This window comes from Pipra filicauda, unplaced genomic scaffold (assembly GCF_003945595.2).
Source record: "Pipra filicauda isolate LSUMZ 115617 unplaced genomic scaffold, ASM394559v2 scaffold485_size447873_pilon, whole genome shotgun sequence".
Lineage (NCBI taxonomy): Eukaryota > Metazoa > Chordata > Aves > Passeriformes > Pipridae > Pipra > Pipra filicauda.
Window position 1 is genome coordinate 1 of NW_024104626.1, and position 143561 is coordinate 143561.

The 143561-nt window shown below is 44.3% G+C and overlaps 3 protein-coding genes across 3 annotated transcripts; 1 reads left to right on the forward strand and 2 right to left on the reverse strand.

The window, feature by feature from the left end:
- The first annotated feature begins 2547 nt into the window (after positions 1–2547).
- On the forward strand, positions 2548–67925 carry HPCAL1 (hippocalcin like 1). Its single transcript, XM_027713383.2, has 5 exons — positions 2548–2825; positions 18021–18067; positions 62218–62620; positions 63778–63883; positions 66725–67925. The coding sequence occupies exons 3-5, from the start codon at positions 62243–62245 to the stop codon at positions 66820–66822; spliced, it is 582 nt and encodes a 193-aa protein (XP_027569184.1). The 5' UTR covers positions 2548–2825; positions 18021–18067; positions 62218–62242; the 3' UTR covers positions 66823–67925.
- A 17686-nt stretch (positions 67926–85611) lies between these two features.
- ODC1 (ornithine decarboxylase 1) lies at positions 85612–96043 on the reverse strand. Its single transcript, XM_027713388.2, has 11 exons — positions 95875–96043; positions 92862–93007; positions 92522–92695; positions 92181–92353; positions 91757–91891; positions 91517–91598; positions 91101–91184; positions 89686–89848; positions 89486–89598; positions 88987–89201; positions 85612–86090 (listed from the first exon to the last, which is right to left on the reverse strand). Exons 2-11 carry the CDS (start codon positions 92961–92963, stop codon positions 85949–85951), a joined length of 1383 nt encoding a protein of 460 aa, XP_027569189.1. The 5' UTR covers positions 92964–93007; positions 95875–96043; the 3' UTR covers positions 85612–85948.
- LOC120324296 (transcription initiation factor TFIID subunit 4-like) lies at positions 94286–95868 on the reverse strand. Its single transcript, XM_039386453.1, has 2 exons — positions 95501–95868; positions 94286–94574 (listed from the first exon to the last, which is right to left on the reverse strand). Exons 1-2 carry the CDS (start codon positions 95779–95781, stop codon positions 94505–94507), a joined length of 351 nt encoding a protein of 116 aa, XP_039242387.1. The 5' UTR covers positions 95782–95868; the 3' UTR covers positions 94286–94504.
- Positions 96044–143561: the final 47518 nt, after the last annotated feature.

Genomic DNA, 143561 nt, shown 5'->3' on the forward strand with positions numbered 1-143561 from the left:
CAGCAGTCCTTACAAACTCACTGCAGGAATGAATCTGCAGCTTCTGTTCATCTCAGATTTTTTGTGAGCAGTTGACAACTTTCTAAAGCTGTTCTTCCTCATTTCCCAAGGGATTTCTGTAACTCAAGAATTGTTCATTATCAAGCATTAGGACTCTAAATCATCTGAAATCTTGGTGGCATTTCTCTGGTTGGCTACCTGGATTGCACCATCCTGTATGTAGCTGCACCTGGAAGGGTGCAATTCTTGACAAAAGAAGTTGGGTATAAATGATAGCAACACTTCATTTGGTTCTTGTTGTGTGTTCCCAATAATTGTTGAATCCAGAATTATTTTCAGTATTTATTCAATTTCTTATGGGACAATACACAGAATACTAGAGGGATCAAAGAATGCAGCAGCCATGGGCACTTCTCAGGGAAGTACCCACTGACACAAAATGTCCCTGACTCTCCCAAAATAGGCAGCTCCTGACAGACATGTTTGAGTGCTATGCTGAGCAGGGTGCAGAGCAGCACAAAGACACCCGCCAGAGGATCACCCCAAACCAAGCAGGGCACTCGCAGCTGCCAACCCCCATCAAACCAGGGCATCCTGGAGAGGAGCCATTGCAGCCTCAGAAATGGCTGCAGGTCTCATCTCACAGCCTGCCCATCAAAGGACGTGGGGCAGCGCCATGCAGAGGAAAACCTGCAGCTGTTAGGGCTATGGAGTGACAACCGTGTCAAAATGAAAGTGGGGTTGAGTGCCATAAACTGTTTTCTCTCATCAGACGTCAGCCCTGAGGGTTGTAAATGTTGGAGGAGGCCTCAAATAGGTACTTGCTCTGTTGCCACATATTCCTGGGCAGAGTGGTGTATGCCACTGCCCTCCCTGGCAGAGCAGCAGGAGAGGTGTGGCAGGAGCCACAGCCCCATCCTTGCATCCAGCCATGCTTACGTTTGCAAAATGCTTGCACAGGGAAGGGTTCGCCCGGAAATCAAGGGGATTACTCACATGTAATCATGTCGTGCGAGGAAAACTCAACTTCAAGCAGGTGAAGTTGGCAGCAATGGTGGTTGCACAGAGTTTCCCATTATATGTTTCTGGTCAAGTTGCTTCTAGTTTTAACTGTTCAGGTTCTTTATTTTCCAAGGTTGTTCTTTGCCTTGGGCTAATGCTTCTATTATTTTCTTTTTAAGGTGGCAAAACTGTTCACCTATTTTTGAAAGGTCTTGGAGAAAGTGGCTATTGTTGAGAAACATTTTAATCTCTGCATCCAGTTTCAATGTATTCAAGCTTTGGAGTACATGTATTCAAGGTTTGGGTGTTTTTTTTTTTTCTTTTTTTATTTAGTTTTGATTTGTTGGTTTGGGTTTGTTTGCTTGGGGGGGGTGTGGGTTTTTTTTCCCCTGTCCATATGAAAATCTGTTCAACTTAGTGCAGAGATAAGCTTTGAAAAACTGCTGCTTTGGTGGTGGTGGACTTTTTCTGTTTGTTCACCCCTACCACCACACTCCCTTGCTTCCCAAGTTTTGTCGCTAAAATCTTTTAGTATTTTTTTCCTGGTGTGTCCTTGATTTCAGCTCTATTCAGTTCTTATCTCACGACAGCACTGAATGTGCTATAAGGGGAGGCAGAGTGAAAGCTACCGATAAGGCACAGTGGCAACTACATTGAACTCTCCATATATTTTTCACTTGAAAATGTTCTGGGCAGGAGCTGGGGGATGGGGAGGAATACCCTATGAGGAAGATTCACTTCTTTATGCTGCAGGCCATATTTCTGAGCAATGCTTACAATTACCTCCTTCAGGAAGCAGATTAACATCAATCCCTAAATACCCTCCATTTTGTGGTGGGGTATGCGGAGAGGCTCTGCAAGTTCACGTCTTGCACAGAACGGTGAGCGAACGGTGAGAACCTGTCTCCAGCCAGTGGGACGGCACCCGTCCACAAACTCAGCCGATGGCACCTGTACCGCGACTTTCGGCGGAGGATGGGGGCACTGTGGGTGGCAGGGGTCTTGTCCCACCGCCCTGCTGAGAGGGAAGCGCGGGGTGGAGGTGCCGGGAGGCGGCTGCGCTCGCTTCCAGCGGCCGCTCCAAGCGATCCCCGCTGCCGCCGTCCCCTCTTCCACCCCGCGCACCCGGCACTGGGCACCTCCAGCCGCGCCGGGGCTGCGCGCAGAGCCCGGGGAGAACTGGTGCCGCGGAAGGGTGTTCTGCCCCTGCGTTTCCTTCTTTGTTTTGGGGTAAAAAAACAAGAGGAAAAAAACCACCGCAAGATCAAAAATCAGAACTTTTCTGCCCCTTTGCCCATGCCCACCGTGCCGGGCGGGGCGGGCGCAGCCCCCCGCGGGCGCGCAGCCCCGCGGAGCCGCCTCTCCGCGCTGCCCCCGCCAGCCCTGCACTTCCTGCCCGCGGCGGCGGCGGCGGCTGCCCGGGGGGGCCGGGCAGGGCGATACCAAGTGTCCGGGCGCGGTGGGAGCGGCGGCGGCGGCGGCCCCTGCGCGGGGCTCGGCGCTGCGAACGCCGCGGGGCGGCCGCGGAGCGGCGGCGGGGAGCGCTCCGCCCCCCCGCCGCGCCCGCTGCCCCGCCGGGGAAGTTGCGCTCCGTCCCTCGCTTTCCCCGGTCCCTCGGCGACGGCTCCTTCCTCCCCCTCCCTCCCCTCCAATGCGCCTCCCGCTCATTTCCTCTTTTCCTCCCCGCTCGCCGCCGCTCCGCAGGCGCGCGGCTCGCCCGGGCGCCGCCGCGGAGTTGTAGCTCCCAGGAAGCCGCCGCGCCCTCGCGCAGCCGCCGCCGCCGCCGCTCCCAGGCCGTCGCGGGACCCCACTCCCACAGCCGGGTAAGGAGCCGGGGCTGCCCCGGCGCCGCCCGCGGAGCCGCGCGGAAACTTCGGCAGGGCTGCGGGAGATCCGCGCACCCCCTCCTGCCGCGGGGACTGTCGGAGAGCGGAGCTGGAGGGAGGGGGGACCTTCCTCGCTTTTTGGGGGGTATTTTTGGGGAGCGAGGGTTGGAAATGTCCCGTCTGGATTGCGGGCGCGGGGCGCTTCGCGCATCTCTTGCAGCCCCGCGGGGCGCGGAGCGGGGCGGGTGCCCCCTTCGCCGCCAGGGGATGCGGAGCGGATCCGAGTGCCCTTTTCGCGTCCGTGAGATGTGGAGCAGATCCCCTCGCTCTGCCGCCGCGGGGCTGTGGTGTCAGCGCTCGCCTCGCCCCGAGCAGAGGGGACTGCCGGCGTTCCCCCTGCCCTCAGAAAACCCCAAACATATGTGTGTATCTGTGTGTCTTCCTGTATATGTTTGTGCATGTATGGATATCTCTGCATATGTGTGTGCATATACACATGCAGCCCGCGTGTGTGTTCGGGTGTGTGTGAACCTTCCTTATGGCGAGGGGCGTTTCGCAGCTCTGCTTTATGGTGGTTAATGGTTTACCCGGAGAAGTTCCCGCCGCATGAATGTTGCAGGGACCTTTGAGTCAACTCCTACAGACCCAGACTTCCTATTGCCACCTTCCTATACTGCCTCTAAAAAATGCTGACGCTTGCCTCTGGTCAGTTGGATTTTTCGGCTGTCTGCGTCCCCGGGAGATATATGAGGCTGTGCTGGAGGCAGGATGGCTGCCGCCAAGGTCACCCCTGTCCCCTGAACCCGGGGCAAGGGGGGACACCCTGCTCCTGGGAGGTTGTGGCAGCGAAGGCATCTGCCAGCCGGGGTTTGCATCAGGCTGCTGGGGGACCTGCTGGAGCACAGGGCTCCAGCATGCAGTAGCTGCTGGAGTACAGGGAATTGCAAGAAATAGGGAATAAAACAAGGCAAGTGTGTTTACACGTAAGTTTCCATGCAAATAAGTTTCTGCTTAGTTTGGAAAAAGGTCATGTAATGCATCATCGGGAATGAAAGGTTTGCTGAGAAAAACAGCTCGGTGTTCAGTAGGTTTGTGTCTCCTGTTCACAGATGGGTGATTTATACCTTTGTGACAAAATCCTGAGCTTTTTCACAGGAATACTTGTAGGCAGGTACTGGAGCTGAGTGTTGTCCTGTAATTCCATTTACAAGTGAAAGTCTGCTTGGAAGATCAGATTTTCTCTGTGGGAGGAAGAAAGGAGGAAACAATTGCTCCCTCCCCAAAATATTCCACGTTTTTCCCAATGGGAGCCATTTGTCATGGCTTCAGATTCAAAAGCTCTTCTTGCCTGAGATGAAATTTGAGCAAAGACTGGGGGGCTATTGCAGCAGCCGCTGATATCACTGGCATGATATGCTGTCCTGCATGGGGTCCGCCAGCATCATTGAGTACTGGCTAGAGAGCAGAGCCAGGAGGAGCCTGTGCAGGGCACTACCTGTTCCAGGGCCAAATATCTGCCTCAGTAGATAAGGTGTGCTAATTCCTCAGCTCTTTTCAGGTGCTTGGATTGGGAACCCTTTGATTCAGGCAACAGGATCTTGCAACTATGTGTGTTTGATTTTATCTAGTTTGGTGGGGCTCAGATAAGAACGCACATTATCTCCTCACATGTCCCTTAGTTTAGGTGTGGAGATGCCGGACAACCAGCAGGACAAGCATCACCTCATCCTGACACCTATTTTCTGCTTTTCTTTGTTTCTTGCCTTATATTTAGGGTTTCTCTGTGTAGAGTTGGAAGTATAGGAAACTGGGAGGGAAAAAAAGCGTGTGCCGCTATAGAGTGGCTGTCTCAACGCTGGCAGCAGCTCTGCTGAGGAGTCAGCTCTGCTAGCAGAAAAAGTGCTTTTGTTGGCATAGCTTAGTCCGTTCAGGGAATTGCAACGGTGAGAAGAGTTCTGCCAGCTGCTGGAGTGGGGTTTGCTCTTGCTGCTGGCTGCTTGCACCGGCAGGAACTTGTGCAGACAAACCTTTTGAGTTCTCAGATGAGTCTGTCACTGTGTTGGTGCAGGCGATGCTTTGCTAGTTGTATGTCGCAGCTGGCACTGTGGTGCCCCCATTCTACCACCCGAGCTCATGGGCATGGCAGTAACATGGGCCAGTTGTTGGGAGCTGGGGATAGAGATTAATCTGTAGCCTAAGCAACATTAAAGTTGGATTATGACTCCACAAAAAAAAAGAAAAGGGAAAAAAAAAAAAGCATGTGATCTGGGTTTAGAAATCGTTGCAATTAAAAATACTCATGCAAAATGATTTTATTTTTTTTTACAAGCAAGACAACATTCTTTTGAGTGTTGATCACTTTGACATGGATGAGACAAGAATGCTGGTAGACTAAGGGGGCAATGTGAATTAAAATTTTTTATCACTGGGTTTTTCTCTTGCTTTTAGTGGTGTGAAACTGTGAGCAATAAGGTTGCACTGTATGCTTGTGCAAGATGCACTGATACTCATGGGAAGAGGATCTCACACTTTTCCGAAGAACTGCTGGTATTTCCTTCAAGCGTGACTTTTAGGTCAGATTCAGGAACAAATGCAATATGTTTTCCAGTTAATATAAGAAAAACAGACCTTTCTTTTTTTTGATGTGTTTTTCTTCATGTTCCTAGGACGTTTTCCATAATGTCTATATGTTGGATCAGTTTCTTTGCTCATTGACTGTATTAGAAAATTGTTTATGTCCAAATTCTGCATGTTCATTGAGCTTAACTCAGACTGAAGTTAATTTTTTTTTTGGCAAGGGGTTTATCTTAGGTTGTGTTAAGTGTATTATTGTGTTGTGTGGGATCCTACCCATGGATAGTAGAAGAATTTGCTCTTGCAAAATTTTTGGACTTTAGTATCAGAAAATGTTTTGAATCAATGCCTGAAATTTCCATTGTTCCAATAATCCTCTACCATCCTGAGAGTATAAAGAATGCAAACAATTATCTTCACTTCATCAGCCTTTTGCTGTATAAAAGCTTTCACAAGGCAGTTGTGTTTTGCTAATCTGCAAATTAACCCATTGATTTCTGCATTTCTTGACTTCCCCAGATAAATATCTTCTGTCTATTGTCATGCTCTGATAGCAAAGTAAATGTGAATCCATGAACAATGCAGACAAATACTCCATGAGGAGCTTCTTACTTAACCTCTCAGTCTTTCAGTGGATAGGAGAGAACCTTTAGCTGAACCTTCTGGAAATGTGACCTTTCTGGAAGTTTGGTGTTATGTTGCTTAATGACTAAGACCTGCAGGGTCGATTGCAGGACGAATTATGCATTCTCCTGCTCTGATTGTGCTGGAATTAGTAGGCAGGAGCTGGGGGGGTGGGGAGCAGATCAGTCTTGTAATGTAAGAAACACTATGGTTCTTCTGGATTGCGCTGCTTCAAATATGCCTTTATTATTATTAAAAAATGCTGCTTATCATTTGCACAGTAGGTTTGTAGATACCTGTCAGTAACCAGTGTGAAAGACACGGCAATGGTACTTTTGCTATTTCAGCGTTTCTTGTTCCATAGGTGTGTATCTTTTTAAAATCAAAGAAAGCAGCAAGTAGTTTAAGGAATTCTCCTCGATGATCTATGTTAGTCAAGATATTTGGAAACTCATGCCAGCAGCATTCTGTTCAAAAGATGCCAGCTACAACCTGGCCAGCTTCTTTCTTCTCTTGCACGCAGCATATTCCCCAGTGATCAAGCTGCCTGTCTCAAGTGGCACAACGTACTTGAAATCTGGCTGGGGAGAAAAAACAGCAAGAAAACTTAGACATAGCTGTAGTTACATACAGTTCATGCATCAGCCTTTGAGACTTTGTGCCAATGTTTTTGGTGACTTCTTCAAATGTGTTTAACCTTATTTTCTTTTTCTGCCCTCTGTTTTCAAAGGAAAGCAGGCTGCCTAAATGGGAAAGGATAAATGCTGGATAAATGCACATTTGACAGCTGGGGAAAAAAAGGATGCTTGCTAGTATTTCAGTTACTGTTATCTTAATGTATTCAGGGAGGTGTTTGAGCTGATGATATCCCTTTAAATATCCGCTTGGGTTGGAAAACACTGGATTTGGGTGACAGGGACACTTGGAGACTTGAAAGGCAGAAGGCATGGCTTGCACCTACAGAGATGTTTGCTGAAAACCAGGCGTCCTGAGATCCTGACAGGTTTGCCAAGAGCAACAGCTAAACTTGGGCAGCTGGTTTAGCGATTAAATTATGTTTTTGTTTTGGACAATGGGTTTATCGTAATGAATTAACCGGTGGACTAGTCAGAGTGGCAAAGGGGTTTGTTTTTGATTTCCCAACCATGCAGCACACCAGGATCGGGAACTTCTGGGCAATGGAAGTGCAAGAGCATTTCACACTGAGTGCCGTGGGGAATGGGACCATGTATGCTTGTGTGTCCTTTAGTGTGCAAGCCCCAGTTTCTTGTAGTCTCTTGAAAATACCAACGTGATAGATGGTATAGCTTGGGCACAGGGTAAGGAAATACATGGTGCTGGTGCTAGGAAATTGGCACGTGGCTCATTTTAGAATAGTCAGGGGCGGTGGTGGGAGGAGGGAGGAAAAGAAATGCCTTCAGGGGGCTGGGAGCCAGCGTGTGGGCGTGCTGCAAGTCTTCCTCACCAGCCTTCCGTGCCGTGCTTCTCATTCACCTCTGCTCCGCACAGAATAGCCTGTCTCTGCAGAAGGAAGCTTTTCCTTGTTTGGAGGTAGCAGGAATTTTTTTCATGTTTCTTTTTTTCTTTCTAAAGGGCATTGTGCGCAGGATGCTCTATTCTTGGCAGCTTGCCCACCATGTGAAGGGAGAAAGCTCGCCGATTTTGGTCACGATGCAGATAGCCACTGTCAAAGCCAGTTAGCATTTGCAGGGCATCCTTTCCATTTTCTCTTTAATGAAGCTTTTTTTTTAGTAGGTAAATTTTGTTTCTCCAAACATAGCACTTTCTCTTTCTTAAAACTTACGTGGAGAGAAACAGATTTTCTTCCGAAGAGCAGTTTGGGGCTTGTTGATGAGAGCCGCTTATGCGTGAGAGGAGAGTGGGAGTTACAAGGGAGGACATTGTGGATGCATAACCTTTAGCACCAACTTCAATTATGAAATATGTGTTCGAAAAAAAAAAAAGCAAGTGTACTTTGCAGTACTTAGGAAAGGGCCTAAGAACAACATCTGTTCAGTAGAAGGCGCTTGAAAGCCCTGTTTCCCCTTCACCAGAGCTGAAGGGAAGGCAGCAGCTTGAAACTTAGGCTTGAGACCATGGGCCCGGTAGGAGCTGCCTGGCAGGTGGGTATTGCAGGCAGCTGCCTGTTGTCATCCTCTGCAGAGTGATCAAAGCACCGTCCTGGAACAAGCCAGGGTTTCTGCTCTTCCTTCCGGTTTCCAATTCAAGTTTCTTCTTCAACCATCAGTACACCTGTGTCTTGAGTCACCTCTCTCATCTCCTCTCCCTGGTGTCCACCCTTCTAAAGCTCTTGTACTGAGAGAGCTGGAGTTGCTGTACAGAGGAGGGGGGAGAAAAAAGCAGGCTCAGCATAAAAGGCCCTCTGTGGTTAGACACCATGATTTTTGCCAGGCTGAGTTTTATTGCTCTCGAGCTCAAGCATGTCAGCTTTGCTTCGGAGAGATTCTGGGGGGCTTTCCAGAAAGTGGGTACTCCTGTGTAAAGGAGGCACTTTAATAAAATAAAACAGGGGTTGGAAATGCAGATATTTGACAGTCATGGAATCATATGTGTCTCTGAAAGCCAGAACCATTTAAGTGGGAATGAGCATATGCCTGTGTCCAGCCTCTCTTGTGGCTTTGTGCAATGAAGCCTGGATGGTTGCATCCGGTGGATGGTGGCAAACCAAGCCTGTCCCTGGTGTAAGCAGCCTGATTCCCCCAAAGCCTATGGCAAGTGTTTTCCTTTGGCTTAGGTTTGATGTGGAGCAAACTGACTGAAATCAGTTGTGGGAGACCTTTTCAATTCAATTGGTTCCCTTCCGCATCAGCTGGTGGTGGTTCGCTGCATCCTCAGTGATGGCTGAGGCCCCTTCTCTGTCGGGACAAGGGTTTGGTCACATGTGCCTGCTCTCCCTGGGGAGCACAGTGTGAACCTGGGGGTGCTGCGCCCCTCTGTGCCAGGCTCATCTGAGGAGCAGCAACTCTGCCAGGACCAGTTAGGGTTTCCTCCAGGGTTGTCAGAAGATGTATCAAAAGATAAATTTTTTTAATGGAAACTAGATTTCATTCCAGCTGAGAATAATTGAAGCTGTGGTAATGGTCTGAAAGCAAATGAGATTCAGCTTTGTAGACTGCAGCCACAACTTTCTGTTCTGCTGGTGTCACGCTACTTAAAATGGCATTCATTCCTAAATCTGGCCCTAAAGCGCTGTTACAAAGAGCTGTGTTTTTCTCAGGAGATAGACAAAGTGAGGGAAGATCACCATTTTTAATTCATCCTCTAGCCTCCTCTCCCATCTCCTTAAGAATTCCCTTAATCTGCAGGCTGACTTGCCTAGCCAGGCTTGTCCCCATGGGAAACCTCCTGTCTTTCATCACCCCTGCTAAGGGCTGTTGGCAGGCTGTTCACGAGGTGTGTGCTGCAGCTTTCCAGAAGTCCTGTCCCTTAAGTGAGGCAAGCTGTTCTGAACTGATAGCACCAGAAACAGCTGAATTTACTGAGCGCTCATTTTTATGGGTGTAATTCAGAAGGCAGAGTTCGGAAGTGAAGGTGCACTTGCTGGCCATTTCCAGAGCTCTGACTTGTTACAGGACATTCAAGGATGATCTTCCTCAGAAGTTGGCTGAGCCATTGTCTTCTGAGCACCAGGGCCTTGACAGCCAGGTGTTGGCTAGTCCCATTTGTGTTGGGACATTTTGAATTAGTTGCATCTTGGTCCCAACCTTTGTTTTCAGATGTTTGATGCCTGTTGCTGGTGCTGAGGTCTTGTCTGCATCATTAGTGGGTTTGATGGCTTTTTACACTTTGTAGGGAGGCATGTTTCTAACAAAAATGCTCCACATTGCTTGCTCAGTTTCAGGAAAACATTGCAAAAACATTTTGGGGTAAAGTTTTGATATTCTTGAGCTGTATGCGTGCAAAAGGCCGGACTGACTATTGCATGGCTGCCCGGGGACTTGTAACAAGGATGCCTTCTGGTGGAGCAGTCCTTAGACGGAAAGATGAACTGTCTTTGGCTTTTAAGTATCATGAGGGGTATAATGTTGTGCCTTCTGCTTTCCATGTCTGTGATTGTGTGACATCCCCATGCCAGGTTCTACCTCTCTGGCTGCAGCCTGTGGCTGTTGTGATGTGCGGTTTGCAAGATGCCAATTTGCCACTGGTTGTCTGCTCTCCTCCCTCAGCTCACCCTCTTGTCCACATCAAGCCGTGGAAATGCCAGGCTCTTGCTTCCCAATATCAGCCTCCATTTAAACCCATTTCTGAATTTTTAGTCAGAAGTAGGTGGAAGGAGAGAGAACAATGCCTAACTGGAACAGTAACAGTGACAAGGCGTAGACTTCGCGGTGGTCACCCATCAGTCTTCTACAGGTGCTTGGCTTCACATGGGTTGTGGCTCCCACCAACTGCAAAGAGTAGGTGTCTTCCAGCATTGTCACCCAATGGCCCTGTGGCTCCTGAGGAGGGGTTTGCCCAACTGTGTTCCAGACAGCCCTGCTGCTGGCTGAACCCATCTGCACGTCCCCTGGTTGTGCTGGGACAGCCTGTGCCAAGGTAAGCTGCGGGCTGCAGGAGGGCTGCCTGTGAGGAAGCAGCAACCTGTCCTGGTGGAGCAGGAAAGACCTATCAGCTTGGAAAAATCTCTGTCACCTGAGCTTTATATTTTACAGCCTTGGAAGCTATGATTGATGTGTGCAGGAAGTTTTGCACTTAACATTGCTTTTCCTGCTCTCTGGAGGTTAAGAAGACACCGGTGCATCTGTTTTTTGCTTTGCTTTCAAGGTGATTTTCCCCTTATAATTATAAAGATGACAATGTGTAGATTTTTTTAAATGAATAAGTGATCTGCCCAGGAGCACTAGTTTGTGATAAACTTAATTTAAATGCATCTACATGTTCTGTAGCTGGAGTGTGGTTTTATGTAGCATAAAAGCCTCAATATACAGAGAGGGTTAAGGTTATAGGAGGCACCTTGGCTGTGCCATAACAGCATTTATCACTGTAATTTGGTTTTTGAATTAATTCAGGCTTTATTCAGTCCTTGGAAAGCTTTTGAACTGTTTCAGCTATTACTCTGTTATGTCCCTCCACCTGGTAGATTAGCTAATACAAACAACAGTCTTCTTTAATAAAAGGCAGTTGACACTAGGTCCGACGTAGCTGCTTAGCAAATTTTATTTTAGCAGATACCTCCCTTCCTGTGACCTTCCTCGTTCACTCCATCCCTCCCAAATCTTTATTGTGTAACTTGAATGTAATGTTTAGTTTAGAGCATCCTGTGAAGCAGGGAAATGCAACTGAAAAGGAGGCTAAAAAGGGGAAGAGAGAAACTTCCTGGACAATGACTGTGTAATGCCGCAATTTAGTTAATTGTATTGGAAAAAAGTTTTAAGAGGAAATAGAGTAAGTAACTGGCACTGTTCTATCCCCAACTGTGTAACTGTAGGCTGATTGCTTGTGTGGAAGTCAGACCAGGCAGTATGTGGCATTTGTCAGTAGTCTTTTCTGGAAAAAAACCCAGCATCTAAACAAGGCTGCAATTCAGTAAGGGAAGTCAGGAGGGAATGGAAGCCAAAACTGACATATAATGCAGAAATGCAATCTGGAACTTTGGATTGAAGTGAGCAAAACTCCTCCAAAGCCAGGGGAATTGCTTCTGCCTCCACCATGCATCTGTGGCGGTGTAGCCCATGATGTATTTCATGAGAGGTCTTGTTGGCATGCAGGTTTCTCCTTTGCATTGCTTCTTTTGGCTTCTGTTGATTTCCCTCTTGTTTCCCTGAATCTGGCAGGGATGACTGCTTGTTACAATAGCATCAGTCAGAGATAAGATTCTTGTTCTGAAGACTTCAGGCTGTTCTTTTGTCAATGGTTTAACCACTAAATTGCATCTGTGTTCAGTAAATGAACCTTTGGGAATACTCAGAATGGGGCTTTTGAAGGTGTAGAACAACAGTTACTGTAGACCTAAACTACTAAAGTAGATCTTACCTTTTTGGATTGTACTCCAAGTGTTTCTGTGCTGTAAGGAGAGCTCCAACATGGCAGATGTGCAGTGAACATGTACAGGGCAGCTTGGAGCATTTTCTAAAAGCCCACAGGGAAAATCAAGGGGATAGATGTGTTCATTTGGTAGGGTTTCTGTGGTTTCTGTGAGCCCAACTCTGACGTCCCACAGCTAAGGTGGGATGTTCCTGCTTGGGCAGGACCATAAGTCACAGCCTTATAGACAGAAATACTGGTTCTGTTACTCACTTGGAGAGTTTACTTTTAAGCACTCAGGTGAATATCTTGTGCTCTCAGGACTTGTTGACTTACGTGATAGACCTGAGTGCCAAGGGAAACTGAAAGAAAACAGGGCAGGGATTATATCTCCATCCCTGCAACACCCAGCAGCCCCACTCTTCTTGGGTTTTGGCTGTTTTTTTGTAAATTTTGTTTTTTTTGTTTTGTTTTTAATGGTACAATACGGAGTAATTGTTTTAAACTGAAGGAGGGTTAATTTAGATTAGATATAAGGAAGAAGTTTTTTACAGTGAGAGTGGTGAAACACTGGCAGAGGTTGCCCAGAGAGGTGGTAGATGCCCTATCCCTGGAAACATTCAAGGTCAGATTGGACCGGGCTCTGAGCAACCTGATGTAGTTGAAGATATCCCTGCTCATTGCAGAGGTGTTGGACTGTATCACCTTTAAAAGTCCCTTCCAATCCAAACTATATCCATATGATGTATACAACAAACTACATGATTCTATATCCACCATTCTTTTTTCCTTCTTCTCTGCTGAGAGCTGGACCTGGCTTTGCATTTAGCATCTCAGTATTACAGGTTAAATTCACCAAGCAGTGTCAGGGTGGATTTGTGAGCAGAGGTAAGTACCAGTGTTACTGCAACAGGCTTTAGGTTGCAAAAATTTATGTTGGAATGTTGTCTAAATAAACTGCAGAAGGGAAACCCTGAAGGCAGAGAGCTGGCAGGAGTTGGATAGCTTCTGAAAATGCAGGCTGCTTTACAGCATGTGAAATTAAAGTAGCCTGGGAGCCTGTTCAGTCAATAGGTGCAGGAGATGCTCCAAATAAGCATATACAGCCTCTGAGCAATGTTTTGAACTCCTCCCTGTTGCCATTTCCTGCTACTGCCAGTGCTCGGTGTTTCCTTCATGCTCTGGCATTACTACTATTGTTATAATTACTGGGGGTGTTGCAAGCATATTGCTTAGGCAAAATGATAATGAAGGGGTGGCACTAGAGGTATTGGAGGCAAAGAAAGGAGGGGCAGCAGTTTATGCTGAGGACACAACAAAAATCTCTCTCAGCAGTACCAGCCTCTCAGTGGACGCACAGTCTGAGATGTATGTGCACTGCAGCCACAGCAGGACATTTAGAAGACTTGAATTAGCATTTACATTAGCCAGTGTCTAATTCTCTAGTTATAGCACCATGGAGCTCAGTATGGGGTGGAAAACCTGTCCAGGAGCTTGTACTGGGCTGCAGTGGCCTCTAGGCTCTCTTGAGTCCCACTGAGTAGGGTGATCCCTTGTGAGGTTGGCAGTGTGCTTGAGTAGTGATTGTCCTTTGATTGCCGGGGTGAACTGACTGATGCCCTTTCTGGAAAGTAGGGACCTAGAGCCCTCTAGGACTTTCCTTGCGTTGTGGGTTGAATTCTATGTCCAGGTGGGCTCAGAGCATGGTGGCTTATGGGCCTGGTGGGAAAGATGAGAAGGGAGTGAGATGTGAGTGGGAAGAGATTGTGCATTGGAGGAAGGGGTTGGGTGGACACGCTCCAGAGCAGGTGGACAGCCAGTATGAGTGCCGGCATGGCTGCACGTGCTGTCTGGATGCATCCACAGTGTATGTAGAAGTGAACAGCCAAAGTTCAGGTACTGTGGTTGGTGATGAGTGGGCTGGCTAGGGGTGACTGGAGTAAAGTTAGAGTAGAATAGAATAGTTCAGTTGGAAGGGTCCTACAGTGAACATTGAGCCCAACTGCAAACCAAGTGACAGGACAATTAGTTTTGTGGCTGTCCGTGGACTGTTGCTACCCACATGTGAAGAGGACTGCAAAATATCCAACAAGCCTTCATCAGTTTGCATTTGCAAGAAAAAGAGAAAAAAAAAACACCTCATTTTTATAAAATAGCAGAGTCTAGTTGAAAAAGAAATTGCAAATAAGGGAGTGCAGAGACTTCATATAGTGCTGGGAATATCTCCCCTGCTGCATATGGCATTTGCAGGCAAGTAACACCATCTCCACATGTGGCCAGGATAATAACAGTATTGATTTGTCTTAATGCAGTTATTAAAGATGAACCTCGGAGGTGTGGGAGGGCCTTATTGGTTATTAGCATCAAGATTGATCAAGGATAGTATCAGCCAAAGGGGGGCAAATGGAGGCTAGAATAGGGCAGGGTGAAATAGTGACCATTAAAGGAAGAAAAGTGCCCAAAACACTTGAGGCTTCTTCATCAAGTAGAAAGAAATCTACTTAAAATATAATGTCTATGACTCAAAGAAAATGAATGGGGTTAAAAACACCTCGAAAAACAAAAGAAAAATAAAGGCGTCTGCAATGGTTTTGGTGCAAGCCAAGGCAGGTCTGAGGACTGTACAGGACATGGCAGAGCTGCAGTGCATTCAGGGAAGGTAGAGGTGGGTGATGTCTGACCATTGAGAGGGAGTTTTACCCCTACCAGATAGGTCAAAGCATGGTCTGAAAGAAAAATCTGTTACTTTGATTTCTCTGGTCTGTCAATGAAGCTTTTTTTATAAGGAGGATATTTACAAATTATTATTTGGAGCAGTCTCCTCCTTAAGCTTTTTGCTAGCTGCTCTGAAAATAGTAGATTGATGCACCTCTTCCTGCCCAGCCTCCAAAAGTTTCTGACATCTCTTCCTTTAATTCTGCTTTGTAATTGAATTTCTCTCATAAGTTGCTTCTGCTAATTCAATTATACTGACCTTTTAATTGGCAGTGAATTTGAATACTGCACGGACTGTAAACATAGAAATTAACCTATGCTGTCCAGTTACCCTCTACTCCTTCAGGCTGGAACAAAGGTTTTGTATGATTATAAGAATTTACGTAGCCATTTTTCTTGCTGAAAGTCTTTTGAGATGCCAAAATCTAGCATCTGGACCGTGAAATTACATTTATTGTGAGCATATAAATATGGTCAAAAAATCTTACACTATTCTGTAAGGTTTGTTGGATGGGGAAGGCACAACGATTTTGTAGCAGCGACACAGAATAGAAATTAAAAGAGTTTGTGGGTTGTGTTTCCTATTTTGCCAGTGACCAAGTTCAGTCCTTACCTTGCCTTTCCATTGGGTTTTATTTGGTTTGCAGCTTGGAGAGATAATATCCATCCCTGTATGAGATGAGGATCCTAAGATTTCTTCATAAAAAGGTATTGAATCTAAAATGATTTGCTTAAATGGTTGTGTTGCTGCCAGGTTGCCACATCTGTGAGTGCCTATCCAGGCATCTCAAGAGTAGTAGAAAATTTCATGGAGTCTTGGAACTTCCTTTGTGTGAGCAGAAGACTGATGTAGTTGAAATCTGCACTGATGAGGGAAGATACCAGGATAAAATAAGAACGCAGTCATTTAGAGAGCCCACACTTTAAGGGTTTTCTCTTTTTCTTTATTTTTTCTTCCAGGCTCTCTGGGCCTTAGGGAAGGGTTTGTTTAAAACAACCCCTCAGATGCTGGGAAGCTGCATATGGGAAGGTTGGTCTTCAGTAAAAGCTGTTCAACGAGCATCACAGTGATCAGGGGAGAGAGCACCTTCAGGGGTTGACTGGGGACTCCACATCAGGGCAGGATACCGTGACCTCACTTCTGTGACACTTGTCTTGTTCTTGAGATTTGTAGAGGGAGCTGCATTTCAGCTGGCTGCTTGACTTCTTTTCAATTTCTTCATGGTGTTTACTTCAGAAAAGCAAGCGGTGGAGATTTGTGATGTTACCATAACAATCAAAAAGCAAAAGATATAGTGCTAAATTTCTTAAAAGGAGGAGACGAAATTGCAGTACAGTCACTCTGACTTATTACAGTGTTTTTCTGGAAGTTAATAAATTATTTCCCACTTAAGCATCTTCTGGAGCAGAGTAACAGGTGGATAGAAAAAGAGCAGATGATATAATGTACTTCAATCCTAGTTAGGTTTTTGGCACTGTTTTGATATTCATAGAAGAAAACTAAGGAAAAGAAATTTTGGTGAAACTTTTGCATTATGGATGGTACAAGGTGAGTGTGCTGACCAGGATCCAGACCTAGCTTCCATGTGTCATCAAGCTAAGAAGTATTGGGTGAAGATTTCCTAAGGTGGACCCTGTGGCTTGGGTCATTGTAATTGATGCATTTGAGAAAATGCTGGTTCAGACTCAATAGGTAGCACCAAACTAGGGGATGTTACAAGCGCTTGGGAAAGTCATTGGATTTTCAAATAGCTTTGGACAGAATCAGATAATGATTTTGGAGGGTCCATTATTTGCACCCAAAGGCTTTAATGTGGGCTTCCAGTTCTCCCTGGTGAATGGGTTGGCTGTACAGACTACTCAGGGGTGGTTGGAGGGCTCCACTGAAAAACATCTTGGGATTGTGGTGGGTCATACACTGCTTTGCCAGGATCATCCTGCCCCAAAGCAATAGACATGTCCTTCCATGAACAGGAGGATGGACTTTTTGTCCTGTGTTGCATGTCCTGGTGCTTTGACATTGCTGGAGTACTGGAGCCTTCATGGGGCACTGCGCTACTGCACCTGAGCAAAGATGTAGAGAAAATGAGGAAGGCCAGCTGAAGAACAGGACTCAAGAGGAATGATAGGAAGGAATAGGGTGTTTGGCTTGGAGAGAAGGTGAAGGATTGGCACAAGGAGTTCGCAGTGTCAGGCAGCCTGCTCTGAGGGAAGAAACAGGAAACCTCAGTCCCATGTCTGGAGGGGTTAGGGCCAGTAGAAATGAGTGTGAGGGATGTCACAAAAGAAAGGAACTCCTGGTTTTAGGGATGGTGAAGTGTTGAAGAAGATTGTTGGGAGGCTTTGGTAATGTCTGGAATGTCTGTGGCTGGGGTTTGGCACTGGGCAGACCAAATGTGTGTGTTGGGAGGGGCTGGAGGCACTTGGGAGCTAAACCCGGTGGGATTTCGTTCGCAGAAGTTAGAGGATTACTGGGTCAGACAGGGATCTGGCAGGAAAGAAGTTGGTGTGTTGGGCTGGAGGAGATGAGTGCTTCCCAGCTGTGCCTGGCATAGGTGGTAGAGGAAAATCAGGGTCAGCTCTGTGAGAGAGTGGAAATCAGAGCAAGTAACTTGTTTTCAATTTTCTAATCCACAGATTTTGAGAGATTAGGAATTGCAGGAGCAGGTGAGCTTGATCCTGGTGCTCTTATCTGTGACTCCTTAAGGGCTGATGAACCCTCAGCATTCACAGATGACAGATGCTGAAGGAATGCAAATTATTATACTCTGCTTCCTTGAGAAACATGCTCAACTGAAAGAAGGTGATTTCTAACCTTTCAGAGCAATGCTTAATGGCTTCAAGAAAACTTGAAACTGGCTCTTTCATATTTTTCTTTTATTTTTCTCTAGTTTTTAGGTCTTAGTATGGCAATATTGTGTAGTATGAGTCAAGCAAACCTGACTTTGAACTTGATACTTGCTTATTTCGAAAGATGAGTTTTACAGAAAAAGATTTAAAGCAAGAAGAGTGTTTTCAACAGCTTATTGAGTGTCAGAAAAATTTGCTGTTTGAATTCAAGACAAATCTGTGCATTTTTCAACATGGAAATGTTTTCTATTTCAGGACAAATAATAAAATGCAAATTCACAACAAAGTTGTTTCTCAGTGTAGGGTAAGAACTGGAGCAGGGTTTTTGCATGTTTAGACTATTCTGATTTCTTTTGCTTTTAGGGGGAGGCTGAGAGTGTGAAGATTGTCACTTTTAAGAAAACTGTAATGTAAAGCATGTTTGGTTTGTGTCTTCTTTTCCAGGTACTTGAGCTTTGTGGACTTTCTCTGAAGAGATTCCAAGATAGGTGGTGAGTACTTTTCAGATCCTGCTCCTTTCAAGGAACTCTTTAATTTAGTAATTGAAAAAATAAATGAGGAATAGAAAACACAAAGGTTTTTGTTCTGCATTGGGTGCAGAAGTTTGCATTTGCTGAGGTAATGGCATGCTTTAATTTTAAGGCTCTCAGGGCTAATCTTTGAGCAGGAGTTTGGCATCAAAATGTTAAGCTTCACCTTTGCACTAAAAAGAATTTCTTGAGACTTGAAAAGTGAACTAAAACGTTGCATTTTCAAAAATATTTGAATTTAGGGAAAACCTGTACAAATTACGCTGTATTTTTTGCTAAAAGCCTTCACATTCCAGTGGGACAATGTTTTCTGTGTCAGAAAGCAACCTTAGGGGTTTTTTTCCCCTTCTGTTCTGTCTGTGTTAATCTAAAGGAATACAACTTCCAGAAGGTTAAATGAGCTGCATAACCCATGCTAATCTCTGCCACATGTGACTGATTTTGTCCTGCCTGCACCGAAGACTTCCATGTATTTCATCTGTATGCACTTCATTAGGTTCTTATTTGTAAGTAAGTGAAACATTAAATCAGTCAAGAGCTACAGGAGAACGAGATTGCTGAAAACTGCCACTGTGGTGGCATTGCAGGTGCAAAGTCACCTCTTACATTGATTTTAATCAGTGCAATTTCTTTTCCTCTGGTGGAGCTGATCTCTGACAGGTGCTAGCCAGTACTCTGCTTGGTAATTTGTTTTTGTTTTTTCTAGAGAAATACATACTCTGTTTCCTCTTTCACTTCTAGATTTCTTTCCAATGAGATTAACCAAATTATATCATTACCCATTAATTCCTCAGGAAGTTCATCCTTGCATTGCATTTCCCTAGTGCACAGGATACAAGCTATTAGAGCTCTTGTGTTCAGACTGACTAATGAACTATGTCGGAATGCCCCAAACCTCTAATCGACTTCTCCATCTTCCAAATCTCTGTATTTCCCATAGATCAGATGCCTTTTGATACATATGGTCCCAGTTTGATTTTAATTGTTTGTGCAGCTGAAATGTAGCTGTCTGCACTGGTTACTTCTCAGGGCAGGGGAGGATGATGGAGTTTGGTGTGTTGTGCGATGCTTCTGTCCACCCTAAATACATGTTCATTTTGGCCAGAAAATTGTTTGTATTTATACGGGACTTACTTAATGCCCCATAAATGTATTTGTTATACATTACATCTTTCATCAGTGAAAGCATCCCTTACTTAGTAAGCTGTATTTTCCTTATTTTCTGTGTAAGGGAAAGCTAATTTAACCCTTAAATGGTTTTTCTGACTGAGGCTTATGTCTTACAAGGCCAAATCATGAATTCCATGTGCCTTTTGTCAAAATGCTCTTGTGAACAATAGCTTATGAACCCCTCCTCTTCCCTGTCCCCACAACTGTGATGGGATCTGTATTGTAGACCTGCATGGTTTGTACTGCTAACTGCTGAATTGGGACCTGAATATTCAGTGGATCTTTTTTGAGATGTTGAAAAATGAAATAAACTCTCTTCTAAGGACAGCGGAGAGTATGAGATTGGTGACTGTAAAACCACGTGTGTAAAGCCCAGGCAGTTTTAAACTATCTGTTTAAATTGTACTTAAAATTGGACTTTCTTTCTTCTTGTTTCAGGTAACACCCAAACAGGGTATAAGTAAAAACCCAGGTGTTGATATTCCAGACTGTGCTTGCCATAGTTCATGTTTCTTTCTCCTGGGCAGACCCTTTGGGTAGGGCTTTCAAAAGCATGAAGCTCTGTGGTCTTTTGGGTCAGCTTGGGCTCCTGATGCACTTTTGCAAACAGTTTAGAGGTGTTGAGTGTTTATACATCACATTTTTTGCTGCTTTAATGGTCTGTATTCCTCCTTGCCATTTCAAATTCAGGTATGTCCATGATTTCAGTCTCGGAATTTACATAATCCATAGCAGTATGAAGGTACATCTACAGAGCATAACAGTTCTTGTATGGAGCCTTACAGTGGTCTGGCTGTGTCAGTTCATATTTAACACGTAGTAAGAGACAGCCTTGAAGACAGACCAGTGCTGAGCCAGGTGGGCATTTTCCAAAATGTAATGTGTGGCCAGTGGCACATGCGTGGCTTCAGAGCAACGTGTAGCATCACGGAAACAAAATGTGTATGGAAGTGCCTGAAAGTAGCTTGAATTTTGCCCCAGCTGAGCACATCTGGAGGTAAGGGTGCTGGCCAGGGAAGGGGGGAATAGGCACGCGGGTGCTCTCCTGTTGGGATACCACAGACTCTGAGTGAACAAGCTGCTTACCTGCATTTTTGCCTGTAAGCGCATAAGCAGCTCTGGGCAGGGAAGACCAGGGAGCCAGACACACGATGAGAGTTGCACCCGTGTCAGGGCCACCCTGGGCAGGATGGCCAAATCGACAGCTGTGTTGGGAGGTCTTGTTTCAGGGTGCTGCCGGGGTGCCTGTGCTGCAGATTTGGAGACGTGATGTGGGCATGAGGGTTGTCTCCATCCCGGGTGCGATGCAGTGGGGCCACAGCAGTGACATTGCTCTGGCCTCTGTGCTGTTCTGGAGGAGCACGAGTGCCTGTGACCCATGGCCAGGGAAGGCAGAGGGTGGGGCATGAAATGGTGTGATCCACAGCAGAAACTGCCTGTTGCTTGCATGGACATGGAAACAGGGCTCCTCTCTTCTCTGGTCCAGAGATGGTGTGCATTGATGGAACATGAAAGTGAAACATTTTGCAGCCAAAGACTGACAGATCTGCCCTACCAAACTGGCTGTGAGAAACACTCTATTTTTAAACTGAAAGCTGAGTTGAAACCTCTGCGGTGTTTGTTTTTGAGGAAAGGAGGGTCCCCTTGAATGGGAGGTTGCATGCAGTACTGGCGGGTTGAGCTTCTGGAGATATCTCAGTACCACCTGTGCCAAGGCATGGAAATCGAGGAATGTTCTTGCCATTGGTGCTGGGATGATTTTTGGAAATATGCTCTATGTCCTGTGCATAGAGCAGGGCATTTCCCCATGACTTGGCTCTGGAACCTTCTCCATTACTAGAACATCTCCCCTCACCAGGATGTCCTCATCCCTGAGTCCCGATGCCTTCTAGCATATCTTCTCCTCTGCTGCCCCTGCCAGCCTCTCCCTGCCTTCTCTATAGCCCACCCGTGTCCTCATATCCAGGGTCCCATGGGATCACCCCTCCTGTGAGCATTCAGGCTCTGCAGGAAGAAAAAAGCAGCAGCAGTGCTGGGCTGAGCACCAGGGCAGAGCAGGAGACAGGAGCAGGCAAGACAAATGGGAATTGGAGGCTGTTTTCTCCTTCCCTTCAGCATCATCTGTGCTACAGCCTTGGAAAACTCCCTTGTCTCAGGATTCAAATTCAAGTCCTGTTGGGGAAAGGAAGACCTTGCAGTGTTGTTAACTTTTCCTATTACCTTTCCATGCTGTCTGGAGTGATCTGTAAGGGCCAGATGTCTGCCATACATAAAACTATGCTGCGGGAGCGGAGTGGAAGGGGGAAGTGCAATTAATTGGAAAATGTATCTTAAAAAAGAACAAATGGGGAGCACAATAGCGAACGAAGTACCTTGTGTGAGTGGCTTATGTAACAAAGTAGTTGAGAAGAATGTATTATGATTTAGTGTGTCATTAATCAAAGCTTGCATTTTTCTTCTTAACCACCTTTAAAAATTGCTGTTTGAGTCTTTGTCTTTTACATTTTAATTATAAATAGGTTTGCTATTATTTGCACTGTTGAGGCTTTTTGTGTTGTATTGCACATTTGCTTTCCATATACACTGTTTGCTCATTCAAGGATATTAAGAAAAAAACCCAGAATGAATATGCAACACTGCTGTTCATCTGTGTTTGTTTTTATGAATGAATGTTCTGCATGAGTGCACACAGGCTTGCTCACTTCTCAAAAACTTCTAAAATTCAGACTTTTTCATTAATTCTTTACTGGGATGGGGATAATTTAAAAACTGTCTTTCCTTTTTGAAAAGTAAATTATTAGCCAGCATTTCCAATCTGGAAGATAGTGGGGTTCTGTGTTTGCCCTGTTTTCCCCACTGTGTACTGTGCCTCCCACAAACACCACCTGCCTTCTACATTTTGTATAGATGCTGCTATATAACATGGAAAAAGGAGTGTCTCTTAATGCAAGTATCTCGTGTTGATTCACTGCTATACAACTGTTCATCCCCTAAGAGTGTGGGATTACAAAGCATTATCATGCTCAGATTGACTCAGGTAGTGCTATTTTTATTTAAGCTGTATTAAGGTATCATTGCGAATCTTTGGTCTTGCAGCGTGGTGTAATACGATTTACTATTTTTACAAAAAATCAACATGGCTGTACAAATCCTGTCCATGGCTAGAGCTGCAAAGATTAGTCATGAACTCATCACTTTTTTTTTCCCCTTTCCTCTATGGTGAGTTGTTACACTTTTAATTTTCGCGTGACCTCCATCATGTTGACCAGGCTTGGAATAAAATAAGAGGGTGCTTTGGCTTATGGTGTCAGGGACTTGGTACTTGCTTAGAACAGCTTTGACATAAGCAGGGGGCTTTGGTGTAAGAGGGAGGCAGGTTTGGGTATGCTCAGTGGAGTTATCTGAGCAGCCACCAAGAGAGTGCAGTGGGTTTCATCCACCTGAGCCCTTGTGGAGCCATCTAGTTCATGCAAATGAGACCTTCCCTGGACATCATAGCAGCACTCCTGTCCCTCCACCTCGCTGGCTTTTACATCAGGCCCCACCCCTCTTAGTCAAAAAACGGTGGTAATTTGGAGTCGATCCATATCTTGCTCTGCTCTTCCTCATTACCCTGTAGCAGCTTGGTACCCTGGTAATGCAAAAATAAACATACATCCTAAATGTGGGGTTGGCTGAGGGATGCAGTCAGAAATATCTACAGACAGCATGTCTGTCTGTCTGGATCCCTGCAGTTTGGACAGGCTGCCAACTATTGTGTTTCCAGAGGGACAGGAAAAAAATAATCATGGCCTTTCTTCAAAAGGGAATGCAATGAGAAGAGGTGTGATTTTCCTCAATTGGGACAAATATGAAGTTGATCAAAATGAGATTCCAATGGGTCTGAGAGGAGTTACCACTAATAGTCAGCATGGTTTGCAGAGATGGTGGGTGCAAAAATGACTTCACAACATTGCTTTGGTGCTTTAGGAATCACCTAGCAGAGTTACAGTAGCCCAGGGAGTGTTTCCTATAAGTGGCTGGGATGCAGCTCCCTTCCTGGGGGGCTCAGCAGGAAAGACATTGCCAGCCCTAAACTTCTCACCTGTACGATTCGCTAGGATGGGAGACTGTCTCCTGAGGGAGAGTTTCTGGGCATCTTTCTGGCCTTCATTGGCATTTGGAGCAAGAGGTGATGGTTGACAGGAGGAGTGGTGATGGAGAGAGAGGTTGAATGTGGACATCCTCCTGGGCTCTGGATCCCAGGACAGCCTGGCTGGCTAGCAGCTTAATTGCTGTAATTGGCTTGTGGCACCCACAGGTGCCAGGATCCTGATGGGAGTGTGGCCACGAGCAGCCACAGTTGTTTTGAGTGTGGTCTGCAGTTGTGTGACTGTGAACATTCAGAGAGACAGAACGAGCATTTCAATTCCCATCAAACCTTCCTTTGAAATGAAATAGACGTTTAATGATGGGAATTTTTACAGCCTTCTCCTTAATTACCAGGAACTCAGAAAAACTTTCAATAACTAGTTGACTACTAACTTTCACAGAAAAAAAGCCAGTGCCAGTGGCAGGATGCTCCACAGTGCAGTATGGGCAGGACAGCATGTCCACTGAAGGGGTGAGATGCTGTAGGTTTACCAGTGCAGCTCTACAGCCAGCTTCTTGCATAGTCTTGCTGACCATGAGCTGTTGCATTAGGTGTGGAAATCAGCTGATGATGTCTGATCTCCGTTATACCATTTAGGGCAGAGGAACATAAACTGTCAATTTTGCCATAATAAAATGCATGGATAATTTTTGACGTGGGATGCACATTGGGTTTGAGCATAGCCAGGCTGGAGGGCAGAGAAAAATTTCTTTATGTTAATTAAAAGGTGTTTTGAAGTGAAGGCTGAAAAACACATTCTATTTTGAGGGTTTTGACCTATCTGTTTGGTTCTTTGTCCTTTTTATACTTAACATCTATTTTAAACTATATTTAAGTGTTTCAATAGCAAAATTAACCATTTAACTGGCTAACCCCTTGCAGACTTACAGGTCTGAGCATTTTGCTGCAGCTGTCTTGCTGCATCCCTGCTAGGGCCCGGGGCTTGGGCTCCATGGCTTTGGTAATGGTTTTGTTCAGGGGGCTTGGTTTGGGGCTTTTTTTTGTGAGGGGGCCCTTCCACCCAAAACCACTAAGTGTTGCATGTACATCTACTGTTATATCCAGATATTGCCCTCTTGCACAGTGACCTGGTGCAGTTCCAGTGGAGCGTTGTTGGGGTGCACACTGATTTTTGTGTGAACAAAGAGAGTCTCAGTTAAGCCAGGCAGTTTTGTTTCCTTCTCCTTATGTGTTTGGTATTTATAAATACCACCCTTGAGCTACCAGCAAATCTGGTCACTTAACAGTCAAAATCCCAATTGCCCCCTTCCAGAGAGCTGACATGCATTCCTGGGCAAAGCAGACGTGTTTGTCAGTCCCTTGTCTAGATTTTGCTGTTGTCTGGAATGAAGCATCAGGATCTGCAGTTGAACTAGATGATCACTGTAGGTCCTTTTCACCTGAACTACTCTGTTCTGTTCAAGTGCAGGCAGGATTGGAGAGCTGGAAGAGGACTGGGCTGTAGATCCCAGCTGTACCTGTGTTACTGCTTTGGTGCAGGAGGAGTGGGAGAGATCTCTGCTAAATGCTTGCTGACTGGCTGTCTTACCCCCTAAAGCCTGAGAATTAATTGTCTTCATATTGATTTCATCAGCAAATGGAGTGCGGTCACAAAATGTAGTAAATCTGCTACAGTAAAAATGAAATGGACTCAGCTACAGAATTTTTCATTCCACAAAATATTATGTTTGGTCTTCATTGAATTTAAAAGGGAATGTAATTTGACATTTTATTCAATGAAATGCCAGTGGAAAAATAATTTAGGAAAAATATTAGTCTTTTGTAATTTAGGGAGGAAACTTCATTTTAAGGATTTACCATCAAAAAATTATTTTGTGGCCTGTCAGTATTAAGGCATGTGTCCTTATGGGTATATATCGTGTCTCATTGTTTGTTATGTACCATTACTACCTATATTTTAGGATGGTTAGTTATCTAGTTCTGATCATTTGTATTGAAATCACTAAGGCAGGTTGTTTTTAAGTATTTTTTGTTTAGTTTTTTTCTAGGTTAAAATACCTTCTCTCTGAATTATAATTCAATATTTTAACACTGTAACAAGGAGCACAATAGATATGTTAATTTGAGTGTCTCAAAATAGAAACTTTGGGATGTAAAACCTTGTGCCGATTGGTTTCAGAATATACTAGGAGTACCTTCCTTGAGTTTTCCTTTGTCTTCTAAATGTTTTGAATCTGAAGAAAATAACTTTTTTTTCTTTTGTTTTGCTTGGATTTTAGTTGTTTTTTTTGTTTTGAGTTTGACCGAGTATATTTGACAGACTCTGCTCCTCAGTTACAGAGTGAGGTAAGAGGATTGAATGATCCCTGTTCATCACTATAAAGATAGTGAAAGATGAATTTATCAGCAAAGTGGCAGCTGAATGGAGGACTGATAGAAGATAGCACGTGCAAAAGGCATTTCAAAGCAGTCAGATACTAAATGACGTATTTTTTGGAGTACCTGGGAAATTACTTCAGGTTGTCCTCTTCAATTAGTGACCTTTTAAAGATCATAGGCTGGGTCTCTAAGGAAAGAGGTTTGGTTTTGCAGGTTATCTGGTTGTTTGGTTGTTTCCAGATGTTTAACAACTCTGTGGTAGTGTTCACCTCCAGCCATATGTTTTCTCTGCATCTTGAATAAAGTGTGACTTAGTAGGAGAGTGGGCCCTGTCATGCTTTCCATCCCTCCCAAATCCTTCCCATGATGGTAAGGGAGTTGTCCACCTAAACAAATGTAAATCTTATTTTTTATTTCTCATTGCATCTCAAGCATCTTTATCCCTCCAGCTCTGCAGGATGCTCTGGTTGAGGGTGATGATGTCTCTGCCTGGATATCCTGGCATCCTGGGGGAATGGAGCAGCATCCACCTCCCATGACAACACCCATGCAGAATACAGGATTTGTTGTGCTTAAATTCAAGTCAAAATTTGTAAGAAGTGGTTTAATAATGGGAATATCAGCAGACCCCTGAGTACAATGCTGCTGCTGTATGCTTTCATAAATCTGAGGTTTAGGGATGACAGTTATGATGCATGGCTTTGGGAGTATGTGAAACTGCAGTCATTAAACAAAAATGGGCTTTTAAACTAATGACAGCTGCCTAAATGGTTTTGCAGTGAAACAGATTCCCTTAGGCTACCATTCTTCAAATAAAACAGGTCCTATTAACTTTAAAAAACCAGGAAAATATTTTGTTTTGGTGCTGTAGCACTGCTTTACATTCTTCCCAAAGGTCAGGCTGCTAAGAGTTTGCTAGGCTTTAAGCTGGAAGTGTTAGAAAATAATGAATGGCAATGTTTCCAGTAATTCATGCACTGTTATTCCCCTGAAATAACCCACGTGCAATACCAGGGATTCACACGTGTTCCAAGATGGGTTTCCAAGTTAGTATGGGGACACTTTTCTCCGTGTAAACTCAGCTGTGTTTAACTGAGTAGGTAGTTCTGTACAATGTCACTGTTATACAGAATTTTATCCAAAGTTCTTCATCAAAACCTGTTCCAACTCCTGCTCGTTTAAAATGATACACAATAAAGCAACGTATTTCCTTGTTTCCTTTGAAATCATTATTACCAGCCTAAAGCTGAAGATGTAAAGATGCATGTTTTACCTTTTCCCTTGTGCCAGAGGTCCTGGCAGACAATGATTTAAAATATGTTGGTTAGTTTCCTTGAAGACATGTTTTAAGAGGGTTGACGGTTGCAAAAAACCAACCCATTCTCAGTCAACCACTTTCACATCTTTTTAACTTTTACTTTTCCCCTGCCCAGGCTTGATTTCTTCTGAAAATAGCTTGTTTTGTTTCTGTCTTCCTGTCCCCCTCATTCTTCATCTTTATCAGAACTCATCAGGGATTTTGTTCTGTCTCTTGTTGCCAGGAATAGAGGAGAGGACAGGGCAACCCAGACTGTGAAAAGATGCCAAACAGCAGAATTCGGTGGTTTTGCATCATCTCTCTTCATACCATACACAACTTAAAGCCCACTTCTCTCCCTATAAACTCAGTTTTAGCCTGGGGCTGGCCTTGCTTGCTGAAAAACTCCAGATAACTCTGATTTTTTTTATAAAGCAAGCAGTTCCATTAGAAATGTATGTGAAATCTGTTGAGAGCAGCCATATTTCACTTTCTCCATGTCATGACATGACAGTTTAAAGCTGGATGTTGCAATACTGTGTAGTGTTTCTAGGAGCCCTGCAAGACTGAGCAGAGTTTGGGAATGATGGGATGGAGGTCCAGAGGTCTCCTGCCAGGTCGGAGGTGTTGAGTGCAGCTTTCAGAACCTGATGAATTCTCTTCTGAATGTCACCTGCAGTCCTGGCTCTCTACAGGCTTTGGCTATCCTGCGAGACCTGGATAATATACCTTGCCACCACTTTTCTTGTTTGCTTCCGTAGTCTGTCCTAACCATAAACGTGTTTTTTGTGGGCAGTTCTTTGTGGAAGAGGAAGGCTGTCTAGTTCTGGTGACTTCAGCCATATTCTCTTCTTCCTAGGGAGTATGCTTGAGTCAGGAGAGAAGAGTGGAAGAAGGGTTAAATTAACTATAACATGAACTTGAACAGATGGCTGACCTCTGTAACACCAAGAACTGTTTAATTTTAGAAATTTGCAGGCTGTTTCAGGTTTGTCATGCTCCTTACAACCATCTGAGCATAGATACACAGCACAATTTATTAGCTTACTGCAAAGCTTTGTTTAATTTTCCTGCTGTTTGAAACACTGAGCTTTAGATGGAATAAGTGGGATCCTGGAGTATCAATGGGGTCGGCTCCCTTTGTGCCAACTTCCTTTCAACCACTGAAAGCTGAGGGAGAAGGGATGCTGCTGATCATGCTCGAAGGAGCTCAGCTCCTCTGCTTCAGTAGCTTCCCCAGCATGCTCAGCCTTTGCACAGACAAGGGCCATGGAACAGTTAATTATGGGCAGGGAGGAGACAGATGATCATCCTGCCCCAAATCACTTAAACGTCTTAAGAGTCTACCCTTGCCTGTCTGAACGAGCCAACTAATCTCTCAGTGAGCCGCACAAGTGAGCACTGAGCTATATGTGGTACAAAGAGAGAGACCACAAAAAGTGATCAATTTCCCTTTTCCTACCTCTACCACAGCAAAAAGCTGTGCACTGTTTGCCTGCTTAATGGTGGAAGAACATCACTGTTTGAAGTAAATTTTTACTGGCTATGGTGGGTTCTCATCCTCTTGGAGGCTTTTAGGTCAGGGGTGCATCACTTGAAAACAGGTGATATAGGCCAAATGGGTGGTTCTTGGATGCCAAAATTCTTGGAGAAATTATTTGAGCAAAGAGGTATTGGACTAGGTCAGTGGTTCTCAATGCTTTTAGTGAGATCACAGCAAATTCCCAGGAACTGTGCTTCACACATTTGCATTATGATTTGAAAGAGCAATATCTTCGTGGTGACCACACATGAAGTCTTTGGTGCTGTCCTGGAGACCTAGTGGGATGAGTGTTGCCAAGGGTCCCATCTGGGATTCAGTGAGTCAGAGGTGGAGGAACAACTGTGAAGCGCTTGAAAAATGTCTTTATAAGGAGTGTGCCATGTTAGTCCACCAAAAAGTGAAAGAAAAAAAAAATCTATATCAGTATTGCATGTATGTCTTTTATAGAGATCTGGCTTATTGCTACAGTTGGCTTTTCTTAATTACTGCTAATACTTCTGCAGGCTATGCAGAAGATGGAATATTGCTGGCCTGGAGTCAGGGCACAGAGGGTTCTATGGAGGCCACTCGGAGACAGGCCATCTGCAAGTTGTATTTAATTTTTTTCTTGGTTGCCTTCTCTAAATAAAAACATGATGCTGTTAGAATGTCCATTCCATCCTATTGCTTCACTCCACCAAAGCTGCGGTTTTCTGACAAAATGTTTTTGAAAGTTATATTTGGCAAATGGCTGTTGACTTAATTCCTCTCCTGTCATTTGCTGCTTGTCTGTGAAACCCAGATCTCTTTGCGTGCAAGCTCAGCTGCAGCTCAGTTCAGAGCATTCTTTAAACCATAGTTGCTTTCTGCTCGTTTGCTTTTTTTGACTCCCTTTCTCTGATGATGGGGGAACATATTGATGTACTTCATGTCTGATGAAGGTAAATCCAGTACCTGCAGAGCCAAGGGCTGTTAGGAGCTGTGACAGCCGTGTGGTCAGGTTTCCTTGCTTACCCCGAGTGTTGGAGCTTCAGCACCCTTGGCATTCCGTAGCTGTAACACAGGGAGTGTATCGAGGATTAGCTTTGCAGCAATGAGTGTCTTCTGCCTGCAGAAAACCATGTGAAGCTCCATGAAGGAGCAGAGACCCATGTTGATTCCCCAAGTCCTTAGCCAACAAGGGGGACTTCTTCATCATTACCTTCAACAAAAGTGACTTGTCAAGAGGAGACTTGGAAAAAGTAGCTTTTTTTCTTCCTTTTTTTTTGGTTTGGTTTGGGGTCTTTTTGTTTTGGTTTTTTTTTAAGAACAGTAACTTGGGCTTGATACCCTCTCTGAATTGAACTTTTCTGCTTGGGATATTGGAATTTGTTTTAGAAATAAAGTAGTTCTTCATCATGGAACTCTGTGCAAAACTATGCTTTTTAAATCACTGGGGGAAAAGGAACAGTCCCTCCATGACACTGGTTGTTGTCATGTTTTTCTTAAACTGATACATTTAAGGCTGTCTCTGAGAAAAAGTAGCTTAAACAAGGCGTAACATGCTTTACCCGTAGTTACAGTGATGTAACCGAGCTTTGATCACCCTTGCCTAGCAGTGGATGTTTCTGAAGGAAGAATAGGGACTGTAGTTAGAAAGGGAAATGCAATTACAAGAGCAAAAGAGCAAACAGTTGTTTATATTCTATAAAATTGGTGCTCATTGCTCTCTGGTTCACCTTCTTTCCTTAAGGTTTTCTCATTAGAAGCAGTTTCTGTAAATACTATCTCTTCCTTTCCCTTTGGAGAGATCTCAAATAGCTGGCCTGGAATTAGTGTCTGGGTAATCAATAAATTTTAATCTACATGATGGGTTTTTTTCCTTGAAGTTCGTTCTTTCTGTGTTGGAGAAAATACATCTAAAGCAAATATTAAATGAAGAAAGGTTGGATTCTACTTAATTCACTGTTACTATATGCTATTACAATTTTGCAATATGGATGTCTTCCAAAACAATTACAGTTATTGCTAGATTGACACTAAATGATTAATCTACTAGCAGACAGCCGGTGCAGTAGTGCCTTTGAAAGAATTTTTAAGCCTCTTCCCTGCTGTTCTTTCCCTGCAAGCCTGGTTGAAAGATAAGACACTGACCATAAAATAAATTGTGATATGTAGCCTGGTTCTCTTTCAGTCTCCTCTGCTTGAGCGTTGGGCTTCTGTCTTGCACTGAAAAGTGTGTAATGAAAGGGTTTAAAGTCTGCCCTCGTTCAGAACATTCCATCTTGTATTTCATTTGAGCCATATGCTTAAATTATTATGAGGCTCACTGAATTTGTTCATGGGCTTAGATGCATTCTTAATCTGGGTGTATAACAATGCTCAAAAGATTTTGATGATGGGAGATTACAAGTATTTTTCTTTGTGTTAGTGTCATCAGGTGCAGAGCATGAGAAAATATTCACTGGTCATCTCATTGTCTGGAGCAGTCCTTGTAGTGGGAATACCTACTTATATCCTGGTTTTCTTCTCAGAAGATCTCTGCCTTTGCTATGTTATGCAGAGGGAGAACTTCCCAGTGCTCAGTTAAGGAGCTGAGCCTGCAGCTGAATTTGGGGAGGTGACTAAACACTGTAAAATGCAATGATTTGTGAGAGAAAAGGGAAGACTGGAGAGAAGATTCCACTTTGGTTCCTCATCCATTCTGTAAACTTGTACGTTTTTATACTTCTACAGCTACAAGTTATAACACTGTGTACCACATTGCATCAAGACAACTGACTCAGAATCCTCCAACACCTGTTGACACCATGGACCTGCCTATGTGCTAGTTCTGGTTTTAATTGTCTTTCTGTTTAAAGTGATGTCTTCAAATCTGACCTGAGGTTAGAGGCTAAGCTGTTCCTCATTGCTCTGAATAGCAATGATGTTTGGTTGTACATCCAGTTGAGTTGGCTTGGAGATGATGACCAGCCCTGGAGCTGGACATAAGTCATGGAGTTACTCATAGCTTCTTACCTTTTCCTTCAGTTGTCTTGGTTAATAATACAACATAATAATAATTCTGGACAATAATAGGTTTGCTTCCCTGGCTTGTGTGATGACAATTCTGTTGTGGCAGAGGTTTTGAGTTTAACTCTCAATAAACGGCAGGAACAATACCAGCTGCTGCGTCCATGATTGAATATGACTCGATGGAGCTACAGCTTATTTTCTCTGCACTTGGGAATATTTTCTCATCCCTTAAAGGCAACTGTGTGCTCTGACAGCAATGCTTTATTGGAGGATGAGAAAACTTAAACACTAGCTCATACTGCCCACTTTTATAGTCCCAGCTTTCTCAGCTTTTCTTAATTACATGTGGTGGAAGAAACAGTCCTGCAGTGCTTATGAATGATGTAATTTGCATTTGCTCAGGATGCTGAAGTTTGGGAGTGAACTCCAGGAGTATCTCTGTTATGTTAAGGTTATTCAGAGCAAAGCTTGATTTTTGTCTCAGTGTATTTGCTACCAAATTTTAATAGGTAAACATGAGACAGACTGCTTTCATCCAGCAACAGATTATTATTGTTTTGGTGATGTATCTTTGGTTCTTCTTCAAAAAAGACTCAAATGAGCAGTGCTTCTAAATAACCACCTTCCCCTCCTGTAAACCTCCAAGTGTGGAAGACCTTTGCTGACGTCAGAAAAGGGATGTGAAGATGCTGGAGGAGAGCACCAAGAGCATCCTTGCCTCTGGGTGCTGTGGGATGAGGATACAGGTGGCGATTAATCCCATTTAATCTTATTTTTAAGATATTTTTCTACACACATCGTGAGACTCTCTCATCATCCTGTTTTTGAGGTTACTCTGTGAGCTGGTTGTGGTGAGCATATTTCAAAACAGCAGGTTTCACGAGGCCGTGTTGATTGCAAAGCCCAGTCTCGGGTTGTTGCAGCAAGGAGGGAATAGGCTTCCAACCCGAATAAATTGGTCCCCTCTCGGGTGCTTGCCCTGTGGACAGGCTGTTCACCTCCCTTCCTGACTAGAAACTGCTCCGTTTTCAGTTTTAACTTGCTAATGGGCTGTTTAATAGTTTGAATGGGTTTTTTGCCAGTGCTGTGGGTTTTTTTTTTTTTCCATCTTCTGTCCACCATCCTGATGCAGTTACAGCAAAAACTCCTCTCCCTTCATGTTTTGTTTTAAGATACAAAGCCAAGTGCTGCTAGTCTACCACTTTCCTTACTCTTTTTTTTTTGTTTTTAATTTGTATCACTGAAGAACATTTTGGTCTTTGCTTTTTATTTTTATTTACGTGATCTAATTCAACTTGACTTTGGCAATTTCTCTTTACCCTTTTGCTTCCTGACCTCTGACACAGCTGTCTTTGCTGAGCAGCCCTTCCTTTCCATTCCTCACATTCACTCTGCTTAGTCCTAAAAATCCCTTTTTTGGTGATATTTTTTTTTTCTCTACTTGATTCAGAATCATTCCCTAGATGATTCTCAACCCCACTTTGTTTGGGGTTGATCAGTACCACCTTTTTTTATTTTTTTTTCATTTCTACCATACAGATATTCTAAGCTTTTTACAAGTGTGTTTTTGAATACTATTGTCCAGTTGACTTCCATCCTGAGTTCCTTTGATTCCTCAAAGCTTATGGGAAATTGAAAAGATTAATTTTTGTGCTTCCCTTTATAGTATTCTTCTACCTAAATCATCTCTCCATGATTACGGTCGCCTCCAGAGTTACTTTCATTGAGCACTTACAGCTACTTACAGTGTCTAAATTAGAATTGCCCTTTTCCAGTTCAGCATCTGGAGGATTACAATTGCTGTCTGCTGCTTCCAGGAATATATGTGGTCAGCTCGTTACGTTACTAGTGGGTTCTTCAGTTGAGTATTTTGGGAAGTTACAGTCCCAGAGTAAGATAAGCCCTGTTAGCACTTTTATCTTGCTGTGGACTTTGCAAACTACGCTGCACTGCCATGCAAACTCTGTAGGATGTAGGATAATCTGTGCTGTTGTCCCTCCTTCTCCCAGACAGTGTTGACCCCATACCACTGCAGTCCTCTGGAATTTCTTTTTTCTGCTACCTGACTTTTCTGTTGCATTGCTCTTACTCCCGGTACCAGTATGATAATCCTTGATCTTGTTTCTTACTCATCATCTGTGAATTTCTGATTGATTGTCTACCGTCCTATGTGACTGCTGCTGTTGATGTTAATATAGTCTTTGTTCTCCCATGTTTGGATATTCTGTGCTTTTTTTGTCCATGCTTACCAATCCCCCCGTCTGTTTATTAAAACCAGATGTGGGAATTAACTTATCTTCCTGATTATGCTGTCTCTAGAGGTGTTTTTTTTTAAAACTCGTGCCTGCTGTGATCACAGAAGGACATCTCTCATCCACAGAGAAGCATCCTTTTTCCATGAATGCCTTCTGGTGGTGGAACATCCTAAAACTCTCTTTTCAGTGTCAGCTCTTAAGCCATGTGGATGACATTAACTTGTAATAGCTTTTCCTTCCTTTTATAGCATTGAAAGAAAGTCTTCAGGGATGAGGCTCTGAGTCTAAGCCTGGTCTCCTCAGGCTCTCTCTGTAGCCTAGAGGGAGGTAGGCACCACCAGGGAGCATCTAAAATAGGTTCCTGCTCCAAATTGCCTTCCTAGTCTACCAGCAGAGAGACTGTCCTCTTCTGGGCTAAATTTAGTCCTGAGCCTGGTTCATGCCTGTGGTTGAGCTCTCCATCTGCACACTGAGAGCAAGAGCACTTCATCTCTTACTGAAAGGCCAGAGATAAACCTCTGGGGAAAAAAGGAATTAGAATACTCTTAGTAATAAGAATCAAATAAAGTGGTGTAAATAAACAGGGAGCTGAGGACAGTACAGTGGAGCAGCTGGGGACACAGGATGGAGAAGGAGATAGGGAAGCAGAGTACAATGGAGAAGAGTCAGGCCTCCAACATGTGAGCTGTGGCCTTGCAATCAGAAACAGCTGAAAGACTTTCCTGGTGCAAAGACAACTTGCAGCATCTCTGCAAGCAGGAAGAATCAGTCCAGATTGCTGTGTCTACAGAATTATTGTTTTATTCCCCATTAAGAGAGTAGACACAAAATCAGATTTCCACTCCAAGTTGTCTTATATTTTTAGCCTGTGATTGGATTGCAAATGCACACTGGATATTTACATTTCTGGAAACAGGCTCTGGTGCTGTCATCTTAACCAGGATCCAAGTTAATTTGCTGAGCTTCCAGATGGGAACCGTTCATTTCTTTATTACAAATTTGCAGGAATGCTTAATTTAATCTAGATTTTCTAGCTCAGTAGTTTGCCTATTCTGACATTCAAGCATTTTCCTTACCTCCTTCTGCTCTTTTTTTTCTTTACCCTTGAGCTGAATTGTCCACTGTGCAGAATAAAGACAATGGGTTTTGCAAAAGGAGCCACCTGTCCATCATCTATCTTGTGTGGAAGCTCTTGGGGAGCTGATTGTCCTTCCATCTCCTACAGAACGTTTCCTAAGAGATTACTAAATTCAAGGCATAGCTGGTAGAGCCTCTTAGCCCTGTTTCACTTGGTTTGTTGAGGCTCATTACATTTTGCTTGCTTCTTTGTTTTAAACTATTTCATGATCACCTTATTCTGGTCTAGTGCATGTGCTGAATATAGATGTTGTTAAACTGTTGACTCTTTCTCTGTTGTGGGTAGATAAGGATATTTGCAGGAGGAGGTTCATAATTTTCCTTGGCAACATTCTGCCTCCAGTGCATTGAGCGGCTTGTGATTGTGTTATAGCCATTTCTTTAATGAAATTTTAAACTACATATCTCTCTGCAATCACTTCTGCCTGGGGTTCTTAAATAGCCATGCAAACACTATGTATATCCGTGCTGTGGTGTACAGTGCATACTTAAGAAGCCAATGAGGTGCAGACAGGTAAGGTTAGCTCGTGAGCCAGCTCTTTTCTTCATTACTGCAGTTTACATAACAGCTAAGACTGTGGTAGGAAAAAATGATACTCTGTGTTTTAGCTACTTTATATTCAGAATGAGTGTACTGAACCAGCTTGAGGTCAACTTTATTATTTCTGCTTCTTGTGTTATGAGTTCCCTGTGCTTCAAATAGCCAAACGTCATTCCAGAAAAACACAGAAGTGCTGCGCAGGGAGTTTGCATCCCTAAACCCTGGAGACACAGCACGCCCAGAGTGACAGGCACAATTGAGAGCTCGTCTTGGGCAAGTCAGGTCGGCCACCAGAAATACGGAGCCCATGGGTGGCAGTGTACAAGTGCCTTGCGTGGTTCCTGTGTTGCTTGTGGTGATGTAGCAGTTGAAGAAGCTGGGGTTGGTAAGGAATGTGCAATAGGAAACTGTCCTGCATCATTCCTTGCTCAGGATTGTGCCTATGAGGCAGTGATGATGGGAATGACATGATAAGGTACCAGAAGATATCTTTTTGTTCTTCGTCTGTACAGCATAAAGTCTTGCTGCCTCCTCATCTGGGGCTCTGGCCCCAAGGTGCTGGGGTGATGCTTTCAGCCAGGTGGTGCTCAACCCTTGCAGCACTGGGGCCAAGTGGGGCGGTTGGCTAGTGGGGTAGTAGTCAGGAGACTGGCTGCTCCCTTTTGGTGTAAACAGCCCTTGCTACTCGCACATTTTGGGCATGAAAGTGTCAATATTGGTTTTATCCACAGCAGATGGGTGAACAGGCTTTAGAGTATTTTATCAGGTGGTGAAAGTGATGTGGCAGGGCCAGGTGAAGTGATACTGTGGTTGTGTCTGGGAAGACAGGCACAGGCTCAGCAGTGCAGCCCATCCTCAGGAGCGAGGGCAGGGGATACGTGCTCAAAGGGTCAAGGCAAAACTTGCACATTCCTAGCACCACTGGCAGGCTGTGAAGCACCACAAAGGCAAAGGTGATGTGATGGAAATGATACAGTAAAAGATTATTTGGTTAACAGTTCTCAGGTCAGCATCTCAGGTTAACAGACAGTAACCCAAACAGGGTGGGATTTCTTTAGGAGGAATATAGTAATATAAGAGATGTGTAAATTCTTATCTTACATATTTGTTTGAATACAAAGAAAAGTTATTACTGGGAGAGTTTATTAACTTACAGGAAGTGAAATGACATGATAAATGTGAGTAGGAAAATAATATTTTACATTATTTGACATAAAAATGGTATTATAATATATTTTTTATTAGAGTATTGTTTTTTATCTTACTCTACCACTATGAAATAGGATGAATATAAAGGAGAAAGAAACTGCATTTGTAATAAGAACAGAAGCTTCTGAAATAAGAGATAAGCTTGTTGTGTTGAAAAGGTCAGCCTGGAAGTTTTCTCCCTGTTAAACTCATTACAACCCTTTAGGAGTTTCTCACAGTCTCCTCCTGCCTTAGGGCGACCAGGGCACTGAAAACATGGGATTATACCTATGCTCCCCCCAGCCACAGCACCATCCGGTGTGCGTGTGTTGTGAGAACAGCTCAGCAAGGCTGCCCTGCAGCAGCCCGAGCTGGTTTGGGCTACCTAGGAAATCCTATTAAGTCAGGGGTGTCAATACAGTGTGCACAACTTTGGTGCAATGGTGGCTATTTATAGCTGCAGTAAGAGTATTGTGTGCACAGGACTTTTCTTTCACACCTAATCAGGGACCTTGACAGGTTCGCCGTCCCCTTTACCTGCTCAGCAGCTCAGGTGCCAGACCTCTGAGAGCACCAGTGTTTTAGTTGGAAATCCTGGTCATCTTCTTAAGCCATCTGAGGACCATTGTGGAGGAGGAAGTCATGATTTTCCACCTGCATCTCTGCACATCATTTCCTCCTCTCCTGACTCACTGGGGTTCAGCTGTTTGGCTCCTGGGGCATGCAGTGCCCTACTGTCACCATGACCCTTACTGTGGGAAGGAGGAGGGACACCATGTATATGTCAGAGATGTCATTAAACTTCTGAAGCTCTTAGTGATGAGTGAGCTTTTTGGGGTAAAGTGCATAGGATCTGGAGTTTGGAGGGACAGAGTGTGGCAGAGCTGCAGGGTCAGGGTAACAAGGCGAAGTGCTTGGTGTTTGTGGGAAAGATCTATGCACCCCATCAGCAACGTCAGTTAATGTTTTTTTCAGGTCTGGCTGAGGAGATAGGAAGGACTCACCTATAAGAAGTCTCCAGCCTGGGATAATCCAGTGGCAGAGCGAGGACCTCCTTTGTGTGTGTGTTCACGATCTGATTTTAAGCTTTGACTTTTGGCAGGCACACTAATGGTATGTCAAGGAATTGCCACGAATTTACTTTCAAAATAACATAGCATTAGTGGAACACAAAGAACAAAGACATGGTCCTTCCAGCAGCTGGTCCAGGCTGGGGTCCCCCCACCTCTGACAGCCCCTCCAGATCCTGCCACAAAGTGTGATCAAATGTGTTAACAAAGCATGAGATTTCTGCGTTCTTACTGCAGTGCATCAAGCAAGTTGATTATAGAGACTGTTGATTTTACTGGGTTTTTGTATTCTTATTGGGAGCCATTTGTCAGTCTTCACGGAAATCTGATTAGCTGAGAGGTGCTGGCTTTCTGGTATATGTTGGCCTGTAAAGTGAATGGTGCAGCAATAAACACAGTCAGTTGGGCTGCTGGAGAAGTCTGTAGGTTTCTTTAGAGATTGGAAAGGAGAGGTCTTGACACATAAATGCCTTTCCTTTGGGAACTTGATGGTGTTTGCCACAGGGGTTCTGTGCCAGTGTCCCTTGAGGGGCTGGCAGCCTGTTTCAGCCCAGTGTGCTGCTCTACAGGGTGTCTGTGTCCACCCCTGTGGTGAGACAAGAGGGAGCATAACAAGCCCCTCTTGTTATGGGTGGTCTTGTGTGGGAAGGGAGCAGGAGGCTGGTGTCACTGCAGTTTCAAATCCACCCTGCTGGCAAAGGGGTGAGACAAAGCCTCAGGCAGTGGGAGAGAGAAGATGCTGCTTCTGCAGAGCAAGGCAATAGGAAATTTTAGCTGACTGGTGCTTCTGCAATGCTTCCTCGCAGTAAGCATGCTGCTCCTTGCAGAGCATGGTCTTCATTAGTTAAGTAGGTTTAAATTCAAGTCTCCTTCAGGATTTGGGACACAGTATAAGGCTTTCCCTTCACCCAGCAAATACACCTCAAATACACCTCTCCATCGCTCTTCATAAAATAACTTGCAGTTCTTAAGCAAGGGGATACTTAAACTTGGCACCAGGCACCTTGTGACGTTGCTGGAGGGTGTTGGATGGGTGCTGTACACAATTGGATAAAGCATGGACAAGGTGGCTAATGACACCTGCAACCTTGCTGCAGTATTTTGGTGAAATGTCTCCAGTTAAGCAAAAGCCTAGGGCTCTTCTCAGCAATATCCTCTTCTTTTATCTTAGTTGCAACAAAAGACTTAATTTTTAGTTAACAGTGTAGGAAAAACTTTTGGCAATAAGAGAAGCAGAGCCTGTGGAAAGCTTTGCTCTCTGTGGCGAGGCATTCAGGGTGAGGCTACCAGCATCACACAGGGTGAGGTGGTTTGGAGCAACAGAGCGGTGCTGCTCAAATCCCCATCCTGGCATCCATGAAGAAAGCCAAGCCTCTATCCAGGACAGGATAAAGATATATTTTTAACACTGTTTTGACAGGGCAAGTTCAGCTGCTTGGTCAAGGTGAATCTGGGCTGCATTATGTCTGAATGGCGTGTCAGCCTGTAGCCTCCTGGTCCCTTCTGGGAGTCCTAATACATTGACCTGTTTTGAAAACCCAGTTTGGCTGGTTGAGGTGGGCCAAGAAGGCTGAGTGAGACTGAAGCAAGTGGTGATAGCTAATGTAATCTGCTGTCCTAAAGCCAGCAGCGTACCGTGTGTTTGTTGGGTTGGACTGGGAAAAGATGTTCCACTTCAACTCTGCTTCCTAAAATGCACAAAAATATTTGCCAGCTTTTCCAAAAGATTTTTGAATTAATTATCTGCAAGGCTGCATTGAATCTAGTTTTTATCCTAGCATAGAAGAACACTTAGTGGTTGGAGTGACTCAGCTGTCTTAGCTTCCACTTTTTCATATTCACAAACATCTTATTATTGTTGAGGTTGTGGAACAAAGCTTATGTCTTCAAGTCTTGTAATGCTTGAAGCTGTCCAGTCCATCCTTGAGCTGTTGTGCAATGGTATACCCACCAAATTTTTCTTGTCTTGGAGGTAAAAGTCAGTGGTGAGATACTAAAGTTGAGGCAGATGCCCTCTTATGATTTCAAGTTTTGTCTCTCAAGTTTGCTTTCATCAAAATGATGGCTTACACTTGCTGTCCAAGCAGTATAGTATCCAGCAAGTAGTGAGGCATTTTTCTGCCTGGGATGAGGCATTGCCAGCATTGTCAGGGTGGTGTGGAGCTGGCGTGGTGTTTGCAAATGATCACTTATAAAACCAGTGCTGTGATTAATTAGTGTTTTCAGAGCTCTGAAGCAGTCATTTCTATATTAACAATGTTCATGTCTAAGTGGCACTCTGCTGGTGTGAGGTTTCTCTTTGAACAGAAGTTGAAAACAGGTAATTTTGCCATTAAAAACTGAATGTGTAGCCACATCAGGCTGTGGGCACAAACTGGGTCTTGGTTAATGTATTTGCTCCTTGAAAGTTTTTGTCTCTTTGATGCAGAAGTCTTGCTGCTCAAGGCATAGATATGTGTATGCTGACCCAGTGCTCTCCTTCTATTTAAAGAACTACTGTGAAGTTTCAATAGACACATTTTGGAAAAAGCAGGATTTTTCAACTTTCACCTTTGAGGAGTCTGAGTTCTGTACCAAAAATTGCTGTGGTGAATGGGCAACCAGCCAGGTGGTCTCCTCCTAACTCCAAAAATTCAACCTGAGGAGCTGTAGACTGCAAAACTATCAGCCGCTCTGAAACCCTTCAACTCTTTCTACCTGCCTGCAGCTCTGAAACTAAAGTTTGGGGTGTCACTTGAGATCCTGTAACTTATGTGAACACTCAAAGATATTGCAAGTAACGACATCTGAGGAGGTGTAGAAGAAAAGCAACAGCCAGCTCCTGGTTAGTAGAGATTCAAACCTGTGGTTGAATTTATGGGGAGGGATATATAATCCCACACTAGCTCTTCTTTCTCTGAAATGTCTGCAACAAAGCTTTGGAGGTGTGAGCTGCAACTTTTGCCAGTGCTCCTGGATGTCCTGGATGGTTTTTGGGGAGGAGAGAAAGGGGGAGACAAGCTGAGAACAGAACCACTTTCTCTCTCTTCAGGCTTTGCTTGCTTCGTGGAGAGACTCAATTCAGTGTTTCAGAGACTCTTATTTTGCCGGTCTAGGAACGGGGATACTGAGTGGCATAATGGAAATGTGTGGGGTGATGCAGTGACATCTGCTCTCCATCATTGTCCAGGAATGTTTGACTGTTAGAAGGATGTAAAATGTAAAACCCATCACTGGGTGGAGTGAGAGTGAGCGTGTGGTTTATGCATGTGGTTTTGCTTTTTATTTAAGGGGGGGAAAAAAGCTAAAAATAAACTGCTGGCTCGCCTCCACTTCCTGGTTCACACAGGGCTGCAGAGGAGTAGCCGAAGGGATGTGGTGGCCAACCCAGCCCAGAGACCCTCCTGTCTGAGCCCAGGGCGTCTGGAGGGACAAGGTGAGGGGGAAAGTGGGGGCAGCCAGCATCCTCTTAGGCAGCCAGTGGGGAGTGGGGCTGGTGGCAGGGGGGAGACACTGGCGTCAGTTGGTATGGAGGCACCCTGTGGGTGTCTGTCCTGCGTGGGGTGGCTGCGTGAAGTCCCTCTATGCCCATAAATACTTGTTGTGGGTAAACGTTTAGGTCCTCCAAGTATATGTTTTGGTAGTGAGGGAAGGGGTTGGCTTTAAACCCTAAATCTCAGAGAGTAGTTTAAGTAGCTTAGAGCTCTAGGTGAAATTGAGTGAAGAAGCGGAGCAAGGGTGAAGCCATCAAACCCCTTTAATTTCAGCCTCTCGTTCTGATGCAGCAGTGTAGTGTTAGGGTGGTGTAACTGGCACCAAAACTTGGCCTGAGAGCCATCAGGACACCATCTGACAGCAACCGTGCTGGCTCACAGAGGGATTTGCTCTGCAGGTCGAGAGGAGCAGAGGATGCTCGAGTGGTTTGCTGAACCGGTACTGGGAGAGCTGCAGATGGGAAGCGAGAAATGCTGAAGTGACAGGGCAGCTGTGTTCACCAAGAGTTGCCCTGGGAGTTTATTTTTTCATGAAGGATGCTACAACATTTTTTGTTCATTTGTTTTTTAAGAACGTCTAATGATACTGTGTAGGCAATGTGCAGGTGATTAAAATGTTCATAATACTAAAGTGTTGATGAATAAGTTGACAAAAGCAATAGGAAGTTGCATTGTTTTCTCTGCTCTTTACAGGCAGGATTGAAACTCCTCCAGCTTGTGTCAGTAAGTCATTGCAGAGCTGGTTCTGGCCCAAACTGCCAGCAGGGACCTTTATGTTCTCCATGTGAGCTAAATTTGAACTTTATTTGAACCTCCATGAACCCACCTCCCTTGTCTTAAATCCAGAAGCTGATGATTTGGAAAGATTTGTCTGAAAATTCTCCTGAATTTTATCAGTGATTTTGTGTCATTAGTCCCACGGACATATGTATCATCTGTGTATTTACATTGCATATTTATACTTCACAGCTTGGTAGTTCTCAGAGATTTAGAAACCTCCTGGAAAAATTTGCACTGAGCACTGAAGCAACCTGATGGAGGACTCAGTGGCTTTGGTCCATTGTGATCTCAGCTTTCTGGCCTGTATTAATGTATTTTTCCCCTGGCCAGAAGGAGATGGTTCTTGCAGGTTCAGCAGTGGGCTGCTGGAATGGCACCATGGAGGTACAGGCTTGCCAAGCAGTGGGTTACACATCTGGGGTGGCTGGTAAGAAGCATCTGACATTTTAAAAGCATTAGAGGATGATGGATATGATACCTGTATGTAAAAAGTACTTCAAAAAGTGCCCAGAGGAGTTTCAGGATGCACATCTAGCTGGCAAAGCATCTCAATGGCAGAACTGCATGGTGAAGCATCTTGCCATACTTGGGACTTTTCTGAGCAAGGATAAAGTTGGCGGATACAATTTAGTTTCTGGAAGACTGTAGTTAGTTTTGTGTGAGTAATGGTGAAGGGAGTGACCATGGGTGGAAGGAGAAGCATGGCCGGTGTGGTAGAACAGGGCAATCTGGGTTTCTTTCCACCTATTTTTTTCTCTAAAGAAAGTCCCAGCCCTGGAGGCTTTGTCTCTGCTGCATGGCCCTGTGGGGATGCTCTGAGCTGTGGCCACTCAGTACCAAAGCATCCAGGGAAGAGATGCTCCTGCACTGACTGGAGTGGTGGCACGAGGGCTGGGGGTTTGTTTAACGAGGGCTGCCGTCATCTTGTCCTTGCTGCTGTTGCAGCCCAGGGATATCTAAGGGATGCTTTTTATTAACTGCAGATCATTCATCTCCTTGGTTTGCCTCTGTGGGGTAAGAACTGGTTATAGCATAGGGATTCCCTTTGGTGTATCTGGCAGTTTCAACTCACCTTGAATTTTGTGACTAATTACTTGCAGCAGTTGAATTTGGTGTCTGAAGACAGCACTGCAATCATGCATGATGGGAGAGGACTAAAGTAATTTTTCTATTTAACTCCTTTGAAGACTTCATTTAATCTGGCTAGTTTAACCAGTTTGGTTGGTTGGTTGGGGTTTTGATATTTGACATGTGTATGTGTTTGTGGCTTTTTTGTTATTAAAGAAAAGAAAAAATAATAGCTCCTTACCTCTTTAATGTAATGTAATTAGACAGGGGAGCAAGCTATTGAATGGCTTTGGCTAAAGCTGTGAAGAAGTATTTTTAACTTCATGCTGTTTGTATGAAGGATTTTCCTTTTTCTGCCTTTATGATGCTGACTGCCCATTTATATTTTAGCATCTGTTCCTGCAAGAATGTGGAAGGAAATGAGCTGGTTCAGCAGAAACTGAAACCCAAACTAATCTCATGCTGTAGTAAATTCTCAATAGTCTCATTGTCTTTAGGCACTTCAGCAGCAAACCCGGGGAAAAAAAACCCAAACCAGTATTAAACCCCCAAATAGATGGCAGAGAAAGCACCAAAGCCCTTTTATTGTTTTCCCTGGCATCCTGCAGGCTCCATGCTTGTGCCCCCGAGCACAAAGCTCGGCAGCAAACCACTGGGAGCTTTGTGCTGCAGCTCAGGGTGCCGGGCATGGGGTCCCGCAGCCGATAGTGCCGGAGCCTGGATTCACTGTCACCTGGATTCACTGTCACCGGCAGGGCAGCCGGTTCCTGCCAAAGCTCTTTATGAGCTTTCCGCGGCTGGCTGCCATGCATCCCACAGAGTCCTCCTGTCCTTTCACCCTGTGCTTCCCCACTTACATAACTGACTTAGGCATTATCCTCCCTGCTCTCCTTGCCTGCCTTCAGCATTCCTGCATCACTTGGCCTCTTTGTTTCAATAAATAACTTTTCAGCCAAGTCACTCCTTGGGTGAGGCTGGAAGTATTTCAAAGCAGAGGCACCAAGTTTACATTCTTGCCTGTTTAATTTTGCAGATCTGTTTCATACCTAAACTCACTGGGATTATTTACTGAAAGTATATGAAAAATAATATTTCTGATTAAAAAAAATTCTGGTAGCTCGTGAACCCACGTTCTTTCTCTGGTCAGAAACTGAAAATGGAATGAATTTTTTTTAATTGCTTTGTCAGACTGAGAGAAGTGTAGAGATTAGTAGAGCATAAACAGAAGGAAACAAAGCAGCTCTCAAGTGTTTTAATGATCTGAGGAGCTAATTTGTTTAGTATGAGTTGTCATTGAGCCTTCAGTTTGGCACTTAAGGTTTTAGTTTGTTAAATACAAATAAATAAACCATGGAAGTGGAGTTTCTAGCTATTGTGGTCCAGCGTATCTGTGCGCACATTCTTCAGTCCCACATGCAGGATTCCTCAATCCATGCTGGTATTCCCCAACTGGGCTTTTCCTTGCAAGGTGTTGTCATGTATGAAGGAAGTGATCCTGTCCCTCTGCTCTTGTGAGGCCCCACCGGGAGTATGGCATCCAGCTCTGGGGTCCTCAGTGCAGGAAGGACATGGCCCTGTTGAAGCGAGTCCAGAGCAGGCCATGAAGATGACCAGAGGGATGGAGCACCTCTCCTGTGAAGACAGGCTGAGAGATATGGATTTTTCATCCTGGAGAAGGCTCCAAGGAGACCTCATTGCAGCCTTTCATTATAAAAGGGGCTTATAAAAAAGGTGGAGAAAGGCTTTTTGGGGGGGCTGGAAGTGATAGGACAACGGGCAACAATTTTAGACTGCAAGAGGGTAAGTTTAGATTGGACATAAGGAAGAAATTTACTGTGAAGGTGATGAGAACCAGGAATAGGTTGCCCAAAAGAGTTGTGGATACCCCATTCCTGGAAGTGTTCAAGGCCAGGTTAGATGGATCTTTGAGCAACCTGGTCTGGTGTAAGGTATCCCTGCCCATGGAAGGGGGATTGAACTGGATGATCTTTAAAGGGTCTCTTCTGGCTCCAACCATTCTGTGATTATGTGATTATTCCAATGAGATCTGGTACCAAAATCTGTGTTTGTTTACTGGCAAAGGTTAATATTTATATTGTACTTTAACAGCTGTTGGCACTACTGCTTGGTGAAGGTAAGCAAAATTCCTCTGTCTGAGTGGAAAAAATGTTCTTCAAGTTTAAGTCATGAGACCTCTAGTATGTTCAGTCAGGGTAAATTTAATGATATTTTATGGGCTGGGAGGCAAGAGTAGGAAAAAGGACCGTAACCTTTTGAAGGAAAGTAAGCATGTATTTTTTTTTAGGCTTGCCAAGTGTTACCATTTATCAGGCAGCTTCTCTTTATCCCTAGCCCCTGTCCTTGGACCTGCTCAGGACTGATTTAAAAGGACTTTCCACCTCATCAGTGCAGGGTGATGTTTGCTGCTGCAAGATGTGTTTCTGCTGACAGCTGCCTGGCAAAGCAGGGAAGTCCCATCAGCTGCCTTACAGCTTAAATTATCCTCTTTTTGGCACAACAACAGGCTCTTTTTGGCCCGGTGCATGGTGCCTGGCACAGCAGAAGCCAGATCTCAGCTGCCACTTCTCTGCATCGCAGCAGGAGCGCTCCAGCATCCTGCTTTTGTGTTGGGGCAGCCACCAGCAGGTGTGGTCCCCCTTGCAGAGCCAGAGCAGCAGGTTTTGCCACTGGTTAACTTTAACCTGTACTAGCCTAAGATGTGCTCTTAGCAAAGAAATAGGAACTCCAACTGCTTGAAACCAGGCTACTCGTGTCAAACGTAGCATGGGCTGGAATGTGGGCATGCCATGGATTTCTCCAGGAAAGCAGCAGGCTTGGAAATGCTGCCAGCAACAGCAGCGTCAAGAAATCGAATGTGTTTTAGTGGGGTTATTTGTGGGTAGAGAGTGGTGCTCTGTTTTTGAGGAGCTCTGTAAGCTCTGCCTCAGGTGCTCCCAGCAGCCTCTGCAGCTTCGTGGTGCAGCCTGGAAGAACATGCTGCCACAGCTCCCCTCCCTGCTGGAAAGAGCAGTTTCTGTGGAGAAGCAGTCACTTCACTTAGGAAAAGTCGATTTGGGAGTTTTATGCATACACAAATTTTATTCAGTGGCATGCCAAGACATGTAGGGGCTTGACACTTTTTCATGACTCGCATGTCAGCAGTGATGGGCCATCGAAGCGAGCGCCTGGCTGAGCAGACTTGTGCCTGGCCAAAGCTACCTGCATGTCCCAGTGTACATCCAAATGCCACTATGGCACAGCCCAAAGTTTTGGAAGACTTGTGGTATTTTTGTGCAGTTTCTCCCCATCTGTTTGGTTGCACAGCGACCCAATCCAGAGAGCCTTTCTGGTTTGCAGAAGGTCATGTTGTGTTACTCTGGTGCAAGTGCTGCTTGGAGCTATGGGAGAAGTTGTGTCAGACCCCTGTGGTCCCACTGATGGGTTAGAGCAGCAAAGGACACGCTTCTCTTGATGTAAAATTTTTTAAAAAGTGGGAAAAAAGTGCTTTTCCCGGTGGCAAATCTCTCATTGTCTACAGGCACAATGTGTCTATAAGTGTGCATGAACACGTTTGCTGAACTGCTTCCCCTGCCCCTGCAGTGGATCCTGAGGTTCCTCACACTCCAAGGGGGCTACAACCTGCTTGTAGCATTCAGAGGTATTTTCAGTCACCTTTTTCACTGCTCTAGGAAAGGGGGATTTTTTTATTGTATTTTCAGAGCAAACTGCCTGATGGCCTTTCTGTTTGTTACAGCTGTTCCTCTGATGTGTCAGATCTGAATCTCATCCTTTAGGAGGAAAAAAACCCCAACTTTATTTTGAATAAATAGAAATATGTGTGTGAGAAGCTTCACTTGCTGAAAATGTTTTCTAGTACACAGATCCTATTGAATAGCAAATAGAGAGTTATTGCGGTTTCCCCTAGTTGAGGGTGTAGTTAGAAGTGGTTGGTTGGTTGGTTTTGTACAACCCTCCCGTTTTGTTTATAAAACAAATACACTGTTTACACTGTTATTCTCTGGTCATGCACTGGATGAGTGGTAGAATCAGTCCTTCTTGGTCACCAGACATTTAGAGCTGGAGGAGAAACTGGAATATCCTTGTGTGACTTGCACCACTAGGTTTTACATGTGGGGATGTTCCAGAAACATGTCGGATCACTTATTCCTTGACATTATTTTCCCACTGAGCTTTATGTGTTTTCCATTAGACCGTCTCAGCAGATGGGTTTTGAAGCTCCACATTTGGGGGTGCACAGACCAGGCATCTGGTGCCATGACACTGCCATTTGCCATCAAAATGAAAGAAGATCAGGACATCATTCTGAGAGAGCAGGGTACCCCTAAGGATGGCAGGCACAGAAAAGGCATGAAATGCAGGGGGAGTCCATCTCTGAACAGGAGAGAAGCTGCTCATCTGGAAGCACAGAGAAGAGCCCAGGCAGAGCTGAACACAGATTGACCCAAGACACTAAGGTCAAAAGGCAAATCCCCTTCTTGGATGAGTTCCCAGTGCACATAAGGAAACTTGATGTAGAGGTGAGACCTTGTCCAAGATGGTGCGTGTGCTGCCAGTGGCCAGGAGTTGGGAGGCTGTCACTGCACCAAGTGCCGGGGAGGATTTCTGTGATGGGGGAAAGGAAAATGAGTGTCTGAGAGGAGGTAAGAAGAGCCTGGTTAGTTAAACCAGGAAAGCCAAGACTGATGTGGGAGTGATGGCTCTCTATTGGTGTGTGTAGAAGAGGGGAAGTTCTAGGGAAGTTGATGTTAGGACCAGAGCAAATGCAGTCCCCAGCACTGAATACATTTGGGCTGGAAGTTAGAAGATGATTTTGAGCTGGTAGGAGAGAGGCCATGACTGGGGTGGTGGGAGCAAAGCCTGTCCAGCTTTTGGGGTAAAGCTCAGGAGTATGAAGGATGGTACATCTGCCACATCAAGGCCTGAACATGATATTTCCAAGAGGAGCAGCTCATCTTTGGGAATATTGAAAATAATGAGTATTGACTGCATTAAAGTACAAGTGTATTGAGACATATTCACTTCTGCACTAAAGCTATTAAGACAAAGCTGAGTAACGGAAGCTTAGGACATTAAGACAGTTTGGAAACAGGAAACAGGGAAATAAACTGTAATAGCTAAGTTGAATTTGCAGGCACAATGGCACTCAGCATCTTTGCTTCACTGCATGCCTGTGGTGGATATGCCACCTCTCCAGGGCTGGCACTCAAGCAGGTCTGCCCCCTCACTCTTGACCATGAATTTAGTGTTGTCATGGGCTGTTTCTTACTGTGCTTTGCCTTATTTCAAACCAACAGAGTCACCTCCTCAGCTGAGTGCTCACCATATTGCCATAGTGTGAATTACTAGAGAAAATCCAGGAGTTTTATAAGAACTGTACATTTACTGAAGGCAGCTTGCTGTCACAAGAGTTCACAGAATAGTCTGAGTTGGAAGGGACCCACAAGGATCATTGAGTCCAACTCTTAAATGAATGACCCATCTGGGAATTGAACCCCCAACCTTGGCTTTATTAGCACCATGCTTTAGCCAGCGGAACTAATCTCAGGGTCCAGTGATGTGGCAGATAATTTCTACAAGAAATAGTTTTGACTCTTTCAGTCCTTTGTAAAATGGGGCAGGAGTTGATAACTTTCTCTCCCAAATTTGGACCAAGTACAGTTTTGATGGCTGTCTCAACAGGTCGAAATCACAGATGTCTGTTCCAAACTGGTGGGTAATTGCTTTGTGCAAAGCCAATCATGAAATAATTTTTCCCCCAAGAATGTGAAGTTTGTTTATTCAATCCCGTTTCAGAGCAATGCCATTTCTTTCTGTAGCAGAAATATGTGCACAACTCATTTCTTTCTGACTTGCCTATAGCTCTGTTTTTGTTTTGCAAATATAATTTGGAATATATTTTTTTCCACATTGCTTCCTAATCTGTCTAGCCTTATATTTCCCAAACCTGTGGTTTCTTTCATTCTCTCCCTTATTTTCTCTATTACTAAATCTTCCAGCCCATGGAAGATATCTGAGATGTAGATTTAAGAAATTTTGACACAGAACAAGTTGTCTTCTATTGGGTTAATAAGCAGTGGGTGCTCTAGCAGACTAAGGATGTGTTGAAAAATGACAAACAGGCTTCCTGCTGTGGGCTGATGCTCAGGGTGGATAACGGACCAGGTGAGGGTTGTTATAACTAAATATGTACACTAAAATGGACAGATAAGGTAATTGATATGGTAATGTAGAGAGGTAAGATCTGCGTGTTTTGCAAATATATATTACTGTGTTTAGGGTCTGATTCTGTTACAACCAAGCAAAGTAAATATTCTGTTGGTATTCATTAGGAGTGAGGTGGGTTTTTTTGTCAGTGCCAGTTACTTGCTTATCAGTTGCCCAACCTATGGGTTACCCTGGCTGCAGTGTTCATGGTCTACATGTGGGACTGTGCAAGAGGCTGAAGGGAGGCAAGAGGGGAAGGTCCGGTGTGGCCGCGGAGGTGGGGAGGGAGGAAGGGAGATGGGAGGGATGGGTGAATCAGGTTGAATGTCTCAGTCCATCAAAATAAAGGCACTGTTGCAGCCCTATAGGCCATAGAAGAAAGGGCTAAAAGGTAGATAGGTCTGAGGAATAGTGTGATATTGCAAAGTCTACATGTACATTTTGGTTTTCCTTTTTCAGCAAAATCTGGCTCTGCACCTTTGGTGGCAGAGCTGAGGGCCCTGTCCTGGGCTTTTACAGGCTTTTTTTGTGTAGATGGTGCCAGTCAAAATGGGACTGTGGGCAGCCCAGCCTTCCCCTTCCCATGTTGGGAACTGCAGCAGGGTGACCACATTCCCTGGGAGAGCTCCATCAGCCTTCAGCCAGGTCCCAGCCAGATAGGACTTTGTTCCAGCAGCAATCCTTTTGGTCTTCAGCAGAGCTTGGGAGGAGGTTTATTTAAAGCCCTGGTCCTTTCTGTGGAGTATAGGAAGTAGGAAGCGCTTCCTCCCCGTAGATCACTATCCAAAGCTTTTGTCCACTTTTTTACAGTCCCACCCTGCTTGGAATCACTCCAAAAACCAGCACGCCCGGGCTGTGCAGTATTGTTCAACAGGGTCATCCTTAACTGCAGCTCCTCTTCTTTTCCAAAACGGAAAGTTTTGGCACCAAAACACTGAAGAGCTCTGCCCTGGGCTATGGGATGTATAAATGCCTGTCTGTCCACCCTGCCCCACCATCCTTCCTGCAGTTGGAAATGTTGGTGTTGCAGAGAAAATACAGGAGTCAACCTTTCTTTGGGAGTCTATTTGATGCTTGCTGCTGAGTTTTAGTTGTAAAGCTTGAAGGAGGTCTCACAGTAGGTCTGATAAGTCATCTCTGCAATAGAGGGTCAAGAAGCTAGAAAAATAATGCTAACCACAAGAACACAAGGGTCTGAAATGCTTTTAAGGTACTGCTTTAATGCTTTTAAGGTACTGCCTACTCTCTTCAGGGGCGGGGAAATGTGGGATTATTTCTGTTGTGCTGGGTTTAGGAAAGTCCAGCAACAGGATCATGCCTGTGTTTGCAGAGGGGAGAAAGAAGAGACTGAATGACAGTCTCAGTCAGAGCAGTGTCAGCTGGAGGATCTACCTAGTGCTTCTATGGTCCAAACTGCCTTCAGCTGAGCAGACAAAGCTTCACCTTGTGGCAGGAACCTCTTCTCCAATGTCCGTGTGACTCCAAATGTCTGTATCGGTTGTGGAATTGACTCCTTTGACCCTAAAGGTGGTACCTTTGCAGGCCTTCCCTTTTCAACATACATACTGCCAACACAAAGCTGTTAGCAGGCTTCAAGGCAAAGGGAAGTGGCCTCGCTGTTGTGTGCTGCAGTGTGATGTGTGCACGCCCCAGGAGAAGGCATCACTTCAGAAACTTTCAATTAGTGCACCATCCTCCACATCGGAGCCCTCCTTTTAACCACTGCCGTGGCCTTTAAACACTTTTTTCCTGTTCCTTTCAAGAGGAAAAAATAAATGATAAATTATTGTGTTGATCTTACACAGATGTTGCATTTACGGAAAGGTCTTGTTGACATGGTTTCTCACACAGGATACCTTCTGCTCCTGCAGAAAAGTTGCTGAAAAATTCCAGGAAAAAAGATAATGTCATCCTTGGGGAAGGGAAATTTAAAAAAAAAAGACAAAAAACCCTCCAAAAACCAGTATGTTTTGGATCTAGTGTGGATCTTGGTTAGCAAAAGATGCAGAATTTGGTCAAGGTGTTTGGTTTAGTAGGATTTTCTTTAGCACTGTTAGAAATCAAGCAGACTAATAGTTGATAACAGTTGTAGCTTAGTGTCTTGTTGGAGACAGAGTTATAAATTAAAAGGTCACAAAGTGGCTGAGGTCAGTATCCTGGTGTGACCATACCCAGGAGGGCTTATCTGTCCGTGGCCTGATATGTTAAAACCTTACGGATTAGGTGCTTTTTTTTTTGTCTTTGCTAAAATGAAGTTCATGAAGATTGTGCCATCTGAGAGAGAGACCTTAAGGGGGTATCAGGAGTAGATTTTCTCCCTCATCTCCTTCTCCTCACATGAACATGAATGTCCATCTTCGACATTACTATTGAGAGAAGGCACATTTCCTGTTTTTCCAGTCAGGACCTTCACTGATGCGGCACCAAGGTGGTGGGACAGGATGTGCCCCATATGTGGTCTCAGGTGGAGGTCAGCTCTTCTCATCCCACGGCTATTGGGATGCTTCCTGCTTCAAACCCATCAGATCTTCTTCCTGTTACTGGACCCAGTTAGAGAAGAAAATACACCCATTTGGCCACTATTGGCATCACTTAGATATAAATATGAAATTCAGCGTGATTTGATTTTCCATTTGCTGTCTTACCCAGCCTGGTAACAGAGGCTCAGCTCCAGGCAGCCTTCACCCGCAGCGCTTGGAAAAGCACATTTGGTGTGGATATTGCTGGGGATGGAGCCCTGTGGTGGAGGTTAATGAGAAAAGTGATGTCTTGAGTGCAGATTGCATGGTTTGCTTCCAAGATGATTTTCATTGGAGTGTTAAATGCTACACAGAAATGCCAGAAGAGAGAAAGTATTTTCATAGGGCTGCTCTTGGTGCCCCTAAAAATACCAGTCTACTCTGTCTCCTCTGAAATGGAGCTCTCCCTTTCTTGGAGACAGTTATATTGCTCTTCTGCATAATTTATAGTGAACGCACTTAAGAGGAAATCATACTGTTGAGTGTTCAGGATTAATGGAAGTTGCAACTACTTAATGTGTGGGCTGGGACTGGAGGTGTCCTGCTGTGCTGCTGCACCAGCCTCCTCTTGCCTTGGTCTTGACTGCTAGGAGAGTCCAGTCAACACAGTCTCTTGACAGCTCAGTGAAGGGGTGGTGCCCATTTTTTATGGATTTTTTAAGAACTAGTCACAAAATGATACGGTTTGCTGTTTTCTAGAGCCACTCTCCCATTTTTAAGGATGAAAACTGAAGAGGTGAGAGAAGGTATTACTTGTGTCACTGAGCATCATGCAGGGCCAGAGAGATGGTGTGTCATATCGCTGCTGGTCAGAAGGGCACATTGTGTTGAGGGTCCACCTAACAGGAACACCAACACTCTGCTCATCCCTGTGAACATCTGGGCTGGAGTTCATACCATCAAGGCACTGCCTTGGGCAAACACCTACGTGTGCCCTCACACACGTTGCCTGTGGGGAGCCACCATCCTGGAGGTGCCTTGGCATGGGCAGACCTTGCAACCTGGGGAGGACAGCAGGACGTTGCCCAGATGGGCGTCCACATCCCAACATAAATGTTTCTGGAGTTCAGTGCAAGGTGATTGCCATTGTACTCTCAAGGCACGAAGGCTTATGGTTCCCGAGACTAACCTACATACAAACCTTGCATTATGTTCCTGATGTGGTGCTCTGGTCCAGGATATGTACTGGGGACATGGCTTTCCTGCTCAGGATAGTAGTTGCTGCACTTTTGGCTCCTTGATTTTAAAAATGAATTTTAAAAAATCCCTGGGAGGTTGGTACAGTTACCTGCACCAACTTGAGTAATATCCTTAGCTAATGTAGAGCTTGGACCAGAAGATTTGGTCTTCTGCTTGAATTGCTGCAGCCAGGAGAACCAGGTTCCTTCCTTGCAGGTGGGATAATGTTCTTATGTAGTTATTTTACAGAGATTCTATTTCACAGGCTGTTTATATCTCTGCAAGGAAAAAAAAAAGCCCAAACCAAAAAAGTTAAACTCTAGGTTTCCTATTAGATTTTAAACGTCAGTGGTTTTTTTTTTTATTCAGCAAACAGGAAAATAAAGGTGTGAAACAATTTGATTACTGTTATTATTGGTTACCACTGAAGGGGAAAGAGAATACTGTTTTGCGAAGAATTTCAGTTTAGTGGAGTGCATTTTTACAAGGAATTCAACCAGTGGCTTTTGTACTATTTTAAAGTGATAACTGATGTTAAAAAAAAAAAGGTACTTTAGAAAGCTAGATTAACAAAATAAATGGATGCATTTATCTTATATTTAATATTTTTGGAACAAAAAGCCCCAGGTAGTAGTAGAAATTGTTAGCAATAGCTGTGCATTTGGTGGTTGAAAATGTTAGTGACAAAGAATCTTTCTCTTTTGGTTGATATTTTTTCTGCTCAGTGTTTCAGTACTTTCAGTTAATAAGTATTGGTTGAATTTTCGTTAAAGATGGTAGCTAGCTGGCATATCTCCAAAGCCACATTTTGGAGCATCTTTTCACTAAGCATACCCCTGCTAAATAATGCTTTTTTTAATTATTAAAAAAAAGGTTTCTTTTTACTCTTTGAAAGCAAACCCAACCCTCTTACCTGCTCTGTTTCAGATTAGCTACCCTGAAATGCCCTTGATTCCAAGACCTATATCAGCACAGTATCTGCAGCTGGGGAAGGGAAGGCTCTCAGATCTCTTGTTTTTCATTTAGGCATCATTATCAGTGAGGATGGTCTCACAGACCTGCCCTCTGAGGGCTGGTTATCATCTGTCACTGTCTTGTTAGCCAGTGTCATTGTCCCAAACTCTCCATCTTTTTCCACATGAATGTCTCTGATGCTGCAGGATTTGCTCAGATGCCATTGGCTGGCTCTTGTTACTTGCCAGAGTTTGGCTAATTCTTATGAAATTTAATCCAGGTTCTTTTCTCCCAGGGCTGTGATTATTCTGTAGAAAATTTTTCTGTGATTTACCTTCATCAATTAAATAAATTCACCGCATGAAATTTTTAAAATTGAAAAAACAGACCAACCATACTACTTCTGTGGTTTTAATTATATTAAAAATATAGTGCTCTGTGCTAATTTTTGTCACTTTTCTTCCCTTTTTCTAAAAATGTTCTCTCTTATTTCCTAGTTTCCATCAGGCACCTTCTCCTATCCTGCTGGCCAGTATTCACAGAGCTTTATTTAAAGTTATGTATCACAATAGTATATTCAGCGAACATGACGTGGGTTTTTCCTCATGCAACCCAGCCTTCTCAGAAAAAGACCTTGTGCACTAAGAAAGACATTGAGCTGACATGTTTATTACCTTGCTCTGCAATATTGTGTAAACAAACTAATTTTCTTTTGAGCCTTGCCAGCTTTGCACAGTGTCTGAAAAAATAGGACTGGCTGCTTCTCCCTTGGTTTTGTTTAAAAAAAAAAGGACAAAGGGAGGAGATGAGGAAAATCCACTCATGATTTTCTTTTCCTGTCCGTAATCACAAGCTGCATTGCTGCCCAATCTGCTCCCACCCAAATTAACCCAATTTCCTAATTTACTCAAAATATTTCTGTGCTTTTCTTACTGCATTGGGAATATTTGCCCTTTATAGTAATAAACCCTCCTCCCTGAGCTGGAGAACTTTATGGAGAGCTCCCCGAGGAACTGCCACTTTTCTGGTCCCGGTACAGGTCTCATTTTTTCCCCATTAGCAACAATTCATTAATGTTTGGGGGTGGTTTGTGTTTCGTTTGTTTCCTTTCAGTGAGTTTGTAACCATACCCTCAATGGTAAACTCTCATCTCCTGGTGATGGAGGTCAGTATTGGCGGGTGCAGGTTTCAGTGTGCCCCAGCACCTTGTTGTGACTCCAGCAACTGGGAAGCTCCTGCCACTATGATCTGCAACTGCCTCTTCACCACACCCTGATGATTCGAATGTAAAATGGTTTTCAGGTTAATGCACTGATGCTCGAATATAATCCTGAGTAAAGTGACTTCAGTAGGTGGGAGCAATCCAGAGACCTGTGAGTGAGTATCTCAGCCCTTGCAGCTGACTCCGTGAAATGAACGTGCCAGCCTGGAAATAGTTCCCTCACATAGCTATTTTGAGGATTGGAGTCTTCGTAATTATGTCTTTCTTTGGCAAGCTGGGGGTAGTAGGTGGTTATTTATAATGAGTTTTCATCCCAGACATGGAATCAGGTTTTCAAGACCATACAGTTCCTGGATATGTGTTTATGGATAAACTTACCCTGTAAGGTGGCTCGAGGTCTCTTACCAGTTCACTCCACCTTTTGGAAGGACATTCAGTGTACATACCTGAACTGTTACTGAGTTTTCTGGAACTGAAATGTCGTGATACACAGTGTGGTCCTTCCTCTTCAGCCACTCTTTTTACTATACTTCTGAAAAGGATTGAACTTGAAAATAATTTGCAAATAAGCAACGTTCTTTATTTAAATAAAAGCACGATAAGTCATTGAAAGTGAAAAATTTTAAAAGCCTGTTTATTTATTTAGTATGGTCTCTTCTTTGCTTGATGGGTTTTGTTTCTCTTTCTGTTTCCCCAAAGGCAGCAGCGGAAGCAGCTTCAGCCCCTCTTGACACTAGCCTTTCACATCTCAAACCTGCAGTGTTTCTGCAGGGTTTAATTTTTTTACGGCATTATTGATTGAGGTTTCTCTTTCATCTTGCTGCTTCTATTATTTAGCTTTTCAAGGGGCGAAGATCCTCCTTTTCACACTTCAGACTTTATCGAAAGGTGTTACTTTTGGCCCCACATCTGCAGCCTGGGAAGACGAAACAGGTGCTGCAGTGGCTGGTATGTGGGTGTCAGCATTTGCTTCAGGGCAGGAAAGAAGTTCACATGGGTTTACCAGGCAGGACCAGATATCTATAGCAACGTATTTGTATATCCTGTGCCTTCTCTGTTGCAACGCTCGTTGCTTAGGATACTGGCATTAAAACATGTAACAAAATCTGCTCTTTACTCCGGAGTTCATTATCTGTCCCAGCCCATGTAACTGCGCATTTCCCCTCCCAGTTCAGATCAGAACCACTGACTAGCCCTGGGCAAAGCATGGTCCAGAGGATGTCATTATAATCCTGTTTTGCGTCCTGTTGCTACATGATCTTTTTTTACCACTAAACATTTTCACTAGCTGAGGTGCCCAAGAACCTGTCTCACTCTTGCAGCTTGGACCACAGGAACTGGAGGCTTCTTAAACACATCTGTGCATTGGCTGAGTTGTTGAGCTCTGGTGCTACCAGAGCACAAAACATTTTCCCAGAGGGTGTGTTCCTCAAGTGTGGCAGCACAGATCTTTAGTGAGTGAGGCTTTCATTTGGGCTACCTGCGGAGGTTTTTTTGGCTTTTTGGGGCCTTTTTTTGGGGGGGGGGAGAGGGTGGAGTGTTGTGGGGGTTTTTTTGTTTGTTTTATTTTGTGGGGATTTCTTAATACAAGGATCAAGCTTTTAAAAATAGAACCTCAGAACAAGGTACCATGGTTTCTGAATTGCAGGACCTCCTTATGGCTCTCATCTTCACCTGGCCATAGAAAAAGGATATTGGGGCTATTTCACAGCATGATTGAGGTTGGCAGGGACCTCTTGAAATCATCCAGTCCAGCCCTCCCTTCTCAAGCAGGCCCAGGTTGCCCAGGACCATGTCCAGTTGGGTTTTCAGTGTCTCCAAGGTTGGGGACTTCACAGTTTCTCTGGGCAATCTACACCAGTGTTTGACCACCATTGCTGTAAAATAGTTCTTCCATGGAAAGCCTTTCTTAACATGATGATCAGAGGGTCACTGTGGGCTAAATCCTTTTGTCTTTTCTTCTGCACCCCAATGAAGAAGGCATCAGTGATGGATCCGGTGCTTTAGGTCTTTTAATTAAAAAATCTTCCACCCCTGTTGAAATGGTTCTAGCATTTCAGACCAACCCAGAGCAGTGTTTGCTGCCCAGCTTATGCTGTTCGTTTTCTTTGTGCTCCTACAGTCCAGGAGGCACTATCCTACAGCCTCTTGACTGTAACAGATCTGACATGCTTGTTCTGCTTTATAAATGAGCACTGCGAGAGAAATGGTGCCACACTTTCCCCCACAAAGCAGATAGCTCAGATAATATAAAGAGTACTTGTTCTGTTTTCTGTACACTGTCTTTCTCAGCTGGAGAGCACCTCTATCCTACAGACAGGCATTTCATCATTTTTCCTCTTTTTATTAACACTAGATTAGTATCCAAGGGGGTTTGCACAAGGAAATACATCTCTAAGGAGTCATTCCTGCTTTTGCAGCCATAACTGATTCACTAAGAGGAACCCATCAGGGGCTCAGTTCAAGGGGGTTTTGTCTTCAGAAGGTTTGCCATAAAAAGCTGTGTTGGTCTCCAGCTTTCTGGGTTACATTTTCTAAACACAATTCTACCTGTGGTAACTGGTGGTTGACAGAGAGTTTGTGTGAAAGTGAGATGCACTGAGCTTTCCAGTAGGAGTATTTCAAATACTTCAGTGCCTGGATGCTGACAGCCAGTCCACCTGTTGGTAAAAACCCAGAATTGCTACTTTAGCTGTTTCAGAGTTTGCTACAGTTACCGTAGTGCAGCATACCTGGGTGTCATGGTTTAATCCCAGCCAACAGCTGAGTACCCACAGCTGCTCACTCACTGTGTGCCCCCAGTGGGATAGGGAGGAGAATTGGGAAAAAAAAGGTAAAACCCATGGGTTGAGATAAGAAAAGTTTAATAACTGAAATAAAATAAAATATTGTTATAATAATGATGACAATAATTGTAATGAAAAGGGAGATGATAAAAAGAGAGAGTGCAATAACACCCAAGAGAAACAAGGGATGCACAGTACAACTGCTCACTACCCAATGACCAGTGCCCAGCCCATACTCAGCAGTGATCAGCCCCCCTCCCCAGCCAACTCCCCCAGGTTTATATACTGACCATGATGATGTTCTGTGGCATGGAATATCACTTTGGTCAGTTTGGGTCACCTCTTCTGGCTGTGCTCTCTCCCAGCTTCTTGTGCACCTCCTCACTGGCAGAGCATCAGAAAATGAAGAGTCCTTGACTTGGGGTAAACGCTACCTAGCAACAACTAAAACTTCAGTGTGTTATCAATATTATTCTCATTAAATCCAAAACATAGCACTGTGCCAGCTACTGTCTCAGCTGAAACCACAACACCAATTGTGTCTCGGCCTCAGTAAAAGACCTCTTTACTCATTGCTAGGCTTTTGCAATGAGATTATTACTTGATTATTGCTGACCCTAGAAGTTCAGAGATTACATTCTTCAGGTAGGAGTTCTCTGGCAGCTCAGTTTTGAGCCTGGCTAGAATTGCAGCCAGGCAGCAGCACCACATATTTTTAACAAAACTTTTTATGTGAAACTGGAGCAAAAGTGCATCTGCATTTCCTCCTGTTTGAGCCTTACGTGGCTGAGCATTGCTTTCATGATTAGTGATAGACTCGTGGAGTCCTCTGGTCTGTATTTATACTACCAAGCTTTTCCTTGTCTGATCACGTCAAGGGCATTCTTGTGATTGTTTTTCTTACTGCCATGATAGTGCCAGATGCTCTGAGGGCTTTTGCTAATCAAGGTAAGCAGAAACAGACTTTGCTGCAGTATATGTGGCATCACTTTCCTGGATTTCACCCTGGTGTGATGGGAAATAAGGGAAAGGCAGGCTGTGCTGGAGTTAGATCTCTGCTGACTGCCCAGGGCAACATTGAGTGCAATTTCTACACCCACTGCAGAAAGTGATTTCACTGGTAAGGCTTATTAAAAAAAAAATCAAAAAAACCAAACCAAAACAAAAAAACCCCAACAAAACAAAACAAACAAACAAAAAAACCCCATAGCCCTAATCACAGGACTGACATGAGCATCCCAGTCTCGCTCCCTGTGATTTCCATTAGCAGCCATCCTCTGAGTGGTCTTGTGGCTAAATCAGCTGCTGAGCCTCTGGAAAGTGATTTAATGAAAGCATTTTATAGCAATCGAATGAAATGTCAGTTGGATGCCAGCAGCAGGTTTTGCTGTCATGATTAATGAGATATTTAGGCATTTCGTTTTGAAGGAGCTACCTGCAACACAATTTACATCAAAGCTGTTTTTTTCAGATAGGCTTTAATAAATTAATGTTAATGTTGGTTATTTGATTATTCACAACAAATTCATTACAACTGCAGGGCTGCATTTGGGATGAACACATTACGAAGCCTTTCAGAAAGCTCATATGCAAAAAGGGTTGTGTTCAGAGCATTACACATTTTCTGATATAAAATGATATAAAAGATGAGGAAGGGTTGAAATAGCCTATAATCTTTTGAATGCAAAGATGGCTTGCATATAAAGCTTTTGAAGCTGATATTAAATTATCATCTCTTCAAATAACGGGATATATCTTAGCACTAGTAGAAATAGTGAAATCTAATAAATGGAATTATCATCTTACCTCTTTTTTTGTCTAGAGGGTCTTTATTTTTAAGGGAACAGGAATAATAAAGGTATTATAGGAACCGGGAGAAATGGCATTAAACCTTTTCAAACCTCTTGTACCTACCAGTTGGAAGTTTTACAGTCTTTAACCCTGTGTGTCATTAAAGCTGAGGTTATTTCTACTTAAAGCCCAGCTCCTGCATTAAGTGGGCTCTGCTGTTCCTTCTGCCCCTCTCCCAGGAAATTCCAAGGCAGTGGCTGGTGAGGCAGGTACTGCTTTTTGACCTGGATACTAGTTCTTACAAAGTATCTGGGAATCATTAAGTGAAGCTTTGCTGAAGGGTGGAAACTGAAGGCACCTCCTCACCCAAGGACAGGAACATAATGTTACAATTTCTGCTCCTAAAGAAAAAGGACCACGTCTGATTCATTATTTGCTCCAAGCCGCTGTTTTCTGCAAATTGACTGCAGCAGAGTAGAATATTGTGTTTTCTGCTTTCGGCGCTACAAGGATGAATAGCTGGAGCATTGGAGATTCAAAGATGGAAAGGCAGTGGCAGCAGCTGAGAGCTAGTAGTTTAACTGGAGGGCAGCCTAGTGCTTTCGTAGGGGTAGTGCTGGCAGGGACTGGGAGCTGTAGCATCACTGCATGTGGGGAAAGCAGAGGTATGTCAGGTGTGTTGAGAAAACTGCAATATAATGGACAAAAATAAAGCTTTGGCATTGAAACATTGGCAGATTTTCTAGAAAACAGAAGTGCTAATGATAACACGTTTTCAGTTAAGTCTGATGCATTGAACTAATGAATGGCTGGCTGGGTTTTGTCTCTGAGCTTTAAGCCACAGAGTGGGATGTGGATTTTTTACATATCTGAGGCAATGCAGAGACTAAATGGAATACAGATAATACAAGCTTAAATTCACCTGTTGAAAATCTCTCTACTGTAGAGCAACTTATTTTTTACTGACCTTTAATATTTTAATTTTTTTAGGGTTCTTATGTATGCCTGGGATTTTTATTCTCTGGGAAGTGCTTAGCCCCTGTTTTTCCTGATCTCTGTATGCTTTGCTGCTCAGCTCTTGTGGTTTCCAAGTAGTCATGCGATGTTGGCCTGTTACTAACCTGTCTTCTGCATTGGCTGTGAGCGAGCCTAATGGGCATAACAGGCTGTGCAGAGAATTGTCATTTATGTGGGACCAGTCACAAGGGTTTGGGTGTGACTTTGTGCAAACTTGTGAATAAACTTTTTGAGTTTGGGGAAGGAGATGCTGCTCAATCTCTAGCCTGGCAATACAGTTTCATATTGCTGGGAAGCCATGAAAAGCTGCAAGGGATAAAAGCAAAAAAATTAACAAGGTTTTGTTTTTTTCCTGTTGTTGCTTAAGTGCAGATTGACCATCTTTCATTTTGTCGAAGGAGCTTTCCTGTTGCTGGGCAGTCTCACCTGTGTGGCAAAACATGACCATTGTCAAGGGAGAGGACAGACCCAGCCCTTTCCTGACATCCTGATGAAATCCTGAATTTACATGCGCTTTGGCCCCTGTTGGGGAATATTGAACCTAATGAATAAGGTTATGTAAAAGTATAAACCCTAGTAAACTTGAAAAGAGTTGCTTTGCCAAACATTAGGCTTTAAAAAGCCCTTTTCTCTGATTGTCTGGTAGGGCTTGAAAGGATGAAGTCCTTTGTGGCAGTGATGCTGTCACAGCGACCCATCTGCTCGTGCTGCCTCCACGGTTGAGAGAAAGAGGGAGGAAGCTTCTAGTGTGTTGCTGTTGAGTATAGGCTGTGCTGAGGTTATCCTTGCTGCACCCTCCTCTGACCCCCGGGGTGCTACAGGGAGCACCAACCAAGCACCACTGCACTGGGAGGCTGCTGTGGGGTGAGTGATGCAGGGAGGGAGGAGAGGCTCTGTAAGCCAAGGGCTTTTAAAGAGCATCTGGACAATGCAAACATGACTGGCACAGAGCCACCTGCCCTTCCTCTCCTTGTTCAGCCCCACTTACTTTCACTTTTGAATAGACAGATTTTACTTTTCATCACTGCTGCTGTCCCTGTACACTCCCGCTCGATCATTGCAGGAGATCAGCCTATTGGAGTGGGTCAAGTGTAGGAATCTGGAGCTGGGCATCACAAACCATATGATGGAGGAGTGGAATTGAAGCAGAGAAATAAAATAATGAGGATTATTATTTCCCAAATAATTAGGAGTAATAATAAGGACTAATATTTCCCAAATATTTGCTCCCAAACTATCTTCTTTTCCACAGCATATTAATAACTGGGAGACCCTAGAGAAGAAAGGAGGCTAAATGAAATGAGATCTTTTCCTGGTGATTTATAGTACCCTTTTTCTCCTCTTTCCCTCTTGCCTCAGGCAGGGTCTGTTTCTCACAGGGTTCTACCAGCCCCTGGCCCCTCTCTGCCTGGTGGGGCTGGACCTCAGGCAGATATTCTCTTGCTTTGCAGCTGCTGAACCCAGACCCAGAAGAGGATGGGGAAGCAGAACAGCAAGCTGCGCCCTGAGGTGCTCCAGGACCTGCGTGAGAACACCGAGTTCACAGACCATGAGCTGCAGGAGTGGTACAAGGGCTTCCTAAAAGATTGCCCAACGGGACATTTGACTGTAGAAGAGTTCAAAAAAATATATGCAAATTTTTTTCCCTATGGCGACGCATCGAAGTTTGCGGAACATGTCTTCCGCACCTTTGACACCAACGGTGACGGGACGATTGACTTTAGGGAATTCATCATTGCCCTGAGCGTCACCTCTCGGGGCAAGCTGGAACAGAAGCTGAAGTGGGCGTTTAGTATGTACGACCTGGATGGCAACGGGTACATCAGCCGTGGGGAAATGCTAGAAATAGTGCAGGTGAGGCACGATCGCTATTGTGTGTCTTATTTGTGTTGCTGTAACCTCTTCGCCCTGAGACATCTGGACCCGGAGACGAGGAACGTGCTGAGCTGGGTCAGTCCTGCCTCAAGGAGGTTCCTGAACCTGTGGTCCCCAAAGGGACACTGGTGTCCATGATGGGACCTATGACATGCAGATGAGAAGGGGTTTGAGACATGAACAGGGCACTTGTGAAGCTGGCCCGCAACCAAAATCCTGTAGCTCTCCCTGGGGATTTCTTAGTGGGGTGTTAATGGGATCAAAAAAACCTAAATTCAAATTCTACTGACCTGATAAATCTCAAAATTAATACTTTGAAACTTCAAATCTGAGTCAATGTGAACTCTGGATGAAAGGCTGTGGCATGTCTTTGTCTCCAGAAGGCAGAGGACATGTAGACCACAGGCTCTAGCGGGGGGTGTGCAAGGCAGAACACCCTGTGGCCCTACCCCACGTGCCTGCCAGGGCTCAGCCTCAGCAGTGGGCTGCTTGGCATCTGCTCTGCAGCTGAGATGTGTTTCTTGTGTACTGCAAGGAGGTAATGCATCAGGAAGTGCTGTGGCATTTGGTCCTCGTGGCTGAGGTAGGATAATTTAGGTGGAAGGCTAGGACTGCAGACACCCTAAAGAGGTCTTATCTTTATTTATCTTTATTCACATTCTTGTAAGTCTGAAAATGCATTTCCTTACCCATCCACAAAGAAAAACAACCCCTATTCCCATAGATACATATTCACCATAATCCATATAGCACCCCTCATGCATACATGTAACTGAGTGTGTGATGAGGGCCAGCCAAAGAGATGATGGCTTAGCCCAGTTGCAGAAGAGAGAATTATGCACCATTGCCTCCTGTATTTTAGCTCAGTTCTGCTCACACATTAATCTAGACCCTGACTTTCAGTTAAACTGATCCGGGGTTTCTTTTGAAGTGCTAATGAATACAGGAAAGAAAAATAAGCTGCAGTCAGATATTTCCATTTGTTTTGGTTTATAAAGTAAAGTCCTGCAGCTGCCTGCCAGGGTCAGCTGCCTTTTTTTATTGCTACAGGCTTAAATTCTTTTTCTCTATCCTGGTGTTTTATCATCTGGGTCGTGTTTTTCCTATATCTTTTTTTTTTTCTTTTAAATACTCAGGCAATTTACAAAATGGTTTCATCAGTAATGAAAATGCCAGAGGATGAATCCACTCCTGAGAAGCGAACAGACAAGATCTTCAGACAAATGGACACAAACAATGATGGTAGGATCGCCACTGGCACCCGTTCCTTGGCTCTAGAAATAGAGGTTTTCTAGCCCAGCCTTGGTAGATTATGGTATTTGGGGAGAGGGGTTAGAGGACAGGGATGTCTCTGGCCAGCTCTCTGACTGGCCTCAGTGAGCATATCTGTCCATGACAAATAGGACAAATAAGTGGGCAGTGAGAAGCAGGTGAGAGACTTTCCCTGCTGGGGGGCTGAGAAGAGAGCAGTCCTTCCCTGATATTTCATGGTTGAATCCCCTTCTGTAAAGGCTCCTCTGAAATTCCCGAGTCCATTGTCTGGATTATTTTCTCTGGGTGTTGCACAAACTAGGCATGAGGGTTTGCTCCCATTGCCCTTGATAGGTTTGCACTCCAGGGCTTGTAATCTGTAATGCATGTCCTCAAATCAGAAATTCCCTGGGTCTATAGTATTTATTTTCTGTGCATATTCATGGCATGTATACATCTGTATACACGTGAAAATATACCATCTTATTTGTAGAGAGGTTTTTATTTAAGAGAATTTTGTGGCTGCATTTTAGTGTCTGCTGCTGCAGCCCCAAGGCAAATTTCTGGCCTTGCTGAAGTCCTCAAGTATTTTACCTTTGACTTCATCAAAACTAGCACTTCATCCCCTGATATTCAGGGGGCCCTAAAATAACATGATTAAAGTCTTTTCATTCTGTGGAAAGTAGCAGTGCGTGCAGATGTGCAACAGAGTAGTGGTCACAAAACCTGCTATATATAAACATCCTCCATCTGTTGCATGTTGTTGCTGAAATAAAATCATACTATTCTCAGTAAAATACCAGCCCTGCAAGCCATGCAGTGCCAAGCAATAACATCTGCACTTGTGTGCTCTGGTGGCTGGAAATGTTTCTTCTTCCCCTTCTGACTGTTGGGCATTGCAAATAGGTTTTGATTTGTGCTTCGCTTAAGAAGTACAAGGAGAGGGGCAAACTAATAAATGTCTTAATAGTTAGGAGTACTCTTTCAAGCTGATAAAAACACTTGGTTTGGGAACATTAGCCAGAAATTAGGACAGAAGTGTGCCACAGATTTTTGAACTTCTGTAATTTTTGCAAGAGGAAGGCTTGCTCATTAATGGAATCGTAAGATCATTTAGGTTGGAAAAGACCTCTAAAATCGTCAAGGCCAATCACTAACCCAAAATGACCAAGCCCACCACTGAACCATGTCCCTAAGTGCCACATCTACATGTCTTTTAAATTCCTTCAGGGATGGTAACTCTACCACGTCCCCGCGCAGTCTGTTCCAATTGTTGACAACCCTTTTGGTGAAGAAACTTTTCCTAATATCCAATCGAAACCTTCCCTGGTGCAACTTGAGGCCATTACCTCTTGTCCTATTCCTTGTTACTTGGGAGAAGAGTTCCTCCCTATTCAACCTGATTCGAGTGCTGACCACCAAGGTCATTCCTCTTCCATCCCCATGGCAGGCTGACAGCATCCTGGGACTGGTGAAAACTGGCACGATGAGCTGGTGCATCCCTCCCTTTGGGTGCATTTGGCCAAAAGTGACAGCAGACAACTGCCAAGTACAAGATGTCTGTGTGTGGGTCCTGTCTTGAGCTTAGCAGTTTGGGTTAAGTAAGGATGGCCCTGGGGTGTTGTGTGAGGGTAGGGGTAGATTGTGCTGAGTGCGTGAGGTAAATGAGAGATCACTGGACATGGTGTTAGGAATGCAACAAATGCTTGTCTCCTCCAGTTCATAGGGAACCTAGTTTCATTTCTCATTAATATTGCTACATCTTATTTCTGCCACTTTCAGAGTGCTGAAGCAGGAGAGTATTGGTAATAACAAGCAAGGCAGAGGCTGCTCACAGGCTCCTTATGGTATCTGTGCAGGGGAGTAGTCCTGAGATCAGGAAAAACCCCAGGATGAGGTCTGAAAAACCAGATCTTTACTCCTTGGCGTACCATGCTGTGCTGTGCCATAGCATGGGATTGTTGGAGCCAGGGGATGTCAGGGTGGTTGTTTCTTGTAGTTGCCTCTCATGATTGCTCCTCCAGAGATCACCTTTTCAGACCCTCAGACTGTTACAGGGTCCATCCAGTTCAGTGCCTCTGGCCTAAACTGAAGATATATAAACCAGAAGTGCTCAGGAGCAACACATAGCAGTAGGTGGCTCCCTCAAGGATGGCTTTTCTTGCTGCCCCATGAAACCCATCCTGTTCCTGTACACCCAGCAGGGCACGGCAAGTGGCTTACAGAATCATAGAATAGTTTGAGTTGAAAGGAACCTTTAAAGGTCACCTGGCCCAACCCCACTCCAATGAGCAGGGACATTGTCAGCTGGATCAGGTTGCTCAGAGCCCTGCCCCACCTGACCTTGTAGGTTCTGGAGATGTCATCACTGCTCAGCCCTACATGTCACAGCAAACAAGGGGGTAAAGTGTGAATATTTGGAATATTTAGGTTTAAAATGTAGTAACACAAGCATCATTTCAAAGTGTACATGTGTTCAGGTACCATACCTTGGGTTCATGTGTCATGTTATTTGTATGGTCTGGTTCTGAGCAAAAAGCTGCCAAATGATATTAGAACAGTTGTTTTTTTTATTTGGGACTGTCTTTTTAAATAAAAAAATAACAATTATTATTGTGGATTGTTTTGCAGAAGAAAAATGTATTTGGACTTAAAGGCTTGAGTAGGATTTAGCTGCTGTGCATTGCGCTAAATTCCCTTAGATGCCTTTGTGATAGATTAGATAGATGTATGTTGCTCTGGTGAGGAGGGATTCTTTTAAGCTGCAGTAATGGTGGTGGCAACAACTGAAGTTTTAAGAACTATTTCCATTTGGGTTTTTCTCCCTTTCAGGTAAACTGTCCCTGGAAGAGTTCATCAAAGGTGCCAAGAGCGATCCCTCCATCGTGCGGTTGTTACAGTGTGACCCCAGTAGCGCGAGTCAATTCTGATTAAAGCGGACAGTGTGCTCAGAGAATCTCGGCTTGTGTCCTTCAAGCTTTGCTCGCAAACGGATGCCTTCTCAACCATTCCTCCACACTTCGCGGATAAGATCCCGTTGCCAGATCGTGTGTGTGTCCGAGCGAACCAGCCCTCGCTCCCCCCAATAACACCAGTGCAGTTCTCCTTCGGCAGCTCCGTTTCTGCTTCCCTGTAATGTTACAATTCACTCCACACATTTTAAACATTAATCGAAAGGTATGTTTACATGCAGCTACGAGAGAGTTCAATCACTGGTGAGATACCATTTCACTTAGTCTGTAAGAAAGGTGATGTTCTAGTAGTTCCCGAGAAGATGCTAGGTAGGACTTTTACCCAACATAGCAGATGGTAGATAATTTATTTTGCTTCAGAAATTACTATGTTTAAAAAAAAAAAAAAGACAGCGGACTGAAATGGAATAGAAAGTTTAAAAAAAAAAAAAGAAAAAGAAAAAAGGAAAAAAAAAAAGCAGCTTTCCTGGGCATGGTTCCAATTTTCTTTTTGAGGAAAATTGCTTGCACTTATCTAATGGTCTTTACTTTCTTTTAATATATATATAAATTATATATATATGGTGAAGTAAAATTTTAAATATTTAGGTCATCTATTTAAGGCATAAAATAGAATTCGAGCTTTGTTTCTTCTAGTTGTCTGTGATTTATTCAAATCTTGGAGATTGTTTTTTTGTGATATTTATGCATTAGCAAATTGCTGTTCCAAAAGAAATGCATGACTAGCAGTTTGTGGATATTTCACTCTGTTTAATTCCTGAATGCAATTATTTGTTCATTTTTACTGTCAGTCATTCCAATGTTACTGTATTAACAAAAGACCTGAAAGGAGTTCATCCTCATTTTGTATTTCTCAGTGGAGTCCTACTTTCTGGTGGTTGCTGCGTTAAATGGCTTTTGAGTGCCCCGAGGTGATGTGACTGGCACTGCTGTTCTCCACTTGGCTACACCTCCTCCCTTTTGCTGTTGATATGTTAATAGTCTTGTGCATTCCAGTGTTATTTAATATCTGCCTAATGCCAAGAAATATTAATTGAAATAAAAGACTACTTTTCTTGTCACTGCCTGTCTTGGTCTAACCCATGCAACAAGTTCCTAAAGTTAGGTATTTGGGGAAGGACGAGGCTGGTTCCCTGCCCGACATGTCCCCATCTTATCTGGGGCACGTTGCTTTGTAAGTACGTCGGGGTTTGGGGAGCCAGCTGTTGTCGCTGGGTTAATGCAGTGGTGTTAGTGCCTGTAGGTGCTGCCTGTGGGATCCTGCTCCATTCCAGCTGAATCCCTGTGAAGACTGCAGGAAGGTGACAGCTCAATTTCTGCTGGATGCATAGCTGCTCATGTCAGTGAAGGAAAAGCTGCTGACCCTGCTGGCTGGGCTACTGTGACCATGGTTTTACAAAATAAAACTCTGTTCAGATGCCAGGTATGTACTGTTGGAATAATTTTTGACACTGGTAGCATGGAAGACAGTTTTCCCCACGTTCATCAGGTCTGCAGTTAGCTGCATAAGCCTGTCCTCTCTGCAGAGTAAAGGATCAACAAATTATTTGGCCTGAGGTTAATGTTGAGTATGCAGTTAAGGGATTTTTACTGAGTATAATGTTCTAGTAGTAGTTAGATGATAATACTTTAACATTAAAAGAAGGAGAGAGAAATGGTTGCAATATCCAAATGGAAATACACTGTTAGATCAGACTTGGTCTAGAACAAAGACTTGTGTCGGTGCTGCCAAGCAGAAGAGTGTGTTCATTTTCTTCCCTGGAAATTCAAATTTGAGCTGTTAAACTGACAGTGCTTTCAACCACAACAGTCTGCTGATGAGGCAACCCTGAAAAGGAGGTTAATCAGAAGCCTACCTGCTTTCCCTGGGTGAGCCCAGCGAAAAAAAAGGAAACTGTTGAAAAAAATGTAATTCCATGGTTGCTGATAGTCTGTCTCTAGCCTTTTTGTGTTCATGCTGGCTGTTTGCTAGAAGGTGCTGGGGTGTTAGAGATGCTGCAGATGTTCTTACTCTAATGGCTCTTCTTGCATGGGCTGGGTAGCAATTGTTTAGATGTGAGTTTGCCACCATGGACTTTATCCTCTCTGCATTCAGGAGAGAGTGGAAAAACATCTCTGCCCTTGTCTCAGGGTGGTGCCTCTGAGAGGGACTGCAGCATTTGAATCTTGTTTGTGCCATCTTAAAATGAGTCAGGCATATTTTCAGTCAGGCATTGCACAATATCCTTTTCTTCGGTATACCAAAGATGTAAAAACTGTTTTGCAGTGGGACTTTTGTTGCCTTTTCCACATTTTCCTGACATCTCACCTCTTCTGGTTTCTTTTGCTGTCTGTAGTGAATAGCAAGTTTAAGTAGCTGTTTAACAAAGCCCAAACTCTTCTCATTTGAAAAAAAAATTATCTCCTTGCAGTAGCTCATTTTGACCTTGTTTTTGCAGAGAGAAAGTGAATGAGTCTGAATTTTAGAGGTCAAAAATTTCCCATTTCTTTGATGTTACAATTTTTGCTCTGAAACGGGCCGAGATATCCACAGTGGAGTTTTCTGTAGGCTGTGGTCTGACAAGCCCCTGTGCAGTTGCATGCAGACACTGGGATTTTGTCCTGCTTCACCTGACCCGATTTCTTCTGCCTTTCTCTTTGCCTCTTTAAACTTTCCAGTCCCAAGTTTGTTTTTTTTTTGGTTGTCCCTCACTGCTTTCACAGGTTTTAAGGAGTTTCTTATTTTCAGAGTGCGATGGGTCAACCCCATTTCAGACCAGGGCTGACACAGAGAAAGCATGTAAGGTGCTCCCAGCTGGCCTTTCAGGAAGCAAGTGAAGGAAGATGCTCAGGAAAGGTGGTCATGCATGGCATCCTGGGGTGATGCTCTGAAGCCTAACCAGGCTGAGCCGTTCAAAGGTGGCTTCTGATATGGGGAACCTTTTAATTGCAGACTAGCCAAGTACTGGAAAGGGGTTTATCTGCTACTGCCAAGCAGCTCTCTTAAATTCAGACCTGCTTCAGAGGCTGAAGTTGTGCATCCACAGTCACTGGGTAACTTTGATCATCTTGACTGTGCTCCTCGGAGGATGTCTCTGCTTTCCTGTCTGGTAACAAGGACTCAGAGGGGAAAGCAATTTCCAGACTCCTTCTCCAGGATGTCATTTGAGTGTTGATACAGGCAGGGTTCAAAACCAATAAAGACATCAATGAAAAGCTAAGAGAGCTTTACTGCTCCTTGAGCTCCCAGGGGTGTCTTTCATGGAGGGATTGGTGTGTAGAGGGGTTAATCACTTGGGAAATAAAGTCCAAGTGATTAATAGAAAACTTCAACTTGTTAAGAGACTCTGGTGTTTTGGCAAATTGTATGATTAATCAAAAATAGAGTCAACTTAGCATAAGTAGAGTTTGGCACAAAAAACTGTCACCAATGGGTCCATTTTTACCTTGCTTTATTAAGCTATGTAATTATTTTCTCGCCATGGAGATATCTAGCACTCTGAAAGCCCTGGCTAATTACTACATAAATTCAGGCTTTTCTGTATGAATTGCAGGTCTTGTTAAGCTAATTCAGAATTATGTCATTGCCTTTCAAATTAAGTTAAATCCTGTGTCTGGTTGCACCCTAACTCTGGGTGACGGAGGTGCTTTGGTTCTGTCTTGTGTTTCTCCCTTGCCAAATTTTCATTGGCCCTTTGTTTTTAAATAAGGCCCTTTGCAATGTATTTTTAGCATAAGCCTCTGAGTAATAAACTCCTGTTCTTCCTGTGAAGAACAACGTGAGCATTTCTGGAGCCACAGGGCAGATGGTATCCATGGATAGTCCCCGATCCATTATGCAGGGCACCCTTTATTCATATTCGAAGGTTAAGAACAGCCATCGACTTTAATGGTCCAGTGGGCAGACTGGCATTTTGAGCTCCCTTGGTTGCACCGTGGCAAATACATTGCTGATGAACCCGATAATTGCTGTTATCTCTTTTGGGAGGAGAGATGCTTTATTGAAAAGTAGGAATAGAGTGGGAGAAAGAGAGCAGAGCGTCTCTCTGTGTAGAAGCTTTGGAGACGCTGGCGTCACTGGGAGCAGTGTCCCTTGCAAGCAGACCTTACCTGTTGCCCACCTGTATCAAGTGTGATGGTTTGGATGCAGACACACTTCTGAACGCTCTTCCATGATCACTGTGGTTAAAGGGCAACCACTGTGTCACCGGAGGGTCGTGTTAATCCCATGTCACACAAGTCAGAAACCACTGGCCTGAAGGTAGCATGGAGCTGTCCCAGTAGCAGCCTGGTGTCTTCAGGGATGGGGGGGGCAAGGCCATAACCCCCAGTTGGGCAGGTTATTTTAAGAGGTAAACAGCAGGCTGGCTCTTCCTGATGGAGGAACAATTTATCCCAAACAAGATCTTTACTGGTTGGGTTGTCACTACAGGGAATTGTCCCTTACCTGAAGGTGAGAAGCAAGGTCCCCTCCTTGCTCCTCTCCACACGCTTTCCTACACCTTGGTGTTTGTTGCTGCTGGGGCTTGGGTGGGTCATGACTGACACCATGGATCATCCTCAGCTCCTTCAAACCCACCCTATCTGTAAGGCTGTAGCTCTGAACTCATCTTTGGTGTCTTCTCTACCTTGTACCTGGCACTGGGAGCTGCATCACTAAATCTTTGGGCACTGTCAGCTCACAGCTGTGCTCCCAGGGCTCCCACCCCATCACATTTCTACTTTTCCAACCAGTGCAACTGTTTTGCCTGGGACCTTGGCAGCTTCTTTTGCCTTAACTTTTTTTTCTTTTGCCTAAAATGTTCCAAGCAGCAGTATGGAACTTGGTGCAGAAGGCAAGTCATAACTTGACACAGTCGATCTCAGATATATTATAGCAAATATGACAAATTACATCCTGGGTTGTTTGCCTCTGCATTCCTGCTCCTGTCACCCAGGCCATTCTGCAGGTGTTGAGGTATAAGATATTTAGAAGGTGTGTAGATGGTGGCCTTTGCAGTGTTGGGCTAATGGTTGGACTCTATGATCCTAGAAGTCTTTTCTAACCTGATGATTGCATGATTCTGTGAGTCTGAAATCCCAGCCCTGTGGCCTTGCATGGTTCTGCTCTAGCCTGTCCTCACTGACAAGAGCAGCCATGTATTTTTTCTAGGTACTAAAGTACCTCTAATGCCTTCCTTGACTTGTTTGCCGAAAAAGATGCAAACTGCCGTGTATCTCTGGTATCTTCATTTTGGGTTCATGCAAGAAGAAACACCTTCTTCCTGTGTGGGGTTTGGGTTATAGCCAGTCCTGTGCTGAGCCTGCACCCGTGGTTGAGAACTCCAGAAGAGGTATCTGGCAGGCAGTCTCTCCTTGTCATGTCTGCAGGACCCTCATTGCTTCCGAGAACTTTGCTACTGCATCTTTGCTTTGGCAATGCCTGCAGGGACAGTCACCCCTGCATGTGACCATGAGATCCAGTGCTGTGGATCTGTGAAGCAGGGCTGGGACGTTCCTCACCCAGGTCTTAAACCAAACATTTGAATAACGGGCAAGCATCCAACAAGAGAAGTTGAGCTTGTTTGTAGAAACGCTGAGGTGCCCAGGCTCAGAGGAGAGTGTCAGCTACCTCATATCATTAGGATATTGGCCCATCCCCTCTTATGGAGAAACAGAAATGGTACAGACAATCCTCTGCCCGAAGTTGGAATTTGTCTTCCATTTGGGCTGTTTCTTCATGAACAAGATGTCTTTTTGAGGAGTTTTTAAAGTGTTTTGGGAGCAGCGAGGGAAAATGCCATGTTCTGAGCATCACAGCATGGAGCTGGGGAGTGTCATCCTCTCAGGGACACTGTGAGCCCTCATTTGCTGCAGTCAGCAGGAGCAGCAGGCTTCCCATCTCCTGCTCCCCCAGGATTGCTGTGGGGACCATTGCTCTCCCCTCTAGTGCAAAAGTGCAGTGGCAAAACGGTGGTGGGAGAAGAGACTCTCTCTCCTCCCACCAGACCCAGCTGGTGTGAGTAAACACCCTGCTCCTGGGGCTGCAGCAATGACTGAACACATATATTTTTCCTCTTTCTTCTTTTTTTCAATATTTTTCTGGACCATTTTCAGGGCAAATTTCACTGCTGAGTAGATGCCATGGGCAGCAGGTGCAATGCTGGCAGCTGGTTCCTCAGGGAAGAGGTGAGTGCAACAACTGCCTTAATATGCCATTGATGATGAGGAACAAAACATGAACATTGCACACACTTTTCCTTGGTGAAAATAAAGTCAGCTAATTTCAATGTTAGTGTTGCACAGCCATTGTTATTCCTTTGCTGCTTTCCTGATGAATTATTAATACTTGGAAGGTCCATGATAAGCAGGCTCGATGCCTGCTGGAGGAGATGGTGTCACCGCTGTGTGAGTCTGGTGACACCGAGGAGCAAGGCTGCCTGCACATTGTGGATAGTACTGATGGCCTAGAAATGGGTTGCAGGTGCCAGAGTCCCCCCACACTGTACCATCCTCCATCTCGCCAGCATCATGTGCGGTGACGCCCAAGTGATCTCGTGCTGCCAGACACCCTGGCCACACTGGGGAAATGTGGTCTTTGGGGAAACCAGCTTTGGTAGCCCCCTGTGCCCCACCTGGGGAGCCTTATGGGCTAAAGATAATCATGTGTAAGAAAAGAACTTCATTTTTAAGCAGGAGTGGCTTAAGTCAGCTTAAAAGCAGCTGTTGAACCCTTCTGAGCTACTTGGCAGGGGATTCCACATCCACTTCTCACTGAGCTGCTGGTGCTATCAGCCACCCTTCAGACATGCCACCAATAGTCCTCTGTGGGACCTGCTGACAGCTGCATTGAATAGCGTGGCTATTCAGGCAGGCCCCTGTGAGGCTCAAGCTCTCCTGTGAGGATCTCAAAGTCCTTTGGGACCAAGACATCAATGGCCACATTGGTGAAACCTGGAGGACAGCTTGCCAACTCCAAATCTGCTCAGACCTTTAATAACTGCCACCACTGCTGCTGGAAACTATGTAAAAAAAAAAAAGAGAATAGGGAAAAAAATGGTTTTTTCCTTTTTTTCCTTCAGTGTGATGCTTTGCTGTGATGCCTGTGAAGGGAGATGCAGGCCACCCTGACTGTACCTCCATGTGGCCCTCCCTGTGCCCACCTCATGGTACTCAAGGTGATGCTTTCCAGACAGCAGAGGTCAAGGCCGCCTCAGTTGCTGTGACAACACACAAAAAGGAGCCAGGAGTTTAATTTTTTTTTCTTTCAAAGCAAAGCAACTTGCTTGAAGAAAAACTTCACTTTCTATTTTGGGTGACTTTGCAGCCCCCCATGTTCACCTTCTCTGCACAGTTCACAGCATTCATGATGGACAGGATGCTTGAATGGGACAAAATATCCCTGCCAGCAGCACGAGTGAAACCATACGTGGGATGGTCCAGTGAGGAGGCAATGGAAGGGACCAAAGTCCTCTTTTTCTCTGCTCTGTTCTAGCAATAAGTTTTTCTCAAGGCACTTGTGCTTTGCACTGCCCTGCATTTTTTGGTGGAGTTTGACTGAGAATACAGGGAAGGGGACAAAAGGGACTGTGAAGGACAATTATAATGGATTTTCATATTCTGGTAGCTGATTCTCAAGGCTCACAGACCATTATTCTTCCATCAGCCAGCAAGGTGTGTGCTGTTTCTTGCATTTTCACCATCATTCTTCTAGTTTTAATTTCTTCTGTGCCAGCTGCTTTTGTTAAACTTCTTCCACCCAGCTGCAAGTTTCAGTGCTTTTATGTGGTATGTGTTTTTAAACTTCCTTTTCACGCTTGAGCCAGCACCAATTGATGGTGACTCCTCCAGCAGCCCATGCTTGCTTGGTTTGGGTGTCCCACAAATCTCAACAAGTCTTCTCACAGCTGAACCTGTGGGCAGGCAGCAGGAACTGGTGGCAGCCACATGTTTTGACAGAAAGATCTCCTGCTCCTGGGTTTCCTGAAGAAGATTTTGCAACCAGAACCTTTCGCGCAAATGCGAAGTTCAGCAGCAGCGTTTAGAAACAAGGGAGGGGTGAGTAGGCATGAGAAAGAGGATGGGACTTGCAGTGGGAGCTGAGCCTGTGGTGGAGTGTGTGGACATGCTGGCAGATCACCCATAGAGGATTTAACACCATTAAGCAAGGGGACTTTCTTGAAAGTGTCCACCCGTCAGCTGATGCCACCAGCAGAGCATGAAGCTGATAGCACTGGCAATGTGGTTCCTTTCTGCATTGCTTTATACTCACAAGCACTTTCCTAATGATAAAGCTAAATATCCTGCCTCTGAGTTTTCCTTGTTCTTCCCTGGGATGAACAATTCCTATCTCTGTCCTAAAGCATGAATCACTTCAAAATCTTCACCTCCATCAGCACCACAGCTCTATCTTAAAGACCTTTTCTGAAGCAAGACTTCTAGTTGATTCCCTCCTCAGTAATGTGATTTAAATAACCTTTCAATCACTAGTCGTTTCCACACCTTGTGGCAATAAAGACAAATTAGCACCTTAAATGAGAGAAAGGTCCTTCTAGGAAATGGATTTAATTTCTAATGGGTTTTTGAGAAGCGGCTGCCAAGCTTCAATCAGTCGGTTCCTCTGCTGCGGATGTGTGAAGGAAAAGAGCACAAAGAGAAAAAAATGGCGCATCCCTGTGTTGTGCATGACATTCATATAGAAAAGGAGTTTCTGAGTGCTGGAGGAGGTAGCTGGGGGCTACCTGGGTGTTGAAGTCATCCCTGCCTGCATCCTGCCTTCACCTGCACCAGAAGCTCACAGCCACAGTGAGTGGGTTTTTCTGGGTTGCCCAGCATCCTCTGAGATTTCAGTGCTTAATCAAAAGGTAGTTGGAAACAAGCCCCAAAGGGTGAGGTATACTGCTGGTGTGTAGCCAACTGCATCATTGAACAGGGGTGAGATTTACCCTCCACCTTGCCTTCAGGTCATGCCTTTTCCTTAAAAATATGGGGAAATTATTTTTAATGTAAAAAAGAGTGATGCTGGGAGGTGTTAACCTAGCTGCAGAGGCTGGAATGGTGGACTTGCCCATTTCTGGAAGCAAAGCTCAAAGTTCACTTGCTCTGCCCAGGGGATTGAGAGGATTTTTGTACTACAGCAAACTGACCACAGCCTTACCAGACTGGACAAACATCTTGGATGACTAAGTAGTGATTTACAATGAGTTGGAGCCCACAGGCATACCCTGTCATGTCCTGGAAGAGAGGATGGAGTTGTTCAGTGAGGGCCTGGGTATGCTGGAGTCTCATACAGATGACAAGAGCTGAAGTGAATGTGTTTGACTCAGGCAGGTTTTCACCTTTATCCATGTATCTTAGAGTAGCTAGCATTTTTTTTTATCCCAGAGTAGTAATGTTTTACTATTTATGCCACCAGCATGGCAGTGAGAAGCCAAGCTTCAACATTTCATTTCCTTTATCAAAAGTTGCAACCTCAGTCCCCTACAGTTAGTCTCCTCATTGCTGTTAAAATTGTAAATTCCGCTGCCTCACTTCCTTTTTTTTCCCCCTTTTTTCCTCTGTTTTCATCTTGACTGTAGACATTATGGCAACTAAGTAAATTTTTTTTGTTTGTGACAGTGACCCAGGATGAGGAGCTGCTGCCACCAGAAATGCTACAGGGAGGGTTTTCCAACACCCTGCTAAGATGAACAGAAATAAATTGCTTAGATCAGGTGATACCCGCCTGAGTGCACCCAAAGAGCAGAAGGATGAGAGCATAACATTTAAATCAGCCTCCGGCAAACACAACACCGAATTATTATTAGTTTTTTTTTTTAATGACTCCAGGGCATAGTTTGAGGAACTCCAAACCAGTAAGCCCGATGTCTGAACCAGAAAAAAAAAATGATAGAAGCTATAGCAAAGCTGTAAGTTATTGCAGATGCTAGGATAAGTGTGATGTATAAAGGGAAGAGATAAAATAGGCTTTTACAAGTGGAAGTTGTGCCTGATAAATCTGTGGTCTCTGCAGGAATGAAGAGGTGACACATTCTTAAATGGTCTGAAAAGGGATGGATAGATAGACAGATAGATAGAGTGAGATGAAGTTTGCTGGTGATACAGGATTGTTTAGGATAATTAGAGATTATGCTAAGTATTGCAGAAGTTTTTCTCCCTATTGATAATGAATGAGGTAATAAAGCTACCCATTATCTAAAGCTTAGTTAAGTCACCTGATACTAACTACAAGAAAAAAAAAGGAGTCTAAAAAACAGTACTTTTAACTACTCATACACTTTGAGGTCCAAATTAATATGATATTGGGATTACTTTGGGCAGAAGTCTAAAAATATCAGCTCAGTGCTCACCTTACAAGCTTTTGGGCAGTCTTGTGGTAAGGATGTTACTGACTGGGTAAATGGTTCCCCAAGCACTGCACACATCATGTGTGGTTACAAGAGCCTCCAAAACCTCCCTCTCTGCTCTGGCACAGTGTGTCCTCCCTGTGCAGTCTGTGTGACTGTGTGTGCCCTTAGCCCCTTGCTAGACAATTTAAACTTTGAAGCTCTTTGCATGGCAGCTGGTACCCAGCTAAATCATGTACAGTGTCAGCCATACCCGTGTAGACCAACAGCAAATGGCTTCACAGCTGCCTAATGCAGGCAGGGAACATTATGATCAGCTCCTCTTGACCCTGCAGCTAATGCAGGCCAGTGAATCTGCCTTGGTAATTTGTGTACCAGGATTGTACCTTTGGCCTGAGGCTGGAGATGATGCTTAACATCTGCCACTGGACTCCTGAGAGTGACGTCAATACTCTTTTGTCCTGAGTCTGGTACCAGTTCAGCTGCATCCATCTCTCCCAAAGATAAATTATACTTTATTGCATGATATTGCTCAGGACAGAAAAAAACTCTCATTAGGCACCAGCAATTCAGCACTTAACACTCATAGTAATAAGAGCTTGATCGGGGCAGCTTTTTGTCCCTTTCCACTTTGTCTTTCCTTTTCCCCTTTCTGCCTGTGCAGGCTCTCAGAAAGCACAGAGGGATTGGCAGAATGGCAGAGGATGTTTGCAAAGTGTCCTTGGGCATTACTGGGGACAGTAGTGGGAAGCCAGGCCAGCAGAGATGTGCTCTGCCTTGCTGCTTCCCCACTGGTATCCTCTGCCAAAGCAGGGTGGTTTTCTCAAGAGACAACATCAGCGGGAGAAACTCAGGGCCTCTCCTAGGGCATGTCTTGGGGTGCCTCCAAGCCTCAATTTACACCCAGACTAAGCTGTCCAGCCCTGGGTATGGGGTGACCTCCACTTCCCACATGCAATGCAAGGCTTGTATGTGTAAGACTTTTTTCTCCAACCCTCCTTGAGCCATGAGGTGCTTGTGTGGTTTTGAAAGTGGGCATGGGCAGGAGTGCAGGGAGCTGGGCACAGCTGAGCTCATCTCCTGCAGAGGTTTTTAGGGAGCCCTCACTGTACCAGCCTGTCCTCATCTCTCAGCTGTAGACACTCCAGGGAGTCTCTCTGCTGTGTCCCACAAACCCCTGGACTTGCTGGCAATGGGCAGAAGGACATCGAGAGCTGCTGGCAACCCACCTGGAGGGAGGCATCCTGGGCAGGGTACGCTGGGCCTTTCTGCTCTGACCTCTTCCCTTCCTACTATCTTCCCCCAGCTCACAAGCCCAAGATTTAAGGAATTATGTTTTCCCTGCAAGCCCTGTTTCCTTCTCAGCTTGCCCCAGTGATGGTCAATTTATTTGCCGATAATACAGAAATTTCCTCTCTCCTCCCAAAAATGAAGTGTACGGGCAGTAACCACAGCCTTGGGAAGGCCCTGGAGCTGAAGGCCTTAGACTGCTGAGGAGCAGGTGGCTGCAGACAGGACTCCCAGTTTGGGGATGCAGGAGGGTGCCGGAGAAACAAGGCCCTAGCGCGGGGTGCTGCTGCCATCTAGCCATGCCCTGCGCTGCTCAGCCCTCACCCGGCCGACCTTCTTCGGCTATTTTCTGTGCAAGTTTCTACTCCTCTGCATCTTTCTTCTTCTGATCCACCAAGGAGAAGGTATCTTTTAAGGTCTCTTTGTTTAACCTACCCTTTCCAAGACTGCTGCCACAGCTGCTGCAGGGCCAGGGCATGCAGCAGCTCTGAGGTCAGATGCTGGTTGCTCTCCCCTGCTCCCCATAGGTATCTATCCAGCTTGCTTGGTTCCTTCCACTGAGTGAGAATCACCTCTCCTAGGGGAAGACACCTTTCATGCCCTGTTGCTGGCATGGATATTGGATTCAGCAGCTCTCCCACCACCCTGCTCAGCGTCCTAAACCTGAGGCTGGGAATGGGTCTCTGCTTTTGATGCCATTTGCTCCCTGCAACGTCTGTACCTCTCGACTGACCCAGGAGGAGAAGCAAACGGCGATCAGCATATTCAGCTGGGGACACATGAAAACTGCTTTAAGAACATGAGAGGCCACCTTAAAAGGGTCAGGGCTCCTGGGTGAGGAACCTTCTTCACCCCATAGAGAAGGATGAGGTTCTTTCCTGTGCTCCAACAGCCTCACTGTGGCTTTGGTTTAGCATCCATCACCAGTTCTTCCCCCCTACTTTTTCACTTTTTTTGAGGCAGGAGCAGGTCCTCTCCCCTCAGCAGCTCCTCAGAGGCTGCTGCCCAGTTTAGATCCATTTTAGCACTGGCGAACAGGCCCCTCACCAAGCAGAGCCCTACAAGAGGGAAGGCAGCCAAGGAGCTGGTAAGTATTGGCAAAACCCATTGCTGGATTGAGGGGACTGTGCTGCACGGCTCAACCTCACTAATGGCACTGCCAAACCCACTGGGGAGCAGGATGAGGACAAGAGCACTGGGATTGGAAGTGACTTCAGGAGATCTCTAGGCCAAGCTCCTGCTCCAAGCAGGATCAGTTGCAAGATCAGCCCATGGTTGCTCAAGACTTTGACCCGTCAGGTTTCAAAAGCCTCCAGAGATGGAACCCGGCCAACCCCACCAGTCCTGGCTGTCCCCATGAGGCAAGTTTCTCCCTGCACCCTGTCTGACACCCTGGTTCCAGCTTGGGTCCACTGGCGCTTGACATCGGCAGTCCTGCAAAGCTGCTCTACAGAAAATGGCATAAATTGGTTCCATGCACTTACTCCAATAAAAAAACCCTGACAACAGCAAACCTAAATTAACCCCAGGAGCAAGAGAGGAGAATAAAAAACATCACAGAAATAGCTACTGAAAGAGCCAAGACTCAGACTGGGCTCCAAGCAGGAAGCTGGAAGCTGACAGGACATTTGAGGTAACAGTCTTAATAAATAATTTAAAAAACCCTCTTTTTGAAGTTTTCTGTGTATTAAAAACCTCAAACCCTCTGTTTTCCATCTCTGTGAATGGATGGGATGAGAGCTTTATTTGGTTGGAGTTTCTTTGAGCTGTGAAATAGCTTAATTATTACTTTGTACATACTTTTCCCTTGTACTTTCTTATTTGCATTTGTTCTCTCTAATAACATCTCACTTATACTGCGGTCTAACATTGGGAGTGTGGGATTCATCTGAAAGCTTTCCATTTTGCTCCTTTCTTCCACCCTCCCTCGCTCTGAGACAGGGTTTCTTTGATGCTTTTTTTTTGAGCTGAGCTCCATCTTGTGGGCATTCTCTTGTCCTTAGAGGATCTCCTTTGGCCTGGGTCAGAGAAACATCACCCACTTTGCTTGCAATCAAGGATAACCATAGAATCAATCACAGAATATAAAATGGTTTGGGTAGGAAGGGACCTTAAAACTATTTCCAACCCCCCTACCCTGGGCAGAGACACCTTCCACTAGACCAGGCTGTTCAAATTCCCCACTGGAGGATGAAACCCAAATGGCAGAAGCAGATGAGTGCTTCTGCATAGCACTTGCTTCCTGGAGAGTTTGGGAGCCATCCTGGCAGGGTACAGGAGGAATCTCCCTTCCCCGAATCAGCAGTCTCTGGCAAGTTGGATTTTCTTTTGCTTTTCACTTCAGTAAGATGCTTTAATGGTTTAATGTGAGTTTTGACTGCAGGAAAGTGGGAAAATCATTGCTGAGAAATATTTATTGAACTGTTATGGTGAAATGCTGTTGCTTCTGATGAACTATAGTTAGCAGCGACTGGAGTTCTTAGACAGGCTTTTTTTTTTCTTTAATTTATGAACATAATAGATGATTCTATTCTTATCCTCACAGTAAGGGCAGCAGCACCTCTGTTTTCTTACTGAAAACTGCATCCATGTTATCCCATTCAAGCACTGCAATCCTCTTCTTTGCAAGATTGTCAGTATCTTTTCCTTCGCAGCTAGTGAGCTTAGTAGCCAAATATAAAAGGGTGATGCTTAAGCCCACTGAATGTCCAGATCCCGTTCTTCTCACAAGGTAGGGAACAGCCATTTAAGGACAGATGAAATAATACTTGTGATTGCAAAATACTTTGGGAATTCTTTGTACTGAGTTACTGCAGTTACCGTTCCTCAGCTCGGATGCAGTGCTTGCTGAGTTCTCAAGCTACATATTCTGACTCTCCACTTCCCTAGCAATGATAAGGTGTTGATAGACACCCAGCTGGAAGCACTGGTCTGAAAGTGTCTCTGCCTTTCCTTCCTTCCTTGAATTGCTGCACAGCCTGTCTTTGGCTGCTTTCTGGACTGGAACATGGCAGTTGGCTCAGTACCACAAAAGCAGGGTGAACCAATTAGTCCTTTGCAAAGCACTCTGAGAGCATGAATTGAAGAGACTATAACTGGAAGGCATTTCTTTTTTGTGGGAATACTGTGGGTGAGACTGGGACCAGCTCCCTAAAGCGAGAAGAAAAGGAAGGGTTGAATTTAGCATGCCAATACTTTTGTCTTTAGGCACAGACTAACAAATAGAGGCAAATTGTTGCTGCAGTATAAGCACAAAGAAACACATGCAAATAAGGGTCTAATATTTATTGGATTGTACGGATATTTGCAAGACTACATGGACACATGCAAGACTGCAGTGTGCTCCCCTGAGGGAGCTCCCATCCTTTGCCAGTAATACTCATGGCTTCTCCTTACTGAAATGGAGGGAACTCAGGGGCCAGTGTTGTTCGCGCACAATGCACTCACCTTCACGTTAGCCCTTGGACTCACACTGCAAAGGGCAACATCTTGGTGGTCATGCCCCTCTGGATGCTCCTCATCACCCTTCCAAAAGTGGCACCGCTGTGGTTTAACTGCTCTAAACAACTTCTGTACTGAGGACTACAAATCAGCTCAATAGCAATAGCAATAGCTTGCCAAAATGTAAGTCCCAGCCCCGTATATGCTCCCTGTTCTCAATGTACTTTCAGGGTAGTCAAATACAGTGTTTTAACTATTAAAGACAAATTTGAACTGGAGGCATTTGTGACATGGGTACTGAAACTGCCTTCAAACTGTAAAGAAAACCAGGTGACGCATGTCAAAACCAGGGACACTTCTACAAAGCAAGTTATTCTCATTTCTTTTGGTACTGATCAGTGCTTCTTCCAAGAGAAAATGAAAAATAATTATTCCAATGATTGATGATCCTTTACTTTTTGTCAATTAAATAACATTTAAATTCATCAATTAAATAACAATTCATCTAAGCTCCTCTTGCAATACTTGTGGATAATGATTTTTTTATTTTTTTGTGGAAGAGGGTTGGTTTTGCCCTGGAAAGCAAGCTGTCCACTTCAATCTTACTACAAATTGGTGCTGTGTTTAGCTATTTAAATGATAGTACTTTCTGGGGATGAGGTCTATGACAGAAGAGCTCTCTCCAGCCCCAGGCTCGTTCCTGAAGCTCCTGCTCCTGAAGGTGGAGCTGTGGGGTCCTGGCTCAGCGCTGCTCACAGCTCTTTGTTTCTCTGCTGGTGAAAGTGAGGCAGACTTGACTCTTCCAAGGGGAATCCTTCACTGACACTTTTTCTGCAAGGCCTGCGTTGTAGCCCACAAGTTAGCAGCTTAAAAATTAAAATGTGAATGAAATGCTTATTCAACGACACAAGGAAAACCTGCCCCACAGTACACTGCCATCAGCAACTTCTCCCCTCATCCCTTAGTTTCTCTCAATCTGTTTCAGTATTCTTCAATCTCTCCTTAAAACATTCCCACCTTTGATTTTCCATCTGGTGTAATTTCAGAGGATCAGTGTTTCTCAACTTTTTTGGTGTATGAAACTACATTTGCACCAAAGGATGTCAGCTGGATGTATAACCACATGGGGACTCACATAAGGTCTCAGCTTGATCTGTTTTAGAGCTCAAGTTACTTCACTGCTCAGAAAAGAGGAATGTGGTGATGAGAAGCCACCTCAGGCAAATGTCTTGGTATTTGCCTTAGATATCACTCCTTTTTTGAGTGATCCCAAGAAAACCAACACCATCATCAACAGTGCCAGGGAGTGGAGTGAGTTCCAGCCTCAGCAGGAGCAGGAACTCCACAGTCCCTGCAAATGGGCCAGCAAAGCCCCAAGTGAGACAGACAGCAACATACAGAGCAAAGTTAGCATGGAGTGAACTGAAAGGCTATTCTTGGCTCCAGCTTTAATATTTGTTAAGCTAATTATATCAGACAGATGCAGCTGATCTCAATTTTTCTGGCATACAGCTCCTCCCTTCCTCCTTATCAGACAAGCTTGCCCCAAGGAGGAATAATTAAGATATGCAGTTAGAACAACTGGAGCAAAGGCTTTAATAGCCCAAAGGGCCATCAAAGGGAGGTCAAACTAAACCATGAGCTCATTGCTTACTTTTGTTAGATCTTTGCTGTCCTATACGGCGCTTGCTCCAGCTTCCAGTAGGAAACGTATTTCCCTAGTGGGGAGCATAGGGAATTCCCACAGTCACCCTATGACCAATTCCTGTCACTCAGGGTATTTTAAAATCAATTAACAAAGTGGAAATGAACAACTAAGATTCTATGGAAGCCAGGAGCCGGGCAGCTATGTGATGAAGGATATATACTCAGTATCTCAAAGCCCAGAACATCTGCTCAGCATCACCCAATTTGAGAAAGTCGTCTTTCTTAAAAACACACCACCATTACTGCAAATATTAATTATTCCCTCAAGTACTAAAAAGTCTGTTAGCAAAATCCATTGCTTTTTTTCCACACAGAAGATGCTTCAGATTAGCAGTTTTTAAACACTTGTTAGACATGTCTTACGGAGCATAAGCCAAGTCCACAGCACACCTGCCACAGAAGAGAAAGGTAAAGAACTGTGGTCAGCTCAGCCAGCCCCAGCCTTCAAACAGGCATGCAGACAAAGCAACTACATCTCCTTTGGACAACTACAGGTTCTCAAAGAGTACTTTTTGTGCATACCTGTTAGGTGTTTTCCACAGTTAAATGCACTTGGCTTTTCTAGGGCAAGATTTAGATGTGGAATTTTTACAGTATTAGCATTTGGTTACCATTCACTACTTTTGCTTTCATGTTAAGAATCATTAAGTTTCTAGATGAATTTGGACAAGCTAAAGGAAACCCTGATTTGGATGCAGGGACTTTCTTTGAGATTAAAGCTATGGCTCCACTGTGTATGTACTGAAGTTTGCTGTATACATGAGAATAAAGGTGAGTGCCATTTCAACTGCAAGCTTGAAGCTAAGAATAAAGCAAAAAAAAAGTCACTTCAAGAGACTCAGGAATGAGCTACCATCACTTCTGTTTATATCCTACTAGTTCAGCTAGTGGAGCGTACAGTCTCAGCTAAAAGCACAGAGTGGAGGTTAAACATTGTCTTTCACAGTTGCTTGTAAGAAAACAGTCTTATTTCTCATCTTGCTAGAGCCACTGTTTCTATCAGCAATGCCAATCTTTGGACGACCCTTTAAATTTTAACACTTAGTCTACGTTAGCTTAAGCTTTACATATTTACACATTAAGGTTTTCTTCTTTATACATCAGGCATTTGCTATGCCATGCCTGGAGTCCAGGACCTTCTGGCAAATGGATCAGATCCAGCTCTAGGACCAATTAATTTGTCAGGAACATTTTCCAGTTTTAGTGCAACAAGTGGCAGCAGACTAGCATCAGGTTAAACAAGAAGTCAGAATGTTCTACTTCAATAAGCAGACTCACTATGTTTTCATCAACACACCCTGTATTAGCTCCGAACACTTACTACTTAGTGCCATCTACCACATTTAATCCAAAGTCAGAAGGGCAGCATGTATTTTCATAACATTAAATAAGAGCTTCTAATTGTATTGCACGTACCAAAGATGTCAAGTCCCATTTCTTATCTGTTTTATACTAAAGCCCTAGGCAACATGGGTCAGAGAGCTAGTCAGCTACAGAGTTTCAGCTTCTTAAGTTTTCCCATAACATATTTTAGTTCTTGCACACATAACAAGCAGCTTGTCAGTGGCAGTCATGGAGCCTTGTGCTGTATTCTCTCATTAATGACTAGATGTGTTTAAACAGGCATCAGTCCTGGCCACAGCACTTATAGACTAACTTACTAAAACCAGCACTGCATTGAACTTGCAATAGGCAACTGTGTTAAGTCCATGTTCAGTAGTGAAAAACGAATGCAAATCCACATGAATTCACACAGTATTCAATTCATTGACAGTCAACCTTTTTCTAATCATATATGAAAAAAGACACAATTTAGTTTCCCTACCCACTGAGGGTTTCCTTCACTTCTGAGAAAGTTGGGAGGGCAATGGTAGGGGAAATAGCAAATGTGTTACTCATTTATTAAGAAATTCTGTGCTCACAGCATCTGGTCTGCCTTCATACATGGTATAAGAGCCAGCCATGACACATTAATTTTTTACAGATTAACCAAACACAGGACCAGTTATTTCAATATACTTTATTTTAAAACAGGTAGGTCACAAAGCACTAAGCTTAGCCCGTTCTGCCATACACAAGCTACAAATACTTGTTTGACAGTTGAGGGTCAGTCTTTAGTAGCATACATGAAAAGTGAATAAAAATCCATATAAAACAATATTCAAATAGTTTCCATAGGAACACAGATAATTGTGACCCATCTCCTAGTTATTTTTTGTTGCATTTATGCCAAACCTAAACTTTAAAAAAACCACTTAAAAATCCTAGCAAGAATTAAGTTAATGGTCCCCCAAATGCCCTAAATTCAATTACTAACCTTGCAGTTAATTACTAAATATTACCTATACATTAATACTAGCTGAAGCACAAGTTGCTGGATATTCAATTCCGCTTTCCCAGGCACAAGAGAGTGGCAGACTAGCAACATCCTGCTCCTCCACTTCAGCTAGGAACCCTTGCTCCTTGATCTGCTGCATTAGTTGCCTAGAAAGAACAAAAGAAGAGAAAGTCAAAATGTGTTTCATTTTAATCTGCCTAAAATAGTAAGCAAGGTACTTTTTTTTTTTACTGTCAGGGAGTATGAAATCAACTTTTTATTCATCACCTACAATTCAGACATTATTACCATGGGGGGAAAAATAAAAATAATAAAAGCAGAATCCATGCAGGTCACTTGTGGCTGCCTAGCCTTTAGGTTAAATGTCAATACCAAGCTGGTTTCACCACTTCTGTGTAGAATTTAGATCTGAAAAGATGCATCTACAGATGCATCTGCAGCTACATCTGTATACCTCATTCTATGCAATTTTACTGACTTTGTTCTCAATAGTTCAAAATTTCTGTCCTGAAAATCCCTGACAACTTGTCTGTCTCTTATCCCACACCCTCACATTCCTAGGTAACTTGAATCAAGTAGAAGTATGGATGACAGACTAGGAATGTAAACGAGCTGACCAGTGAGAACTTTTCAACTCCTTCCATACTCAGATGGGTTTTGTACTAAAAGACAACATCAGAAGAACCTCAATTGACTGAGTTTTTGGACTTAGCTCATAGATTCATAGAATGGTTTGGGTTGGAAGGGGACCTTGAAGATCTAGTTCCAACTTGCTGCCATGGGCAGGGACACCTTCAATTAGACCAGGTTGCTCAGAGCACCATCCAACCTGGCCTTGAACACCTCCAGGGATGGGGCATCCGCAACTTCCCTGGGCAACCTGCTCCAGTGCCTCACCACCTTCACAGTAAAGAATTTTTTCCTAATATCTAATTTAAACCTACTCTCTTTCAGTTTGAAGCCATTCCCCCTTGTCCTGTCACTACATGCTCCTGTAAATAGCCTTGTCCCATTTTTCCTTTAAGTTCCCTACAGGTACTGGAAGGCCACAATTAGGTCACCCTTAAGCCTTCTCTTTTCCAGGCTGAACAATTCCAATTCTCTCAGTCTTTCCTCACAGGAGAGGTGCTCCATCCCTCTAATGAACTTGGTGACCCTCCTCTGGACTCGTTCCAACAGGTCCATGTCCTTCCTGTGCTGGAGACCCCAGAGCTGGATGCAGCATTCCAGGTGGGGTCTCACCAGAGCAGAGGGACAGAATCCCCTCCCTCGATCTGCTGCCCACACTGCTTTTGATCCAGCCCAGGACACATTTGGCTTTCTAGGCTGCAAGTGCACATTGCAGAGTCATGTCCAGCCTCTCATCCACCAGCGTCCCCAGGTCCTTCTTGACAGGGCTGCTCTCAACCTGTTCAAACCCCAGCCTGGACTGACACTGGGGGTTGTCCCAACCCAGGAGCAGCACCTTGCACTTGGTCTCATTAGACTGCATGAGGTTCTCATGCACCCAGTTCTCGAGCCTGTCTAGGTCCCTCTGGATAGTATCCCAACCTTCAGGTGTGTCAAAAGCACCTCTCAGCTTGGTGTCATCTTACAGTTCTAGTTATTTTAGATATGCATGGCAAAGAGTTGTGCTACTACCTGGCTCTCTTCGTGTACTACGAGCTTTAACTTAAACATATGTAATCATCTTGTCCTTTATCCTTCAGTTTCTAGCCACAAATTTAGTTGTACACCTCTATAACATTAGATTACAGGCCAAAAGACTTTCACCTGGCCTAGAAAGATCTGCACCATAATCTCATTGACGCATCCCCCTCAGTTAAGGGCCAGCTTATATCACAGAATTCTCTTGCCAAAAGAGAAAACACAGGCAGTGACATTGAGCTGAAAGAGGGCTGTGGCCTTGGATGACAGTTATGTCTGCACAGTTAAGCTCAGCATGCCTCAAACCAAGTATTAAATTTTAACAGAAACCTAATGCTACAGAGAAAAAGCTAATTATTCCCCTGCAGAGCAATTTTTAGTTCAATTCTGGAGTCTTATAGGAAATCTAAAAGCTTCATTTGGTCTAAAAAATGCTTCAATTGACAGGAGATTTCACTAAGGGAAAGCAACAATAGTGCTTTCTTTTACTAGCCTTGCTTATAGAGGCAAGGCTAGTAAAAGAATGGAGAAAGCTTCCTCTTATTTTCATGGCAGGAATTCCCCTGAACTTAAGGACTTTCAATGAATTTGGAAGTAACCCAACAGCAGAGCTAATAATGCTTTAGGGTAACACTGCTGCCCAAATGCCCTCTGCTAGTGTAGTAGGCAGATGTCCATACAGAGGTAAGGGCTTCCTCTTACAGGAAACCCCGCTTTTATAGAAAGTGCAATCCATTAACTTGTCTTGCACAGAGGAGCACCCAGGTTACTTTAAGCTACTGTTTAAGGTGCAGTTGCACAGTATCCCTGCACTTAAGAGGTGTTCCTGCTTTCTTTGGTTACCTGTTTAGTAACTTCCTGTGGAGATCTAGCACTCTGCACTGAGCAATGAGCCAGAGCTCAACCTAAACCAAGGAATAGCTCTCAAATAAACAGACAGATCATACTGTGAAGCAGCACTGTTAAGTGTCCTGTAGTCAGGATTTAGCAAGCTACCAACTTATCAAGACAATATATTATTAGAACTGTGATTGACTGGTCACAGAAGCTAACTGTAAAGAATTCATAATGATTCTGTATGTTGTCCCAAAGTGAAAACACTAGATAGAAGCCCAAATTAATGAAAACTTTTAACATTACCCCTTTAAAAGCACCTCTCCTGGAAGGGTGTACATCAGAGAAAAGAGTAAATTAACAGCGTCAGCATCATTCTAAGCACACAGCAAAAACCTTCAAAGGCACTGCCTTCTTCCACACCAGCAGGTTTTGGCACCAGAGAGCTATGGCACCAAAACTGTGGCTCTGCTTGTTGATGGGTAGCCAGCTGACATGGACTACTCACTACAGTCATCAGTATCAAAAGCACTGATGGATCAAGATACTTAAGTTACTAACCATGCAGGTCTTGACATCACATAGTGTATTGTTGGTCTCTGGAATCCATTGAAAGTAGAAGCTGCTGCAACAGTATAGGCACCCATGTTTTCAAACAGGATCCAGTCACCAACTTGCAACTCTGGCATATTGAAACGCTCAACAATACGATCTAAGCCATCACAGGTTGGTCCCCATATGCTGCAGGAGTAGCAGCTGTCATCTGGCTTAGGCCGCTGAAGGAAAAGTGAAGTATAATTATTTGACTATCAAAACAGAGCTCCCAGAAGTAGTATCATGATTAGTATAATATTCCATCATGTAGAGAGGAGGAGGAAGAGCTGTCTGCAAATCCTTCTTCACCCTCAGCTTTGAATTAATGCTACTGCATGCTTCTTAAGTTAAATACCAAACTCTGGCAACATGAAGGGAGCAGTGAACTGAGAAGTGACTGCTGTGACAAGGATTCTCCTACATCCATGATACACAGTTAGTATGTGGTACTTCTGAATAGGCATACCTTTTGCAGAACTGGTTTAACATGTGCATGATCATACAAGATGCAGTTGAATGAACCATAGACTCCATCATTCACATAGTACATAAGAGTTTTGTCATTTGCATCATCTTCATCTGAAAGAAGTTGAGACACCATTAGGAGAATGCTTGGGCAGAAACACATAGTCGGCTAGAACTAAGACTAGGTCTAGATTTACATACCATCAGAACCTGTTTGCTCCTTTAATACAATTTTCTTTGCAATGATGTTGACTGCCAGCGTGAATGCTGATGCAACATAGTATCTTCCTGGTTCTGCAATAATATTTATTCCAGAATCTGAAGGGAAGTATTTATCCAGTGCTGGGTTGATTACACTTGTTATCTAGGGAAGAATTAGATGCCAGTATTAGAATTTCAGCAGTTACTCAGCTACTATTTTAGAAGCTTGAAATGAAGTCAGACTCTTAGGTACACGATGACGTACTGGTCAAACATGTAGCATCTATTAACACCTGTTATAATCTCTAGTGATTACTTTTGCTTTATTTTCCCATTCAAAGTCTTGTTTGTGATTAAATTTACACAAAGCAACAAAAGCAAACATCAATTGCAGCTTAATATTTAAGTGACAAAACAACTCATGTTTGAGTCTAAAGAAAATCACCATTCCTAGACTCATTAAACCAACATTAATGCCCTGCAAGTTCCCACTCTTCAAAATTTGATTTCTAGTCCCCTTGTAGTTCTCCTAGTTATGCAATATTCCCCATCTTACTGCATCCTAAAGAAGTCATCTCACAGGATTTGAAATTCAGTTGCCTTCATCAACAGTTATTTCCAAGTTCTGAAGTTACCTTTAAGCTGCCTCCAATGGCAGCATGGCTGTATATTGCCATGGAGCCCAAAGACAACATCATTTGCACTTAATGGCAATACTGCACTATGAGAAGCCAGTCTTCGTTAGGAAGTATCACGAGTGCAACAATGTTAGCCCACAGTATTAGCAGAAAACTCATTTTGTATAACTTACTGTCTCCTTGTGTTAATATGTAACAATATTTAACACTGCCTTAGGTTAGAGGGGGAGATGCTGTGACAACACTGCTTTAAAGTGGAAGTCCTATAAATATCCAGGCCCCTTGTTCTTCTGAAAGCAGAACTATTTTTGTATGAAAGCAGACTGGAGAACACTGGAGATCAATTTAAAAATTATCCAAAAGCTAGTTCTAAATCAAATCAGACACTGATCTAATTTGCTGCAACCCATAAGGGCAGTGTGGGTTCAGGACTACCTTTTCACCCTATTTGGGAGCAGTGCCAATCCAGACAGTTTGAAGTACAGTATCAACTTGAAGAAGTTTATGCCAGTAAGAATTAAGCCTGCAATTAAACCCTGCTTTCCAAGTTCGAGATCTCTGCATGTTTATGCAGTCATTTAGCTAAGTATCTAATGAGTTCATCTAATTTTTAGTTTTCAGATTAATTCGTCTTTTCCTCTAAATTACATTTCTGACCAAGCAGACACATTCTTGCAAATGTGTCTGCATACAAACAGAAAAAGCAAGATTTTGTTTAATCCAGAACAACATTCAAAAAGACTCCACAACCTGAGAATTTTTTTAGAAATGCTATACCTCTTCAAATTTAAGCTTGACATCTTCAGAGCCAGGGAAGCCACCACCAATATCAAGCAGATACATATTGAAGCCAAGTTCAGCCTAAAATGAGATTATTGGCAACATGGTCAAGAAATCAGTTGTTAATTTATCATTTTAGCTTAAAAGGTAATGCGAAGTCATTTCATTAATATTTGGAACAGAGATAACTCATCATATTCAAGTAATAGTCACTTCAGTAAGAGCTGCCAATTTTAGTGCATCTGTAGATGAGTTTTGCCAAATTGGTCAAAGTAAGCCATCAAGCCCTCAAAAATTCCAACATGAAATCAGTGACTTAGCCAGCTTTTTTAACCCTGTAACACATTCACACTTGATTAACTTTTGCCACAACAGCTGACCAGTAGTTCCAGAGAAAGTAGAATTAGACTTACTCCCATATCAAACACACAGCGGGCATCAGAAATGGCTTGAACAAAGGTCTCTGGGTCTGTACATCCACTTCCAACATGGAAACTGTGAAAAGATACAAAATATCAGTTGCTACTTGGCAAATTAGTCAAGCAGTCTTGTATAAACTCATGTCACCACATGCAAAGGCATCTCTGTCTATTTAAAGAAGACTATTTAAAGAAAACCTATTTAATATGACTATTTTGACATTATCAACTCACCTAACTCCAACAATAGCAAGCTCAAGTTCTTTTGCACGTTCCAGAAGAAGCCTGCTAGTCTTCAGTGTAGCTCCAAATTTAACGCTCAGACGACAAACTGCTTTGGAGTCATCAGTTGTAATGCGCAACACTAACCTAGAAATAGGAAAAAATGAGGAGTTAAGTTTCAGTAGAACAGACATCATTATCAGGCAGCTATGACCTCAGCCTGAGACTGAGCTTAAAGATACAAGCTTCCCTGCCTATCTCTTCCTAATGTGCCACTAAGCTATACAGGATTAGATATCACTGGTTAGAAGTATGCTTATTTTCTCATAATTTTGCAGCCTATCTTATCTAACAAAGAACAAGTTTCAGGTAACAGCAGATGTTCCTGTAACTTGGGAACCCAAGGAAGAATTATAGAACAATTAGCGTGACTTACTTGGCTTTTGGATGGGCCCTTGCAACTTTCATTAGTTCTACTTCACTATCAAATGTCATCATCTGTACACCACTGCTGGCAGCATGTTTGATTTGAGATACTTGTTTGCAGGGATTTGCATATATTATTCTCTCAGATGGTACACCAATGCTCTGTACCAGCTGTATTTCCGTCTGAAGAAAGAAGAGATTATACTTGTAAAACATATTTCTAGATGGATGATTAAAGTAATCAGAAAAATAAAAGCGGCATCATCTGGTTATGCTTAATCTTATATAAGCACATCTTGTAAAGCTGAACATATACGAACATCACAGATCAGAACATAGTCAAGATCTTACCTTACTGGCGCAATCAAATCCTGCACCAAGCACAGCAAGTGTCTTCACAACAGCTTTGCTGTCGTTACATTTTACGGCATAGAAGGGGGTTACCCGAGGAAGGGCCTTATGCCACCGCATGTGCTTCTTCACAATATCCCCGAGGTCAGCAACATAAAAGGCATCTTTATCATCCTAGAGCAAACACACATCTCAATGTTACAAACAACAGATAACAGGACAAGCCTAGAGGTCAGCATTTGAGAAGGCTGCCTTGCAGATCATTTGCAAAGACAATTTGTTCCATTAGTTTATAAGTTTGTAGCATCATGAAATGTAGTGGTTTTCCCATCATACTTACAGAAGATGACACTTCATTTATCTTTTGATCAAGGATGTCCTTGGCAGTAAAGCCTTCATCAAGGAAGGTCAACTCAAATTCTTCTTTGGTGAAGTTACTCATGATTTCCAAGATTTCAGATTTACGTGAAAGGATTTAAGTATGACCTGTTGAGAAAAAAACCACCCAACATTAGTTACTTCATTTAAATTCATGTGGTTTACATTCACTACTTCACTTGGATTCATATAGTCGTTATATGACCACTACATTGTGCTCCTATCATTACAATTATACAATTCCTACAGTTATCACTAATAGCTGCATAGATTGGAAACTTGCATAGTTGACAGAACAGATGTAATCAGAACCAAGGAGGCATGCCAAAATACTCTTTCTAGCTGGAAGGCAAGTTCTTCTCTGTTCAGCAACTGTTTGATGTACTCAACACATTCAAAGAAAAAAGCAATCAAACAAATACTGTCAGATATTATTAGTCTAGCTCCCTGGAAGCTTCTGTCTTTTTCTTCACCCCCACATCAATACTATGGCTAGTGTCTATGTACCACTTTTTTTGAACAACTCTTAGCACTATTTTAGCTTGCCAGTTTTGGGAGAAAGAGTTTACTTGTTTCTACACAGAGAATCCCAGAACGTTACTGACTTCTGAGTAGTAACAACTCTCATTAGGTCCAAGCCAGGTAAATATTTGGATTCTCACTACAGTTCAGACTATGCATAAAGCAGACATGAGATATGGGTTTTCCCTGAAGTTACTCTGTTGGTGGTTAGAGCTTCCCTGTTCTACTCATGACCTCCAAGCTCCATGAAAATCTCAGCTGTCAAGAGTGGCAGATACACACTAGGAGACTGGTTCCTAACTCTGACCTGCAGACAAAGTCTTAACAGTGATCCCAATTAGCACTTTAGAACAGGATTTTACAGCAGTCCATTACAAACCTTCATTGCTAACAGAAATCTACCTCCCAAGCAGAAAGTCCCTTGAGAACCAGAACTAAAGAGCAAAAGCACATTCCTCTGCCATCCACGACCTATGAAGTAAGTCCGTGGCAAAGTGTATGTGCCATTCTTTTACTGGGTAGCCCAAATAGAGAATGACAGCCTACTCCAGTAAGCCCTTAAGCAGCGTGTGCTACCTTTTAAAGATCTCGGCATTGCAAGTGACTCATAGGGAAGATATGGTTTCATGTAACGGGATCCAATCCTCTTCCTTGCCTCAGCATTTTTTACACTCAAACCAGTTATACAGATTTTGACTGAAAATTATGCAAACTCTGAACTATTCACTAATCTTTAGTTACATCACTATTCACTCTATTTGCAAAAAGTCTGGCTATAAATCAATTGAAAAATAACATTTTATAGCTGTTACAGACTAACAAGGTTCTAAGACCTACAGAATCATTCACTCCATACACTGTGTATAAGAAAATTCATTGAATTTTATTTAGTGATAACTTTGAAAGATGAGCAATCATTTCAACCTTCAGAAACATATGGCACCTGAACTGCCAGTGTCAAGAATTCCTTTGCATCTTTTGATCATTTCTCACTTAGAGATAAATCAAATTTAAGATTCAAGTTAGATTAAGCTTTGACTCTAATAAATCCAACAATCCATTGAGCCTCATTCCCCCCTGCTCTCATTCACGTGCAGTGATAATTCTCCCACAAGCTGGATTAAAGTCTTCTCTTAAAAGCCTCTCTGGGACCCTAAGAAACAGCAAATTAAACACTTCTCAGGAAGGTGCTTGTTATTAAGGAGAAGATACATCATATAGGACTTGCAGCTTCGCAGAAAGGAGTTCAGGGACTTCTAGTTGTGGTTAAGAGAAGTGAACACCATCAGGATGAATTTAGTTTAATTTCCCCTCTGCAAAGAACCGTATGAACAGCACTTTTCCTATTAACATCTAAAAGGGAAATTACTTTTACTGGTCACAGCAGATTTTGTTAAGAAGTTCTTGCAAGCTTTCCATCTCCACCTCATCGCACAATTTTAACTACAGTGTAATTACACAGAATATAGGCAGAACATGATCACGTAGGTGCAAATTGTAGCCTCCCAAAGTACATTTCTATTTGGACTGCGTGCAAAGTGTCTGCAGCTCCCCAGAAGAAAGGCAATTTGTGCTCATTTAGAATTTGTTCTCCAGAACGTTCCCTTATTCAGCAGCTGTATTTAGACAGAGCTGAGCCATGCGTGCAGGCTCTGTACTCAAATAGCCAAGCTGCGTCTAGAAAAGGTGCCCGAAGTGCTCCCGACCCTGCAGACCGCTGCAGGCACGGAAGGGGCTCACTGACGGTCCTTCTCCCTACGCAGCCATATGGTCCCTGCGCGGAGCCGGCACCCGTCCGGGCTGGGGCTGCCCCAGCCTGACACTGCGGTTTCTCTGCCCCGGGGGGCACCTTCATCACAGCCCACCCACCTCACGCCGCGGTTGGGCCCCTACCCGAGACCCCGGGGGGATCAGCTCACTGACGGTCCTTCTCCCTGCGCAGCCATATGGTCCCTGCGCGGAGCCGGCACTCTCCCGCCCCAGGCTGGGTCCCGCCGAGTGTGCGGGGGGGGCAGCGCCCCGGCGCCGCCCGGGCCAAGGGCGAGCCCGGGCGCCCCAAGCCCTGTTCCTGCCACGCACCTGCCTCTCCCCACCCCGGAAACAGCCCGGCGGCCACGGTGGGGCCGTCCCTTTCTCCGCTCTGGGGACGCGCCGCCAACACTCTCCAGGCGAGCGGGCGAGCTCGCCTGGCCCGTTCGCAGCCGCCCGGAGCCTCCCGGCGGCCCTGGGGATTCCCCGTGCCCGGCGGCAGCGCCGGCGCCCGGCCCGGGCCGCGCCGCTTTGGCAGCGACCCCGCAGACACGTGGCTCTGCGCCGGCCGCTTCCTCCACTCGCTCCGCTCCCGGCACAGCCCCGCACATCCCGGCGCCCACTTCGCTCCCGGCACAGCCCCGCACATCCCGGCGCCCACTTCGCTCCCGGCACAGCCCCGCACATCTGGCCGCCCGCCTCACCTCGGGCAGCGCTGGCAGAGCTGCTGTCAAGCCTCGGCGGTGGCAGATCCCCTCGCTCCGAGCCGCCTCCTGCTCCTCCTGCGAGCCGGGCGCGGTGCGCGGAGCCGGGCGGGAGCGCCGGGCCGGCTGAGGAGGAGCGGGGCCGGCAGGGGCAAGCGGGGCGCCGCGGCTGACAAAGCTTCGCCACGGCCGCCGCGCTCTTATTTATAGCGCAGCGGCGTCGCTGTGGCAACGCACCAGCTCAAACCAGCCGCGATCGGCTGGGACCGGGCGCGCTCCCACCGCCGCTATTGTGACGTGTGGCCGAACATGCGCAGGGCGCCGCCCGCCCCGCCCGGGCCCTGCTGTGGCGTGAGGGTGTCGGGGCTCTGCGGTGCCCCCCCCCGGCCCGGCCCCCGCGTCCCATGTCCCCGTGAGCCCGCCCAGTGTGGGATCCACCTGCGGAGTGATGTGCGCGACCCCCCCAGCCCTGCCCGCCGCCAGCAGGTGCACGGCTGGCGCCGCCCCCGCCCCCGGCTCGGTACCGCTGCCTTAGCGTGAAAAAGCGGCCGCAAGCGATGTTTTTAGCAGATGCTGGAGGAAGGCACCGCTGAATCAGGGGACCCCGAGTGTCACACCCGGAGTGTCGGGGGGGGTGGCACTCTGGAAGCGTTTGCCTCCCTCAGAGCCATCATGTTTGTGCGGCTCTCGCAGCCCCTGTCGGCGCTGGCTGCTGCCCGCAGCGGTGCTGCCCCTGCCTCCATCCCCGTACAACGAGGTTGTTATCCAAAACACTTCCCTTAACACTGACCAATTCTTTTTTTTCACCTCTGCTTTTGCTCTGACACCGAGAGCTGTTTCCATTGTAAAGTTACTTTGTATTGCTGGCTTGTTTTTAAAATGCGCTTTGGTGGAAGTTGTAAACAAGTGTTAAGTTCCATGATCCTTTTAACCCGTTTCTGGTTTAGCCCTGGAATGATCGCGCTGTCTGCCCTTGCTGGGACAGGCACTTTCGACCACTCTTCCCCTCTCTTTAAGAAGTTCGAGCTTTATCCCACGGTGGGAGCAACCCCCTGTGGACTGAGTCCCTGCCCTGTCGTGGGAGCTCTGAAGGATGGGGCTGCCCTTGCCATGCTGAAAAGGGGGTTTTTACACCCTGCCGTCCCTAGGGCATTTATAAGTGAGGCAGGGAACCTTTCTGCAACCCACACTGCAGGACAGAGCTCAGGGTGCTCCTGCTCCCTATCTCCAAGTCACCGGTGGCTATTTAAATGGCAGAGACATCTAGCCAGCCCTTGCCCTTCTGCAGAGCTGGTGGGTGAGCACTGTGACGTGGGGAAAACCCTCAGTCCTGCATAAGGAAAAGCAATGGGAAATGCTGGCTGCCATGGAGTGCGAGATGCTCTCGTGAAAGTACCAAAAAGGCTGTGCTCACCAGCCTCAGAGGTCCTATCCTCCCACCTCTCCCCCGGAGCTCAGCTGGAAAACCCCCTGTATTTCAGGCAGAAGCAGATCAATGGGATGTCCTTGTCCACCCCACACACTTCAGATGCTGGAGCTGGATTGGGGGAAGGGGGGTGTGGCAGGGGCCTATACAAGAATCCGTTGGAGAATTAAAATAAAGGAAAACACCAAGATCAAGCAGATAATAAACAAAAGGCAAGTGGGGACACAGTCAAAAGAATTGCCAGGGGACAGAGCTGCTGGTTGTGGTTAAACTTAATGGAAGACAGAACAAAACCTCCTAAAATATTTTTTAAAAGCATATATTTGGTGTGTATGTGGCCACACATCCACACATGAATTAGAGAAAGTTTTTTAAATAGCAAGCAGGCACTAGGGAAAACTGTCTCAGTGTGCAGCACCCACATCAGCTGGTCCTCAGGACACTACCTGCTCTCAACAGCTATTGCTGTCACTGCACAAGCATTGTCTGTGCTGAAGTAAGTCGTCAAAAACCCAGACCAATTTCACACCACCTCCCCTGCCAGTTAACAGGGCAAATAATGGGGCTCACAAACCCCTAGATTTGGCTCCATGGGCAGCAGATGTAATTTAGGTGTTGGAAAATCAGCCCAAAAGGGAAGTGAAGGGTTGTGCCACCACTGCAGGAGCCAGATGCTCACTGAGCTGGCAGAAAAGCAAGGGCTGTGGTCCATATAGGGATGATGGCCATCACCTGGTCCCAGCACTCCACCACTTCCCTGGTACCATATGTTGTTCCCTCTTCACTTTCTACCCTCTGGCTGGGGTTGGAGGGCAGTGGCCAGTGGGTAGGAGGCATGTCCTTTGCTGCCTGTTTTCTGGCTAGTGCCCTGGGTGTCTGGCCAAGCTGCTCTGAAGGGCATGAGCTGCTGCACAGGTCCCCCAGTGACAGGAGCAGAGCAGATCCTGTGTATGAAGAGCCAGAGAATGCTCCTGCAACTCCTCACAAGTCACCACCAGTCTCAAACTATCTTTCCTGAAGGAGTTGCTTGGGCCAAAAATGTTTTCCAGAAGAGGGCACTGGAAAAGCATTTGTTGGCAGGAGACTGTGACCACATCTTCCTGATGTTTCCCCTCCTTGCTTTCTCTCCAAGCAGGGCCCTCGCTGCTGTGGAGGAACAGGGGATGGGGAGGCTGCCCCACAGCTGTCAGTGTCTCCTACATCTTGCAGCAGCAGCAACCTGATGGTTGGTCCCTGGTCCTGCTGAATGATAGGTCTCCTGTCTCTTGTGGACCCCTGAATTTGGGAGGAGCTGGAGCCAAGCCCCAGGCTCCTTCAGCTTTGGCCAGGTGACAAGAGCTGCCCAACGAGAGAAGAATGAGCTCCCTGGCCATCACCATCACGGCAGATGAAGGAAACCTCAAGGTAATGCCCTGCATTTCTTGTCTGCTTTCCTTTCCCCTGAGTCTATTCAGAGACTTGGCACTTCTTAAGAAATTAAGCCTCATGACAACTCACAGTGGTTAGCAAATAGTACCTCCACTTTATAGATGAAAAAGTGACTCAGAGGAAGATTCAGTGATTTACACAGCATTACAGAGAGTAAAATCCAAATAGGGGTGTGCTGAACTGTGGGCCTGTGCAAGGTGGAGATCCTCTGTAGGCAGTGGGATGCAGGATATGTGCATGGGAGAATCTTGTGGGGGTACCTTCAGCTCTCCCAGGGCAGCAGCTACTTGTTCCCTTTCAGTTTGTTGACCACTGTACAGGAAAAAAAAAGCTGCTGATTGTCCCCATCATCCAACAAAGACCATTAGAAAAAAATATATGTTTCCAGGATACATTTTTATCATCTTTTATTACACATTTTCTAGGTGTTTGAATGCAGTTTCTTGCTACTCAGTGCTGCAAATGGGATGTTGCATGCTTTTGAGTCAGAGCAATGAACTAAAATAACTCCAGCGGCTAAACTAATGGAAATGAAGCGACCAAAATTCTTGTGAAGCAACTGGAAAGCTTTGCTTTGCAGCTCAACTGCAGAAATGCTTATGGATCTGCTTTCTGAATTGCCTTTTTTAGGCTTAGTAGTCCCAGTATCTTCAAAACAAGTTCAAAACCTCACATGCCATGAGGTGAAGCACATAACTCTGACATTACAGCACGATTTTTGTGTCTGAGGCTTTTACAATCCTTCTTAGTTACAGATTTGAGATATAAAAAAAAAGAACTTGAAAAAGTCAGTGCTCTCATATGCATACTGTTAAATATACTTGATACATCAAAGTGTTTGAGCACCATCATCCTCTATATGAGCTCAGCACCCACCAGAGGTGAGCCAGATAATATTTGGCTCTAGCATTGTTATGGGTAATACGTGGATTCTGTAGGCACTATATGATGGTATAGCAGAGTTTTTAAAAGCTTTGTATTTTAGTAGACTTCTCGTTTTGCTCTCAACAAAGACAATTTCAAAATTCTTTGAGTCAAGAAGAGTGAGAAGAGCTCTTGCAAGCTTTTGAGCATTAGCTTTAAAAGCAGAGGTCAGCCTGTTCTGTGGCATCAATGTGGGAAAGGGAGCCATGGAAGTGACAGACTGATTCTGTGTGTACAGCCAGCAAGTGGGGAAGCAATGGCTGGTCCTGCTAGCACAGCACTGCTGTGCTCAGCCTGGAGACTGCATCTCTCTCTCATGTGAAGGACTGTCTTCTGCCACAGTGAAGACATTGCTGGGACCAAGGGGCATTACTGTTATACACAACTGACAGCCAGCTTCTGAGCCAACCCTGGGCAAGACCTTGATTTACTCCAGAGGCAACCTGAAAGTTTGAGCTGTTTTGGGAGAGGAAGCAGTTCATGCTTGTAGATGTATTGAGTGTCACATCAAATGACAACCACTGACAGTGTTAGTGCTGGATCTGACCCCTGTATGTGTCTTGTCTGGCACAGGCTGCAATTGCCACTCAGAAAGGAGAATGAGGTGTGACAAGGAGAGCAACAGCCAGACCTGAAATATACCACAATTTGCAGGAATTAACACTTTGCAGATTTCAATTGTAAAATCTCTCCCACAGATCAGATCTTCAGGTGTTGTGCAAACACAGTGAGATTACAGACTGCTCCAGCAAAGTTGCAGTTGCTGGTGGGAAGTCCACTGAATGGTGTGAGGAGATAGAGGACAACAGCAGCCCGGAGCACATGTTGGTGAGCAGAGCCCAGCCCTGTAGGATTTTATGTGTGCATGTTGCCCATATGATGTTTGCCCACAAAGTTTGTCTTCTGAGTAATATGTGTTCCAGTGCAGAGCTCTGGGTACAAACTAGTGCTTTACAGTAAAAGTAAGGACAGTTGGAAAGCTTAGTATCTCAGTTTCCCCCACAGCCTTCCTCTGACTTTTGCTGTCTTCAGATAGACAAGTGTCTATCTGACAAGTGTAAAACATTTTTTTCTCTTGTGGTAGTGGAAAATATAAGAAGCCCATCAGAAGTCAGCACAGCTTCCTGGGGTTTATGGCAATATTAGTTTTTAATTATCATCTTTGGTAAGAGGAATTGATGATGTGAATGGTAGAATGTATTGAATGGTGCATCCAACCTGTGTCAGGGCCCAGAATATTTGGAGGAAGAAAAGAGACAAGTGTAAAATTTAGAAGATTATAAATTCTGGATATGTTAAACGTAACAGGCATTCATTCTCTTTTGTGATAATTCTAGGTGTGTGTTGCAAACAGATTCCCAGACTGAGAACTTCTGAAGGTTTCAATGTCAGGGGAGGGGAATAGTACAGTATCTATATCATACATTTCACTCCTGGAAAGGCTTTCAATAGAAATCTTTTGAGACTACACAACAAACGGTACAAGACTTTTAATAGGTAGTGTCTTTGATTTTGGTTCATATTGAGGGGGATGTAACAGTTGCAATCTCACCTATGCAATACCCAGTGCAAACAGCCATGAAGCACAACCTCATGCTGAAAACGTCACATTTTGGATTATGACAAGAGTTTAATTTGGGATTAGTTTAATCTGGTGAAGAGCAGTTTAAGAGGTGATTAGCTGAAGGGTAGCTACAAAGGTGGTGCAAAAGTCTTCTCAGTATTTTCAGACACTGTAATGAGAAGCAATGTTGTGCCATTGGCAGTTCAGGTTGGACAAGAGGAGAAACTTCTTCTCCAGGAGAGTCATGTAGCACTGAGACAGAGGTGGGGTGGCCATCCTTGGACGTTTTCAAGTTTAAGCTAGAGAAAGCCATGTCTGGCCTAATCTGGTGCCTGATGATAGTCCTACTTTGGGTGTGAGGTTGGGTAGGAGACCTCCTTTGCAGCTGGTGTTTCTGGCACCGCGTTCTGCATTCAGATAAGCCCATGGGTGATGCAAACAAACCTCACAACATTTTTCTGACCGAGTTCTTTAAGGGTGTGAGTAGAGGTGTCTGCATGCCAGAGACATGGCAAGGAAAGCACAGAGGGATATTGTGATGGAAGATGGGTGACCACTTCTTCCAAGAACCTGTTTCCCATCTTTTTCACAATCCCTGTGTTGGACCAGTGCTTCAGACAAGGATATTGACCAGAATGGTCAAATGCCCTCACAGGCAGGAGATAGGCAGTGTGGTGCTCCAAGCTTGTGCAAGGGTGAAGGAAAAGCAGAGAGCTCTCTTTGGGAGGGGGACATGGGTCTGCCAAGCTTGTGCAGCTGTGGCCTTGCTCCCTGCTGCCCTTTGGCAACTTGTGCAGTGAGTGCCTGAAAACCTATATTCCTCATTCACTTGCAAAAGCACGCAGGGCGATGGGCCAGACAGGTGCAACTTGTGCATCAGGAATGGCATTCAGCCGTGCTGATGGGATCTTACACTCGATAGTGACAGCAGCAATTGCAGCTGAGCTGGGCTTTTACTTACTCCCCTTGTTCTCTAGCAGGTTGAATAAACCTTTGAAAACCTACATTTTGGGAGGGTCAAAATTCACATCCAAGTTTTGTCATCTGCTCAATCCTTTCATTAACAATACGGACATAACTATTGGCAGCAGCAGCAGCTTTATGGAGTGATACAGAAAGTTATGTGTCTCAGCGCAAAGCCCAGAGGCTCACAATGGTCTTTTCTTTTCCTAAACACATTGAATCCTTTAATTGTCCCATGTATGGGACCTGCCAGAAGTCAGGGGGATCTCTATACATGAAGTGATAGAGCAGAAGGAAGGATCAGGCCCTCAGAGGTACATTTTCATCACAATGTTTGAAGATTTACGTGTATAACTACGCAACTCAGGGTGAGACTGTGCCTCTAAGGCAAAACATATGAGCTCATATAAAGAATTTATCATTATAATAACAATTTGCATTTCTATAGAACCTTTAATCTTAGGATCTCAAAATGCTTAACAAACACAAATTAATTAATCCTCACAACTCTTCTGCAAGGTAGACATGTATTATGGAGAGATGCTAGCAGCTAGCTTTCCATTATAAGTCTCATTTTAACTACCTCCTAACTTTGCCAAAACTAAACCGATACACACAAAAATTTCACAAGCATGATCTTGTCCTGGGGTAGGATCTTTTTAGAAATTGTGGGGCAAACAGAATAAGATAGTTTAAGATAAGTAGGTTAAACAGGGAGACCAGAAATATATATCTGAATGAACTCATGCTCCATTAGTCCAGAGGGGAGGGAAATGCTGAATTTGGGATAGACACTCACTTCTCCATAACTTGCCAGAATGGAGAGTCAAAGGTAGTAAATGGTTATTCATTTTCCACTCATTTATTAAATTGGTGAGCTAGATGAGTTCAGATGACCTGCTTTTTTAAATGGAAGGATCCTTCTCCGGGAGCTGCACTCAGCTCCAGCTACGAAGAGGAAATCACCAAGAGCTATGTATTACCTCCTTTGGAGAGTTGCTCTGTAAAACCTTTCGAAAAAGGCTGGATGAGCAGACCCAGTGATGGTCTGGTATAGTGGGTGGAATATTACCTTGAAGGAAAAGCTGCCAAAGCCAGCATCTGGCAGCACGCCCACACACGGATGGAGAGCAAGAACAAATTCTTCCTCTGCATGCAAAAATACCCAAGCCCAAAACAGAAGGAAGAAAACCATCCGGGGAAAAACCATCTCTGACAACTCAGAGCAGCTCAGACCTGGCACCCAGGTGTGGAGGAGAGAGCCAAAGTCTTTCCTGTTCCCTTCCTCCCAAAACAGGAGGGCGAGGTGTAGGTGGACAATGGGGTGGAGGCTTGTCCCTTGGCCTCTGGTTAGGGTTTGCTCTGGCATGCTTACACAAATAGCAAATTGCTGCCACTCCCAGGAGGAAGGAGGAGAACAGGGGATTATGATTCAGGTGTTTGTAGAGTGGTACAGCCTCCAGGGATGTTTCCTCAGCCGGGGTGTCCCACACTTGCTCTGGGCTCCACTCAGCACCCAGTCCCCACAGAGGCAGTCAGTGCAGCACCATACCTTGCATCGCTTCTCAGCTACACGCTTTGACCTCACCTTCAGGTGTTTAGGAATGACTCAAGTGCTCCAAATCACTCACCTTGCAGCCACTAGATGCTTCAGCCCTCTGCTGGGATGCAGCATGTTTGTCCCATGGCTCACCACTGCCTGGCTCAGTGGGTGCTGTGTTTTGGTGACTCTTCTTAAGCTGCACTTAAAAATAATAAAGCAAAGTCCGAAAATAACTAAGAAAGGTTTTGTAAAATCTGTTATGAGCTGGTTACTGGAGCATTTTTCAAGGATATGTGGTTGGTATATTCAGCAGGTAGTGTCTGTAATGTAACATTTGATATAGAGTGATCAGGGAGATCCAGTGGTAATTTGCTATTCAAAAAGGGGATTTTACCTAAAATAGGAGGCCAGAAAGACTCTGCTCCTAATATAGAGTCCTTTGGAAGAATTCCCTTTGCAAAAGCCATCCAAGAAGGGAGAAGAGAGGTAGAAAAGAAAGTACAGTCTGCCTTTCAGAGGCAGGTGGGTTCTAGTGGCCCAGGCAGACCTGGAACACTGCCTGTGGCCACGCAGGCAGCCTGCAGCAGAGCCAGCAGCAGTGTCTGCTACCAGAGCAGAGCCTGGGCACTAAGCCAGGGTCAGGCTGGGGCACCCCAGATCAGCACTGCCTCCCTTTCACCACTGGAAGATTGTATAGATCAACCGATTGATATTTAAAAGAGCTCTGGAGGTGCTGAGATAAGAATTATTTATGACTAAATACAATAGACTGATGGTATTTGCTTTGCAGCAGTTCGTAGTCCAATGCCAGGACTTGGCTGTTATCAGGCCACACAGTTAGCCAAAGCCTTGGCGTGCTTTCTGCTACTAATTGTGGTCGAATGGCCTTGTCCTTACCTGGGTAGGTAACATTTGGCCTTCGTTTTCATTGCACTCATAGCTGGGCAAAAGGTACAACATGTGGCCTGCTGTTATCAGCCTTGTTACAATGCTGTTATCAAGAGAGAGCAGAACTTCACTGCACTGCAGGACCAAAGTATTTTACAGGCTTCTGAGGAATGAAGACCTTGATTCCTCTGCTCTTACCCATGTCAAATTGGACCTTGCTCTTCAGACAATCTTCTGTGTTTCAACAGGATAAATGATAATCTGAATATTGGATCGGGGTGAATCTTAAATATCCTTCAACAGCTACTTAATTTTTCAAATGCATGTGCTCTTTCATACAAAAGGGCATAGAGTGGACAAAAACCATAATAAAAATGAAATGTGTGAGTTATTCTCTACTAGTCCTTCTGATCAGTATTGCAGTCCTCTGCAAAGCTGCACAGAGTCTGGAAGGAACCCACAAATATGCCCCCAGGCCATGGCCTTCACTGCATGCTGTTAACAAGTGCTTTGAATACAGCCTCAAACACAGGGTGGCACAGTAAGAGAAATGCCTTGAGTTTTGATCCATGAGTACTACCTATTGAAGCAAGAATTATAGGAGGATTGATCAGTATAAGCAGCTTGCTTTGTACAGTTAAACCATACTACAGTTATTGTTGTTATTTTCTTGAGTCTTTCCATGGGTGACAATGAATCCCCTCAAACTGATTACTGTAGTATGATAAAGGCTTGGATTTACCTTCAGTTTTTTCTTTAACCTGAGAGCATTCTGAGAGTTTTCTTCCTAATCCTACTCAAAGTAGGATGAGTTACAGAGTTAGAGCAGTTTGCTAGAGCTTTAGTTTTCCCTGTCCCCAAGCCATCAGGTGAATGCCCTGATCACAAGGCCCAAGTTAGGCTTTCTCCTTCCTACTTTCCCTGCTCTCACGTCTGGTTTGCACAATGACTCAGCCTCACTCATACATCGGTGTTCCCAGCATCGATCAATAACATTGATCTCTCATAGGCTGAGCACAGCATAAAAGCTCTCTTTCACAACTTCTGCTCCACTTGGCTGGTGTGCAGGAGGAGGACACACTACGCTGCCACTACCCATCTGACTTTTAAGGAGTCTCCAAAATTAACATAGCTTGGGTTCAGGCCTTCTGCACAGATCAGGACTCTTAGCGCAATTGAAAAGTTAGAGCTCTCTAAACTGGATATGGGCATCTGTATAGCTGTCAGACCAAGTGTGGATGTGCCCAGTGAATTTACCTGTCTGTAGAGTTAACCAGTCCAGAAGCCAGGCAGACAGGATTGCTGACCACAAGGCAAGTGGGTTTCACAACCCAAGTCCCAAGTTTGGGGGCCTCTCTGAGGTTGGATGCCATTCAGTGTGCATAAATGCACAGCAGCTTCAAACTCCTCTCTGCAGGTGCATTATGAGAATCCTTTGGGTATTTTACACATACCGACCTTAACATTTGTATTAAAATATTAACACTAATGTGAGTATGTGTGGAATTAGATGAATAGCTCTACTATTTTCTCTATTGTAAGTATCATATTTCTTAAACATTTCCTTTGTGAAAGTTGGAGTATTTAAAAGATATTTATGATAGATTTTCCCCGGAGAACTAAAGCGTAATGAAGGTGCAGGAAGGAAAACCGTACAAGAAACACACAGGGAAAACCACTGCACCAGGTCAGCCTGTGCTGTAGATGAAATTAATGGCAATAATGCTGACACCTTCCACTGTGAAAGAAAAAAAAAGGCAGTTAGGGAAACACTGGTGATGTTAGAATTATTTTCACAAGGGAGGAAATTAATTCAAGGACGCTTTCATGGCCAAAGATAGTCATGCTTCATAATGATTCATGGCCAGCAGCTGGTTTGCAGTGTCCTTGGTGGAAGCAGAGCAGGCTATTGGCTGGATGAATTTCTTGTCATTGTTCTGACTGGTGTGGACCTGTGACAGGAGCATGTTAGCTTTGCTCCCACCTTACATTCCATCCCCCCACCCCTGCACATCCCAGAGTAGAGCCATGGCCAGACGTAACACAGGAGTGGGAAGATCAGTTTTCTCAGATAAAGTACTTCACACAGTTTGGGTGTTTAGGAAAGCGGGGCTCTGGAATACATTGAGTGGACATTTCTTTCAGTGATTTATCTACTACACCATCAGGCATGAGCGGGAAAAAGTTGCTGTGCCCCAAACAAAGCATTAAATCTTGTCTACATATGGAGCCATTTGTCATGGTTTAACCCCTGCCAGCAACCAAGCCCCATGCAGCCTCCCACCAGCAGGATCAGGGAGAGAACTGGAAGGGTAAAAGCTGGAAAACTCATGGGTTGACAGTTTAATAGGGAAAGCAAAAGCCGCACCCACAAGCAAAGCAAAGCAAAGCAAGGGATTAATTCACTGCTTCCTATGGGCAGCAGGTGTTCAGCCATGTCCAGGAGAGCAGGGCCCCATCACACGTAACAGTGACTTGGGAAGACAAATACCCTCACTTCAAATGTCCCTCCCCTTCATCCTTCTTTCTCCCCTCTTTATATACTGAGCAAGATGTCACATGGTGTGGGATATCCCTTTGGTCATTTTGGGTCACCTGTCCTGGTTGTGTCTCCTACCAACTTCCCATGCCCCCCACAGTATCCTTGCCAGCATGACAGTATAAAAATCAGAAAAGACCTTGACTCTGTGTAAGCCCTGCTCAGTAATAACAAAAACATCTCTTTATTATCACTGTGTTCAGCACAAATCCAAAACCTAGCCCCATACTAGCCACTGTGAAGAAAATTAACTCTACCTCAGCCAAAACCAGCATACCATGCCAGCCTGGCAACAAGGGTAATGCTGGAAGCACACTGTCATCATTTCAGAAAGAGAGAGGACACAACACAAGGGTGGGAATCAGAAGCTGGGCTCTGTTTTGCTCTCTATTGTTGAACAGATAGAAATCTGGCACGAATGATCAGGCTTTAATCAACCCTGCAGTCTTTAGTTGCCTGACAGAGGCCCCAGCAAGGCACCAGGCAACTCCTGGGTAGAAGGGAGTCACAGACAGGACTTGTCCCTTCCAAAACGTGACTCAGATCTCCTTGCATATACCTATTTTTCTCTCTGCCTTTGCTGACGGCAGAAGGATCCTAGATGCCTAAAGCTAGAAGGAACAGCTTGGCCTTTGTATTTTCTCCCTGCCTTAAAGGGAAGATAATGATGATGACCTTTTTAAAGAGCTTCTGACATCCACAGATGAAAAAATTAAACTTGTAAGAGATTATTATTATTATTATTGTTATATATCTTTGGACAGAGGGAGCAATGACGTTTGTATGACATTTTATATTCCACATGAAATGCTGCCATAATAAAGATAATGACACGTATGATGGTTGAAGTATGCTTAGTTGTGGTGTTTGGCAGTGATAATTTGGCCTATTTCTTTTCCTCTGCATTTTATACAGGGAAAAAGAATAAAAAAAATTAGCAGACATCTCTTGTAAATCTTGCTGAAATTAAAACTCTGCAGAGTTCAACATATACAGAACTTTTTCAGGTTTTAGAGAAAATACACAAGTTAAGCTTTTTTTAGAAACAGGTATTTGAAAATGGAATTGTTGGTTTATGTGGATGGCACCTTTATTACACTTGTGAGAAAGCTGACACTCCTGAAGCTGACCCTCCTGCAGGAGCTGGGCATGAGAACTGTGTTCAGCTGTATGGGATGCTCATATTTGACTACAGGTGTGAGAATTTGCCATCTGCCTTTGAGTGGAGTGGAGACTGCAAAGACCTCCCAAAAACGGACTGGGCCTCGCTTTACCTTGTGTCTCCTTTCCATGTGCACACGCAAGCAGACACTGACAGAAAGGGTAAAAGGACATAAGGAAAGACCTGAAATGTCAGACCAGGGGTCCGCCCAGGCAGTAGCCAGGGTCTGAGGACAGAAGCAAGAGAGGTATTTAAGGAGAGCATATGAGCATGGTCACCTTCCTGGTCAATTGCCACATTCGTCCAGCAACCTCGCCCGGCCATTTTAGTATCCATCGATGGACCTCTCACCATGAGTTCATCAAACCCCTTTTTGACCCTATGCCACTACCTCTGTAGCTCCCTGTAACAGTATAAGAAGTGAGTCCAGTATTAAACATGTGGTAAAACCCTGGAACAGGTTTCCCAGAGAAGTGGTAGGTGCCCCAACCCTGGAAATATTCAAGGTCAGGTTGGGCAGGGCTTTGAGCAACCAGATCTACTTAATCACTGCAAGGGGGTTGGGCTAAGTGACTTTTAAAGGTCCCTTCCAACCCAAACCATTCTATGATTCTATTGCTGGTCCATGGCTACTAATAACATGATTCCATTTTTCATTCCTTTTTAAAGAGTTTTTATTGGCTATCTTCACTCCCTCGTTTTTCAGATCAAGCTTAGCCAGGCTGATTTAGGTGGCAAAGGAACTGTGATGTAAACAGATATTGAAATACACTCCAACTGACTCCACTAATGAGGCTGAATGTTGTACATGGCTACCAATTCCGTGGTTGGAGAGATGGCACTGCAAAATTGGAATGCAACATATCCCCATTTAATAATAACATGAAATAAGAATATTCTTTCCCCAAGACTATTTGGCAGAAACTTCTTAGGAAATAGAAGACAGAGGGAGATGAATGGATGAACTAAATATGAGATTTAATATTCATGTAACAGGCTCAGTAATCTCAATGATCTTTTGTATGTCACTGCCAGAAGGTATCAGAAAGAATTTTGAGGTTAAATTTTGCAAGAAAAGCTCTCATGAAAATCAGTGCCTTCAAATCTAAGACCAAATGTTTGATTTATCCCCTGGCCTAATCACTGAGTCTTAGCCTAAACCTAATCTAGGTTTGGATTTATGTACATAATGTCCCTCCAGCCATAGCAAGACTTGGAAAGAGGCAGCCTGCTGCTTCATGGAACGAAACATTCCAAAGGTTTGGCAAACAAGCACTTCACCACCAGACCTTCTGAAAACCGTACTAAAACATCCTCTTTCTCCTCCTCCACTCATGGAACTGGATAATTAAGAATGGGGGTAGGAGGAGCACAGAAAAATGAACCTTTCCTCTGCAGAAGCATCAGCAACGTCTGCACTGGAGAACAAATTGTCCTGTGGGTTGTTTGATCCTGTGGCCGAGAGTGGGCAAAACAACTCAAGTCTCTGAAAGAGGGGGTCAGCACTGAGAGATCTGTTGTTGGTTGTCCTTGACACATACCATCCCTTGGGCTGGCCCTGGCCACTGTCTGGGAGAATACTTGAGTCTCTACCAAAACCACTCCAGGGACTGTGCCAAATACACAGGCAATTGTGTGCCAAATACACAGGTAATTTTATGCCAAAGCCCAGGCCCATTCGCTGCTCCTGCTTCCTTTCCTAAGATAATTGTGGCATCTTTCCCACTTTTTGGAAACATTTCTGCCAAAAGGGATGGCCTGTGGATGACCTAAAATGGGGCAGAACAAGAGAAAAACTGCAGTGCACAGGTGTGACTCAGGTAAAACATTTGACCCCCTCATAGCTCACCTTTCAGTGTTCAGCTGCTTGTGAGAGAAGTTGTGGAAAAAGGAGAAACAAAATTTTTACTTCTTCCTCAAGTCTTCCTCCTGCTGGGATAGAAACTCAGCTGATAAAACTGCACTTGCTGTTGCTCATCCCCAGAGCTTCAGGAATCCTGGGCATGAGTGCAAGCCGCCAGGAGGCAGTGGCTGCTGGAGGGAGGTTTGGGTCTAAGGCGGCTGCTCCACATTACAGCACTTCTGGCTGCAAAGCTGCTCTGGGTAGTGCTGTCTGGCTCAAGAACATGGCTCCATTGTACTCCAGCACTGCTGCTTTCTGCCTTTTCAGATGAGTCACCATAAATGTCTACATGGCGATCCACAGAGATTGAAAGAAAGAAACCAACTTTTCTCTGGAGGGAAAAAGGTAACTAGTTGAAGCAACCTTTCATTGTTTGAAGATCACAGTGCAATATCTACTATAAACAAATTAATCCTCCATTCCTAGAAATGATCTAATAAATAATTTCATTTTTCAGTTTTACTCTGTTCCCACAGATTGCTTTTGGTATGATATCAGTGGCTGGTAGCTCACTTCAGTGCAGTTCGTGTAAGCACTACTGAAGTCAGTGGCTATAAAAGCAGTAGCCACCTGACACTTGCCAATGATTTTCTTCTGAGAATAAGAAAATCATTAACGTTGGAAGAGATCTTTAAGATCATCTAGTACTGTAGACCTGGTACCACCATAATCACCCCTAAACCATATCCCCAAGCACCACAACCAGTCACCACTTGAACACTTCCAGAGATGGTGAGTCCATCACTTCCCTGGGAAACTTATTCCCATGCCTGACCACTCCTTCAGTGAAAAAAATTTTCTAATATCTAATCTGAACCTTTCCTGACACAATGTAAGGCCATTTTCTCTCATCCTTTCACTTGAGACATGGCAGAAGAGACCGATCCCAAATTCACTACAATCTCCTTTCAGTTAGTTGTAGATAAGGTCTCCCCTGAAAGTTCATTTCTCCAGACTAAACAACCCCAGTTCCCTCAACCACTCCCCATAAGACATATTTCTAGACCCATCACCATCTTCAGTGCCCTTCTTTGGACAAGAAGGCTTTCATTGAGATCCATCCTGCCCAAATATTTGGACACCAGCTCTAAAGCCATGGTCTTGGTGCAGAAAAGCACTTAAGCAGGTGTTCGACCTTAACCTAGAGTTCAAACTCCTGCAAGTGACAGTGCTTTAGCACACTTCTGAATGCTAGTTTGAACTGAGGCCTCTGGATCTAAGCCTAAGGGACACTGGAGATGGTCACCTTCATGACAGCTTCATCTATCTTTGAAACCTTCCTCCCTGCCCAGTCTGCTGAAATAATCAAATTAATCAGAGCTGATCCTTCAGAGGAGTCAGAGTAAGCACACATTGGTGGGGCTGTCCAAGGTGGATCTCTGGATGAACATCAGCAATACCTTCTTTCCACCTCTTCCCAACTGCTGTCTGACATCTTTGCTTTACAGAAGACCTAAATTCCCCTTGGTCTTGCAGCCAGAAGTGCAGGGGAGGTCCTGCACCTGTGCAAACCCTTCAGAAGTCCAGGGGATCTCCCCAGAGCACAACTGTACACACATATAGAATCAGGTGCAAAATTTGGGCTATACACAGCACTCCCCATGGTGCAGGGACCTTGTCATTGTAGAATTCTGTTTCCTACTCAAACAGCTGCAGGATCAGGGCCTTTCAAGGGCAGGGGAGATTAGGATCTGGTTCTGTGTGGTATTGCTTGGAGGGCTGCACCCAACTCCAATTGCATCTACCGTTGGGAGCTATGCACTCACCAAAGGGAAACGCTTGTCTTGAAATGAGCTCATACTTCTGCGCTGTGTTCTGTGCCTGTCAGCACTTTTGTGGACTCTCATGTTTGCAGACAGTATGAATTATCCCTTGGCAGATGGCTGGTTTCACCCTCCTCTATGCACACGTGTGTCGAGGTGAATGTAAAAGTGTATTCATTGTTATAAGCTTTTTGTTCATAGTCTTATTCATTTAGGTGGATAAGAAAAGAGGTTTCTATGTATGCATGTTGTCAGCCCCAACTAATCATTCTGCTGGGTAGAAGCAATGAAAATGGACTAGATGATCTTCTGAGGTTCCTCCAGCCTTATAATTCTCTGAAAAGACCAAGGACAAAGCTGATGTGATGGTAGGTTAAATAATCACGGTCTTTCTATTATGTTGACCTCTTATTCTGTAAATCAGACATCTATTCATACTTATTTTTCACATTGTATATAAAAGAAGCGCAAATATGAACTATCCTTATACTTGGATGCCTGTAGGTAAAGGCAAACACAATCAGTAAGTTGAAATCCCAACACTTAATCCTGCTGCTGTGTATGCCTTGAGAAAGGATAATTCACTTGTTTACTTACCACAGGCTATTAACATATTTTTAATATTTATTTATGTATTTATTAGTGTGTATAAGGTGGGATCACTTCTGGAGCCTGGATTTGCCTCCCACTTTGGCTGTGGTCTAACTTTATACTACCTGAGAGTGCACAGGATCCTTGCTCTCCCCCTGTGCCCAACTCTGCTCAGGGCTGTGGGGCAACCAAGGTTTTCCCCTGCATGCAGAACCTACTACTCCACACTAGGTTGGCATCCCTTCCTGTGAACGGACAGGATTCACAGGAGCAGGACAGCCTGGCAGTGGCATGAAGTAGCAGGACAAGTGCATAGAGTCATAGAATAACAAAGGTTGGAAAAGACCTCTGAGATCATCAAGTCCAACCATTATTCTAACATTGCCAGGTCCACCACTAAACTATGTCCCTAAGCACCACCTCTGTGTGTCTTTTAGGTAATACCTGCAGGGATGGTGATTCTGTGTAGCCAGTTCTAAAACTTGACCACTCTTTCCATGATGAAGTTTTTCCTAATATCCAATCTAAATCTCCCCTTGGAAACTTGAGGCCATTTCCTCAGGGCCTATCACTTGTTACCTGTGAAAGAAGACCGGCTACAGGCTCCAGGCTGGCTCCAGGCTCCTTTCAGGTAGTTGAAGAGAGCAATAAGGTCCCCCCTGAGCCTTCTTCCCTCCAAACTAAACAACGCCAGTTCCCTCAGCCTCTCCTGCATGTCTGTAGCCTTACTGCTGGGTCCTACATACTATGCAGTGGTATAGGGTCCCTTTGCTACCAGGAAATAAGCCCCAGCTGGCCCCTGAGGCACCCACTGGGTGCGTGCAGGGCACTTGGCTGCACCCCAGCCGTGCGCAGGCAGTCTGCACAGCACACACCCAGAAGTGTCTCGTCGAGCCTATTAAACTCTTTAACGGGGGAAAAACAAAAGCCTTTCAAACATGATGCGCTAATAAGAGATTAATCCACCCAAGAGAACAGTCATAAACTAAAATGGCATATAAAATAAAACACATCATTAAGTACAATTGAGGTATTAAGTAATAAGGATTGAAGTACAGAATGAAATTTGTTCCTGTGTGCAGGGCCAGTGAGTGCCACTTCGCCCTACGCCGGGACTGGCAAGTGGACCAGGAGGAAGTTTTGACCTGGTCTAAGGACATCACCCTTCAAGTGTCCCTTGTGACAGTGATGGCCATTCTCTTGTCACTGAGCTCTGGCATAGCACCAACTCTTCTAAAAATTCTGTTTGCAGCAACATGAGTAGATCTGTGGTGGATAAATGGCCAGAGCAGCACTTTCTGACAGAGTCCAGTCCATGGTGCCTATTCACCCTGTAACTGAGAAGCTCATGAATAATTTGCTGCCCAGCCTTTGCTCACCACCAGCATCACTCAAGCTTCCTCAAACTTCCCCTGAGCAATGCTATGTGTCAGAGCCTTTATCAATGGGCAAGGATATTCAGTGCCCTGTGAACACCAAGCAAAGAAGTTACTCCAAACACCAGAAAAGCAGATTTTGGAGTATGCGCCTGCCATGGCCCTTCAACTGCACCATTACAATTGCTTGACAGGATAAAGACCAAGAAGGCGAAAGACTTTTTCTTTTATTTTTCTCCTTTTGGCCAGAGAAATAGAGGAGACCCCAAGGGTTGCTGCTCATACCACAAAAATAACTGGAAGAAGCTGAAACTTGGGAGGAAAGGAAGGAAGGAAGGAATACACGGAAACAGTCCAGTGCAGAATTTATGAATGCAAAAATCTCTAGCTGTTCTCATGTAAATATATATTAATGAAGACATTATACCTGTAAATAGATAAGCCAATAACATGTACAGGTTTTTGCATTTATAAATGGATGTAGCTTATGGCTCTGAGCAATGATGAGGCTCTGGCCTCTGTTGTAGTCATACAACCAAAACCTCTTCAGGGGATCATGGTGCAAAAAAGGTGGTTATATAGTTGTAGTGCCCAAGAAAAGCAACCCTCTCCTAGACAGACACCCCAATCATGTGTAAACACCACTCTTTCACACAAGTAGTATTATCAGCTGCATTCATCTAATGTCTTTGCTGCACTTCCCAGACTACCAGGAAGTTTGGCATTGGAGAAAAGCAAACCTGACCATTTTTTCTTGTTTGTGGCTCAACTCAAATCCACCCTTGGCTACCCCTTCCTTGTCTTGCTCAATTAAACATTGAAAAGAAATTGTGGACATTCAGGGCTCCATCACTAAATCTCAGTCACTGAAAATTTAACCGCTAATTTCATCCCAGCTACAGGAATAACTCCTTTTCTCATCGCTATCTGCATGAGTCCCCCAATATGCCAGCTCTGAGTCAGGGTACTGGGTGGCAGAATCTGGATTTTGTGTTACTGGTGATGATGTATTTGGCAGTGAGAACCCAGCTGAGCTGTGGAAAGCTAAGCCAGATGTGCTGGAAAGGTGCTAGCAGATGACACCGCTTGTAAATGCAAACCCAAGCAAATTGGTGAAGTCACTGAGACCTCTTGAGATTGAACACTCCTGAAACCCTCCAGCAAAGAAGGGTATTTTTAGAGTTGTATCCTAGATAAGAGTTGCATGTGTTTGGCTGGTTCTTGCTACAGACATGCATTTACCCTTCCCTAAGACAATTCTATTTCACCTTTTTTTTTCTGACACTCTTCAGGCAAGTAGGCAAAAGACCAAAAAGGCTACGCCTTGCAAAATAAAATAAATTTGACTCATTTTTTTTTCTTTTGATCTTAAAAGGTGTCTGTCCTGAGTTCTAGATGCCCTGGAAAATACTAAGAACACAGGGTGGGATTTTCAGAAGTGTTCTGAATTGCCTGTCAAATGCAACCGATGGCATCTACTCATGGTTGTTTTTGCTTTCTGCTTGTGGTTCCTTTTGTCTCATCTGATTTCAGAAGTAAACAGACAGTGACGACTCCTCCTCAAAATAATTCCTGAATATCTTTCGTTTCTTCAGTGTTTCTATAGGAGGAATTTAGTGCCTTTCAGTGGACACTGGTGAAACAAGCCTATGGCCATCTGATGTAACTGGTTTCTAAAAATGAGGCCTTTGCTAATGGGCTTGGCATGGTCACTGGGGATCTGAGAGTCATCAACAGCCCTTAGCCCACACTATTACAGCACCATGCTGTGCTCCAATTTGGGCCTCAGGTGGTCAACATGCAGCTCCCTGAAAACAGACCCCTTCCCATGCACGTCATCATGCTCAGCACTCTGGGCAAGACGGCAGCCAGGGGCAGAGGCTTCCCTGGCTTCCCCCATCCTGCAGTGTGTGACTCTTCCCACCCCATAGTCTCCTGGCTTCTCAGTGATAATCCATGGGCAGCAAAAAAGGGCTTACAGAGAATGATTCCACTAGGGACAGTAGGATGTTCCTGGAAGAGGGAAGTCCTTTGAACAGACTGGATGGGAATACTAAGGTGGCCAGATGTGGTTGTTAGGGCAATGACAACAGCTTCAGTGACAACTGTTAAACCACAGATAAACTCCTTCAAAAATCTCCAGACCTCAGAATAATGGTGAAGTTAGGGAACACAGTAAATCTCACTTGATAAAAGCTAGACATTCATCAAGGAAACATCATTCCTCTCTCCATTTTTCATTGTTCATGGTGTCCTGTGTGCTGGCTTTACACCACCTCCTTTCCCCAAAATTATGGGCTCTGCAGCAGGCTAAAGGGCAGAAAAATGGGCTTACCAGGTGCAGATGCAGAAAGGGATGGGTGCTCCCACACACATCCTCCCTCTTTTGAGTGGAAATTTTAATTGATGGTCCCTTGTTTGGTGGATCACTTTGACAGGGAGGAGAAGCAAGGCAGAATGCAAGTAATGAATCAGCTAGCAGGTCTGTGAATGCAAAAAGGGTGGGATATTGTGAGTCATTATCAAACCTATTTCTCAGCTCTTCCGTAATCAATCTTTTTGTCTCTTGAAGGCTTGACAATGACTCATTCTTTGACATGCCTTTATAGAGCTGCTTTGCGTGTTGCTTGCCAGCCTTCCTGGTGCTGCTCAGTTTATCTGTTGCACAGTGCCAGCAGAGGTTAAAAAATGCTAATGCTACACCTGAATGCTGCAGGATGACTTCAAGAAACAATGTGCATTGCTCCTGTGATTGATGTAGTAGGGAGCACAGCGGGTGCAAGGGACGTGGACTTGGAAAGTACTTGGTGCAATTCTAATGGATTTCTAAAATATTCATAAAGCGTCCTCCCCTTAAGCACGGCAGAGATGAAGAAGATAAGTGCTGAATCCCCCAAGCCCTGTGGCCCAAGAGGCTCTGCCTCCCTCTCTGCAGGCCCTTGCTGTCCACCTATGGCTTCTGGACATCTTGCACCAATTGTGAGTCTTGCCACCCTCCCTGGTTTCTATCTGAGCTCTGCCCAGGCGCTGCTGTGCAGGCTGATGCTTCAGGCAGTGCCTCTTATTGATTCAGTGTGTTCTGTGCAGTGCTATTTTGACCCATCCTTAAAGAAGTCTGCTTTGCATGGTCAGTGATGTTGAACAGATCTGAGATTGCAAATGTCCCTGATTTTAACATTAATCATCATAATGTCACATTCAGTACAGAGATCTCCGGACTGGAGCTAATCTGAGACTTTCCATTAGTCGAGGTAAATCTGAACTCTCTGTCCCCATGGATGAAGTCTCAGGGTTTGGCTGCTCTGGCCATAGCATGGGAGGGCACACTGATGGTCCAGGCCAAAGAGAGCCACGGATTCCCTTATCCTTCGCTGCTGACTCAGTTTCTGAGTACCTTGATACAAGGCAAGGGGGACCACAGCTGTTTGTATGCAACATCCCTGAAGTTTACTTCCCCTCTGCTGCTACCTTCCAAGCTAGCCCTGGGGAAACCTGATCTTAAACTCTCCTTCCATCCACCCTATAGTGACTGCTCCCAGTGTCGAGTCATCTCAGGAGTGTTCAGACTGCAATTTTCTTCTCGATTTCTTCCCGCTTTACTTGGTTTTCATCATCTCGCTGCAGAGACTGACAGACCTGCCCAAGAGCTGTTTATCTGACTCTTATCTTTGCATCCAGGCTGAGATCAGAAAATGAAAAGTGACATCATCCCGTTCATCAGATCTGCTCTACAAGTGCCATACTTATGCCAAAATAAATGTTTACATTGCTTTTCCTCTGGGTAGTGTGGTAAAGCCAACATAGCAAAGCCAGAGTAAGTGGATCTACCTTCTGATTTTATACCTCCTGCGGAATCAGTTGTTTCTTTGTCACTGGAGACAAAGAGAGACCCTTTCGAAATGGGAGGGGTATTTAATCAGCTTGCAGAAATAGCTAAAGGGCAAAATGCTTTTTTATTGTACTTGCAAATTTGCAAATTAAATTTGGTCTTAGGCATGTCCTTGTCTGCACATATGACAGGCGACATCATATTTTACTAATACTTTCTGGATTTTGCCATTCCTGCTGCAGTCACCGATAAGGATATTTAAGTATTTCCCATTTGAATTCTCAGCCTCTGTGGATGGACTTCTCCCTCCAGCCCATCAGTTCCCCATTTGACATACCTTGCTGCTATCTTGTTTTTAACCAGCTCTTTTCCAGACTATTGTAGTTACTGTTATCCCATTTGTACAATAACAAAGACCTTACTGAAGCCCGAGTAGACTAGATTTGTTGTAGTTCCTTAAGGTATAGTTTGTGTAGAAATGTGTTAATTCCACACTCTTCATCTTCAGATAAATCTCTATAGCATTTTTTCATTTCCATTTACCTACATGATTTTAATTAGTTTTTTGGTCACACTTTTTTCAAAAATGTACTTACTTCTGTGTCAGGTTCCCAGATGGCTTTTCATCCATCCTTCCAAATAAGCACTATGACTGCTACTGTCCAGCCAGAACGTACTAAGCTGGATTTGATAGCGCAACTCCTCACTCTAACTGCAATTTCACCTAGAAGTTCTTTAATATTTTCAGAAAAATACAGTCAGCTCCCTTTGGTGTGTACAGAGTGAAACCTTTGGTTTTGCTTCCACCATAAGTCCTGTTTTCACTTACATAGAGACTTTCTTGTTAGACAAGATGTCTTTGCCCACAGGTTTTATCCTGGTGTCAAATGAAGTACTCAGTTTTGGAGCCAAACCTATATTATCTTTCATCTCTATTGCTTTTCACTGCAGAACCATTTCCTCTTCTTCATTCTCTTTTTATTTATAGAGCAAAGAACTCTTCCGATTGTTACAATCAATTTTACAATGCTGAAATTGGTTGGGTTTTGGCAACTGTCCATACACCAATTTCCTTGCTGATCCATGCTTTCTTCCATGTTTTGTAGGCTTAATCCTAACTCCTAACACCATGTATCTCCTCTAGTCTGGCATCATGCTTGACAGGTCTGTGATTTACTCTGGACACCTGTTAAAACTGGCTGTCAAATTGAGTCCCGGAACAATTTACGTGCCAAACCAGGATATTTTACTGTTCTTTGCAAACATGAGGACAACTAGAATAGCAATTCTTCTTGGTCAGCAGTGCCAATTTGTATAGACCCTCCTCTCATCTGCCCACATAAGTCCTAGGTTTTTGATATCTTTTTGCTCTTCCTTCTATCTGCAGGTCACACACTATCTCAGTCGTTTCTTTCTCTGTTATGCTGGTGTTAGCTACTTTTTTCCAACTCTCTTCCTCTCTTACTGCCTGGTGTCCTTCTCTTTCTCGCCTTTATTATTCACATGTATGTGCCAAACTGATGGACCTGGACAATGAGGATAGGTGCAACACTACCGCATGTGGAAAAATCTATCTTGTGTGCAAGATCTGCACACAATTGATGAAGTAGATTCAGAAAAGAAACAAGGAAGCAAGGTGATAAAGATGAAAATCACATCTTCAAATTCTTGTCCCAATTCTGTCCTTGTCTGCAAGTGTCCATGGATCCAAAAGGTCTTCTCTTCCACTGGCTTTATCACAAAGCATTAGTATCTAAACAGTTTTGCTTGTTTAACATAACATACAGATGGCAGGTTCCGTATCTAGCCAATTTCATTGTTTTTTGTCTTTCTAGAGTCTGTTTTAAGACTACCTTAGTAGTTGCCATCCATTTTTACCAAATGAGATGGTTGTCCCTTTTAATTTTTTTGTATTACTTATCCTAATGGTTACGATAACATATTCAAGAAAACGGTATTTAAAGCTCCATTATACTATGGTAAAAGCATTTGTGGGGCATAAATGTGTCTTCTATGTAATGGTGGAAACATTCTGGTGTATAGTAATTCCTAGAAGAAAAGAGAGAACACCAGAATTCAACAATTTTGCTCAACAGCAATAGCAGAGCAAAGACATCAGTGGAAATTTCAGAACACTGGCAAATAGTTGCCTTTAATTACATACTGTCAGCACCAGGCTTGTCTGACTGCAAAACCATTACAGATCCACTTACAACAAAAGTTAGTAAGCAGCAGCCCTGCTGACCTTCTGCTGACTTCAGTGCACAGACAATACATCAGTTTATTGAGAGAGATACCATCTCACAAAGGCAAGGTTCACACCTCGAGATACTGAGGGAAGATTGCAAAGGAGCTTCCTTCGGGATGAAGGTATTCTTGATGGGGGATGATGGGGACTTGACAGGCATGAGTGGGAGGCTGTTCTAGGAAAAAAAGCAAGATGAAGCATGGTGCCAAGTCAGCAGTGAGACACAAAGCCAAGGGAGCGGTTAAAGCAAACACGAGGAACAGGTGAGTGTGAGGAAACAGGATCAGGCAAGATTGTGTTCCAGTGCTGATCCCATTGACAAGGATTGATAGTTGCCTCAGAATTTAGTATTTGACTGACTCCTTGAAAAGTAGCAGAGCAAAAAGTCAGTTCTGAAACACCTGATTCCATATTTTTCTAAACAGAACATGGTTATGTTGATGAAGCAAAGAGCTCACAGCAACATAGGTGCATGAACAGATCTTACAGAAGCTGCAGGTGGTCTTTCCATTTCCACTTACCTCTTGTCCTTGGGAATTGTGGACCAGTTTTGCACAGGTACTTTAGTGCAAAAAGGCGCAAGTGGACAATTAATGATAGTTTCAAAAGCAGCAACCTAACCTCAACAGACTGTTACAAAGGACAGTATTTAGCAATCTATTTTTTAGCTATCTAAATAACTAGGAAATGGCTTAAGGACTTCATTTTAGACACTTACAAACTGAAAAAAAAGAAATATTGACAAAAATCTTTAAGGTTTATTTCACTGACAAACAAGGAGTTTTTTGGGTTGTGAAATAATATTCCAGCAGTATCTGAGGAGAAGCTTCTGTGAGGTCCTACTCCCAAATGGTAGAACTAAATTAAACATTCTTTCCCAACTGTCTGTGAATAAAAGGGCTCAGAGAGGGTATTTTCATTCTGGAAAGAGGCTATTTTTCTTTGAATGTCACAATCTACCTTAATTCAGGTAAACTCCCTCCTAAAAGTATGACTTTTAGGACATGAACTTCTAAGTCAGTGGCAAAGATCCCATTGTTTTTAGTGAAGACAAGATTTGGCCTTCAGCAGCACTTTTACCAGAATGAACACACCCGCTCGGGACAGAAGAGAACACAGAAAGGCCAGGGAATAGCTGAGTAGCTAATGCAAACTTTGACCTTGCTCTTTGGGATCAATTCAGGACGGCATGTGTGTTGATATACTTTAAGACAACATCCCATCAGTTTCAGGAAATTTAATGGTAGACACCAGAACAATGATGCTTCTCAGTGAATATTTTGCATAAATGGTCTTGGCACTACCACAGCACTCAGTGAGTGAATAAATGGCAAAGATAGGTCAGCTCCCTGTTTGATGTCATGGTCAATGAATAAGAAGTCAGCAGACGCTTAAATAACACAATACCTTAACAGCCATTGCAGATGGGTGACATTTGAACTTATCTAAAGTGGTCTGTGAGGATTTTCCCAGCTGACCTGCAAATGACTTACAGGAAATCTACAGCAGAGCAAAAGCTAAACCAAACACCCTGTCCTCTCTATATGTCTGCCCCATGGACTCATCTCTTCATGAGTCTGTAGGAACCCACTTCTGGAATTCCCAGACAGACTGAACAGCAAAGCCTGTGAAGATGCTCTGCATCCAAAAGCAGTTTTAATCTATGCACCTTTATCCTGTAATCACAAAGAATGAAGCAACACAGTGCCCACAAAAAATGCTTTATTTACATCGCTATATGAATACAATTTATGGCAGATATTCAATTCCTGTAATCTGCCAGAAACATCAACACCTTGAAGGTAAGCTGAGATAGGAAATGGGTCGTTGACTCACCCTTTTGGCTTGATAATAGTAATACCTAGCACTTATTTAATTCTTTACACAAATTAAACAATAAATCAATCCTCACTACACGACTGTAAAACAGACAGATATCCCAGTTTTAGAGATGGAGAAACTGAAGAGGAGTTCAGTGCTTTGTCCAGTGAAGCTGCTGATGATTCTACAATTAGCATTCCTCTCTCCCTTGTCCCATGTGGACTTGGGAGCTTAGAGAGGTCTCAAAAACATTAATCATTTAGAGCCGGTGCTCACATGGGAGAAAGGCCATTCCACAGTTCATGATTAGTTATGACATTGCATTTATGATCTGTATAAATAATCTACACTCTTAATAAAGTTGCCTAGCACTGAGAATTCACTGTCTGTTTTTCACAGCAGGGAAGAAGGGGCAGAACAGTTAAATTAATTATGCCATATCTAAACCAGAAGAGTTCAGAGCCTCTTCCTTTCTTCTGATGACTGAATTCTGAAAGCTACCCCCACCCACTTTAGACTCTTCTTTGAAAAATATCATCTTTTGAAGCATTTTTTCTTGAGCTTATTTCACAGCAGTTTATATAAGAGGTGACCTCTGTTAGAGGCTGATGTACCACACACGTATCCTCCTGACAGGAGAGAGCAGAGAGTGTGTGCACGCATAGTTTGTACATATGCCAAGCTCTACTGTATGGTGTCTACAGCCAGACATCAGCACAGTTACGAAGGACCAGAAGACCCTTCGTTCTGGCTATGCCATGCCCTAGGGCTCATCTGAGTCTTTCTTGGGCAGAGCAGCCAGCTCAGGGCTCTCTGTTCTGGCTTTGGGGGAGACGCTTCCTATTTCCCATGTATCCTTTGGGATAACCTCACCCAGCCAAGGCTCCCCACAGCTGCTTGTGGCAATCGTTTTGTACCACCCGAAAAGGCAGCCTCTTTCCCACAGAGAAGTGGCAATCCCACAGACCCCAGCTCTCATGGAGCTTCTTTTGTCTTGGCTCTCTGAGCAGTGACCCTACTCTTGGCTTCTGGCAGTCCAGGCACCGTTGTTCCCAGTTTTAATTGTGCAAAACATCATCAGAACAGGACTGAAAGAAGGTCCTTTTTTACCATGAAGGCAAACCACTCATTACTACTCATATCAAGTACTCACAAATGAGAAATAAATGTTCAGAGAGCAGCTTCCTACATTTTTCCCTCTGAGATTAAACTATCCCTGACTTGAATTGCCAGACCTACATTGGACTTCTTAATATACATTTCTCCAAAACATATCCCCTATTTCCACACAACTGAATTTCTATATTCCCATCAGTTCTCCAGCTCTTTCACCATGTGATGAAGTCTGTTTCAAACAGTTTAGCTAATATATGACATACTTGTGTTTTCTTCCAAAACGACAACTTCCATTTCCTAACTCTTGAGCATTCCCATGTTTATTCTATATTTGTCTGCCTTCCGATCACTTCTCCTTGTCTTCTTACAGCTGTTTCCTGTGACTTTGATAGGTTTTCCACTAGCTTGTTGTTCTGGGGATAATTGTGCTGGATGGTTTCATGTCAAAGCCCATATTTCACAGCAACGTGTTGAAACAGCATATACCACCTAGCAAAAATAGACTTGATATGCAGAATTACCCGGCTAAGTGTATATAACTTCTTTAACTGAAAGACAAAAGTCTCAGCACACTCTTATCTGCACATAACCAGGACAGCGTCCCACCCCACAGCAGCTCCACAATACGGCTCTCCCAACAGAAATGCAGCACTCCTGCCCAGGGTGGCAGAGGATGCTTGGTGCAGATATTCAGCCTCCTTTCCACAGAAGACCACCCAAGATAACCACAGTCTCTCCACATCCAAGGTTGTCAGAGCAGCAACAAGCAAGTCCTGCGCATGAGGTGTCAAAAGACAGGGGAGAGAGGGATGGCTGGATATCACAACAGAAGTGACATATGGACTTAATATGTTGCATCACACAAGTTTAAAATAAGGTTCTTTTTTCTACCTCTTCTATTATGAGCCATAAAACTCCTTTGTCTTGCTGAGGAGGGAATCTCCGTTGCCATTTCAATATGCTGCAGTGAACTATACTAATGTGCAATTAATTGTAGAGATTAATCATCAGGCAGTGTTATCAGATTAACACCATGACATACACGAGCATAGGCTAACCCCTGGTTCATGCTTTGGCAGGCTGGGGAAATGATTCTTGTGTGGCTGAGCCAAGCTCTCAGGCTGGGTGGCCTAAATCTCTGGGTGACCTTGATTCTTGCACAGACTGCATCCACTTGGTTTCAAACACATGAAGTATCTCAGCAGTCTTAAAAACTATGTCATCTCATACAGCATTTCTTTCCAAACAAAACTCCATTACGAAGAAAGTGCTGCTACACCCAGTATCACTGAGCACACAGCTCTGCTCTGTTGCTGCACCTCTCATATACACATATTTGGAAACAGATTTTGCAGTATAAGGCTATGATTTGACTACTCACACAACTCGACACTCTGTGATTTGCCAAGTTGAATGACCTCATATGGCTAGATCAGCCTGAACTCTACAGGGGACACCAACACCCTGGCTATTTTAAACAAACTTTACTTGTTTTTCTGTCTGCACTGTCTTTCCTTCAGACAGAAATGTTGCTCCTCTTTGCTGGATATGAGTTATACGTGGGTAAGTCAACAGCCATTTTGGGCCAAGATCAGCAAAAGGATTTGGGCACCGGTGTCCTATGGAGTTGTCTTAACCATAACCTTGTTTCAATGAGTTTGTAAGATTAGTGGGATCAAATTGTCCAAATGCTGAAAAAATCCTCCTATGCCTTCATGTGAAAAACACACCTGCATTCCTAAGAATGCCCTTGTGTGCCAGATCAAGGATCCATCTATCTCAGGATCTTTTCCCTTCCTGGCAAAAAAGAGATGCCCGGGAAGAGTATAAAAGGACAGGCTTATAATACTGCTGCTCCAGGATGTTCTTCCACCCTTCATGGATATCCTGGAGCAGAGGTTGCGGTTTTGTATTTAATAACTATCAATGGATAATTCTTCCATGAATTTGAGATCATGTAAACATTGAGCACCTACCATCCCTGGCAGCACTGGGTCCCACACCTTCACCTCTTCCCTGGGAGCACAACTGCCTCTTTTCTTTTGCACTGACCTTGCAATCTGGGAGTTTCATTTGGCATTCCCCAATTCTATTACTGGAAGATGCAGTGATCCTCTAGGTGCTTTCTTTCTACCACTCATGATTTTGTGGATTTATATCATATCCTTCTTCAGCCCTCTCTCCTCCCAGTGTATTTCACCCCCTGGACAAGAGCCATTCCTCACCTTTGATCAGTCCTGTGGTTCTTTCTGTACTTTTTCAGCACTGCTATCCACACAGGAACATTAGAAAAACCTTAAAAATTAGAAGGCAAGCCCAGGTATGGACAACCACCCAGAGCTAGAGGAGTAAACAGGCTAGTCACACTGCTCATGCTGAGGGACAATCACACACTTGGCTCCTGGTTCTCTCCCCTCTTAACCAGGCTCATATTTTACTTTTCAGCACAGCACTTCCACAGCCATTTTCTCTTTGTGTCCTTACCCATGAGATGTACATCACCAGCTTGGTTTGTGTCCTGCTAAGCAGTCAAGTTAGGTGTGCTGCCACTGTGGGGAGATCAGAGGCTGATGCTCAGAACCACAGATGCTGGGGGTGCCCTACTTCGTTCTCCAAACAGCTTCACAATGGAGAGAACCTCCATGATGTGAAGCTCATTCTCTCTGGATTAGCACCAACAAGGACAACTTCTCTGGGTAAGCTGCAGCATCTCTGGTTATGAACAGGCTCCCACTGGTACCAGGGACCCTGGTGCTCCCACCTGCCCAAGATCTGGACCAACACTAAGAGCTCCCAGGCAGTTTCTCCTCAAGCACTGGCTTGAGATTTAGTGAAAAATCATCAAAACCATGATAATTTGAATGCAGTATTTTGTACAGTGTAGTGATAGCATCGTAAGAGGGAACAACTGAGGCTGCTCAACCTAAAACTCCTGATGAAGAAAAGCTGAAGCACTCCACAGTGTCAAGAGGCCAGAGAACATCTTGTCCAGCAAAATTCACTGTCAACTGTTGGGAAGTGGCACATATAGGAACTGATCAGCTCTAAGTATATACAAGCAACAAGAGGCTCTGCTGTACCAAGAAGAAAACAGAACTTGGAGTCATGGCTCTCTGAAATGTTAACTTCGTGTGTGATATACATGCAGTTATTGTCACCAGTGGTGAAAAGGTTGTGTAGATCCATGAAGCTTTCCCAAACAGATAACAAACATGAACACAAGTATGGAAGAGCTTCACCATGAGGAAAGACTAAATGGTACTGGAAAACAGAGTGAAATTTCTAGAAGAATGGTCCTGTGAAGGGGATGGATTAAGAGGAAATATTGAGCAAGTATTTTCATAAGGCGAGAACTAAGTGCCATCTGAAGAAATCATTGCGCACCTGGTTCTGACCAAACAAAACATATTACCCATTGACTAATCGCATTGTGGAATTCATTACCACAGGCTTCTATAGAGTTCAAAGCTAGGTTCAATGGAAAGTTTTAAAATTTGCAGTTCCTAAGTGACTGAGAAACAAATTCATGGAGGACAGATCCACCCATCCTAATGGGTCAATTGTCTCAAGCTTCACAAGAGTGAGACTTTGAAAGCACTGAGTGCTTCTAACTGAGATGTCCCATGCATGTGCTGTGTACTCTAAACTCTTCCCCTGAGCTTTCACTTGTGATTGGGTGGCTCTCAGTTTTGATAGCCAAAAGCAGTTCTTACACTCCTATGAGGCATTTAGTTCTCAATAAAACAGCATTTTAACAAATGCTTTACTAGCTCTAGCAAAAAGCACTGCAAGGAAATTTTTCTCTGGAGCTTTGCTCCTTCTGTCTTGCAATGGCAATCTTCAAGCAAACTGCTCCACACTTAACTCAGCCTCACCAGTACAGCTTTGGTTGCTTAATGAAAAACACAAGCAAACAAATGCATGCAGCTTTTCTCCAAAGCCAGCATGAACCACATGTGCCAGCACTGGTTTCTGTGTTGCCTTTTCATGAATGCACAAAACCAAAAACAAATGAATGATTGCATATACACAGACAGGTTTGTGGCCAGGTAAGCCATACTCATAACCAGGCAGCCAAGAGGAAGGCAGGGTATGCCAAGGCAGAAGCCTGCACACCCCAGGCAGACAGTAGGAGCCTTGAGCTCCTGTCTCAAGAACTGCTGGGGGGAACAGCCAAAGAGGTTTTAACACTGCCTCTCTCTCCTTCCGAGAACAGGGAAGAAATGAGTGAGGAGCCATGTGCCAAAACACTGCAAGAATCTGTTTAGTCCTGCATAAACCCAGCCCAATGGGGCTGCCCTTCCACACCACGCTCTTGAGCCAGCTGTCCCACCCCTTCACTTCGGGAAAGCCACAGCTTGGAAAACTGAGACCCAAAGAGTGGCAGAAAAGACACTATTAGAGGATTTTGGCACCTGCAATTTCTGCCACTTTGTAGCATTTAGGGAATCCACTGGTGTTCTCTTGGCTGGATTTTGTATGGTTGCATGAGTTCCTCCTGGTTTACAAATGACATAGTCACACTGGGTAATGAAAAAAACTTCATGAATTGCACAGAAGAGAAGAGGCTTTGGTGATACCTCAAATGAGCGTGCTGCAGGCAGAGGGCTTACACTGGATTTCTTTGTCCCTTATGTCCACACTAATAACTCATCAGAACCATTAACATAATCCCTGGCAGGATTTTGGCCCAGGCCAGGTAGTGCTTTCCCAAGTGCTACCTAGGCACAGTCTGGGAGTTTGCAAGCACGAGAGATCATTCCCCACAGGTAGTTAGGATGTGGCCACTGTGGTTTGGAAGCTAAGAGAGCTTAGCAGGGAGGTTGTGGTATGGTAGTGCCATTCAGCTCCAAGGGTAGAGGTCAGACCTTGCCCAAAGAAATTATTCCTTGAGTAGATTTAGCCCAGGAACTCTAGCCTCCTTTGGCAATTGAGCTAATTCATCATGTGTCATTCCGTTTTTGCCTGTCCTCCATCACGCAAGGGCCAACAATGCCAATCACACCTGTTGAGATGTGTTTGCTTGTTGATGCACTGTACCAGCTGATGTGTGTCATGGAAAGCCTTGACCTTCCTTCTTTAGCTTTTCTAAATGCTTCATTTACAGTTGTATGCACTGTTTTTTCCTGCTCAGTGTTAAAGTTCCTCGTTTCCACATTGAGTCTATTTGTGCTAAGATTTCCTGTCTTTTTGCTGAGTAGTTTTGACCTTCATTCAATAAATCAATAATTTTCCCAGAACTTCAACATCACAGCCCCCTCTTACTGCCTCTGCCTTTGTTCCAGCACTTAGTTTTCTGCAGCACTTCAGCAACAGCTCACCTGGAATTTCAGTGAAATACATGATTACTGCATTGCTCTCAGATATAGATTAAACAGAGCATCCCTCCTGGGATGGTTCTGCTCAATCTCTAACCCAGCCATTTAACATGGCAAAGTCCACTTGTGTTGCAGTTGCCTCATCTCTTTCTTCCCCCTGGCAGGCTGGCAGAGCCAGGGCTGGGCCCAGGTGTGCACTTATGTCCAGCTCCAGTGGTGACATGCTGCTTATCAGATCTTTTGTTACATCATGTGGGGAGAGCCTACAGAGCCTTGCAGGAGCAGCCACCTCCTAGAGGCTGTTTCCAGGGATGGACACTGGCTCCTTCAGCCTTCCCTAGTCTTCTTCAAAAAATCCTGTATTCCCAGCAGCTCACAAAGCATGCTGACAAAAAGGCAGGTTCATGGACTTCAGCATGTTTCATCAGTCTCTCTCAAAAAAATTCATTTCCATAGGTCATTCTTTTTTAACTGTAGACTCAAAACAAAGAACAGACTTCTCAATTGAAAAGAAGAACATAAAATTACAAACACTTCTCAGGGTATTTCTTCTCCTCCAGAACAAAAAAATCTTTCTCTCCATATGAAGTCCAAAAGACTGTATTTTTTCAGACCTCACCCATGGTATTCAACTAGTGAATTCTCTTCCTTTAGTAGACTGCTTTCCATTTTGACTTAAAAGGCGAAATAGGCTCTCAGCCAAAGGTTTGATTTAAATTCAGATCTACAGAATGGTGCTGTTTCCACCTTTGTATTTGGCCTGTCTGGCTTCCTAGGGTGAAACTCTTCTTCCAGATTTGCACAGCAAACACCAGCTTTTCTATTGTGTTCTCTGCTCTCCCTTTGGCAAACCACTCACTGGAAATCAGCACATCTAGGGAGATCAGTCCAAACTGCCATGGGAAACTGGCTATTTTTCTAAAATACGTGATACAGATCAACCACAGGTTACTGCCTAGATTACTAGTTTGTGGTACTCATGAGATCAGACTAGGTCATCATAAAGGTGCCTTCTGGCTTTCAAATCTATCACCCTAAATAATACATTAATGAAGTAACATGGAACAAAGCCACATTTGTTCATGTGTAAGGCATGTTAATGATGTTCCTTTCAAAGATGGAGCATTGGATTGATGCACTGAATTTCACCTCTAGGGACTCTGGTTATGAGACAAATGAGTTTGATAGCATCAAGTAAATACTCAATGGATATTTGCCTCCATCCCCAAAACCACCATGCGATTTGGCAGGAGCAGCAGTCTGTGCTCATGAGACGTCTAGAGGTGCTCAGGGCATTGGCAGTCCTCTGGGAGGAAGCATCTGGCTGTGCCATGCCTTGCGTTACCCAGCGCTCTCACCCTCTCACTTCCCCAAGCACCAGCAACACACTGCTCCCCAGAATCACTGCAAAGAAAACATGAAATTAAAGCTGAAAGAAGGGGAAAAGATATCTAGTTGGGTTCATTAAGTGAACTAATGCTGGAGATTGGCCGAACTACACACTGTATCAGCTTTGATGCATTATTAGAATTGTGAAAACTTTCAGTGTTTCAAGGAAAAGACTTTTTCCAGGCGCAAGATCAAAGCCAAAGCTAAATAATATGGGGTTACAGAGCAGAGGACTTTCAAATGACTAGTCTTGACTGTTTTTGTATCTAGAAATGTTGTGATAGGAGTAGCCCTTTTTTACAAGGCCCAGTAACAACAATGTAAATCAAGCATTAACCAGAAGTAGACAGCAAACTATCTATTTTTTTAAAATACTTCTACTGGAGCTGGTTTTTAGGAAAGGAAAAAAGGAGTTCTGTTTTTAATAGCATAAAAATACTTGTCCAGAAGGCGCCACTGTATCTTTGTCCCAAAGCATAACAATGTTAGATATAAACCAACAACCTTAAAACAGCTGATAAAACCACATATGGGGATGTTTTGACACGGAGCTGCTGGGACACAGCTCAGGGTGAATCCTCACCCCTGTTTGATAGGTTTTTAGACTCCTTGCATAAAGTACCCATGCTAAAAAAAGAGAGAGATGTACTAGTCTGTGCAAAATAGGGGGTATGGAAAACTTGCCTGCAAAATGTATCCCTGTTAGATGGGACATTTAATTTCAACAGTCTCTTGGACAGAGAAATTATGGCTGTGACAGCTTGAATTTGGTTGTGAAGCTGCAGCAATCACAGCAACAGGACAGCACAGATTAGGAAGTTAGACATACAGGGACAGATAACTTCACCCTTCTAAAAATCATACATTCAATGTGAACTGGTTGTATTCATTTCCTCTGTAGGTAAGGCAGAGAGGCAAACACCTCCAGAGGGTAAGTCATCCTGTCCTAAGACAGGTGCTTAAGGCAGGGGCTGAATTGCCCAGCAAAAGTGCAAGTTTTTCCTCCCTGGCTCTTGGAGCCAAGAGAACTCATGAAGCCAAGGTGCCTAATTTCCAGGTGGTTAAGACAGAGTAGGATGCATCACCCCCACAGCTAACTTACCTAATCATCAAGACTCCCGTTATGTTTCCAGACAGGAAGAACAGCCAAATACTTTCAGTCTTGGATATGTTTATATGAAGAAACACAACAAGAAAGAACAAAACTAAGGTCTTCCTCCAGGACACGGACACGGTTTGTCTCTCTTCTGGAAGGATTTCAGAAGTGAAAGAGAGTGAAATGGCTGCTCCCCTGCATTTAGGACTGCCTTGGTTTTCCCCATAATGTTAAAATACAACCTTTTGTACAGACTTCCCCTTACCCTTTTGCACAGACTCCTCCATGTCATTAGGATAGCCCATGGTTTTGCTATCTGAATGACATTGTTCAAGCCCATTTATAAAGCCAAGAAAAAGAAATCTGAAGATCTGCTTCCTCCACTAATTGCAGACTACCATAATTTCGGGCCAAATTCAATTGCTGCCACAGAGAAGAGAATCTGAAAGCAGCACAGACTCTCTTCTTAATCCATTCAGGAAGCACAGGCTGTTCTGAGAGGGATTTTTTCATTGTCAAACTTTAAGGTCAAAACTTGGTTGAGGAGCATATATTTTTTTAAAAGTGTGCTTAATGCTCATGTCCATCTATAAAAAGATGGTGCGATTTGCGTCCCTCCCCACACAGCCAAACCAGTGGGGTTTGAGTAGCGAGCCCATCAGGCCTGGCCCTTACCATACGAACTGTAACTATGGTGCAAGTGATTCCCAAACATCAAAAATCAGTAATCCTACTCTGTAGCTGTACGAGGGTCATCATGGTTTATTAACTGTATATGGTCCTTGACCCTACTAGTCAGACCTCTGTTCCTCCAAACTGCTCCATCATACTGAACTTCTCGGCTGTGCTACGGAGATCCATTCTCCTTAGGAAGGAAACGAAACCCTCCTGAATGGGGTGCTGGACTCCACTGAAGAGAAGGCCACTGGCAGGGTTTGTGCCTGTTCATGAACAACCCTGTAGAACGAGCACAGATGGGCACTTATGAGCATGATCAGACAAATAAAAGGCTGGATTCAGTTTATACACAATGAGATGGTGTTTACTTGTTTCTTGACTGAAGTTTTAACATGTAAGTCAAGCAAGGCCAGAACACTTCAGAAATCCAGTTTCCGTTGCAAGAAGGGTGTCATGAAAGTATTCATATGTTTATTATGAATATACATACAAATATGTGCATATATATTTGGTTAGAATGAGATTAATTCATAAGACATGAGAGGTCAGAAAGAGTGCACCTACACTCGTGCATATAGACATGAATGTACAAATATGCTTGTCTGGATAAAGAGAGAGAGAATAAAAGATGGAAAACAACGTGGAAAATCAAGAAAGAGGCAAAACAAAGAATGGTAAGATACAGCAAGAAATCCGTAAAGTAATTGAAGTTGTAAATCTGAGTTACATCATACATCCCACTTGGCCTTCCATCAGAAAGGGAATTCTTCTTCCATCAGAAAAAGGAACAGAGGGAGCAATGTTGAACACTACAAGGCCCTGATTCAGATATAGATCTGAAAATGGGTACTTGACTGCTCTGATTTGCACAGCCCTAGATCTGGAGCACCTTTGCTGCAGTCAGTGGAGTTACTTCAGCATTGTACCTGTGCAAGCAGAGATAAAATCTTCTGTGCAATGCATGAGGATTTAAGTAATCCCAGAAAAGGATTTGGTCAAAGGAATCAAAGCAAAAACAAAGGAAGAACGTGAGCATTTTGCTTCATGGTCTTTGAAGCGTTGTGTCTTTTACAAGGGAGTAACCTAATCTACATTTACAACTCTGTTTTTCTTCCACGATTTACTCCAGAGATTTTCTTTAAACAATAAATAGGAAATACTCTCATATACAGCTGTGCAGGATATCTAGTTCACAAGCCATTTTTCCAGGGTGGGAGCTTGTCCGTTAGGCATCACAGTCATGGAAAAGAAAATACCGAACGTGATGCAGGAAGCAACATTGCTGGCTTTCTCATTTAGCATCCATTCAATACCACAGTCAATTGGATGAGATATCCCTAGGTGATTACCTGCATGAAAAGGAGATGAGTTCTATCTATTTTGAGCCAGGGAAAGTGCCATCAGCCTCGCTGCAGTGGTCCGCTTAACTTTTGTAGTGACCTACTCAGGATAAAACGCAGACCACGTGAAGTTGCTTTGCAGCAGCACTCAGTCTCGGAGATCATTCATTAAGACTGTGCCTGGTAACTTTCAATTTCCTAAGATGATGCTCAAAAAGGTCCTGATCTGGACAGAAATGCAAAAGACTTTGGATATGGATTCAGGTTTAGCACTAGAAGTACCTGAAACTTCTAATGGGTCTGATTCGGCAGTGTGCTCAAGGGAAACCTACCCATATCAAGAGCATTAAAATCAGCCCAGAGCACATCTTAACCTGCTTTATCTGCTTCTGGGAAACATCCCCATGTCTAGAGCAGACTCCCTACTTCCAGGGAGACTTGACTTCCAGTATCACCAGCCTCCATGGGTATGAACTCTCTTCTTCACATAGAGGACAGTATCCTGGCCATGAGGCTATACCATATCCCTGGCATTCAGGGGGTAGGAAAGAGATATATGTATTTATTTATATTTATATGTTAAAGCTGGGCCACATGCAGCCTGGACTGCAAGTCTCATAAGGTCAGAAGATGAACAAGTGAGAAGTGGCCTCATCATCAGAGGATTGAACTAGACTGGGCTATACCCAGGTACACTGAATTGGGAAACATTTGATAGAAAGCTGGATCTGTTTCTGAGCTGTGCCCAGCTGGTCTCCATGCAGGCTTGCAGGACAGATATGAGTCTGAGTCAGCTGGGCACCTCCCTCTTGTCTGGAAGCAGCATAGCTTTGCATTTCGGGTAAGTGGATGCACTTTATATAAAGATTTTTTAAGTGTGATGTGGTTCTGAAGAGTAAAGAGGGGAAAATGGGATGGTAGGTCTCTGAGTTGATTCCCTTAGTGACTCAAGTCACATATGTCCTCCTTGTAGAAGTAAATGAGGGGAAGATTCTCCACTCACCTTCATCTGAAGTCAGATTGGTTGTTTTCTTCTATGGTCATTAATTCTACCTGATTTTGCCTAGGGAAAAGAGACAACTGTATTTGGATGATTTAGTAAAGAACTAAAATTCATCTTTCTACCTATTAGAGCAGGGGCAATACACTATGGTGAGTATTAAAAAAAAGTAAGTGTATACTGATATGGTACAGTGATGAGCAGTCAGCACTCTCAACATATATAGGATCTGGTGAAAAAAAGGTTATTTTCCTCAGCCATATTCCCAGGCACACTAGAATTATAAAGTAATTTCAGAAAATCTTCTCAAGATTAAGCTATAGGTTTTCCTTTCTAAGAGGTCTTTGTTCATCTCCTTGTAGTGTTTCAAGCTTTACAAGTGCCTGTGCCCCCATGCACAAGAGAGATGGAGGGCTGATCTAAAGTCTCGAGCCTGGGAATTTGGGTAGGAGGCAAAGAAGCTGTTTGAGCTACAGCATCTATAACAAGCCATCTTCTTTTTACGATGTTCCTAGCACTTTCATATTAATGTCATTAGCTGTCCTTGTTTAGCTGGAGCACTTTTGACATATCCCATTAAATTCAGACAGCTCATTCACCAAACTGATGGTGGTGGCTCACACATCAAAACACCTCCGGGTTTCTCTTGCAGGAAGTGAACAACGATAAGCAGCTCATGTCTCACAATGCCACCAAAATGCCACTGTGCCAGTGATGGGGTTGGCACAGGACACCATTGGCTAGGTCTGAGCCTGATTTCACTCTGTGACTACAAAAGAAGAGGAGCTAAACCAGGCAAGAAAAATTCTGGCATGCAGTGCTGGCAAGCACTGTGGCTTTATTTATTATTTCATGTGTTTTCTATCTTCTGCTCATACAGTCAGTTCAGATCACTTTTGTCTTCCAGAGATAAATCAAAGCCCACAATGGGCTTCAGACCAAATTTGATGGAAGCTGCTTAAACAGAACATGAATTTGCCCCTCTACCTTTGCTCTGATTTAAGGAAGCATGCATGCCCAGATTATTTCACCTGAGGTAGCCAAGCATTAATTAATTACATAAAAGCATTTGTGAACCTGTTAAAACTACCTATTAGATGAGCAGTGCTGCTATCTCCACCATCGCTCTAAATGTTTTAATTAATTTGGGGGAATTTACACATGCACGTTGTCTGCCAAATTCAACAAAACTTGCTTTATAAACTAATAATAGCATTTGCTTTCACAGTGGAGTTATGCAAGCTCTGTATGTGCATGCAAGTAGGGAGAGTGCTGGCCACAGCACAGAGCCAAGTGCCACTCAGTGATTTACCAACAAACCTACGTTCTCATCAATATTAGTTTCATACTAATGTCAGTAGAGTTGCGGGCACTCAGCACCATGCATGCAAATGTGCGTGCAGCATCTGACAGGATCAAACCTAACAAAACTAATCCTTTCTTTTCTTTTTTTTTTTTTTTTTTTTTTAACAGGTTGAGGTGAGGCCTTGGTGATTTGTGCTGTCCCATCTTTCTGCTGCGGGTTTCACACTGCATTCAGATAACATAGTTGTAACAGCATGTCAGGGCTCAGCTGCTGGAGATGAACGGCTGGTGCACGATTTTTAAAGGAAAAATTACTGCCTTTTTTGGCAGACTTTGAGAGGATAACTCATTAATTAGGCAGCCTGAAAAGCAAAATAAAATCCCAATCCCCATCAGTGGATTAGCACACAGGGTGAGAAAAAAAGCCTGTACAAATGTGAGGAAACTTCACTGAACAGGGCAATGTCAGCCCAGACTGCATCCCAGGGAAGTCCTGATCCTCTATTGCTCTGATGGCATTTGCTTCTGCAGACATGGGAGAAAAAACCCTCTGGCATCTGGGATAGATGGCATGAAAGCACTTGCCATGGAAATTCCCCATGCACCATCACAGCTGCCCATGCCAAGTTTCACCACCTGCCCTATAGTCCTTGTGTCTGGATGGGAGGACAGGGAGCATCCCAGGAGTCCTGATCCTCAGCACCTGCATCCACAGCACCTCGGTGTCTCATAGCCTCCCATGCATCTGTCCTCACCCCACCTCCGCAGGGTATTGCCCCACTTCATAATGCTGAGGGGAAGGCATTTTCAGGAGCGTTCAGACATTCAGATAGGCATCTGGCCCCTGATCTTCAAAGGTAGTGAGGCTGTGCTGCACTGCTGAAGTGCCCCTACACTTGGGGGTTTCTCCAGTTTAACTACATCACTTCAAATCCACCTAAATGAACTGATACAACTTTACTTGTGTAGACAAGACCTTAATCTCTCCATTTAATCTGTTCTTGCTATTGTTCTTCCTGGCCTGGGCCTCTTGGAAGCCCACAGCATTCACCGTAGAGAGGTGCTCAGCTTCCTGGGGATGAGCAGGGAGCTACCTTGTGAATTCATTTCCACTTGTGGCTGGCATTGGATTTGCACTCCAGCTCCCTCAGGTAATATTTGTTCCAACGTTTCCAGCCCATTAAACATTTAAAATGCATCTCCTTAATTTATCTCCTTCCCTTGATACTATCTCCCCCGTGTTCCTTGGTAATTTCTTTGTAATGACAACCACTTTGACAAAGTCCTCCTTCTCCAGCTGTAGCAGGCATGATGAGGTTTGGTATACCACATCACACCGCTGGTCTGTCAGATTGCACCTCCTGCCTTTGACAGCCCTTGCAATCCCATTTTTAGAGAAATACGGGGATTCCCACCCCATCACCAGGTCTGTTACAGTGTCACTGCTGCTGCACCACCTGCCCAGCACTGCCTGCTTGCTGCTGAGAACATCTGCATGGCTCCCACAGGGATCTGCTGCACCAGGCAGCTCTGTCCTCCATGATAAAACGACCACAACTGCTTGTGCACATGATATTGTGCCACACCAAGCACGGACTGTTTTAGTTTCTCCCTTTTCCTTACAATTGCTCACTCCATCCAGATCCTCGCTGTCCCCTGCAAGCCAGTGGGCTCCCACTCCAACCCAACCTTCACCTCTGCAGCTCCTCGCAGCACTACTGCTCCTCCAAATAAAGCACAGTGCAGGGTGAAAAAGAAAAAAAAAAAAAAAAGAAGAAGAAGAAAAGGATAGACCCTGTAAGAAATGGGAGTTCAGAAACAGTGTTTTGTAAGCACTGACCTTCTGTTTTCCCCTGCCTGACTGGGGGAAATTCCTGCAAGGAGAAGATGGTATTCGGTTGCCTTAGCTCAAGGTCCTTTGCTCCCAAGCTTGTTGTCATGTCACATTTGCTTGAGCAGATGACTCTGACTGTATCACAGTGAGGTCAGGGTCCTGTTAGAAGTATCACTCCAGGTGACCACTTAGCTCTCCCCTTCTCTGACCTCAACATGGATAAACCAGAGGAGGCAGCAAGTGGGAGTCAGCATCTGGCTAGAGTCAGAGACTGGTCTGGTGGGAGGTAGAAGTTGTGTTTTATAAAACGTACTATCATGGAGGCTCTATCCACTATCATGGACCAGGTCTTCTGAGCCTAGGTTATTAGAGAAAAGTAATAATCAGAACCATAGTCTTAAAACCAGTCAGCATTTATGCAAACCCCTTGCTTTCCTATCCTACCTCAGTTCCCTTGCAATGTTTCCCAACAGTATTTGCAATTAAAAGTGCAGCTGATATCTTCTATTTCTCAATTTCAGAACCTTTGCTCTCCCCAGCAGTGATCCATTTGTAGTCACCTAGAAAAGTAAGAGCAACATGTGATGATGCTCATCCACTGCCATGCAGCCTGTGGGTGCGTGTGTCACATCCCCTTCCTCACACTCCCTTGCTGACAGGTGGTATTTCACTTATCATTAATGATACCAGCTCTTCATTCAGGTGAATGTGCATCTGTGTAAGAGGAAAATACCAGAAAGGAAACTTGAGCAGACACATCTGCAGGATGTGCAAATCAAGCACAGAAAGAAGGAATTTGGCAAGTCTCTCAGGAAATGATGATAGTGATTTTTTTTTAATCTTGTGCCTTTTACTTGTTCAGCCAGGACACTATTTCCTATTTCAAGACATTTCCACATTGCATATGTGCTGGGAATGTAAACACAATCCAGGATTCAGCTACCGCTTTTTCAGGAAAGAAAGACCTGCTTTCCAATGTCACCACTGGCCACAGCCCGCATGGGGAAGCATTCAGCGGAGGAGTGACATAGCCTGAGATAGGCTGGATGGACCACAGCTCCATGTTGAGCTCATGCTGTGCGAGCAGGGCAGGCAAGCTCTCCCCTTCCTTATCTCACTTTCCATCCCATGCAGCTGGGGATTTAGGCCTGCAATACTCCTCTGGATGACCTCTGATGTAGACATGTTCAGTAGCTTCCTCCTGCTCACAAGGTACTGCCGTGGCCCAGAGCTGTGTTTGGAAAAGGCTTTGCACCTCTCTGCCATGGAACACCTGAGGCACAAAGACAAAGCACGGGAGGGGAACTGTGTGGAGACCAGAAGGGAGAAGATGGGATGCAGTGACTGGGATCAGCAACAGCAAAGCCAGGGCTGCAAATGGCAAAGAGTATGTCAAAAGTATGGAGGGGAAAAATAAGTGTCATGACCTGCTCACCACTCAGGTTGCTGGAAAACAGCAAGACAGTGATGCAATGGACATCGATGTAATTTTTCCCATAGAAATTAATGTAACAGAGTGTGGAATGAATGCATGCAGGGACTTACAAGAAGTGCACAGAGACAATATCTATGATGTGGAGGATGGAGACAATGGGGACAGGACCATCAAGTGAAGGCTTTTCAGAGGCTGATTTTTGGGAACAGAAAGGTCTTACCTGCTTTTCCCATGAGACTGCATCTTCTCAAAGGAGAATTAATCCTACCTCTCCTGAGGAATTACTTTTTTATTCTTGTCATCATCTTCCTCAGGTGAACAAATCTGAATCATAAATCAATGAGACGCAAGGAACATGAAAATTAATTAGTGATGATGGTTAGCAGAGCTGGATGTTAAATGACTTGTGGGTGTTGAGACTCCAAAACTGCAGGCAGAAAAAGGTTCAGCCTGCCTTCCACTCTGCTAAGGTTTCTTAGGTCCTCATATCTGTTTTCCAGAGAGTAGACAAAGCAGCACTGGAACCATCATCCCACACTGGTTACTCCTTCGAGGTGGTAGCAAGTGAATGAAAGAGGGCAGAAAAACCCTTGTGCCTTTACAGGACAGTGATGAAGAGTGAAGATTCTTGCTCTTGATGTTCCCCACAGCTGTTGTACAAGAGGCACTTTGTACCCAGTACCACAATTAAATGCCATATCACATATCAGGCAGAACAGAGGCTGTGCAGGAACTTGTTTTTCTGCTTTGGTTTACAACTTAGTCCATTAATATAATCTCATTTGGTCCCCCCTGCATTTGCCTCACTTTGGCATGATGCCCTCTTCAAAGTCTGTCTTATCTTGTAGACATATGCCCTTTCCCTGATATTATATCTCGGCTGCATTTTCTGCTTCTTCAGAGTTATACTGTCTCCCAGTACAAAGCTGTGCAGTGGTGTGATAACTTTACACCACTTGAAGGTTTGTCCCTAAAAATCCAGCCAAAAGGTCTGCTGAATTTGAGAAAAATTCCAAGATTGCTATTCCAGCTGTCCTCTCTCCCCTCTGCCTGGACAGCGTATGGGTGCCTCCTTTGCTTCATACTGCCCTCTCCAAGGTGAATGGCGAAGGTCACTCTTTCCCAGGGGGGTAATTTTGGCTTACTGGGTTCTGACACTGAGCTGGGTTAAACAAAACGTAGAATATATATCTATATCGTATAGATAAATTCATGATGGGCTGATATAAAAAATTTCTGCTATTTACTGTTTCCTTGCAGATGTTACCATGCCTTCCCACTCTGGCTGAAGCCCACTGACTCTTCAGTTGACAGAATTTGCAGCTAGGTACTTTAAATTTAAGCTTGCATCAATCCCTGTTCCAGAAAAAGTGGTTTGGGACGGTGACCTCTGGCCAGTGCCCAACTGAGTACCCCACAGATAATGTCTGTCACTTCCTCAGCCATCACCAAAACTGGGACTTGTGATCACTGCTGCAGGTCCCTGTTGAAGTGGTCTTAAACCAGCTCTGAAGTTAAAAACTGAACACAGTTCACACAGAGAACCCTGCTACCTCCTGTTAATTACCCACACAAGAATAAAATTGCGATAATTAGAAGATCAGATAATGGTGTCTGGGAAACACCAGAGCAACTACAGAAGAAATGTTGGTTTAGTAATGAAATGCATGTTAAGTACCCTTAAATACCTTATTAACAGCTGGGGGGTGATTCCCAGCGCCAGCCTCAGTGTGCTAACAGCAATAAGACACTTGGAGCTCTAAGGTCAAATGGGTATTTTCTCACCAATTTTTTATTTTTGGAAAATTAGTGCAATGAAGTTGTGCAGGAAACTTTTTTTCCACAGGTTTTTTTTCAGCATGAAACAGTTTACATTTTTCAACATGGTGAAAATCACTGAGTTACACTTCTCACTGTTATTTGACTTTACCTACCCTCCCAAGAGATGTGGGGAGAGCCCAAAGAGCCTTGAAAACCAGAGCAAGGAAGAGGATGAGAGGCATCATGCAGGAAAGTCACTCTAAAAATCACCAAATGGAAACTGCCACAGTAGAAAAATCTCACACTTTGACTTTGCCCTCAGCTCAGAAACTTACAGGAGGAAATACCTGCAGGGAGATACGTAAGGTGGGTATGAATGAAACAAATACACAGTACAGTGTGCCTGTAACAGGGGATCAGGGCACATCTTGCAACAGAGATGAGCTGTTGGAGCAGCAGCTCTTTCCAGAAACACCTGGGTCCACATGTGCTGGAAAAGTGAGCTAAATTCAGGCAATTGACAATTTTTTTTTGAGATTTTGGCTGGCTTACTGTCTTTCCTGCCAAGCAAGACATCGATAAGAGCAACATTTAGAGTCAGTAATCTGTGGCTAAACCAAACCAAATAATGAGAATAGCTGCATCACCAGTTTTGAGCCTCCTTAAACCAAGCCAAGGGAAAGAAAGGGGTAGGAACAGCAACCACTGAAGCAAATGGAGGGGTTATCCATTTCTGTAAAAGTTACAAAAATGTCCAGCACAAAAGCCAAAGCCACTCCTGCAGACAGATTTCCGTCTCCAGTTTGCCCCAGCTCCCGGCGTGTCTGGCCACAGATGGGTGAGCTCCTGCTAGGAAGGACTACCTACCCCTTTCTTGTTCCATTTTGCTGAATGTGATACCATTACAATTTGTCTGTCAGAGGAAGAACTCCTTTGGTCATTTGCTGACTGCTGGAGAGCCCTCCAGCCAGACCTGAAGGGGTTCAAATACCACACAAGCACACAGGCTAAGGAAATTTGACACAGTTCAGGACAAAATCATAAGCCTTTCATTGAAGGAGATGGATCATGGCAAAGGATTTTCCAGTTGTGTTCACCAGACCAACTCATCCACAGGAGGGATGCAGCCATGAATGTGCCTTTGCAGCTGCGCATGCACGACCATGACTAAGGTCTTTTTATCGGAGTGAAGCCTACTGTCACTCCCTGTAGAAACATTTGGTCTTCCTGTCCAAAGCTTGTTATTAAACTACCAAGCTCTTTGTAGTTAGGAAAAAGAGTTCATCCTGACTATTCCTCAAAGCTTCTGAAACCCAGGAAATGCTGAACAGATTTCTTCAGCAGCTGTAGGCACTGCTTATAGATTAAAATAGGAACATAAGTTAGAAGTCATTTGGGGTTTTCCTTAGATCACTGAAGGCTGTGAAGTTGCCAAGTGCTTGCTCTGCTCTGGACATGCTTTAATAGACAACTGGTAAAACATTAGGATTATGGGATAGGGATCAAGCTATTTAGTCGTTAGCACCGTGTGTCTCCAGCCCATGATTCTAAAGGTAACATCAGTCAGGACTTAATTAAAAAGTGATACAATTTCAAACTTGTAAGCCGGTGTTTTGGGTTGGGTGAGACTGCAGAAAGGGTACTTTCCAACTAAGGATTTCTTCTGCTCAGCAGATTTCTGTCCAGAATATTTTGTCTACTGTAACATTTTTATGAGAGGCTACTGAACTGAAAATGGACTTTGGACAAAGCAGCAGCATACATATATATATCTGTGAGGGGTAGCTATAAATGAGTCCAATATTCTAAGTTATGACCTGATGGGCTCCCTGTGATTACCCAAGGGATCTTTCCTTGCACAGCTCATGAGCTCAGGCTGATCAGATCAAATTGCAGTGGCTTAGCATCCATGGCACTGCTAATGGATGTCACCTGTGTCTCCCAAACCAAAGGTGACCTTTGCAAGTTAAAGCCTATGTTTTACTTTGGACTGAAACATACCCACATAGTAGATCAAGTGTTTTATTTTCCTGATGGTACTACAGAAGGATGGGGGTTGGCAAGCAATTCCAACACCAAAGAATAAAGCAGCAGGATTAGTTCTGCTTCTAGAAAACTGTAGTTCCCAAGCAACTCTGGGAGACCTGAGAAGGAGACTCCAGACCGAATAGAAGGGAAAGGGCACAACATAATAGCAGAGATTCAGCCACATCACTGCAGTTTCTCCCATATGAAAGATTCCATGAGCCGGGAACACTGCCCTTAGCTCAGTGAATACCCAAGGGGAAACTGAACGTGGAACCACACATGGACATACATATACATACACCCATATATATACATATTTATGTGTGTGTGTATCCTGTGTAAGTATGCATTTTTCCTGATATCTCAGTATATACTGAATGTCTGTCTGCAGTCTTCACGATGTTTGTTACGTGTTTTTCACACATCTCTGAATATGTGAAATCCAAACCCAGGGCTGGAGCTTTCACTAGCCTGAGGCAGCTGGGCCCTTTTCTAGAAGTGGTTGTAGTGAGTAGGAAATCCAGCGTTTAGTCCCAGTGCTAAAGTGAATGAAGGAAAACATTTTCTCGCAGCCTCCTTAGAATAGGGGAAACAGTAGAGAAGAAAAATCCAGCACAGTGAATCCAAACACAAGGTCCCCAGACTCATCAACCTAAAAGAGCTTTTCCAGGCCTGTATTCCAGCAACACCAGGAGATGAAGTATTAGCACATAGTCCCAGGCAGCAGAACTTGGGTATGTGCCCATTCTCAGGAGAGAGGCAGCAGATCAGACAGCCCCATACCCAGCATTTTATTTTGGCTGGCTTTGGAAAGCCTCCAGCACAGCCTAGGGGCTTTCAGCATCTCTGTCCAGCTGTACTTTCTCCCATTGTGGACCATGTGTGGGACTGGATATATGCACCATGTAGCATCATGGCAAGGCTGTGTCAGCAGAGGGACATGATCCAGACACCTGCCTGATCCATACCACCCCTCTTTTGGATTTGCTCCAGTTTTCCAATGTCAGGAGGAAATAATCCAAGCAAAAAATGTTCATCAGGAGTAGCTGCGAGCAGCTTACCTCACCTCTCTGAAATGTGCAGAGCCAAGGCAGGCTCTCAGCCACAGCAGCATCAACCACCGTACAGCAACCCTGGGAGTCACAAAGCATAGCACAGCATGGGAAGTGATCTCTCCTCAGCTTGCATAGTGCAGAACAAATTGGCTGTTCCCATTAGCAACATAGGATCAGCTCAGTGGAACAATTTGTCAGTAAAGTTACCATCAACCCTTTCTTCATTGATTTACCTGGTCTCAGGAAACTGTTGTTTCCAGATGGATATGTGATCTCCATGGCACCATATCCCACCCTGAAGTGATTTGCATTGCCTATTATCCCAATAACCAACCTAGGGCACAAATCTTCCTAATTCATTGCA

Bases quoted from the DNA above. Each gene is read 5' to 3' on its own strand.
- ODC1 (XM_027713388.2), bottom strand. From the start codon at position 92,963: ATGAGTAACTTCACCAAAGAAGAATTTGAGTTGACCTTCCTTGATGAA. The intron at 89,599-89,685 runs GTATGTAAATCT...AACTTCTTTCAG, and splicing joins GGAGCAAACAGGTTCTGATG to ATGAAGATGATGCAAATGAC. The intron at 86,091-88,986 runs GTTAGTAACTTA...TGTTCTTTCTAG, and splicing joins GTGATGTCAAGACCTGCATG to GCAACTAATGCAGCAGATCA.
- LOC120324296 (XM_039386453.1), bottom strand. From the start codon at position 95,781: ATGTGCGGGGCTGTGCCGGGAGCGGAGCGAGTGGAGGAAGCGGCCGGC. The intron at 94,575-95,500 runs GTGCGTGGCAGG...GCTGTTTCTTAG, and splicing joins TCCGGGGTGGGGAGAGGCAG to GGTCCCAGAGAGGCTTTTAA.
- HPCAL1 (XM_027713383.2), top strand. From the start codon at position 62,243: ATGGGGAAGCAGAACAGCAAGCTGCGCCCTGAGGTGCTCCAGGACCTG. The intron at 62,621-63,777 runs GTGAGGCACGAT...TTAAATACTCAG, and splicing joins AAATGCTAGAAATAGTGCAG to GCAATTTACAAAATGGTTTC. The intron at 63,884-66,724 runs GTAGGATCGCCA...TCTCCCTTTCAG, and splicing joins AATGGACACAAACAATGATG to GTAAACTGTCCCTGGAAGAG.